At 42.7% G+C, this 135,427-nt stretch overlaps 3 protein-coding genes across 7 annotated transcripts in view; all 3 read right to left on the reverse strand.

Annotated features, from left to right (window-relative positions):
- Positions 1 to 64,856: 64,856 nt before the first annotated feature.
- Positions 64,857 to 99,888, reverse strand: spred2b (sprouty related EVH1 domain containing 2b). The gene is made up of 6 exons (XM_080781507.1): positions 99,443 to 99,888; positions 80,744 to 80,954; positions 79,452 to 79,620; positions 76,863 to 76,927; positions 69,383 to 69,547; positions 64,857 to 68,492 (listed from the first exon to the last, which is right to left on the reverse strand). The coding sequence occupies exons 1-6, from the start codon at positions 99,466 to 99,468 to the stop codon at positions 67,671 to 67,673; spliced, it is 1,458 nt and encodes a 485-aa protein (XP_080637633.1). The 5' UTR covers positions 99,469 to 99,888; the 3' UTR covers positions 64,857 to 67,670.
- A 1,118-nt stretch (positions 99,889 to 101,006) lies between these two features.
- actr2b (actin related protein 2b) lies at positions 101,007 to 120,390 on the reverse strand. The gene is made up of 9 exons (XM_080781811.1): positions 120,256 to 120,390; positions 118,610 to 118,720; positions 114,269 to 114,484; positions 113,787 to 113,859; positions 112,810 to 112,946; positions 112,185 to 112,334; positions 106,320 to 106,465; positions 104,671 to 104,803; positions 101,007 to 103,115 (listed from the first exon to the last, which is right to left on the reverse strand). Exons 1-9 carry the CDS (start codon positions 120,301 to 120,303, stop codon positions 102,945 to 102,947), a joined length of 1,185 nt encoding a protein of 394 aa, XP_080637937.1. The 5' UTR covers positions 120,304 to 120,390; the 3' UTR covers positions 101,007 to 102,944.
- Positions 120,391 to 125,984: 5,594 nt separating this feature from the next.
- Positions 125,985 to 135,427, reverse strand: part of LOC308328408 (uncharacterized protein) — a 15,490-nt gene continuing 6,047 nt past the window's right edge. For all 5 annotated transcript variants that reach the window (XM_080782213.1, XM_080782209.1, XM_080782212.1 and 2 more), the window contains exons 6-10: positions 134,702 to 134,821; positions 133,611 to 133,668; positions 128,867 to 128,953; positions 128,455 to 128,575; positions 125,985 to 126,420 (exon numbers count right to left, since the gene is read on the reverse strand). In XM_080782213.1, the coding sequence (XP_080638339.1) occupies positions 126,273 to 126,420; positions 128,455 to 128,575; positions 128,867 to 128,953; positions 133,611 to 133,668; positions 134,702 to 134,821 (534 nt within the window). In that variant the 3' untranslated portion in view covers positions 125,985 to 126,272. The remainder of the gene's footprint in view (positions 126,421 to 128,454; positions 128,576 to 128,866; positions 128,954 to 133,610; positions 133,669 to 134,701; positions 134,822 to 135,427) is intronic.

The raw sequence follows: 135,427 nt of genomic DNA on the forward strand, positions 1-135,427 counted from the left end.
CATCTCCCTTAGAGATAGGGTGAGAAGTTCAGTCACACGAGAGAGTCTCTGAGTAGAACTGCTGCTCCTTCGCCTGGAAAAGAGTCAGCTGAGGTGGTTCGGGCATCTGGTTAGGATGCCTCTCGGGCGCCTCCCTAGGAAGGTCCTCGACGCACGTCCCACTGGGAGGAGACCCCGAGGCAGACCAAGGCACAGTTGGAGGAAACACATCGACTCACTGGCCTTGGAACGTCTCGGAATCCCCCAGGAGGAAGTCACTAATGTTGCTCTGGAGAGGGAAGTCTGGAAAACTCTGGTGGAGCTGTTGCCCCCGCGACCGACTATGGATAAGCGGTTGAAGATGGATGGATGGATGTATGTATCAGGTGCAGTGATTCGGTTAGTTAGAAACCTTTAAATATACATAAATTTTTGAGCATTTGTAGAGCCCTGTGCCTGTGGGTGTTGTTTTGCCCTTATACGTTGTTGTTTTGTTGAAGACGACTGTGAAGCTTATCCTACTGTTGGAGTTATTGTTAGTCACTGGATTAGACTAATCCAGTGGAGAAAAATAAAGTCTGTGTTGGTAGTTGGCACCAGATCTATGGGCTCGATGTACAGGAGGAGAGTAATAAAACAATCTAACAACCAGCCCTGCAACCATTATGCAACAACATACTGTACTTGAGGGGACACACCATTCCACCATTATGCAACAACAGACTGTACTTGAGGGGACACACCATTCCACCATTATGCAACAACAGACTGTACTTGAGGGGACACACCATTCCACCATTATGCAACAACAGACTGTACTTGAGGGGACACACCATTCCACCATTATGCAACAACAGACTGTACTTGAGGGGACACACCATTCCACCATTATGCAACAACAGACTGTACTTGAGGGGACACACCATTCCACCATTATGCAACAACAGACTGTACTTGAGGGGACACACCATTCCACCATTATGCAACAACAGACTGTACTTGAGGGGACACACCATTCCCCAAATACTCTTTTCCCCCATTTGTATCTCTCTTTTGTAAGAGAACATATACATAAGATATTCAAATGGGGGGCCTTTGTAAACAACAGGCGGTTTACCTGCAGGACTGTGTGAGGGAGTGATGGGAGGATGGAGAGATGGAGAGTGGTGGTGCTGGGGGGGCGAGATGCTGGAGGGGGAGCAGGATCCGAGAGTTAAATATTAATCTACGGCGATTCATCTGCAGTGGAGGAGGCCTGCAAGGTGTGGGTTCCTTCTGCACACTAGCAGCTGTTGGCCTCTGCCTCAGTCTCTTGGCCCCGGCCCTGGATGTGAAGGGCTGGGTCCCTGCCCAGAAGAGTGCCCAGGCATGAGCTTCCTTGGCTGGGGGAAGAACCGCCGAGGCCAGGGCAGGTGGTAGACCTGGCCCGGATGGTATTCGTGCACGTGCGTGTGTGTGTGTGTGTGTGTGTGTGTGTGTGTGTGTGTGTGTGTGTGTGTAAGTGTGTAAACACATATTACTAAAGCAGTCATGGGATGGAGCCACCACACTATGTCACACCCATGAGGGGCAATGAGGCTTGACGATGTCAGTTTGATAGGTAGGGAGATGCTGCAGGCGGCGCACGGATGGCAGGAGGGCTGAAAGAATGGATGGAGGGAGATAAAGATGCAGAGTGGGGAAAATGTCACTGCAGGGAAAAGGCTCTGTGGTTTTCCGAGATACCTGTCAGATTATATTTTTTGCACATGTACATAAGTAATAGCGTACATACAAGTTTGTGTTGCATATGGTAAAAACGCAGAATAGATCTATCGTAATTAATTCTAAATAATTTTCCAACCAATTAAACACACGTGCGTGTGTGTGCTTTCACTGAAGAAGGTAGTTTTTCCACCTGAAGTTACACCTGAAGGCAGTCGCCAATGTTACAAAGCTGAAAACTCCTTCATGACTGTATGCCTTATAGGACTAAGGGCAGAAACCATGAGCACATGTGTCGATTTGAAGTCGGTGGGGCGAACGGTTACGTGCATTACAGACGTACAGACGTACATACAGAGACATGGTGCATTTAAAGATATGACACCATCATATCTAGACAAATCCCCTATTCCCCATGCATTCATGTGAAACCTTACTCTTTCGGTGTTCCGCCCATTTATCTTTGGGCAGTGGTGGGAAGTAACTAAGTACAGTAAAGTACTGTACAGTTTTGAGGTATTTGTACTTTACTTGAGTATTTCCGATTTCCGTTTACTTCTACTTCTACTTCTACAGAGGGAAATATTGTACTTTTACTCCACTACATTTATTTGAAAACTTTAGTTACTAGTTACAGTACTTTGATTATTATTACAAAACATACATTAAACACATTGGGACATTCTGCACAATTAGTACTTTTACTTTAACTACATTTTGAAGCCAATCCTTTTGTACTTTCACTCAAGTAAATTTTGAATCCCGGACCTTTCCTTGTAACGGAGTATTTCTATATTGCAGTACTTTTTCCACCCCTGTGTTTGGGCAGCCATGTTGTTCATCCAGTCATGTGATCTCATGTCAGAGAAGCAGGAAGGCTGCCAACACAGTGTACCCACAGCTGCTGCTCTGGCCCACGGCCAAAACCTAATCTACCCAGGGAGATTCCACCACAGAAGAAGAAAGCCAGCTCGGCCGCAGGGAGAAAGAGAGAGAGAGAGAGAATGTAACTGTAGATGCCAGCCGCTGAGTAGCTTAAGTGTATCATAAGAGTGGCATATCCTGGTTCTGGAATTATAGGGTCTTGTCTGACATTTTTGGTCAAAGAAGTAGGTTTTAATGGTGCTCAGCAGTCAGGTCCCGACTCCCTACATGTGGCTGAGGTTAGATTTTTTGGAAATGTTTATGTAAGTGGGTTTATAGAAGTGCGATTTAGAAAGGCTCTAATTGTTTCACTCTACGGGTTGGGGTTGTGAACACTTTGAACGCTTAATAAACCAAAAACGACACTGGAGGCAGATCTCTGTCTTTGTAAGACACAGTACACTTCCTGTTTCACTGAAGGCACAGGGAGAAGAGTGGAAGGGAACGTAGCCGTGTTGAAGATAGTTGCAAGCAAAATTACTAAATTCACACAAAATATGTGTATTTGTGCTATATATATTGTTTTTATATTATTGTTATTACGATTTATCGTCTCATATGGAAATGGCACGAAATATTTTCAGATGGCACCCCGCGAAACCACTGCCATATACTGTGCATTCTGCCAGGCAGGGATTCAGTACAGATAGTAGTTCAGGAGATGCCTAAATCCAATGAATGGGCTTAGATTTCCACAGCAATGTGGGTGCTGGTAACGAACCGTCCATATCTCCTTATCGACACGTCGGAACCTGTTGATGAAGAACCGAACATGTCCGGTCGGTTGCCAATGTCGGGTGCGTTGTAGTGATGAGGGGGGTAAACTACTCCACTGTAGAGTGGACTTCTACTCTGCTCGTCATGTTTCAGGGCTGACTACTGGTGTAGTGTGTGAACTAGATACCATATTCTCAATATCAACTCTCAATTAATATATATGTAATACCAATCAATGAACTCTCAAAGTCTCAAAATCAACTCCAAAGCAAGACGACTAGCGAAAATAATGCCATCTTTGTTTGTTTTGGTGTGAAGCGTGTGAATTCTGTGAGTGAAACAAGCGACCAGGTCTATGAAAACAAATCCAAAAGAAGCAAACAGTTTCACTACTTGAGCCCTATTACATCAGCTATTTTTTAAATGAATCATGAAAGCTGCCCAAACTACACTTCAGAAATAAGCCCAAACTATAAAGCAACGGGCAACTATGACAACTAGCTCAAAGTCGCAGACCTGGCAACACTGCAAACCAGAGCTTTCTGCAATTTGCATGGTGGAAAATAATCTTTCGTCGGCAGACTGTCTTTGTGCAGATAATAAATGCTAGTCTGTTGCAATATGACAGTTTTATATTGTCGTTGACTAGTCTGGACAAGTTTCCTCAGTCTGGAGTCACCTTTAAGATTTGGTGTAGAGGGGGAAAAAAAGCGCAGACTATTTAGGGTTATATGCACTGATGCACATTAACAAAAACATACATTTTCACAACACTGATGGTAGTGCTGTCAAACAAGTCTATGAAGCTATTAATGCCAGTAAGATAATGCCAGAATGCTGTTGGTGTATGGTGTAATATCAAGATTATGTGCACATGTACATTTGATGATGCTCTAGTCTATTTTATTATCTCTTTGCTCTTTTTTTGCACTCATTATTCTGCAGTCATTATATATGCTGCATTGTCTGAAGGAAGCCAAACCGTTTTACTTTTACCTGTACAAAATATGTAATAAAGTAGAACCTTGAACATAATACAACATAATATATGATGTTACTGCATTGCCTACTGTTCACCTCAAATGTTTTCAATCAACATTCTTTAGTGTACCGTTTAGCTGTAAAATTACATTTTGTGTTTGTTTACATGACATGCCTCGTTGAATACGGAATACAGAAAAAGAAAGCAACAATACTATACAAGTAAGACGCGCAAACGCGGGAAGCGAACGCAGCCTGTACATATTTGGGTTTTGGACGTATAGCTGCTTTGGGGACTCCTTATATGGTTATGGCTGAGTCATGGTGACGTAACAGCGGGACAGACACACAGACACACAGACAGACAGACAGACATGATCTGCTAGGTCTCATAGTTAGTGCTCACTGCGTTCGCAATGAGCTGCAGACTGAGCCACGCTAAAAAGTTAAATGTTAAATGTAGTCTTATATTCAGGCCAATAGGGTAAGTCGTTATTCATAGATATAAATTTTATGTTTAATTTAATTTAATTATTCAAGTCATTCAATGATGCCTCCCCTCTCTGTTCTTTCCTGTCCCACTCTTAACATCCTCTCACCACCATTCCCACATCGCTAATCATCGTGCATCACATGCTGTATCATTCCCAAATCATCCTTCATTTTGTATTTCCCTGCCCTGGCCGGAAATTGTCCACACACCCAGACCCCGCAACAGCCTGCCCCAATTCCTCCTTAATTCCAGCACCGCCACACGGTAGCGACACGATAATGGCTGCCCTGAGAATTGCCTGCTGTAATCCCTCTCAACTTCAGCCATGTCACGTCGTGGACATCCCAATGGCTGCCCTGAGAGTGCTTGGTCCAGGAACCCCCTCTTTGATTGGTGTGTCGCCCAGGTGGCGCCTAAGCCTAACCTTAACCCTAACTTCACAAACACTATGCCTAAACCTAACCTTAACCTCAGAATTATGCCTATAAAACCTAGCTGTGGTCCATTGCGTTAGGAGGACGTGTCCATCTGCTCAATGGGATTTTTCTATTGACAAGATCTGTAGAGGGCGCAGTGGAGTAACTAAATGATATATATTCTTCTGTGAAATATTTTCTTTTCTGGCCAAAGAAATTCATTTTATACATGTGGTGGGGGGTTCAAGAGTGTGTCCACTAGGTAAAGTAGGCTTTCAACTCCACAAAACCGTTTTTGTATTGGTGAGTAGCGAAAGTGTTCATTTTCTTTTTGCAGCAGTCGACAGGCCTTTCATGTGTACGCAGGAAGTTGAATGTACCATAGTGTTAAGGAGACGTCCTCCTTGCGCTATGGACCAGAGCTAGCCTAAACCTAACCTCAAACCCCTGTCCCCCTGGGTGAAGTACCATGAAAAGAGACTCTCCTGATTGCTCCACTCCCCCTCAACAGACTCGTCAGCCATGTCACATGGTAGTTGACATCCTATTGGCTGCCCTGCAAGTGCCTGCTCAACTCCCTCAATCTAGCAACTATATAACCAAAGAGAGTTGTGGCTGTAGGTTTTTGTTTGCCGAGCCTTGCCTCAAACTATTATGTCCAACTGGTCTCACTGCTTGCATCAACACCAGAGGGATAAGTCTACAGGTGCAATACTGTGAAATGGAAAAGACACTCTACCACGGATTTTAAATAGAGCTATATGGGAAAGTCGATTATTCCGGCACCTCCAAGATTAACTCCTGTACAAGTACTGTAATCCATGCCTGGATTACAGAACATGGGGCCCCGGACCACCAGGGACCCTGAAAGCTCAGATTAAAGGGCACTCATTTCAATTGGTCTGATTCATTATAAATTAAAGGGGCCCTTGGCATTGAGATGTTTAAAACTTGTGGAAGTGGAAAAGGCAATATTTATCAGGGGCCCCCTAGTGGTGTGGTTTGGTTATGATTGTATTTAGCCATGACAGGAACCAGAAAACAAAAGCATAATTACGTTATAGCAAAGTCAGTATACAAAACCTTCATATTGTATAATACATTTAAATTTACATTTTCTGATAAGAGTCCTCAGTCACACTCACACTGTCAGCCCATTGTCCTTTGACCAAAAGGTCAAAGGTGACAGACAAGGTAGAGGAGGTTGTATGACAGCATCTTAACTCTGGTAGAAGAAGAAAGGAGAAAACGCTAGCTCATGAATTATAGAGCAGATCACTTTCGTCTGGGGGCCAGAGAGAGAGGTGGGCGAGCAAGAGGAGGGGAGAGTGAGCAAGAGAAAGAAGGAAGACAGACAGAGAGAGAGAGATAGAGAGAGAGTGTGAGAGAATGAGAGCGAAAAGGGAAGGGGGAATAAGTGAGAGAGGAACAGCAAGAAAAAGCGAGTGAGATATGTGAGTGCGTGTGTGTGTGTGCTTGCGTGTGTGCGTGAGAGAGAGAGAGAAATAAAGAGCAAGTGGAAACTGGGAGTGAGGGAGAGAAGGAGAGTGGGCAGCGAGAAAAAGCAAGAGATCAAGTGGTTTTTCCTCCATTCCATTCCATTCCTCCGTGCCCCTGGGGTCTGGTACATGGAGAGCCACTGGGGGAGAGCGATTTATGGCCAATTGAAGCTGCTGCAGCATCTCTGGGAAGGCAGCGCAGGGATCCATAGCAACGATCCTAGCGGGGTATATTAATCCCCTGCTTTATGTAGTGCTAAGTGTACAATAGTAATCAGGATTGGAGCAAGCTTCGCTGATCATTAAGGGAAAAGGCTATATAAAGAATTCATAATGGGATTAGCCCACGGCAAACGGCGAAGGCGAGAGAGGGGGAGAGAAAGCGGGCGTATAGGGGGGTACATGTCGGGAGGACAGAGTAATGGTGGGTTGGGGGATGGTGAGTGGATGGTGGGAGGGTGGTCCAAATTAAATCACCCATCAAATTGCACGGACGGATTTTAATTTACAGGTTAATGTCGTATTGTGTGACTAATCACAGCCGTACTGTTTCGACAGACCGTCATACGATAGGGAAATCAGCGGCTGCTGTAAAGGGGGGGGGGACGGGACACTGGCGGTTACTTTTGAAAAATGTTTTGCGCTTAGCGGGAGGACTTAACTATATCTCATTACAAATGTGATCAGAATGGTGTACAAGACATGATCAAATGTGTTTCTGCAGGTGATACATTACAATGGATTGTGCTCACAACCTCATACTGTATAACTTACACTACTGTATAATATAAAAAATAATTTACAAAAGGCCTAGAACAACAATATTAATGCATTAAACAAATGGAGGATCATGACATATTAAACATCTCGTTAAGTGTATTTGTAGGTCTTATTAGTGCATATCCTTTCCTAGTGATGTAAGAGTCTTGTCTATTTTGCCTACTGGTGCTGGTATCATCACTGCCATTATACTGGTACTGGTGACCTATCCTATACTGTGGCACAACAGAGCAACTCTCCACCAGGAAGCATGACCCTCGTCCGTAATTCTGTGTGACTGGCTCAGGTGATGACTTGGGGTGTTTTGGGGTTAGGCAATTATTATGATAGCTGATTGTAGATTCCTTGTGCCAATTACGTTTCTACAGGGGTAGCAGCCTGGGAACACAAATTATCACAGGAATAGATGATCAGACCTGTGCGAATTGACATAAAATGAATAAAATACTTAAAATATGCAGCCAAAGCGCATCAACCAGCTGATCAGTCAGTATATGACACTTATATTTATAAATGTTTATGTTGGTGTGTGTGTGTGTGTGTGTGTGTGTGTGTGTGTGTGTGTGTGTGTGTGTGTGTGTGTGTGTCAGAAGGCAGTATGGAAGAGAAGCAACGCAAGGCGGAGGGCAGTTAATTCTTCACAACAATGTTGGTGTGACTAAGGGATTCACTGCTGTAGTATGCATTTCAGTCAAATCACTTATACAGTATAGCTGATCTACAAGTTCACAACACATCGCAACACCTTGTAGATCTGGTATGTTTGACTATGTTTTGAGAATCATCACCAATTTTGACATGCCCAGAAATGATGCTAGTGTGTTTAAGAAACCTTTTAAAAACACAAAACGATACACAAGCAAGTAAAGGAGTTAAGAACAAAAACTCCCGTTACTGCAAGTTCACAACTGTGTCCCGCCTAAAAGAAAATAAAAAAGTTGAGAGCATTAACATTTCCAATGTTAATGGTATCGCAGGCTTGCATGGGGGTAGCTCCTTCATCACTGCGGCAGACCAGGGGGAGGACTTTATTACAGCCACAGCTCGTTAGCTTGAGTGGTCTTAATGAAGCAGCGTGGCGATCAGACAGAAATCATGCTGCCAGAGCCCTGCGTCATTACACCGGCCTTTAATTACACTGATATATGTGCCAGGGCCCAGTGCAAGACTGGGGAGATTTAACTAAATCCTGCTACTACAGTAAGCCCAGACTATCACCCACTTATACCTGTATGCACGCACAAACATTGGGGACACACAACAAAGTATACACTGTATGACACATACGTAACACATCTGAATATAAAATACACACAGCAAGTCACACATGCACTCCATGCAAACACAAATAGCCACAAATGCATATGCATAATGTGACTATAGTGTGCATACACGCAAAGTCTCTCATATGCAGCCAAATAAAATAGCACACACACATACAGTATTTCCATGTACACATACAAATAGACACTTGTGCACACACACACACACACACACGCACACACACACACACACACAGTCTGAGTATACATCAGCTGCAGCTGCACAGCAGGAGTGAGGACCAATCGGCTAGCCAGCCCAGTCACACAGAGAGCAGGGAGAATAATATAAACTAGGAGACAACAGTGCTTAGAAAGGTACTGTTGTGTTCCATTACTATTCATGAGAGCCACTTATTTCCAAAATGGATTCTTCAGCACCAGTGGGGATAATAAACATCTCTGCTCTTCATCACCTTAGGTCAGATAGTTTTTAACTACTTGAAGCCTTGTGTCCCTATTCTGGGGCAAACTTTCAGAGAAAATACTGTAGCAGAGCAGCCATTTTCAGCGAAGATATTCAGTGTAGAGCAAGAGCACGAGGCCTAACTGTATGCTTTATATTTTGCAAATAACTATATTTTGGACAATTCTAATCACCTTGGCAATGGCTCAGACGGCTGGCTTATAGCCGTCTGGGCACCTAGGCTGATAATCCAGCATGGCAGCGTGCCGTGGGTTCGAATCCTGAGTACGATGACCTTTGCTGCGTGTCACACTTATACGTCTCTCTCAGGCCCAAAAAAATAATTAAATTAAAATAATAATAGTAATAGTCTTGGCAATCACAAATATGATAAAGTAAAATAAATGTATAAATTGTTATTATGATTATTATTATTATTATTAATTAACTATTAATTTACAATGTCTGTCATCGTGTACTTTGAATGTATTTTATCTGGACAGTGTAGTACTTTCACATTGACTTTGCTGTAACTGAAGTATCAGTCGCTGGTCTTGATTAAAATATTTCATTGCTCATTCCACCTCTTCATTGCTGTTTCTGCGAAACCCATTCCATGGCCGTCCATTCGTTTGACTCAGAGTTATGATAGCTATATTACGCCATGCTCCCCTACCTCCTTCATTATTCAAAATGAACAGAAATCCAGTTATATAACACGAGCGCAGAAGTTCTTATGAGAATTGAAAAGCTCAGCACCACCAGACATCTTCCCACTCGGTGTTAATTGGTTTTGCTTTGAGAGGCCATCATTTTCTTTCGGGCCCATTAACTATAATGCTCCGGATTCTCAGATTAGTTCCCGCCGAGTAGGATTGCTGTGTTGTCGTTAAATTCAATTTAACGGCGGCACCCCCCAATGCTAATTACGGCTAAGGGCTAACCCCCCCCTGCTCACCACTATCGCTCCACGTTAGGCCGCTCTCCTCTGTGTCCTCAGTGAAAATAAATCTGCATTGTTTCCACCTTTGTCTCCATTCTTGACCTCTTTGCTATCGTTGAGTTAATCCACGGTTTCTTCATGCCAGACATGACACAACATATAGCTGTTACTTCTACTTCCCATGTATCCTTTCACATCTTTTGCACACACACACACACACACACACACACACACACACACACACACCATTTTGAAATACCGGCATCTTACTTGTGCTAAGGCTAAAACAAAAGTAGTTGTGGAGATTAGAGTTAGAAATTAACTATAACATTGGAGGATTAAATTGTATATATTTAGTAAGTTCACACTGTTGAGGAAGGCTTGCAGTGCAGTATAAGACTTTGCCTTCCTGCATTGTTGCTACCAGCTGTATTGTGTGAAACAGCTTGAACCTGAATTTTGGACTATGCAATGCCAGAGTTGTGTCAGAAATAATGTGTAAGGGTGGATGATGGCTCAGCCATTTAGTGCACATTATCAGTATGAAGACCCAGGTTGGATTCTGACCCCTATATTGTCACGCATTGTCTCTCCTCTCTCTGCCCTTGGTTTACTCCCTCTGAGTCTACACTAATCTATCCTGGGTGGAAAATGTAAAAAATGTAAAACATATATATATATATTTACCTGTGCCATTGATCCAGTACACTGATGCAGGCATGGCATGGAATCAGTAAGTCACTGTTATTTGATTATTGGTAGATGTAAAATTGTATATCGATTTCCAATACTTGGGCAATCACAGCAATCACTAATGGATTAATGAATATGAATGAAGGCGTTACACCTGAAAGTCCTGTGAGTTTGAAGAGCAGAAACAGGGAACTGAATAAAATGTACTAAAAAAACAACTAATGGAGAGCGTAAACATGCAAGACAGGTATATATGGTAAATGGTAATGGTGCATTTATATTGCGCCTTTATCCAAGGCACTGTGCATTACACACACACACACACACACACACACACACACACCCCCGCCCCCCCGATGGCGGAAGAAACCATACCAGGCACCAATCTGCTCATCGGGAGCAATTAGGGGTTCGGTGTCTTGCTCTCGGGAAGCCCGAGATTGAACTGGGAACAACTGGTTAACAAACGGACACTTTGTTAACGATGTACATGTGAGTGACCGTTCCCTTCTACGAAAAAGTGGGTATATTTGTCTTTGTACATTGAGATTCGGTTCGCTGTTTTCGACACTCGCATGGAGGAAATCTTAACTAGACAATAATATAAGGGCCCTAAAAAAAACGTGGGGCAAAGAAGAATACACCTAACTAAGTATTGCCACCATGGTGTGTTTATTATACTAAAGAAGAAGGGCTAAGATATAGGACCTTTAATACAGTTAGATCCATGTTAAAACGTTACATATTATTAAGTGTCTTCTCAGTGAATCAGCACACAAGAATATCCATCAATTGATTTGTATTGTGGCTGCACTTGAACATATTTTGGACCAACATAATGACAACAACAGTGTACAATTAGCATATACAGTAGCTATTTATATCACAATAAAACTGTGTAAAAACAATGTGTAAAATTGATATTGTTTACTGTACCCTGTAGTGTAGTATATCTTCCCAAAGCCAACATAATTTAAAGTTCAGAGCTTTGTAGAGAAATGTAAGACACTTCAATAATAGTCTTCAACTCATTTGACCATTCGGATATGCAAAAAACCATCTTCGAGGATGCAGGCAAAAGATTCATATTTAGCCGTGGGAAGAACCGGTTGCTTTTACCCAACTAACCCGGCCTATAAAAGGCTCCCGGGAAAAATACCTGCATTACGGAGTCGCACTGTAGAGAAATGTGGTCGCTACAGAAGCACTCCCAGTACCTGAATAAAATATGAAATTTTGAGCACAGACGTTGGGGTTCCAGGTTTATTATTTAGGCCAAGGTGGGCTAATTGCCCTTAATGCAATTTTTCCCCTTTTAGTAGTAGCCACACTCCCACTTCTTTAACGCAGGATTGTGGAAAGCCTGAGTGAGGGACTGGGTTCTGGTTGTGAAACGCAGCCAGGCCAGCACTGAACATAAAAAATAGGGAAATGAATGACTTTTTCACGTTTGTAAACGACAGGTTTTAGTTTTTAATTTCTTCATCAAATGAGGGGTGCAGAGTGGGAGAGTTTTCTTGTTTTACATAAAAATGATGACTCAATTATATTGAATGTAGCAAAAAGATGGTTCCAAAATGGCCCCCATGAAGACAGTCAGGAGTGTTACCAGTCAGATTGTATTATGAGGTAGAAAGAGGGCCGTGCATTAAAAGTGCTCCATAGACACGATCCTCAGGAAAGAAAAATCTGTATAAAAAGGAGTGAGAATGTTAACACTTCATGTTAGGTGCTTTCATCTCCTTTATGGAATTAATTGGAACACACACCCACTGCAGAGAAATGAAGCATTTCCTTTGTTTGCTGTTTTCCCCCCCAGGAAGGTAGAGGTGATCACATTAAAATCTCTATTTAGATTGTCTCTGTCTGCTAAACAAGCTGAATTACTTAATCTGTGACATAGTAATTTACAACACCCTGCTTACAGGAGTAAGTATTAGTAGCACTGAGAACACTGTCAACACTACAGTGTTGACAGTTAGGAAAGGCCAAGGTTGGTGTATAGGGACCAAAGTAGGGTACCAAGTAAAGACCCCTGGTGGACCCCGGTCAATGAAGTACTGTGTATAGGGTGGTAAACACATACCCAGCCCATTTGCACTGGGAACGAGAGTGAAAAAAATGGCGGAAAGGGCTTGCTGATTGGTCAGCTAACAAATCAGCTGTAAGCTAAAAGCACCACCGTGCACTGAACTGGCTCTGCTTGTTGAAATGGCACCGCAAACCACCTCACAGCTGAAGGAGCTCGTCGTGACCAAAATGGAGAAAACACTGTTACTGAAAGAGACATTGGAGTCTTTGTGGGAGCAAAGGAACCAAAATACAGAGCGGGGAAAATGGGACCTTTGGCAGTTCACAGCGGCTTACCAACAAAGTTATGAGCCCTTGGTCATGGTTGCATGGTGCTTTGCCAGGCACTCCAATGAACACAATTGGACGGCGATCTCTGTCGCTGTGCCAGTGACTCCTGCAGGTTGGGTCGGGATGCCTATATTCAGCAGAGAGCGGAATTGGAAAAGATAGCATGTTCCTCTGCATGCAATATACCCTCAGAGAGAGGGTCAGGACACCATGCAAGGCATCAAGCTGCTCATGGAAAGCAGTTAGGGATTGTGTGTTGCTGGAGCACACTTTGACACTAACCCAGGGGGAGCCAGGGATCCAAACAGGAATGTTTCCGATTTCCAAGCGGCCGCTCTACCTCCTGAACGACTGCTGCATGACTAAATTACTATACTGGGAGAAAAATGAAAGAAAGATAAATAAGAATATATATATATATATATATATCTACAGTATTTGATACTATTGATAACTACTCTCGAAACTCTCCATAAATGTCTGTCACTCCAGTCCAGTGCCTTCTTCTCTCTAGTAACACCATCTCTCTGTGCTGGGGCCCGACCCCAACACTCCATGTAGGGGACCCCCGCAAAATCCCCAGCACGGCATGCAGCAGGGCCACTATCAAATCCAATAGAAGGGCTTCTTATCCCCTGAAGATACAGTACAAATCATCATGGGTTTTATCTCAGCCGGGGATGTCGGTTTATCTAAATGAGCTTAGTCCCCCCCTAGCTGCCTGTCAGGGCTAACACCCCCCCCCCACACACACACACACACACACACACACACAGCCCCACCCTGGCATCCTCCTCTCCTCCTCTTTTCCTCCCATCACTCGGCATCTCTCCCAGAGCTTTTCTCTTCCCTCCTCCATTGAGGTTCCTTTCCATCTCCCCAGCCTTTGTTCTCCAGAGAGGAGGGAGGTGCCAGGATGGGTGTGTTGAGGGCATTGGTACCCCGACACTGGGCACCGTTTTGTTTGAAGCCCCGCGTCACTGGTCTAAAGGCAAGTGTGTGTTTGTGTGTGTTTGTGTTGTGTGTAGGTCTTTTGGTGTGCAGTGGAATGTGGTTAATCTGCCTCCCATCACAATGCAAATGAGGTCCTAGTTGGAGGAGACTGTGTGTGTGTGTGTGTGTGTGTGTGTGTGTGCGCGCCCGTGTGCGACTGTGCGTACGTGCGCGCATTATCGAAAATGTCGGCGCATCAAAGAATGGGCAGGAGCTCTGTCACACATACCAAGCCTCTCTCACTCTCTCTATCACACACACACACACACACTCACACACACACGTTTTACTTCCGAGTCATATCGTATGATAGTTCAGAGACAATAAACAGAACACATTATACACAAAATATACAATACAACACAATACCAGAAAAAACGCACTGAGGGCGAGAAGCGACCTCGCTTGCACGCATCCGCCTGGGTGATGGCAGACTGCTGGGTGAGCGCTGGCACTTTGGCATGGGGGGTCAGATCAACATATGGAATGAATTATGTACTGGCCATATATGGAGTGTGTCTTGAGTCTACAAGGTTTGATGAGGTCAGATCCACATATGGAATGTCAGAACAGGTCAGCTCCATATATGAAGATCTACTGTAAGGGTGGGCCTGTTGAGAACTCTAGTTTTCGCCGGCTGCAGCTGCACTAATAACTTAGGGCCCGTCTAGAGGTTGAATGGACAGGTATCAGTCCAAAGTAATCTGTGACCTACGGTCGCAACAAGTTATTGCTGGCAGGAAAGTTCATTCTGAACCTCTCATTTCATTGCCATGACTGTCAAAGGTACCAAAATGTGACCACAGCTATTCATAGTAAGACGGTTAATTAGATTCAAAGATTAATTAACAGCTAATCTAATCTATAAGAGGGCTAAAGATAACCATCTAATTAACAATAGGAGGGAAGAAACGGGACAAAGTTTGTTGAACAAAGAACTCCTCCGTTACACTGCGTTAGGATGTTATCTCCCTACCATCTCCTGCTCCAATTCTCCCTTTATATTCCTCTCTCATACTATATACGGTGTGTGTGTGTGTGTGTGTGTGTGTGCATGCAATATCTGTTAGACTGTATGTATTATGTATCAACGTATCTCCATAGCCCACCCTCCCATTCTCTTTCTCCTGCTTTTCATCACTCTCTACCTGCTTCTTTCTTTACGTTGCTTTAAATCTCTCTCTCTCTCTCTCTCTCTCTCTCTCTCTCCCTGATGTTTATTGATTGAGTTCATACAAGACCATTCCTTAATGTGCTCACTTTCATGTCCTCCCTTTGTGTTGTCATGGCTGTGGCTCACCACCATATTGCAAATTGATCCGTCTCTGGCCGTCACCCTTTGTCCGCGGCCTGTGAAGTCAACTACTATTGCATTAACCAACTCTCCGATAGTTGTTTGTCCATCCCCATCAACCAACCACCCCCCACCCACCTTTCACCCTCTGTCTTTCATTCTCATTCTGTCTCCTTTCTTGTCATCCACGAGTATGCCATCAGCCCAGCTAAGCTGGGTGGGGGGGGGGGGGGGGGGGGCATGCCTGACTGGCTGCATTGATGAGCTCCAAGCTGGATGGGGGGGGGGGGGGGGGGGGGGGGGGGGGGGGGGGGGCTGCATTGATGAGCTCCTTGAGGTTTGATGATGAAGCCAATAAACGGACACTTTTGATTACCTGACCTTTGGCCTTTTTGTGTAACCTCCTCCTCTCTCTCTCTCTCTCTCTCTCCCCCCACACCTCTCTCTCTCTCTGAAATTGAGGTCATGCTCGCATAAACACAAACAATAGGATATACATAAAAAAGCAGGACTCTACAGACAGTTATGGGGTTTGTTTGTTTTGCCTCTTTGAAAAGTTTAGTCAATCAATCCAGTAAGACATTATGAATATTTTCTCTCATTTAGGGTGAAATACAACGATAACACAAGATTCATTCCATGTCTGACAAAAGAACGTGGATTGACCTCTCTGCTAGTTCATAGTCTGATAATCCTGCCACAGGTGGGTTATACCTGAGACCTGGGTTACCCACACACATGATGGGAAGGGCCCTGCAGAACCACATCCTGCATGGTACTTTAGTGTTTAAGCCATTCTATCTTTATTTTTTTAATTGTACCAAAGTTAAGCTCTGACTGGGCTAGGAATGAAAACTTCTAAGCAAGTTGTGAGGCCCCGTCCCTCTAGGCATCGGCGAAACCTAGTGGACTCCAAGACAACTACACGAGCCATCCAATAAAACACCTCCGTCTCCGTCTCTGTACTTCACTTTGCACCCCCGGACAACTTGGCAGGAACTTGGAACGGAGACGTGGCGGAGAATTCGGCAGCCTCTCTTGACGTTCCGCCTGCGGTTCTGCCTGCGCACGCTCTCTGGAGCCGATCAACAGCAACTCCTGACGCTCGCCTCGCTGACAGTGTAATTGCCTCATGGAGGCGGTTGTTCCCCATGTTGGGCGTGCGCATGTCGGGCGGGGGCTGTTGGTTATGTGTAATTAAGACTGTATGTCGACGACCCCATCCCTCAACCTCTCCACATACACCCCCGCAAAGGAAACCCACAGTTGTCATGGTGAGAAGACTTCAGGGAAAGTAACAGGACGCAAATGATTGTGGAGATTGTGGTATAGGGACGTGGAGGAGAGGGGGGTGATGAGGAGGAGAGAGGAGGAGGAGGGGAGGTTGTTGCTGGGAGGAGGGCAGCAGGGGAGATGGGGCATGGGGATGGGTGGGGGAGGGGGGGGGGGACACGGCGCAATCATCTTGATTTCTTGTGCTGAACGATTACATGCCATGCTAATTGCTAGCAGAGGGATCTTTAATAAATATTTCATTCGGCGCGGCATCATTACTGCCTAATGTCGTTATTAATCTCCGCCGGTAATTTCCACTCCGGAGGAGAGGCTCTTTTGTGGAGGAAAAAGTGCCGTTTTTTCCCCACTGCAAAAACAGAGAGAGTGAGAGAAGGAAAGAAGCAGAGCATGGGGGGAAGACGACTGGATTAGAGACAGACATTATAAAAAAGTTACAGGAGGAGAGACGATGAGGAAAGTATGAAGCACACTGACTGAATGGGAAACAGAGAGAGAGAGAGAGAGAGAGAGAGAGAGAGAGAGAGAGAGAGAGAGAGAGAGAGAGAGAGAGACAGAGAGAGAGAGAGAGAGAGAGAGAGGAGAGAGAGAGAGAGAGAGACATAGATGGGAGAGATTCAGAAAAGGACAGTAAGTGAAAGAGAAGAAGAGGGGTGCAGGAGGCGAAAGCGGAAAGGAAGTTACTTGTCCATAAAATTAGTCTCTGGACTCTGCTCTTCTGTGGGTGTTAACATGGCTGCAATAATGTTATGGTCACATGTCATTTCCTAGGAAGCCTTGCCCTCAATGAGATCATAGCAACTAATTAGATTTCACACATGATGGATGAGAGTCAGAGGGCTGTTCAGTGCAGAGTAGCACTGTCTGTCTACACAGGTCTAAGAACTTGACTTCAGTCTGAAGGCCTGCCTAAGATTAGACTTTCCAAGAGGTTAGAGTGCCTGTCCCATAAACATCTCAAGTTTGAGCCCGACCAAAGCCATACTGGATGTCCTTGAATGGACAATTGAATGGGAAAAGGTAGCTTGACAAAATGGTACTGTAGGTCCCTATGAAAATATATCAATTGGTTTCAATGAAGGCACATACCAACAAACCAAAAACTAGACAGACAGAATTTTCCAGTTACATGATGAAATAATCAACAAAAAACTGTCAGAGTAGGCTATCCCTTTCAGGCAAGTGCTTCCAGTGCCTCCCGACAAACATACCCCTATTTGTAGACCATTTGCCATGTTGTGCAAACCATCTCCTCTTCACTTTAAGACATTAAGAAGGCGTGAAAATGGCAGCAAGCTAAGCCTTGGGCAAATAGCAAATAGTATTACCCATGAGCAGACATTGTATACGCCTCAATATAATATCCATGCATGCCGATGGCTGCGCTAGCTAACGGCTATCAGACTGGCTTATTCACAGACATTTTCACACTGCTTTAGCACTTTTTAGACCAAAATGCAATCTTCAGAAATAAGTGAATGTGAGATGAAATATAAGCGGAAATGAAAAGGAAAATCCAAATCCGTGTTGGGTTTTATCGGACATTGTATTTCATGGCAATAATTCAAAACTTTTTTATAAAAGAATGGGGTGCGAGAGATCACTGCTAAAATGATGCCATGCTTTGCATGATGTATCAATAACAAATCCATCATGACGAGACTGGCTATACAGCCAAGTTGGAGTTGGACGGATGGATGGAGTTATATCTTGAAAGAGGGAAAGATAGTGATTGATTTACTTAATGAATGCAGCTAAGCCACCTATCTATCTAACAGAAAGAGGCCTGAACCAATAGAGGGACAGAGAAGAAATTGCAGTGTGCACACGCACACGCACACACGCACATACACACAATGGCTTTGCCCCTGAAAGAAAATAGAGTTGTGTGTGTACCATCCAATTATCTGTCAGGGCTGAATAATGGCCCCAATAATATATTCACATCTCCATCACCGATCAATTTTTAATCAAGCTCAGAAATATGGCGCAAGTGAAGCTAAAATCACCCGCCAGGAACTCTCCCATAATGCCTCAGCAGAAGAGTCCCTAATTTTGCACCAATCAAATTATGCTGCCCTTAACCCCCCCCCTTCGCCTCCCCCATACGCCCGGCTACCTCCCATAGCGATAATGGTGCCTGACGGTGCGGGCTAGACTAATGGCTAGTGCTGGCCTGTTCTGTTACAAGCTAATCACTTTATCATCAGGACTTAATTCCAGGATGAGGCCCTGACCCATGACCTCTAACCTTGTAACAGCTAGCCTGTATACAAGGACTTCTAATGAAAACAGAGTCAACGCAGCTACACAGCAATGTATAGAGCTTTTTAATGGATAAGTTACTTATTACCTGTGGTTGACAAAATGATTAGGCTTTTCTTCGATTATATAATATCGTTACACTGAATAATGAACCTCAAATATGTTCTTTTGCATTTGTCTGTCATTTTGAGGTAATTATCAATTTTGTCTTTATGTTATGGCGACCTGACATCCCGATAAATTCAGGACAGTTCTGAATTATGTGCCGTACTTGTCCCGAGTCCAGAATCCCGTCCTATTTACTGTATACTGAAAACTAAAGGTTTTTTATTAGTTAGATTTTATTTCTCCAATTTCCTGAAAAGTAACCGTTTTAGACAAGGTTTCCACCCAACAGCGACAATGTGAAATTGACTGGTTTTGACTTTGACTTTTACTGCATTGACATTGAATGTAATGTACTGGAGGTCACACTCACTGTGGTCACATCACCATGCCCAACTCCAAGTCCACTGCCCCCATTTCACCCACACTCATCTGGTCACTCATTTATTTATATTCAGTTTACTTTTCTTCTGAAATGAGATGTTTTCGCTTATGAAGGTTTTGCTTAAATGCAAGGCACACAGCTGTACACTGGTCTATTAGCTGTTCAATATGTGTATACAACACTTGTATTACTACAGATACATTATTATTGTGTGCCATCTAGACAGGTTTTTTCATGCAACTTAATTTAATGCTCTCATATGCCGAAAACGCCTATACTGTACATACAAATACATACTCACAGTAGTACATACAGTATGTTCATTCCCAGACACAAATAAAAGCGCAAACACACATACAGTGCACAGCTAGAGAGCTAGATACTTCTTAGAATTTCATGAGCAAATCCCATCCTACCATCCTCCCACTCCGCCTGTGCGTGCCTGAGACGGGTCACGTACTTCTAAACAATGTCGGGGCAATCTGCAATGAAAGCTTTCCCATTTGTAATAAACTGCAACCTCTCCAAAGACCAGTCCTAAGGAGAATCCCTTCGCACTCTTGCTCAACTCACTATAAACAACAGCGTCCGTAAAACAAATGAGTGGGGAGGTAATTGCAGACAAACAAAAATTACATTTCCAATAAAGGCTCCTGTCTCTGTGGCATCCCACAGGGCCCCGCTGCCGGCCCTCTTCAACTGTTTAACAGCCTCAATATACCCTCTCATCAGCCTTTTCCTGTTGAGAAGCCACCTGAGAGCACAAATACATCGCATCTAATGTGAACAAGTTCAGAGTTTAGTGGAGGAAGTCTTAAGGCAATTAAAATCAGCAGACAGATGGTGAGAGAGAATGATGAGTGTAATGAAATTCTCCAGTTACGATTTGATGGCAAACATCATTTTAGTAGCCAAGTAACCATGTGAATTTATATTGTAAACTTGACTTTGTTTACATGTGGATATAGGAAAAACAGACATAGACAAAGAGATACAGACTCACTCACGCATTATATAAAAATCACACCTTTGTGAACTGAGCCGTGCAGGCTGCGATGCTGGCTGCCAGCGGTATTGCAGCTGATCCTACTCCAAAGTAAACACACATACAGACATACATACAGACAAACACATACGACCAGTCATTGGAGCGGTTAGGCACCACTCAAAAACCAACCAATGACTATGGATATACAGTACATTTGCAAAGCCATTTGTCAATGTGTGAAAAGCAGTGCAAAAGTGATTAAATGACAAAAACAGTTGGCTTGGGATACATAGGTCAGATGGAGAGCTAAAATAGAAGATGAATTGTGATAAACCTCAAACTCTTAGGCTACTTATTCAGGGAGTTAAGTCAACTTCAAAGTGATGAGCACATAGGAATGTCTGACAAAAGTTCTGATGCGAGTCGTAATATGATCACAGGGTTGCCTCTATAGGGTGTAGGAATTGAACTCTGTCCTTAAAGCTAGTAAATGACTAATGTTAATAAATGAAAGGTTATTTTTAACAAATCTGTATGGTTAATACAATCCTGTATGTCTGTTTGACCAACCTGAACTTGCACACAGGCATTTTGACCATTGGCATAGGAACTAGGAAGTGAGTGACGAAGCCAATTGTCCACTTTTCCCAAATGTATAAGCTCTTTATACATTTTTATGAACGGTCCTCGCAGACTATGGGATCTGTTGTTGGGGTTGCAGTACCATAGCCCGGGTGGATGGTGGGTGGAAATGACGATTATGGACTATATAACTACAACAGCTGCAGTGGATGGAGGTGGTTGACCCTGTATAAGAAGACACCTACAATAAGGTTATTTGACCCTGTATAAGAAGACACCTACAATAAGGTTATTTGGCCCTGTATAAGAAGACAACTACAATAAGGTTATTTGACCCTGTATAAGAAGACACCTACAATAAGGTTATTTGGCCCTGTATAAGAAGACAACTACAATAAGGTTATTTGACCCTGTATAAGAAGACACCTACAATAAGGTTATTTGACCCTGTATAAGAAGACACCTACAATAAGGTTATTTGGCCCTGTATAAGAAGACACCTACAATAAGGTTATTTGGCCCTGTATAAGAAGACACCTACAATAAGGTTATTTGACCCTGTATAAGAAGACACCTACAATAAGGTTATTTGACCCTGTATAAGAAGACACCTACAATAAGGTTATTTGACCCTGTATAAGAAGACACCTACAATAAGGTTATTTGACCCTGTATAAGAAGACACCTACACTAAGGTTATTTGGCCCTGTATAAGAAGACACCTACAATAAGGTTATTTGATCCTGTATAAGAAGACACCTACAATAAGGTTATTTGACCCTGTATAAGAAGACACCTACAATAAGGTTATTTGACCCTGTATAAGAAGACACCTACAATAAGGTTATTTGACCCTGTATAAGAAGACACCTACAATAAGGTTATTTGACCCTGTATAAGAAGACACCTACAATAAGGTTATTTGGCCCTGTATAAGAAGACACCTACAATAAGGTTATTTGGCCCTGTATAAGAAGACACATACAATAAGGTTATTTGACCCTGTATAAGAAGACACCTACAATAAGGTTATTTGACCCTGTATAAGAAGACACCTACAATAAGGTTATTTGACCCTGTATAAGAAGACACCTACAATAAGGTTATTTGACCCTGTATAAGAAGACACCTACAATAAGGTTATTTGGCCCTGTATAAGAAGACACCTACAATAAGGTTATTTGGCCCTGTATAAGAAGACACCTACAATAAGGTTATTTGGCCCTGTATAAGAAGACACCTACAATAAGGTTATTTAAAGCACAACGTGCATCGGACTGGACACTAGATCCATCGTCGTAGTTTGGATTGTAATGCAATTACCTCTCTCTCCACAGGGAGAGGAAACAACTTACATAAAACCTACAGATTGTAACTTTAAATTGTAAACAGGGGCACGCACGCGAGCGTGCACACCCACACACACACCCATGCGCGCGCATACACGCACACCCACACACACGTGTAACCCCCCCCCCCTCTTGGGTTGAAGGAAGAATTCCACAGAGTGAGGCAATAGTCATCTCTTTCCCTACAGCGAGATACAATCAGCCTGTTTATCTGATGGTGAGAGGCTAGCATTAAGGCCTATGCTAAAGGTCCCTGTTTGGACTTCTTGTTATCAAAGCCCTGGCGACACTGAACTCTGTGCTGCCCTGCCTCACACAGAGGGGGAAATTGATTACAGCCCGAGGGCCGAGCGGCTGTAAAGTCAGTCCACAGCGCTGTTCATTCCATTATGTCAGGGGGCCGAGTGTGCCTAGGTGGCTATTAGCTACAGGTCCTGGATCTGATAGTGTATGATGTGGTAATGGTTGATGGCTAGAATGAGAGGGGCCAATGTAATCTGAGCTAAGATCTAGGGTCAGAGGTGAACGCGACCTTGGATGTTAACTGTAACAAGGTGGTTGAAGTTTTTAATGAGGGGTCAGGGAGCTTTCTTGATGGTTTTGATGTGTTTTAAACCACCTAAGCACTATTTTAAACATAAATCAATTATTTAAAAAAAGGTTTTATTTATTTGTTTACAAACAATTACAGCCTTGTAGATTCGCTATTTTCAGGGAAAATACAGAATCTTGCGCACATTTTCGAATACCTGGCATATAATAGGTATGCCAAGGTTAAAATGGTGTGGTTATGGTGGAAGTGGTGAGCGTGTCTCACATTGGAAATGCAAGCTGAGAGTTGTGTAAAATGCTCCCATGTCTGTGCCTTCATCCATCTGTCTTTGTAATCTGTTCATTATGCATACAACAAATCTGGAGTATGACATTAAAGTTTGACTGGCTTTTACTGTGGATGGATATGAGAGAGACAGAAAGAAAGGCAAAACAAAGTGCTGAGCTATTATTATTATTAATAATAGCATGAAAGGAAGAGAGGCAGATAGAGAGAGAAAGAGAGGGAGAGAGGGAGCGAGAGAAAAAGAGAGAGAGAGAGGTGGATTAGGGGCATTCCTGTCATTGTACTGTATGATTAAGGGGGTCTTGTGAGGCTTCCTGTTGCGTTTGATGTAAACACTCAGAGGAGAGAGCAGAGACTGGAATGACCCAGAGATATTTAAATGACTAATTGTTCCACTAGTTTATATCCTTCCTCTCCTTTTCAGTTGCTGTTTTTTTCCCGCTTTACCGGTTCCTCACTCATTCCATTGCGGCGGAAGAATAGAGGATACACAAAATATACCTGCCTCCTCTCTTCATCATCAAAGGACGGAGAGAATGTGAAAGTGTGCGTGTGTGTGTGTGTGTGTGTGTGTGTGTGCGTGCGTGGAAAAAAAGTATGTCAGTGTGGTGCATGTTTAGGCACCCCCCCCCCCCCTCTACTACACACACACACACACACGCACACACACGTGACTTCCACTTTCTGCAAACAAACGCGCCTTTGCGCTAAAATGTAGCTTGAGGCGTTCGATTTCTCCAATTAAGCACTTGTCAAGGAAATGACAAGTCTTAACTTTGTTTGCTTCACCAAACGGGAAATTAAAAACTTGAAGCCTTTGAAGCATTTCTCTTCCAACTAAACCAAAAGAAGGGAGAAAAAAAACTTAACATCAACACGGAATGACAGCACTTTGGCACAGAGACGTAGCTACAGAACATGAAGAGGACAATGTTGCAACACAGGTACGGCTGCAGAGACTATAGGCAGGATTGCACAAGGGTGCTTTTTTTTATTACATTTCATAACTTCTATAGACATAACCAACACACAGGCTGGTAACTTAACTTATTACTTAATAAGCTCACAATCACACCAGGCCTGTTTGGTGTGGTATACAACTATACAAACTGGTGCTTGTGTCCATTTTATCTGAATCATATGGGCCGGTCAGAATGATGTCATGTGAAATCTGGTGCGGAACAACCGTACTGAGACCGCCTTTAACCCAATAAAAGCCAGGAACGTGGCATTACGTTAATTTCTCCTCCTCCCGCCTGTGCCAGAACGTAATATTACGTCTTTCTTTAATCTAATTTAATCCGTTATTAATTTCGTTTTTTTTATACTCATATGTTACAGCCTCCACATGGATCTGACGTGCACGGGCCGTGCGAGCGCTTAACCACTGAGGCGCCATTTCAAATAGGTAAATAATATACAAGTTAGTCCATTTTGACTTGACCAATTGGTTCGAACCACAGTCTACAAAACAGGTGTGAACATTCCCGGCCTTAAGTAGCCTATCCAGATCTTCTACCATGCCTACGTCCTCACTTTCCAAAGACACAAAACCGTACATTTATGACTCAACCATAGACATTCATCATACGCACCCAAAACCAAATAATATGCAAGTAGGCCTATGGCAATAACGCCTTGACTGTTGAATCATAGAGTCATTATTGTTCAGTCTCATGATGTGGAGCTTACACTATATAATTTCCCTGTCTTATGAAAAATACAAAAGATGAAAATACACAAAAATACACTTAAAGGGGGAAAACTCATCCGTGTCAATTGTACAGGAAAATAGGCAGAGCATGTGAAGGGTTGGAAGTGCATATATACAGTACAGTATATGCTTGGCCTGATAGCCTTGCACAAACACACTAATTACTGATGCGAAGAGTATCGGGCCCGTTTCTGGGATCTTGTCGTGCGTTCATGCACCACCCTTCTGTTCTGCTCCTCCCCCGCTCTCTCTCCCCTCATCCAGCCTATTTTCTGATGTGTTTTCCATGTTAACACTTCCCAGTGCCTTAAGGTACATTGTGCGGTCTACCCGCCATACACAGCCCCACCAAGCCATTTAAGATGTTTTTTATGCAGGGGGGGGGGGGGGGACACTAACATCAGTTTTATTTTTCTATTAAATTTTCATTCTTTTGTGTGTATTTTCTCCATTATCTTTTTTTTCTGGCTATTTTTCTCTCATCCTGTTTCTCTCCCCCCCCCCCTCTCTCTAAGTATTCTACATACAATGTTATCCTTATTTTCTCAGATTATAAGTAGTTATAACTTGGGGTTTTTTGGAAACGCCAAAAGAAACAAAGAAGAAGCCTAATTTGTGTATGGTAGTGTGGTGTTCAAAACGACGCTGTGTACTTCTTCAATCCTCAGTGTGAATTACTACAAACTAGACTTATCGGCCACCGGCCTACATGGGAACGATGCAAGTTGGGATCCTAGTATGCAATACCCGTCTGTGTCCCTTTTGTGCCCATAGAATGGAGATCTGACATAAGTATCTGTCTGTCTGCCTATGTCTGAAGAGTGAACTGACTGTGAAAAGTGGACTGGTTAAGTATTCAAATGGCAGGTGTGGGGCTGCCATGGCAATCAATTGTCGGAGGCAGAGGCTGGATGTGGGGACTTACAGTAAGCTCATTAGGTCCACTGGCAGAGCCTGACAAAACCTTTTGTGGCGGTTCTGGACAACCGTGTAACGAACAGACTCAAGGCCGGGCACTGCACTCCCTGTGGTGGTGTGTCAAATTTGAAGTGGGTGGGGCGAACGGTTCTCGAGTTACGTGGATTACAGACGTACACACGTACGTACATACATACATACGTACGTACGTGTGTACGTACTGTACATACACACATACAGAGATGTGGTGCATTTATTGCAAGATGTAACTATTGAAAATATCAGGAAGGAAATATGGGTATGATCTATGTCTCCTGCTGGGTGAGCAGGTCCAGGGTGAGAATCTGCTTTAAGGGAGAAATATACTAATTACTATGCTACACACCCTTTGGAGTGTGTGTGTGTGTGTGTGTGTGTGTGTGTGTGTGTGTGTGTGTGTGTGTGTGTGTGTGTGTGTGTGTGTGTGTGTGTGTTGTAGAGTGACCCTGTTGCCTGTTCAGGTGTGTGTAATACGTGTGTGTGCCGCTTCAGGGGGAGATGGGAGCAGTACGAGGGCCATCGTTCCACTGGGAAAGACCTGTACACACCAACCTCACCTTACTGCAGGCTATACGCCTCTTGGCCCCTGTGTGTGTGTGTGTGTGTGTGTGTGTGTGTGTGTGTGTGTGTGTGTTCATCTTTGTCCTGCTGTGTGTGTCTGTGGCTATACCCACCCAAGTCTGTATTGTGAACCACATCCACAATCAAATATGGTACAACCACATTTCCTTTATTTGGAATATATTTTGATATATATACTAGGAAAACTGGCTTCTTAATCAACAAACATCAATCCATCAAAATGTACAGTTGACTCCTTATTTCAAGCTTGTGTCATTAAAAGAGATGATACTAGCCACAGTTCCATCTGTTACTATGCAACAACTGACAACCCATTGGAATCACAGACTCTTGCGATAAATTCGTATGCCTGTTAGTTTACTTTACTCTAATATTGAATGCTACCGTATGAGCTCTACAAATAAACATGATTGTTAAGTCATGCTATTGGAACAACAGCAACCTATGGCAACATACTGTAGGCCTGGCTACAACAGGAAGCTTGAAGTAGTGATGGAAGGAGATCCCTGGTGACATGCTAACAACATAGAACACTGAGTGAACACCTAACAATTATTGAAAGGAAACATCACAATTTTCAACATGACCTTTTGCTGTAGCAGCAGTCTTCTTTCGGAAGCACTGTAGTAGTGCTGAAATGTTTACCAGAGTGAAAATCACAACCCTTTCTTCACATTTTGCTTTGCCGCTATTCTTGGTTGACACTTTTTGTCTGCTGCGTTTAAGTTAAAATAGTGATGTTGAAGGTGCCTTATCTTATGGCACAGACACTTAGTGCTTGGTCAGAGGCTCGCCACTCTTTCTTTCTGCCCGCAGCTTCCTGTCTCTGCAATCTCAATCTCACCACGGAGTAACCTCGCATCTCGGAGGACAGTCAAGACGGGCAGTGTCGGTAGGCCAATCAGAGGCAGGCGGGGCGTTACCATGCCTCAGCCATGCCTATGCTCAGACACAAACCAGATTCACGCGTGGGGACCCCACTTTGAGAACCACTCTAACCACTAACCAAATAAATGCCAATGGCGTGCTATGGTGCACAGAAGAGTGTAGACGCCTCTCCTTGTAGTGTGATTTATGTACATATTCATATTACAAATAAATAATCTGGGTGTTATATAACAGACTTTGAATGAATCTTAAAATAAAACAATAGTGAGTTTGACTTCATTACAATAATGAGAGCAGGCATATGGCCATGCCGGGCTGGTGCCCGCCTAAACACTGTACTGTAAATATTGTTGTTTCTGTATAGATTATGAAAATTATCAACACTGATCACAGTTGCAACAACATCAAGCGTTTAGTTTTTCCCTTTAAAGCGTTCAGAGCGGTTGTGGGATCAGGGGCCTGGAGGGTCTTGTGAACCTGTCATGTCTGTGCTGGGGAAGCTTGGTGAAAAACATGCAAGCCTTGCTGCATCTCCTTGTGCTATTAATGATAACAAAGACTCACCCAATTCCATTCCATCAAGTCCTCTCATCTCCCCCTGTTCCTCTGTGCTTCACTTCAGACACATTGCAAATGTTGATTTGAATGAGTCCCTCTGATGAAGAAAAAGAAATGGAGAAAAAAAAGAAGCTTTGAAACATCAGTCATTTCTTTTTTTTTTACACCACTGAGCCCAAAAAAAGCAATGTCATATAGTATCTAATTCCCCTAAAGCTTGAGGAATTGATCTGTGGGAATGGGCATTGATCAGGTTTGGGATTTGAACATGATTGGAGGCAGACAGGGGTCAGCAGCACTCTTTCAGTTGTTTTGTTTGGGGGGGATCGATGGAGTCCCGCTGAGGGATAGGGGGTGGAACCAGAGTCAGGTCATGTGGGGGGACCCGCGTGATTTACTGTGGGGCTCCTATAGTGTGTGTATGCATGCATGTCCGCGTGTTTGCCACTTTGTCTCCTATATCTTTGTGTGCGTGTGTGTGTCGAGAGAGACTGTCTGTCTTTCATTCTGTCTGTTAATCAGTGCCACTGCCCAAACTGACTTAGATGTACTGTACACAACTATACTGTAGACCAGTGGTTCCCAAAGTGGGGTCCGGGGACCCCCAAGGGTACCTGAGGGAGTTCCAGGGGGGACCCATCTATTTTGTTCATGTTCATAAAGTGCTAAAGAGTTTAAAGCAGTGGTTCCCAAACTTTTTCATGTCAAGGACCCCCAAATTGACACTACTTAGCCCGTGGACCCCCATTTGAAAAGATATGCCAGGGACCCCCATAAGAGAAGACGTACACATTTAGACGTCTACATTTAGACGTACACATTTAGCGTCTACATTTAGACGTACACATTTAGACGTCTACATTTAGACGAGGGGGTACCTGGAAAAATATCTACCCCAAAAGGGGTACCTGGTCCAAAAAAGTTTGGGAACCCCTGCTGTAGACCATATCTCACAATATGCAAGAATAAGAGAAAAGGGATAAGTGCAAGAAACTTCAATTAAGTTCATTCTGGACTTTTTATTATAACTGCAAAGAAAGAACGAACCACACATTCACTAACACAGAGAGAGAGAGAGAGAGAGAGAGAGAGAGAGAGAGAGAGAGAGAGAGAGAGAGAGAGAGAGAGAGAGAGAGAGAGAGTGAGTTTAAGGTCTGGAAAGCAGAGGAAGAAAAAATAAAGCAGAGGCTCTGCCAGGCCACAGAGAGGACAGTGCTAAAGGGCCTCCTAGGCCAAGTGCTGCCATGTCCCCCTGAAACCGCTGAGGCCGCTGGGTAATGAATAAACAAACACCCCTTCCGGCCATCTACAGCACTGTAGCTTCTCTGCTCTGCATGTCTGGCCACACACACACACACACACACACACAATCCTCACAAACACGCACAGACGTGGAAGACATGTGGAAGCGCTACATTCATATACACATTCGGTTGCTACTGATCTGGCTGCCAACACTCGCTCACTCGCGTGCATCGGCATTAAGGCCTATGCTAAAGGTCCCGGTTTGGACTTCTTATCAAAGCCCTGGCTTTGATAACAACACACAGAGATAGTATCCACGCAAACAGGGTCGTGCGCACACGCACACGTTGCCTATACATATTTTAACTTTTTGTGTTCTTTTGCAAATTAAACCCATACTACGTAATTACAGCATCACACATGCACACAGTACCTACAGTACACACTCACACATAAGCCTGTGTGGTTTATGCCATTGGTCAAACAAGCAGAATGTGCGTGTGTGCATGCGCATGCATGCACATGTGTGCGTGCCTGCGTGCGTACGACTGGCTGAAGCTATAGATCTGTGTGCCCGCCGCCCGGTACATCAATCTGTCTGTGTGCCAACTTGCATTCCTCTGACTCGTCTAGCGCAAACTGTCCATCTGTGTGTTGTACATTTGTCCAGCCATATATTTCTCCATGTTGTCTGCGGAGAGGTACCTTGGGCCCGGCCTGTGACGCCCATAGAGTTATAAATGATAGAGTGCGGACCGGGAGCGACAGCCCCACACCCTGCTATTTTTTCAACAGAAGTTGCTCAGGGGGGGGCGTTTTGAAGCACCCGGGAGACCGCCGGAAGTACCATTATAACTCAAAGGCTCGAGCGAGCGAAAGTTATGGAGCCGGCCAGCAACTCACCTCACTGACACTAGATTAATAGTTTAACTCCTGCTTCTCAACTGTTTCCGCATTAAGAAGCTCTGTTGTTTCAGCTCGACCTCGCTTCTGGCCCTCAGGGCGTCTTACTGGTCATTATTATTTCAAAACATTTTCAAGAAGCATTTCCCCCATAAAAAACTAAGATTTTCATAAATTAAAAACGAAATGCAAATGTTTGGGATCCACTAAGCTAGAACACACATGCATGTACAGTACACAGTCAGACAGGCAGCAACGCCATGTCAAAGCTTAACCACTTCAATCCCAGCATTCTGTAATTCTGCGGAATAGCTTCACAGAAAATAGCTGCAATGCAAGCTCACAACGTGAGCTTGTTTTAACAGCTCTCTCCTCCTCTGCTCTCACATCAAATGTAAAGAACAGGAAAGTGATATGAGGCTCACCATAGACATAGAAAGGTAGACGCCTCATTCGCCGCTGCAATGCATTGGAGCGACCTGTATCGAACTGAGGGTGGAAGTACGCCCATAGTATGGGTCCATTTGGTTTCATTTTACACTCAAGAGTTAAAGATTTGGTTACCAACTCTCCATCATTTAGCTGGAGGACCAGCTAAAGGACCACCCGGAACCCCCTCAAGGACCACTGGTGGTCCCCGGACCACTGGTTGAGAACCACTGGCTTATGGTAAGCACCCCATATACACCATGCATGTCGTGCCTTCATGTATTCCACTGTCGGACACAGCAGATGATTCTGTAACCTTGACCTGTCTGCCTGACGTAAATATCACACACATAGCCTCATCCTAACGTGTCATCAGCCAGGAATCACAGCACCAATGAGCTGTCTGCAGTGTTGCTGACATGGTCCTTTTGCACCATTTGTGATGTGTTGTCCTTGTAATGTACAGTACCTCAAATGTCGGTATAGGCACCATGAAACATATATTACATTAACCACTGTGTCTTGTCATATGACAGACCGCAAAAGCAGGCATCGCTTTTCATGAGCTTGTACTGTAGATCGCTATTTTGGCAATTTTGTTTTTAATTAATTGACAATATTGTCAATAAAAAAATACATATCATGTATTGATGTTTTAGGGTCAAGGTAGGAATATAACAATAAGTCAACTCAACAATACATTTTATGTCATTAAGACCCATTTTCATATTAACATGCTATATTAATCTGTATGGAAATTACATTTTTGTATATTTTCTATGGCTTTCATCGACGAAGAACTTTTAGTTCGTGTGCATGAAATGGAAATAAGGTATTGACTGCAGACACTCAGAAGAGATACTTCCTTCTCTCAGGATGAAATAAGGTTTTGACTGCAGACACTCAGAACAGAGATACCTTCTCTCAGGATGAAATAAGGTTTTGACTGCAGACACTCAGAACAGAGATACCTTCTCTCAGGATGAAATAAGGTTTTGACTGCAGACACTCAGAACAGAGATACCTTCTCTCAGGATGGAGGCTCTATCCTGTCGGTGTAATCAGCAACATTTTATCGTTGCCTGGTCTTCGTCAATGACAGGAGGCACAACAGACCTGCAAACCCTGCTCTGTGAGCAATGACCAGGGATTTTGTTTGCCATTGTTATCATCGTAAATTAAGTTTCAAAATGAAAACTTAATTATGAACTGAAAAGCCGAATTCTGAACTGGAAAGATGAAGAGGATTGAATTGATTTGCAATGATGACAACAAGTCATGAATAAGTCTGATTTACTGTAACCTTGAATGGTTATAAAGGGTAGCATCATCTGGTGGGTGTGTGTGTGTGTGTGTGTGTGTGTGTGTGTGTGGGTGTTTATCACTCAAACTGTGTCTACCTCATAAATTAATCTGTGTGTGTGTGTGTGTGAGTGTGTGTGTGTGTGTGTGCGTGCGTGCGTGCGTGCACGAAGACATATATAGTTGTAGAGACCGTGTGTGCACAAACGCATGTGTTCATATACTGTATATGCATTAATATGCACCATACAGTATGACACATAGGTCTACTGTATGCAAACTATGCATATACAGTATGTGTCATACTGTATGGCTGTGTACAGTTAAGTACGTATGCAACCGTGTGTGTGTGTGTGTGTGTGTTCTCTTGTTTCCATGCTGCTGTACTCTCAGAGCGCCCCTGGGAGCCATCTGCCTCTGTGTTATTAATTCATCAGACCTAACCACGCAGCACTTTATGACTCTGTTTGGACTGACAAAGTATCACACACCTCTGTCTCTCCGTCTCCATCTCCTCTCTCCGCCAGTCTCTACTGGGGATGTGGGCCCAGAAACTATTGCCCTTCTGTGCTGGATGTGTGTATCTGCTGCTAGCGTGATATGTGATTCTGTGAATGGTGTTGTCTGTGTGGTGACGCATGCAGACAATTATTGGATTTGCGGGACGGGTGTGTTCCTGTAAAGCGTGACTGAAAAACCATCACACACCTCATGTCTTTCTTTGTCCCCTCTTCGCCTCTCCTTTCACCCTAGAGTCTCTAGAGTGGCTCTGGATCCCACCCAGAAAAACAACAACAATAGCCTTTTTAAAAGAGTGAATACTAGATACATACTGTATATATTTGAAAAGTGATGTGTGAATTGTGTATAGTATATTAAAGTCCCCAGACTTATGACGTCCCTATTTGTCAGTGCATCTCTGCACCAATACCACAATGTGTTCATTTAAATCACAAATTAAAGAGTGTAAAGTGGACATTCAGGATTATACTGTGCACCTAAACAAATTCCTGCTCGTTTATTGTGCTTGCCAAATATAGTGGCTGACTACTACTATTATTAATTTCTATACAATTTAACGAAACATTTTACTACTTTCTGAACACATCTAAACGTGGCCAGTCTGTCTTATTACAATGACGGAAAACTATTTGCTGATTGCTATTGTGCTCAGAATAAAACCTTTTAGAGAAAGAAATCAAAACTTTGTGTCGAAGGATAATCTAGGTATCAATCACTGGCAGTCACGTGAATATATCTTGATTGCCATGTCTAAATCTAGCCCATCAAAGGGAAGGAGAAGAGATGTAAGATTGCAGTATACTTCAAAAGAGTTTATGTCGCGTGTGTGACTGTAAATAGCTCAAGCAAAGATGTCTCTTCAACCTCACTGTATATGATAGCTGCAATAATGGTACAGAACTGCTAGAGAGAGAGAGAGAGAACCCCTAACCCTGAGTATTACAATACAAATGGTAAACAATTACGAGAGGTATTTTCAGTGAAAGAAGCTGTGCAAGAATACTGTGCCTCTTTTTTTTTTAAGAAGAAGAAGACGTATGTAAAAGTGCCGTGTGAAATCTAAAAATATAATCTAAATATGGAAATGCCCTTTGACAAAAGTAACCCAACACAAGATTACAAAGAATATACTGTAGGTACAGTAAATCTGTTTTTCTATAACAGAAATATGGCGTGCAACAGTAAATCATAAATTGATTATTAACAAAATAATCAACGATTTGAAATTTCAGAAAATGTCAAGTAATAGTCAATTAATAATCAATACCTATTTTGGGCTTGTCATACTGTAGGTGAAACTGAATGTTAAAAAAAATGCCTGAAATTAAAAAAATAGACAATTTCAGACTACAAGCTCAAAAGGTGTCGCATCATGATGCGTTGTAAGCTTGTAGATCGGCTATTTTCACTATTATTGTACAACACCGTTGTGTGAGTGTGATGTGGTATGAAATAACTCTTAAGTGATTCGTTGATATATACAAATATTTTTTTAAGTGCTTCTCCGCTATTTGAAAAAAAAGTAATCAATAGGCCTGGGTCGATGGCGTGGTGGTCCGGGTACCCTAGGCTGCAATGCCCGCCTGACAGCGTGTCGCGGGTTTGAATCCCAATCCCGACGACCTTTGCTGCGTGTCACTTCTCATCTTTTCCCCCCATTTCCTGTCAGTCTACTGCACTATTAATAAAGTAATAAAAGTCCCCCAAAAAAATCTCATAGTTCACTTAAACCGTCAATACTTCGTAAACTTGATCTTTCAATCTGTACTTGTACCGCTCTTTTTGCCCTCTACACCAAACCTCTTTGACCGAAAATTGCAGATCTGCTCACAGCGTGAGGCATTGTGAGATCTGCTACTGTTGGCTAAACTTCTCTTCAGAATAGGGATGTAATGTCTGGGGTCCCGGACCCTTGATTAATACTTTGTCAGATGATGGCGTTGCGTGCCGAAAATAGCCGATCTATTAGTAGAAGCTCACAATGTGTCGGGATGCGGATGCCTCGGTGTGAGACACTGTGTCGGGATGCGGATGCCTCGGTGTGAGACACTGTCGCATGAATGAAGCATATAGAGGCATGCGTACATGCTGTCTGAGACCACTCAAATCATTCAGTGGATTGAGACAAATTAAAAGACTGGTCAATTATAAAGCCTATTTTGTGATCAAAGAAATATAGAAAATACGCATTTTGTAAAGGGTTTCATGTGTCTCTCTTACTACAGACTATATTTATTTTTTGATTTGCACATACCTATTTTTCCTCCTGCATTAAGATTAATTGATTATACGTACTATGCATATAATAAATCAATGTGTTTTTCTCTTGCTTTTGAATTTGCTTGAAAATGACAGTTCTTGAATGAACCAATTTATCATTATTCTGATACGGTTAATTTTACAATACTATTAATAAGTATGTCACTGACATTCCATTCAATATAAACTATAACTAAGGTTTACAATTGCATAAAACTGTGGCGTCTCTTTCACAAACCAAAATATGCAGTTTGTGGGCATTTTACACAGCAAAACCTGGAGTGTTCATTCAACTCTATAACTCTATAAAGGAAAATAAGGTGTAAGGCTCCAGATCTGACTGTGTAGTAGGTACTGTATTCTAAGTACAGGTGGCCTTACACTGTCCTACATCCCTGGCCCCAGACACAGAGGATACAGGTGGCCTTACCCTCTCCTACATCCCTGGCCCCAGACACAGAGGATACAGGTGGCCTTACCCTCTCCTACATCCCTGGCCCCAGACACAGAGGATACAGGTGGCCTTACCCTCTCCTGCATCCCTGGCCCCAGACACAGAGGAACACAGACACAAGCAAACAAATGACAACCAGGGGGAGCTAGTCTTTGCTCTGTAGTGGCCCACTACTGAGGGTATACTGCCCCCCAGTGTCCTTTCTCTGTCATGGAAATATCCTCAGGCATATCAAACCTCACTAGCCTTGAACAGGGTGGAAAGTTAGGAGAAGAATTTCACTGGGATGTCCAGGGGTGCTCAAAGATACATTTGTTTATAGATGAACAGATTGGTTTCAGAGGGAACATTTGTAACACGGTTCAAAATTCATAGCAACATACATAAGTTGCCATAATATCTAATTTTATCACATGCCCAGCCTGTATTTGCCCTCAGTGAGGGAATTGATTGAACACTGTCTGTATTAAGAACAGTTTGCAAAAAGTACTGAGGTACAGTTATACAATAATGCTAAAAGGATAACGCAAAGAGTTTGCCATTGTGGTCCCATGTATTCAATTCATCAAGAAGGGAGTGATGAAGGGCCCAAGTAAAGAGGGTGACTATTTAGCTGGTTGCAATTATGGTACACCTAATATTTTCAAACAAGTGCACCAGTATATCATTTATGTAAACCCACACTGACTGTGTAGCCGTTTATTTAGCAGATCTGTGTTATGTGGGACACACATACATCTGCAAATGTAAGGTGCATTGGTGCGACCAAATGTACCACAAAGGAATTTTACAAAAACAGTTTGACTTCAAATATATATAAATGTTAATTTAAAAGTTTAGTACCGTGAATATAAAGTAAAGTGTAAAGGGATGAAACAAGTCATGTATCTATTCAGTAACAGCACAGTAATACAAGTTACAAACCTTGTCTATGAATTGTATATGCATAAGCACACATTCTACACTTCTAGCTATACAAATATCCACACAGGGAAAACTGGTTCCCCATTTCCTACATCTCTCTCACACACACACACACACACACACACACACACACACACACACACACACACACACACACACACACACACACACACACACAATTCTGAGAATTTACAAATAAAATGTAAGCCGGTAACATTACAGTAGAGTTAAATGTACTGTGTGCATTTACATACAAGCATTATACAGATGCAGCTGCTATACACAATCAGTCTTTCAATTTCAAAGGAAGTCATTTTCTCGTTCCATGTGATGACAACACTGCATGTTGGCATTCTGTCAGCTCTAACAGTTTCACCACTACAATATCTCCATGGAGCTGAAAGACTGACAGTGTTTGAAAATGCCACAGACAACGTGATAGCAGACATGACAGCATGCAAGTTGTCCCTCTGAGCCCAGGGAGGGTCTGAATAGGAGAGACAGTGGTGGGGACACTTCCACGACAAGTAGTCCCTTTGAGAGCAGATCCTCTCTAGCAGATTCCATCAATGCATTGAAAAGGGACATAAATCACGTTTAATCAGAGCGTTCCATGCGCTGGAGACGGTTGCAGTAGGTCAGTATACTATTGACTTACCGCAACCGTCTCCAGTGCGAAATGTCACATGTTGTGACGTTTGGGAGAAAATCAGTAGGCTGCATTCTGCTTTTGATCACAGCTACCGTTTTGACGGCGGCGACACACGCTGTCCGTCATTATAACCCTAACTCTAACCCTACAGAATCCAGCCAACTGAGATGTGGTAAGTCAGTAGACATGTGTACTGGAGCACTGCATGTGATGATTGAACGTGATTTTGTTCCTTTCAATGCATTGATGGCATTCGAAACGGGTGGTTCTCCCTCTCTCTAAATGGAAGGAACGGGTGGTTCTCTCTCTCTAAATGGAAGGTAAAACAGAGAGAAAACTGACAAGGAGTAAGTGATAGGCAACAAGAAAGAAAGAAACAAGCCTGAAAATTGTAAAATCTGAGTTCATTTTACACACACACACACACGCACGTGCGCACGCACAGACACAGACACACACACACACACACTTTAGCTCCAGGGATTAAGTGCTCCTATTTCTCTGTTTCCGGGCCCCAGAACAACCTCACTTACAGTCTTTTTCTTTTTTCCTCCAGGGATTTTTTTTCTTGGCAAACAGGGCTGTTTATTTTACTAAAATGAGCCCCGACTTGAGCGGGTTTGTCTAATTAAAATGTTGCAAATGCATTGAGGACGGGGCCTTTTATTTAACAGCTAATTGTGCTGACACCAGGGACTGAGATGTTTTATGCATTCACTTTCCTGGATCTTGGAGAAACGTGCACTCACACTTGTGCGTGCGCACACACTCACACAGACTCCATACACCCTTACCACAGAGACAGACCCTCCCACTCACTCTCACACACAAAATTCATATGCATATGTACACACACACACACACACACGCGCACACAAGCACACAAGCTCCATTCCTCCATTCATTTGTGGGGTGAATTTTAAGCAGTCTGGAGTATGGAGTTAATCAGTGAGCGTCTTCGGGGGAATCTTGCGTTGCCTTTTAACACGGGAGAGGATAAGTGTATGATTAACGCACGGCTCCCCATTGGACTGAATAGAATAATTGTCTTGTTTACCAACAGGTGTTTCTAATCTAGAGATTGGAATTAACGATCCTTGTTTGGACATAGCTCCAGGGACGTAGTGTACGAGTCATAATGAGACCGTTTTTCTTGTCGTCAACTTGTCTCATCATAATTGAATGTTTCAAGTGGGCAGGTTCCGGAAATTAACCGCTCAATGAGCCCATGTTGGAAAACAAAATAATCTATTTGATATACATTGTAGGGATGCAATCAATATAATCACATAACAATTATATATTTGAAAGAAATAATTGATTTGGGGGGGAAATTAAAAAATAAAATAAAAACAGTAAGTTGTAACCTTATAAATTAGATCATATAATAATAATTTAATTATTATTTTTTTAAATGTGATTATTCAATGAATAATAAGGTTATCAAGAAAATAATCAAATAGTTGCAGCTCTAATATACAGTATTGTGAGCTAGTAGTTAATAGTTTGAAATGGGGGATATTGTGATTGAAGGTCATGGTCATGGTCAAGGAGGTGAAACATTGTTATGTACAGTAGGCATCGGCGTCTGAATGGGAGTTGATCAAAACCATGACTACGCTGAAAGTGGCTGTCAGTAGGACAGGCCAGTCAGCTTGATTTATAAGCTCACAAAGATCGCAATTTGTCTCATTTTGAGGAGAAAACGGACTATTAAGCTGTAGGTGTTTCTACCATGAGAGTAAAAAAATAAAATAATAATAATAATTATGAGATTACGAAATCTCATGAATGGCACAATGGCTATTCACGAGATGATCTCGTTCTGGCACAGATTCGGTTAATATAAATCACATACTGATAATATAAATGATTGGTAATCCACGCGGGCAGTAGAAAACATTTAGCCTCCCGAAATACCATTGACAAAGGCTGTTAATTTCATTTACTGTAGCCTCCAACACTGTCTGAGTCTCCTTGGCTGTCTGTCTGTCTGTCTGTCTGTCTGTCTGTCTGTCTGTCTGCCTGCTTTGTTGGCTGCACACACACACATCCTCGGTAGGCTACTGTCTGGCGGCAGCTGCTCTTCAGTTGCTCCTGGATCTTAGTGTCTTAGGCTTGAAATATAAAAGGCTATTATAAATGAAGCCTGACAAATAAGATGTGACAAATTCGACCCGGCCCGGCCCGATCTGTCGTGTGCCGATAGGGGTCAAAACAAATTTGGTGATGTTTAGCACTCAAAGTCTGCCCCCCCCACTCAAAAGTAAAGTTAGGTGCCGTTGGGCTGTGGCCTAATGTTATCAAACGAGTTGATAGAGAATCACTGGTATAGGCAGCCAATTAGTAACTATGTCCTGGGTTTGAATCTAACTAAAGTATATGTCACTGTCTCCCTTCACACAAATAAAACCAAAAAAAAGTATGCTCATTGTAAAAAATAAATGCCTGGACGAATAGAGGGTAAGAAATTGATGAGTTATGCATTACAAAAGATTAAAAAAAGAAAACAAGGCAACCTAGAGGATTGTGGAGTTGTTGACTACATTTCAGCCAGTAGTTTTGCACTTGCACTTTGCACAGCTCAACTAAATGCCATACATGCCATTGTTTTTTTTCTTCTGCCAGCATAAATTAAACGCTCCAGTCCTCTAGTTCCCTGCGAAGAAATGTGTCGTCTCTGTGTTCATGTGTGTGTGTACATGTATACGTATGTGTGTATGCATGAATATTTTGCCGGCCTTAAAGTGTTTACTGTGCAAGGCCTAGAAGTACTTACACATTAGCTACCCCCGTGCAATTTAGGTCACACCGCATGACATCGCAACCAATTATTCTGAGCTGGGGCTTTTCCCCCCGTCTCTCCTGCGGAATAACAAAAAAAGAAAACCATTCGTTCCCTGTGTTAGAGCTACAGGGCCTAACACTGGAGAAGGCCAGAGTGTGTGTGTGTGTGTGTGTGTGGGGGGGGTTAGAGGATGAGGGACAGTGTGGATCGAGGCAAGACCTCCGTCACAGGCAGCAGAGCATCACAGCCTTAATGTATCTGAGGTCTCACTTATTCTAACGACCGGCTGACATTTGACTAACAACCACTGCTGTTGGGGCTTAATTGACAAGAGTGAGTGCCTGGAGCTTTGTTATGAGAAGGAGTATACGGGTCTACATGAACAGGGGGGGAATAGTGCGCCTTGAGGAATAGCTTCACACATGAATGGAAATAGGTATTCAGTGTGCGCGTGCATGCGTACGTGCACACAGGTGTGTGAGTCCATGTCCCCATTTTCGGTCTGTATCTAGACTATCTAAGTGTACAGCAAAATCTGGTTTTGAAGGAGTCAAGGTGTATTTGTGTTGCGAGTGTGGACTTCGTTGACAAGTATTTAGACAGGTACATGGGTATCTTGGTGGTGTAGCAAATCTTGTAGACAGACCCATTGCAAGATGCTGTACTCTGCCGTTTGAAAACACGAAAACACACACACACACACACACACACACACACACGTGATATAGTGTGTAATAGTGTTGTGATATAGTGTGTAATAGTGTTGCTCTGTGTTGTGATAGTGTGTAATAGTGTTGTGATATAGTGTTGTGTTATAGTGTGTAATAGTGCTGCGCTGTGTTGTGATAGTGTGTTTTCACTAATACCATTTTATAGAGCCTTTCCAAGTGCTCAAAGAGCTTTACAATGGTCCATTCATTCATACATTGGGAAGTGAAGCGGCGAACAGTCTTGATTGATTGATTGATTGATTGAAGTATTTATTAACATATTGCAGAATTACAGTACATTTCAGGCACAACTCAATACAAAAGACTGTTAACTGTGAGTGGACGACACCATAAAGCATTACACTTGTTTACAAGAGGGTCCACCGTTTTCAATTCATCATAACATTTAGAGACGTACAAACACCGGTATACACTTCTATGACACAGTCATAACTCATCTTCCATACTCTGTTGTTATCACTGTTGCATTGCAGTGGCTGATAACACTACCCCCCCCTCTCTCTCTCTCTCTCTCTGTCTCCCTCTCTCTCTCTGTCTCTCCCCCCATCTCTCTCTCTCCCCATGCCTCTCTATGTCTCTCTCTCATATTGCAGTGTAGTTATCAGGGGCCAGTGTTTACGTTTTGCAGATGGCTCATGAATTGTGTGTGTATGTGTGTGTGTGTGTGTGTGTGTGTGTTCGTGTGTGTTCGTGTGTGTTCGTGTGTGTGCGCGCGCGCAATGGATTTGAATATATTCCATCATGATAATCTATTCCACAGTTCTGAACAGTTAAATGTGTCTCATTTTCAAACCACCATAAAGCTGAGGGGAAAAATGCATTTTATGAATCTGAATATGTGACTAAATTTGACTGAGGGATTGACTTGGATTTGGATTTTTTAGAATTTTCGTTTTTCCATGTCACGTGAAAGCAGGGGATCATAGCTTCAAATTGACATATTGGTTGTTCAGTTTGAATCAGTTTTTTCCCAAAAGGTGGTGGCTGACAATAAAATGATGAAACTATAACTAAAATGGACTAGGCAAATTAAGCAATGATTCACACAGTAGTCAAAATAAATAAACTTCAAATGTCACTTAGCCCGAAAGAGGGGCAAGCCACAACTTTGCTCCTCTGCTGAGTTGGTTTGGCTTCCCCTCTTTCACAGCCTTGACCTTGCTTTATTCACTCTGCTCAACCCTGGTAAAAATGACCTGCGTGTCTTAATGTAATGTCTTGAAGTGATTTTAAGTGAGTCCTGGGCTCCACGGCCTCCAGGTGGCGTAGTCGGCTACTTTCAATTATATTATGATATATTACAATATGATGTAAATTCTCCCTTCATTGTCAATGGCGTTTACAAAACAAACGTCGGACTAAAGACAAACATTAAACCTGTATAGGTTTAATGTTTGTTTAATGTTTATTAATGTTTAATGTTTAATGTTTGTTTAATTTAATGTTTTGTTTAATGTTTAATGTTTAATGCCAACTCGGATCGTGACAAATCATGACAATGAACACAATGTTTTGGGCCGATCAAATCATTAGAAAGAAGAAAAGAAAGTCAGGAGACAACACTATTTGTTTTGTTTTTCGTCTTATAAATTATTTGATCGGCCCAAAACATTGTGTTCATTGTCATGATTTGTCACGATCCGAGTTGGCTTTGTCCGCGGCGTAACCGTCTTTAAATAAATTATATTAGAAGTGCCGATGGGAGAATGCATTGGGGTTTCATTTCCTGGGCCACTCGTTTTTCTGAAAGGGGGCGGGACTGCGGCGCTCTATACAGGAGGGGCTAGGAGCCCCTCAAAAATGTGTGATAAGGTGTCGGCGGCGGGGAGGTACATACGAAAATAGGCATCAAAAGGCGCAATTGGCACCGAACGAGTCACCATACGACGTAATTACAACATTAAAAGTCCATAGACTTAGCATCACCATACGACGTAATTACAACATTAAAAGTCCATAGACTTAGCATCACCATACGACGTAATTACAACATTTAAAGTAAAAAAAAAGTAAAATATGATATAGTCAAATATTAAACCTAGGGATGCACCGAAAGGGAAATTCTTGGCCGAAACCTAATATAGGAAAGAGTTGGCCGAAAACGAATACCGAATAGCCGAATACATCTTTGTTGTGAAGCTACCTGATTATGGCAAAAGACATGATTATGGCAAAATAACTCAAATAATAAACACTTATGGGTTCATTAAAAAACATCTAATTAATTGGAGGCTTTGTGATTAATTAATCTCAATTAATCACATTTTAATCGCATATCAATAGGCCTATTTGCTTGCTTCTCTGAGTACTTAAAGACACTTTTCAAGGAGAACATGAGAAAACAAATAAAAACAACTTTAGAGAAAAACTAAGACTATGGAATAAAATTAATTAAAGTGGAATGAGATAGCAATATTCCAGAGGTGGGTTTGAATTTATAGGTGGTGGCATGTCTCTGACTTTTGGGAAGTGCATAGTTTTGACAGGTCTGCCTGCATGCTGTGGACAGTGAAACCCTGACCATTAAACACGAGCAGACGCAACGATACAGTCTATCATTCATTGTTAAAACCCACGAAGCCCAATAAAAACAAATAAAATGGTGAATAATTAATTATAACTCGGTTCCGTCATTATGTGTAAAAATATCCGAGTGGGTCCCAGAAGACCCGTAGTGGTGTGTGACTGTGTGTGTGGGTGCCAATAACACTGTCGTGCCAATAATCAATAATCGCGGTAAAACACACCCTCGACTGTAATATCGCTTAAAAGGAGTCACCATACGACGTAATTACAACATTAAAAGTCCATAGACTTGGCTTCACCATACAACATAATTACAACATTAAACGTCCATAGACTTAGCGTCACCATACGACCTAATTACAACATCAAAAGACCATAGACTTAGCATCACCATATTACGTAATTCAGGTTTCCTGCACAATGTTGTTGGCATGGCGCTGCGCCATGCTTGAAATAAATCGCGCCATGCCAAGCTGCCAAAAAAAGGGGGCTAGTGAATCATGGTGTGTGTGATATGAAATGTCCAGTACCTCCCCCAGTGTCTGCCCAGTTGCTCCCCAGTACCTCCCCTCCCCAGTGTCCCCTGAGTACCTCCCCAGTGTCCCCTGAGTGCCTCCCCAGTGCCTCCCCAGTGTCCCCCTGAGTGCCTCCCCAGTGTCCCCTGAGTGCCTCCCAAATGTCTCCCCAGTGGCTGCAGTTTCTCCCCAGTGCCTCCCCAGTGTGTCCCGAGTGCCTCCCCAGTGTCCTCCTGAGTGTCTCCCCAGAGCCTCTGCAATGTCTCCCCAGTGGCTGCAGTTTCTCCTCAGTGCCTCCCCAGTGTCTGCCCAGTGCCTCCCCAGTGTCTCCCCAGTGTCCCCCCCCCCCCCCCCCCCCGAGTTTCTCCCCAGTGTCCCCCCCCCCCCCGAGTGCCTCCCCAGTGTCCCCCTGAGTGCCTCCCCTGTGCCCCCCCAGTGCCTCCCCAGTGTCCCCCAGTGTCTCCAATAGCAATACAAGAGCAATAATACAAATTAATCTGAATTTATTCATCTAATTAATTAATTAATTAATCAAATTAACTAATAAATTAATCCAAATCCAAGAAGGCCAAGCTCCCAGCACCATGCCAAAGCTTTTTCCTGCAGGAAACACTGCGCACACACACACCTTTGTATTGAGTTTGTGCTTGAAATGTACTGTAATTCTGCAAACTGTTAAATATTTCAATCAATAAAACGTAGATTTGCTCAGACACATATGACAAATTCTCTATTCATTGTCAATGGGAATTTTGTGTAAGACGAAAATCTACACCAATAGCTGAATATAGGAGGGGGGGCGAGCGCCCCTCAAAAAGAGATGCCTCATTGGTCGCTGCAGTTCGTTGGATGTGTGTCGACTGGAGGGCAGAACAATTTACACTCTGGGACGAAGTGCGCCAGAAATGCGGAAGGCATGCTACGCCACACAGCCGCTCAAGTGACTACTGGCCAATCACAGCGCATCTTTTCGCATCTTCTGTGAAGCACCAACGCGGAAGCTCGCCCTCTCTTGAGAGCATTCGCCCCACTTGCTCCCGATGAGCAAGTGGGTGCCTACTGCCTTGCATGGCTGCCTCCACCAAGTATGCCAACTACTAGATATCTCATACATTAAGTTTATATCAAATATGAAACGGTTTGCTCGTCCGCATACGACGTAAATTGTGTATAGGAGGGGCTAGCGCCGCTCAAAAATGCGGCGCTGTCCATGGTGATGATGATCCATTTGAGGTTTGGATCTTGATTTGTGATTTTTTTATCGCATGGTACCCGACATGTTAACGTTTCTGCCAAAAGCTACTGCTAACATAAGCCGTTCCTTACAATGGTGGTCTCCGAGCCGGGAAACTGGAAATGAAGATACCATATATGGCCAAATGTTCCTTCTTAACCACATAAACCCTACACACACGTCACACACACACTCATTGTTACCGATCTACACACTCACAATACAGCAGGTTGTGAGCTTGTAGAAATCGTATAGACATTTTCTCCTATAATGTCACGTTGTAATGTGGTTGAATCCTATTTCAGACATCGCTGCGGTTAGTAGAAAACAGATGCATTCAGTTCAAAGTCACCAGCATGCAACGAAGGGAGAAAAATTGGCAAAATTAAGTTTCGGTCATCTGTTCTTTGATACAAGATTGTTGGTAAAGGGCGAGTGTGAATTCGGCACAGGCATCATCGCAGTGGTGAAGAAACGGTGGAAAGACCCAGCCTCCATTACATCTTCACACCTCAACTGGAAGCTGACAGGTTGCTAAAGCATAGGTATTTTAACATCCAATTTCAACATTTTGGTGGCACAAATGTGAGACAAGAGGGGCGAGAACGAAAATGGGGAGTGAAAGCGAGCCACTCGAGAAAGATTTTTCCACGCTTGGAAAGGTGTTTATTTTTATTTTTTTTGTCCTGTTGGGGAGATGAAACACTTCACACACGTGCACATGCTGTATACACATTACGCACAAAATTACAATGGAGTGTGGAGGTCCATTCTGTAAAAAAGAAAGAGAAGCAGTAGCTGGGTGCTCATTGGTCCAGACTCTGGTGGTCATGAGTTGGAGAGCAGTTTGTAAGCAAAGCTCATCTATAAATGTACCAACCTAGGTACGCGTGTACGTCTGAAATCCACGTAACTCAAGAACCTGGGCGGGGCATTCATTTCCAACTTGCATCGTTCCAAGTAGGCCAGTGCCCAACGGGCACCCCACGGTTGTCCAGAACCAGTACAAAAGCCTCTACATCTGCATAGACTCCATATTTGGGCATGCATTACAAAGAAGAACTCCATATATGAGCACAAAAGGGTAACAGACAGGGGTGGGGCATGCATTTTCAACTTGCATCGTTCCAAGTAGGCCGCTCTAGTGATAATAAAGATAACATTTGGAGTTATCCAGCCTGATATAAAACTGCCACACTGGCCCGGCCGGCCTAGCGGTCCGGGCACCAAGCTGGTAATCCTGACAGCGCATCGCGGGTGCAAGTCCCGATCCAGGTGAACTTTGCTGCGTGTCTTCCCCCCCCTAACTATGAATAAACGCAAATATCAGAGGTCACTTTGGAGGTCATCAGTTGTTTAGTCTGGAGGGGTTGTCTTTAGAACAGGAGACTCCAGCTCTCTGTTGTAGTATCATTGCTTAGATTTATAGTCAGGCCCCGTCGTGGCAGTATTAGTAGATTGAGTGATACGATACCTAATATGCACATACACAGATGAAATCCTAGATATATGCACGCGCGCACTAACACACACACAATTGCATTCTCACATAAACACACACAGACATTCCATGTAATATTAAACCTTCTGAAAGTTTAAACACCATCAACCCCGACACACACCCACACCGTCTCATTAAGCCTTTAAAGCCCTACAAAAACATACATCAAAGTTCACACAATGTCACACACACACACAAACACGCACAGCTTGGCGTAGTAATGACTCCTGCGAGCCAGACTCCATCTCTATCACTGGGCCCTGGCTCGAGGCACCCGTCCCCAGTGTGCACAACAGCAATTTCCTCAAGAATCTGATGTTAAGCGCAACACTGTTCCCTTTTACGTTTACCAAAGCACCAGCCACACCACCTCCCCTCTGACCCACGGAAAACAAGGAGCGCTCACTCGTAATTACAACTCATCCAAGGGTATGATTTACAGTCCCGTCAAATAACCAGCAGGGATGGTGAGGCTCAACAGAGGCTCTTTCACCAAAGTGTCCGTCGCTCTTGCTTGCTCTGTCACAGGCACATACAAATACATGCACGCTCAACCAACCGCGACACTGTAAACTCCTGAGTCATAATTAACACAGAGACTTGTCATAATAGGGACATAATTAACAAGAGATGCAGAAAAGAAAATAGTGTTTATTTTTGTATCAAATGTTCAATCTTAATGACTTCCTGTCAAACAACAATATAATGCATGATTATATTGGCAGGTACATACTAACCTATTTAATAATAATATGATGACAAGCACCTGTTAATCACTCTTCCATACGGAGCTATGATTGGCAAACTTGGCTTGAGTTACAAATGGAAAGTACACTATTTTTTTTCCTTCACTTTGGACCGACATGACATTCAGTCTGGTCCTTCATAGATGGACCGACATGACATTCAGTCTGGTCCTTCATAGATGGACCGACATGACATTCAGTCTGGTCCTTCATAGATGGACCGACATGACATTCAGTCTGGTCCTTCATAGATTGATACAAGACATTCAGTCTGGTCCTTCATAGATTGATACAAGACATTCAGTCTGGTCCTTCATAGATTGATACAAGACATTCAGTCTGGTCCTTCATAGATTGATACAAGACATTCAGTCTGGTCCTTCATAGATTGATACAAGACATTCAGTCTGGTCCTTCATAGATTGATACAAGACATTCAGTCTGGTCCTTCATAGATTGATACAAGACATTCAGTCTGGTCCTTCATAGATTGATACAAGACATTGGCCTGAAGCTCCAGCGGTTCAACATCGATATGCCTGACTGTGGCAGTCACACGCCATGGAAGTCGAACACTTGCAAAGAGTTATTTCACCTGGTCTTTGACAGGGTGTAATACAACCATTGCTTCTTTTTTCAGGCTTGTTTGAGGAATATTGGTTTAAGTCAAAATATTACCAACCAGGAGATTAGAGCTTCTATTCCCATAACGGAGGTTTCAAAATGCCCTTTGAGTAGGGTTGTCACCATTCGTCGTCAATTTTCATAATCGTCTGATCGCAATTCCTTTGTCATAATCGTCTCCATGTTGAAAAATTCATTCATTAAAGTTCATAAATACATTTAAAAAAAACTGAAATACGTGATCTACAAGCTTACAACACCATCCATCCATCCATCCATCTTCAACCGCTTATCCATAGTCAGATCGCACGAGGCAACAGCTCCACCAGAGAGCTCCAGACTTCCCTCTCCAGAGCAATAGTGACTTCCTCCTGGGGAACCTCCCTAGGGAGACGCTCAAGAGGCATCCTAACCAGATGCCCGAACCACCTACAGTAAGCTGGCGACTCTACTCGCCAGCTTACTGGAAGCAGCGACTCTACTCCAAGTTTCTCTAGTGTGACTGAACTTCTCACCCTACCTAGCTTACAACACGTCATAATATAAATGTTAAAGTATAACATTTATAAAAATGCCAGTATATTTCAGTTTTTTGTCATATCTGCCCTATGCACTTTCATTACAAAGCCTAAAAGGCAAGCAGAAATGTAATTTCTATTCACATTAAATGTTCCAATTTCCAATGCCCAAAAACACAGTTAAATCATTAATAGCAATTATTTGAATGATGTCGTGACAGCACTATACCTTTGATGCCCCAACCCTTACATACTGTACCTGGGTGCGTACTATTAGCAATGTTTATATCTGTGTGTGTGTGTGTGTGTGTGTGTGTGTGTGTGTGTGTCTACATCCACACGTGCATGAATTTGTGTGTAGAGCTGTCACGATAAAGAAATGTTAGTTGACGATTAATTGTGATACAAATAATTGTAATGAATGATTTAGGTCTATATCCTTGTCATCCACACCACAGCCAATCACGGCCCTCATTGGCTGGGCAGATTATTTCCAGGAAAGGAACACTAATATGTTGACCTTGTCTGGGTGAAAAATATGACATCATTAAAAGTGCGTGGACAACAATGTAGAATTATTGATGGAAATATGATATTTATCTTAGTGTCATCCAGCTGTTTTATACACATGGCAATTACTGTATGTAAATTGAATAACTGACAGGCTCGTGTGCGTGCGTGTCCTCTGTGAGTCAAACTGAAATGCTGTATTGATTAGTTGTGATTGCAGATATGGACAATGATGGGAAGCTTTGTCACAAGCAGGCTCTCATGTTTCACACCCGAGAAGATCCAAACACACACAATTATTCCTGACATATCTGACAAACAGCTCTGCACACTAAACAAAACAGCTGGTGATCAACCAACCTGACTTAATCTGCCACTTAAGATTTTTCCAAAACAACGTCCCCCACCTCCCACACGGCGGTACGCACACAATCCTACACTGATCGTCACCGATCCGAGACCATCAGAGGAGAGGAAGAAGTTTATGAGATTAGACGTTTGGCATCAACTATCAAAGTGAGCAACGGCAGGAACGGTGCTCCTTAAAAAGGGATCTTGATGTGTGTGTGTGTGTGTGTGTGTGTGTGTGTGTGTGTGTGTGTGTGTGTGTGTGTGTGTGTGTGTGTGTGTGTGTGCCTGTGTGTGTGTGCGTGTGTCTGTATGTTGCCTGCCCTTGCAAACAGCCCCCCCCCCCCCCCCACCCCAAACTGTCCCTTTGTCACTGCATTGCTCCAGGAGAGCGTGTTGATGGAGCCGCATCGATGTTCGGATTAAGGCATGCCTCTCTGATCAAGTGCCCAAGCACTAGATAAGAGCGACAGGAACACCCTTTAATCCTGGACAGCCCAAGCTCTCTAAATAGGATTTCACAAAACTGACTGGAGAGGGTAGAGGTGAAGGGAGGGGCGCATTGAAGGACTATTTTAAGTTTATAGGTTGTTATTAAAGGTGCATTCTAATGTTTGAAACTGTAATGGTTGCCATTATTCCCTTTAGAATTTTAAGGCAATTCAGAGTTTTGTATTTGGAACCAATGCAAAGAAATATGTGTTCATGGCAGCCATTCCATTTCAGGGATTAAATTAGAAGAAGAGCTGCACGTCAACCCCACCCCCGTATTATAGCCTATGGGAAAGCTTGCCATAAATCCACTGCACGAAAATATGCCTGAGTTAACTTGTAGTCTTGTACTAGTATGTAGTTTCTTCAATATGTGTTAGAAGGAAATGTTAAGTTCACTAATATTTGAGTGTGAACAGCTAATGAATTTAATTGGAATGCCATAACTTAATGTGTAGATAGGCCATCTGGTAATCATGATGTCAGCAGTTTGCCTCCCAGCCCTGGTCTACACGCCTCAATGTGCCTGAGCAAGCCCTTAACGGATCCCTCCTGACCATCACCCAGCTGAGTAGCCATCAGCTGGGTGGTCTCAATTTCCCCCACGGGATTAATGAGGTATCCAAAAAAAAGAGAAGAAGAAACTATGGTAACCTGCATTGTTGAGATATGTTTGAATCGTCAACTTGGTTAATGAGTGTATTGCTGTTTATGGCATGTAAAGTTTAAACATCTTACCTTTTAAAAGCACAAATGGTCTGTTTTGCTGCAACTCTAGGTGCTCTGCTGCTGGGCTTCTGTACTGGGTGTGGTAAGCAACTAGAAGCCAATGAAGGGAACGGAAAGAGGGAGACAAAGGAATATAATGTCTGAAAATACACAACATAAATCCAACGTATAATTAACAAAGATAATGTGTAAACAAACAAACAAACAAACATTTAATGATACATAACACTGATGATAGTGAATATATGAGCAGGAAACCATCAAAGCTGCAGCATCACTTGTATGACCCCAATGTAATGCACAATCTATGTAAAGCGCCTTGGATAAAGGCACTATATTAATGCCCCATTTACACTAAGGGTGGCCCACCTGCCCCTGGCAGGTAAATAAAACCGCACAGGTGGAGTTTGCTTTCAGGTTGCCTGACCGGGCAACTGCTCATTTGAGAGGGGACGCAACCGTCTATTCACCTGTTTCGGCTGGAATGTACTGGGGCTCCTTGTGAGTGAGCTTCACTTCCTCCACACTTCCTATTCAGTTGTCACGGCCAGTGTTGCCATGTCTACTTATTTTAAGCGACATTTGGCTTGTTTTACTGTAAAGACGCTTGTAAATATTGGCAGTTGCTGGTTGTGTTTTTTTGGGCTGGTTTCTAAGTAGTTGCTTATTTGGGCTTGCATAATGTTGTACCCAATGGGCAGGAACCCATTTTGGTGTTTTACCCACTCAGATCGGGAACCCATATTTGGGTTCTGTACAGTATGTACAGTATTCAAAAATGTAAACATTTTGATTCTGCTATATAAATATTTGAAGTTTTTCAGAAACCTTAGGTCAGGATTTAGAGGCGTTTTTAGAATCGGCCTCAGGCCTAAATGGGTTAAACAAGTGGTTCTCACATTCTTCACGTCAAGGAATACCAGATCAATATGAAATTGTCCATGCGGATGTACAACCTCACAACATGTCGCTGTGAGCTTTGTAGATCTGCTATTTTCAAATAGCTGAAAGTGGTAAAACATTTGTGCTTGTTTTCATAGAACTGGCCACTCTTGCAGAATCTGGCAACACTGGTCACAGCAGCAACAGCAAGAGGAAGAGGAAGTTATGCACACACAAAACGCAAAGGCTCATGGGACACTGGAAACAGGTGGATAAAATATAAGATATCTGGGCGCGAAGCACTCATTTCTTCATCACTCCGGGCAGCGCACCCCCACAACTCCGCCTCCCAGTTCTTCTGTGTGTGTGTCGTGTCAACACACACACGCGACACCGTTTTGGTATGGAATGAAAATAATATGGCTCCCATTTGTTTTCAAATTATATTGTTATTATGCTTAATTACATCGCTTTGGCTAACACATTGAATCCCACTGATAAAGTAGGCTGTGGTTATGTGTACATAACTACAGGCATTCATAACAAAATACATTAATATAGCCTACTGCATAGGATATTAGGATTGTACAATTATATAGCCTACATTTAACAAACAAGCTTGATTGACATTTGTAAATAGGTCAATACAAAAACTGCTAAGTTTTATTCACCAGAAAAAGCACTGAGACTTGTTTACATCAGGTATAAAGTAAAAGTAAAAAATGTGACAACCGTATGGAAAAAGGTGCAGAAGAACGCGGAGGCGCGGGGGGTGCGCTGCCCGGAGTGATGTAGAAACGAGTGCTTTGCTATCTGGGGTCCATTTGGTTCCATTTGTACACTCTCAGACCCCTTTTCCACCGGTTGGTTCCCAATGGGAACCGGTTCAGTTCGTTTTGGTTTTTAGTCCATGAGCCAGAGCTCCAAAATCGGTGGGCAAACTATACCCTATATTAAATTGTTTATAAGATCAATACAAGTAAATTAATACATGATAACCCTTCCACAGTAGTAGCTTTTATTTATTTTTTATTATTTTGCATATTTTCCTACATAATGCCTCATTTGCATATTTAAAAATGTAAAATTTGTAATACAATAAATCATTGTCTTCGTGTAAGTACTCAATTGGGGAAATTTAATGGTGATAACAATCTAATATAGGTATGGTTTTGCCCACTCAATTCATAATTAACGTTTCAATTTTGGAGCTCTGGCTCATGGACTAAGAACCAAAAAGAACTGAACCGGTTCCCACTGGGAACCAACAAGTGGAAAAGGGGCCTCAGTGTCCTTGCAAATCAAACATTTCTCCCAATATGCCTTAGTGTCATTGTAAATAAGTGTACATATTCTGAAGAAAACCTGGAGACTTGGCATTCATTAATTGGGTCTTATGATCAAAATGAGAACATTATAATGGTGTGTAAAAAAGAAAGGCAATCAAACATTTGCCACAGACAAGACCAAGTCTTTGCCACGGATACATTTGTGTATATGTACAGACATATATTGATGACCCTGCTCTTAACGCATTAAGACCTGATGCCTATTATAGAAATGTCTTCTAAACAGTTTATAGAAAAACTGAAATGTTTCTATGCGAGTGGTTCTCAAACTTTTTCATGTCAAGGACCCTCAAAATGATATGAATTTGGACACTGAACGCCATCTCAAACTATTTTGTTCCAGGGACCCCTATAAGCAGAGATTTGAGTTATCAATGTTCGCTTAAAAATAATATAGGCCTATATATTCAAAGATTAACAAAAATGTTCACAATTTTTCAAAAATAGAAGATCTACAAGCTAAGAGCTTGTATAGCTGCAAAAAAATTTAAATCTTGAACATTAGTGCCAATCTCCTGCAGGACTCCTGCATTGCCATTTCCCCTGGATTTCTCCATTCAAACACGCCCCAAAAAATGGTGTTTATTACCATGATTTGTCAGGAGCCGAGGTGGCTTTGTCCGAGGCTTAAAGGTCTTTAAATAAACACTTTTGGAAACGTCTATGGGAATAATGTATGGGAAATTCTCTTCCGGGCCACTCGTCAGCAAGACTGTGACGCTCTATAGCGCTGATTCTCGTAAACAATTAACACAATATGTAAAATTATGAAGTTTTAGTCATATTGTTCCTGCTGTTCTACATACTGCAAACCAGGTGAAGAAATCACAGACATGGAAGATGCTTCTGAAGATATTTCTAGTTTGACCACTCCATAAGCTCCAAATAGAAGAATCCAAATGACTGAAACCAGTCATGGCGACAGAGAACTTTAAGCCATGTACATTGTGACGAGATGTTTTAAGTAACAGATGCATATCATTTACCTCAGGATCAGGATGTGTAACACTAGGATGGAGGGCCTGTCCCACCTGCCACGGCTGGGTTAGGTGTGAGGTCCTTCTCTGTCCTGATGGGATGCGTGGTTGGTTCAAGTTGTCCCATGCCTCGCTGAAGGCCTCCAGGCTGGCCTGGATGCTGCCCCATGCCTCGCTGAAGGACTCCAGGCTGGCCTGGATGCTGCCCCATGCCTCGCTGAAGGCCTCCAGGCTGGCCTGGATGCTGCCCCATGCCTCGCTGAAGGCCTCCAGGCTGGCCTGGATGCGAGGCAGGAACACGTAGTGGCAGCAGAACATGGTCCAGAGAGTGCAGGATGTTGTCATAGAAACCTGTCACGCTCATGAACACGTCACGCCAGAGATGTTCATTTCTGTATTCATGGAATAAAGCAAAAAATGTAATTAATCTCTCGACTGACACCTTTTGTCGGACGAGTTCCTTTTGTCAGGCCGACATGCTGTCTTCTAAGGAATCCAAATGACTGAAATCAGTCGTGGCGACAGAACTTAAATCCATGAAAGCCTCTTCTCAAATTGAATCATGGAAGGCAAACACAATTTTATATGGATATGTAGTGGGGGTCCCACTACCGGCTTCATCAGCTAAGGGGTCCTTGGCCTTAAAAACATTGAAGACCCCTACTCTGATAATGCACAATTGTGCACACACACACCACACAACCTCTCTCACACAGTTGATACAGTTCAAGGTTGTTACAACTTGCATATCAAATAAAGTAAGGCCCGTGGCAAATTAATTTATGAGACAATGGGCCTGGGTACAGACTTGTAAAAGGCCACCCATCTGCAACTGACTTGCAGTCGCATTAACTATTTTCAACTACAAGTCAAGAAGAGGATCTACAGTGCACAAGCATAGACTACACAGAAAGCCAACACCAACCCATCTCAACAGGATTTTAGGCACTGCCGTTTTTGCACTTGTCCCTCTAAAGTCATACTACAAATTCACTACAGTAGAGATGATAAGCACAAATGTACAAGGTGTCAAGAGGGTTTCTTTTTTGTTACATTTACACTGTTCCTTCAGTTTTCAGTAGGACTTTTGACACTATTGACATGAATGACTATATAGCCCTTTGACAAGAAAAAGCAACAATTTGCACTGGCTATGAGTTCCCATGAGCTCTTGAGCCCCTGGGGCTGCCAGTCGTGCACCCATGAGTAAGCCTGGCCTGGATACAAAGTAAAGTATCTAATGTGGCTTCAATATTTAATATAAAGGTCCCTCCAAATCTGCGTCTCTCTCTCCCTCTCACACACTTTAGGGTAGGTGCGTGCAGTTGACCTAGCAACAAAGTTTAGCCACAAATTTCTTACCTTGGCTTTTCGTCTTCGTCCTTCTCCTTCTGAATGCAACTACCGTAGGCTATGTTTACTAACATTTTTAACGTGCAGTCTTAAGGTAGCTGAAATTGAAAATCTAGAAAGTTATAGTGGCGCCTAATTTGGCTCCGTCAGCGTGTGCATATCCACCTTGTGAGTTTGTAGGGTATTTTCGGTGTGCAACAACAACACCGTACGGTGTACGTCGAAGAATAAACCAGGAACCAGGTAGGCCTAGGCTACTATAATTCTAATTGAGCATCTCACTCAACAACACACCAGAGTTCAAGAGTTGACACTGCAACCGACACATGCGTGTTGTGGGGATTGAGTTGACCCACCACAACTAAGGCCACAACACAGCCGTAGGCTATACCAAATTAGTGAAATGTCTTTATTTTCAATGTTAGTCAAAATGACGTAGTTGAGTTCTTATAGTCTTTGTCTCCCTCTGCTGGTGCAGAATGGAAGGTCAGGGTGTCCTCACTGTCCTGCTGGTTCTTTCCAGTTTCAAGGTGAGAAGGCTTTGGGGAAATGATATGAATGAATGGGAGGCCAGGTCCTTGTAGTTTTTCCACAATCAATGTGGCCATTTTCCTATAGATGTTTTGACATAACGAAAATACAGTATGGCCTATCAATTTCAAACTATAAAGAAAAAAATAAAGGTGTACTGTTAGATGCAAGCTTGAAGCTTGTAATGCATTACTCATCATTTTCATATAGCCTAATGCATAGAAGAATCATTTAGTTTTCAGTATTTTGAAGAGCACTATAACATGTATTATTACTGATTAGTTTTTTTATTATTTTTTTATAAAATATGTAGTCCCTCTGTAATTTTAATATACAACAAAAGAACGTAATACTTCAGAGAAAATCAGTACTATGAATAAAACCAAATATTGTCTGGTTTACTGTGTGTGTGTGTGTGTGTGTGTGTGTGTGTGTGTGTGTGTGTGTGTGTGTGTGTGTGTGTGTGTGTGTGTGTGTGTGTGTGTGTGTGTGTGTGTGTGTGTGTGTGGATCACTGCTAGAGCTATCTTTTCTAATGGGGGTCCGCAGGCTAATGAGTGTCATTTTGGGGGTCCTTGACATGAACAAGTTTGGGAACCACTGTACTAAGGAGTCTGCCCCAACTGGTGGTGACTCCCAGTTACCCTCAAGTACCCACCACAAGAGCTGCTGGCCTGACCTTTGACCCAATACCACACACCAGGGTGACCCCATTAATCACCTGGATGTGGAATGTTGTGATTGGGGGATGGAATAGGGAAGGGAGAAGGGGTAGAGGGGTCATTAGCGTGCAGGGCATTGCCAGACACTGAGACTTGCGGGCGCTGCGTAGGAACGTGTGTTGATTTTTCAGACGGGGCTGTGTGGGTGCAGAATGCAGATATGTGTGTGTGCTCGGGGGGCTATAAGGGCTCTTTAGGGGGGGGGGGGGGCTGCTGGGAGAAATAGGGGCTTTCATGTACATGTACAACGTTACAGACAGCGAGACGCTATGGAGTTTGATTCTGATTGGTTGGGGGGGTCGGGTTAAAAGGAGAGGTCAGGAAGTCGAGGCTGATGAATGTTTTGTTTTTTGATACTCGCGGGGGTCCCAGGCTAGGACTGTGGTTGTAGGTGTGTGTGTGTGTGTGTGTGTGTGTGTGTGTGTGTGTGTGTGTGTGTGTGTGTGTGTGTGAGAGAGTGAGTGAGAGAGAGTAGTTGGGCCAGTCTGGTTTGAATTAGAGACAAATTGAGTACCTTAAAGACTTCTGTGTGTGTTTACTGTTGTGATTAGGGGGGGGGGGTAACTCTTTTTAGGGGGTATATGTAGCCTCAACCATACAGAATCATGTCTATTACCAAAAGGTCAACAATTGGTATCAGTACAGCCAATACACATAGCTTACCATCACGTCACGTCTTTAATTGCAGATATGTGTTGTGCTTGAACTAGTCAAATGACTGAAATTGTGAGTTTCAGCTAAGACAACTCCACCAATATTGAATGGGAATTACATAATTTTATTGTGAGAACGAGGAGATGTGAAAATGTGACATACTGTACAATGTGCAATGTTTTTTGTGTCAAGACCTTTCTCTAATTGTTACATAAACCCCATTTACATAAGCTGGCCGCTGGCTGTGTTTTTCCCACTGTGTGTGTGTGTGTGTGTGTGTGTGTGTGTGTGTGTGTGTGTGCGTGTGCGTGTGCGTGTGCGTGTGCGTGTGCGTGTGTGTGTGTGTGTGTGTGTGAATCTATATTTCTCTTAAAATAATTCACTCTTATGTACCTGTACAAAAGATGTAACAATAAAGCACAACCTTGAACCTTCTACTAGCTACAGACAAGAACTTGTATGATTAGTATGAAATTGCACATTTAGGCCACATGGTGGCAGTCTAAACCACAAATCACAAATCATTCATGTCCAAAACCACTTCATTACAAAAAGAGAAATCCTGACAGAAAAAAACCTCTATCCCTGCTAACCACGTAATATAGCCTATTGTATTTAGCGTTTTTTTTGTCTAGACCTATTCAGCCTTTGAAAATTGAAAATCAAACACAAACCCTGCCCACTCACTTAATTGATTATCATTTTTCAAACATAGTGGTATTGTATACTCTATCTACAAGCTCACAAGGCCTTGCATTGCCTATTTTCGTTATTTTTGCACAACAATGTAGTAGGACAAAGTATAAAATACAGCTTAAATCAGGGCTTAAAATACATGTAGTTAAAATGTATCAAGAAGAGGCTTTTTTACAAGCACACTCATACAGTATGGGCACAAGCTTCAAAATGTGTGGTATGTTCTGCAAGACTGTACTAACAACATCAATAGACCTACAATATACACAACATAATAATAGTTAATACTGGGTTGTAAAAGGAAAAGAAAATAAGATAATTACACACACATTCTAACCTGCTGTAACGAAAACCTTAGCATTATTGGGGGCTGTGAAGGGCAGCGTGTCATTTGGTATCAGAGTTCAGGTCTGACTATACACATGGGCTATAACCCATCGTTTTTTTCATTTTTTCATTTTTTTCAAATCCTCAAAAATGATGAAAAACGTCATCGTTTCTCATCATTTTGGACCATGGGCTATAGCTCATATCGTACGGCATACTATAGCACATACGGCATACTATAGCACGCCGTTTTTAATAATAAATAATGGTTAGAAGCTATTTTTCAACAGCCAAAAGTGTCAAATAATGGTTAGAAGCTGTTTTTCAACAACCAAAAGTGTCAAATAATGGTTAGAGAAAGTTTAAAAAATCAAAGCAAATACAGGTAATTCGAAAATGTTATTTTTGTACTTTTGTGTTTCTCTTCTTTATATATTACTTTACTGTTGAAATGTAAAATTTACATTTTAACCAAAGGACCTGTAAATGACAACACAAAAACTAAGGCACTGGTGTCGTACTTCTGGTTTACCGGAACGGGGTGCAACTCCCTGCAGTGCCCTGCTCAATTTGTTGTATTTACATGGTTCATTGGTCCATGGTCTCAGAGGTCATCGTTATAGTCTTCATCATTTTTGAGGATTTAAAAAAGGTGAAAATCGAGGAAAATTGCGGAGTATTGCGGAGGAATTACGGAGTGTTGCGGAAAAATTGCGGAAATTGGAAATTGCGGAAATTGGGGAAATTGCGGAAATTGCGGAAATTTTGGACCGTGGGCTATAGCCCATGTATCGTACGGCATACTATGGCACGCCGTTTTTCATCATTTTTGAGGACACACTAAAACACACAACACTCCGCAATTTGCTAATGTTTCTCATCCTCCGCAACACTCAATTTTTCCGGTAAATACAACACATTGAGCAGGGCACTGCAGGGAGTTGAACCCCGTTCCGGTAAACCAGAAGTACGACACCAGTGCCTTAGCTTTTGTGTATTCAACTATTTGGGTAACATGTGAGCTTTATCCTCTAATTCATGGGCCTGGATTTATTTTTTCAAAATTTCAAAAAACATATAGTGACATAACATGTAATCCACATGTTGTACAGTAGGGTGGACTGGTGGTGCATAGAAACCATACCGTTGTACAGTAGGGTGGACTGGTGGTGCATAGAAACTATAGAAAATGTCAAACAGGTGCTCCTTCTTGGATATTTCGTGGTTATCTTGATTTATGTTACTTTTTTATGTCAGCCGACAACATTTGAATTACAGATGATTGCAGTTTGTTTTATGTCTTTTATTTCTTTATTTTATGTTTTTGTCCCTTTCTTTTTTTGATATGTGGGTAGTGCATGCAAATGATTATAGCGTAATGGAAAAGCCGGAGAATATGCGGAAAAATAATCTCACACACACACACACACACACACACACACACACACACACACACACACACACACACACACACACACGCACACACACAAACACACAAACACACAAACACACACACACACAAGTAGCCTATAACCCAAAATTGACCAGCAGAGGGGGCTTACAGACCACATGTTGTATCCAACCTGTATTCATTTTCTGACTGAGCATGACCCTACACATTATTTACAACAATGTGATAAGAGGGCTAAGAACACAAATCTGGCACTACTCAAAGAAAACACAACTACATAATAACCTAACGTCATCAAACTGGCAAATCAACAGATGCTAAGAAGCTTAAGAGGACTTTAGCTCATTTCACACAAGGCTTGAGGAGGTTGGATATCATTACAGCTACTGGTGATAAGTCTCTCTGAGAGATTATGGTAAAAGTTTAACAAGATTAACGCGACACTCATTCAGACTTGTCGGCTATAGCCCTACACGTGTTATATTATGGATGTCATTCTAAAATGCTACATAGGCCTATAGACATGTCTTTATATTATGGATGTCGTTCTAAAATGCTACATAGGCCTATAGACATGTCTTTATATTATGGATGTCATTCTAAAATGCTACATAGGCCTATAGACATGTCTTTATATTATGGATGTCATTCTAAAATGCTACATAGGCCTATAGACGCATGTCTTTTGGGGAGAGAATGTTATGCAATGGTCATTCTTAGACATTTCAAAAAGAGAAAGGAAGTATAGCCTGCCCTACCCAATAACATCAATAAAAATGCATTCTGTTTTCATGCCATTAAATCATATATATGTATATTCATCACTTGACACTTGTTGCGTCTACAGTCAAATTCTACTGGTATCATGGCTGAAGAAAGTGTGACTGAAAATCAAGCATGAGGTCAATTTAACTTGATGTTTTCAAGATAAAAACATAAACTGTGTGAGTGAGTGAGTGAGTAAGTGAATCACTGTGACGGGGCCTGACAACCCTGTGACATCAGACCCATCTCACAGCAGTGCTGGGAGATGGGCCTGATGAGACCGGGCCTGACATCCCCATGTCAAAGGAGCAACAAATACACAATGAAAATCACACCTGTGTGAAGTGAGGGGCGCTCTTACCATCGTACATAATCATACATCATCTCATTCCGGCCAATCAGAATTTGCATCCTCACCTTCGACTTCAGCGTTTGTGTTACGCAGTGTTTAAACACTCAAAATTGTCCATTCATTGTCAATGGCATTTAATGTTTGTGTTAGGACAACATTTTGGTTACACACACCAAAGGTTGGACATAGGAGGTCCTCAAAAATGAAGCTTACATTTTAATTGGGTGTGGGGGACAATAACGAACCTGGATATTGGACAGTCAGGAGGCACAGGCCCAAAAAACTGATAATTTTTCTGTATGTTTTTTATTCATAAAAAATATTGTTAGTTTGACAAAGACTTTGGTCTTAAAGTGCAGGTGGGGTGGAGGAACAGGAACGGTGGGGACAAACGGATGAAGAGTCCCTAGTCTGGGGCCCAGAGCTTCAGGAGGAAGAGGAAATGGAACAGTGGCAGAGAACGCTGGCGCCACCAGAGGAAGAGGCTCTCTTTCCGTGCCTGAAATAAAAGATCTCACCCAGACTCTTCCGGCCTCCTTCCATTTTAGTCCCTAGACTCTTGTCACTTCCTCCTATAGCCCCTCCGCCATCCTTAACTGGTCTGATAGAGCTCAACTTTTCCCACCGATGCACGTGTACAGGCATATGGGAGGTGAGTGTGTTTAAAAGCCTTACTCCCCCCCCACCCCCCCACACACACACACACACACACACACACACACAGTATCCACATTTCCACATGGTGGTAGTAGAGAGATACACTCCAGTATTATGGCCTGTGGTTGTCAAGCACCCAGACCAGTACTAGTTGTCTAATTCCAGGTAAGCTAACTGCACTCCACTTGTGTCCCAAAGTCTTAAGTGATTCCATGGTTTGACTATCTTGTAAACCAGCAGTAATCCATGTTACCACAAATTGAGAACTCTTGGAAATGGTCAGAGGGGTATATGTTTACCACCCAATTCAATAATACACATGGACTATATACAAATTATCTGTGTGTAATGTACTTTCCAAACAGCTAGACTTCTGGGGTGGAATAAAGGAACAAACAAAACAGCTCCCATTACGATGTGTCAGGCATTATCTAAATGCAGCGTTATCTTGAAAAATACAATTATTTTCAATATAGGCCTACTGATCTCATTTATAAAAGTGCAGTGGTTGGTTCCAGAGGAGTGGTAGTTTACTATTCTATCAAGTAGTTAATTGCATTAATCTGGTGTCCCTCCCAGGTCTAAATTTGACCCCAATTAGATGACTCGAAAGTCAGCCCAGCAGTTCTCTTGATCCCCACTCAAGTATGCATGGCTGTATTGTAATGTACATCAAGACAAATACCCCAACATTACCAGTGGTTAGCTAGAACAAGATACATCTATGACAAGAGCAATGCAGATTCAAATTTCATATAATTCATTTAGAGTCACATGAACTGTCAAAGGGGTAGGTAGCAAACATGTCAAATGTAAAAGAAGCATAAGGACAATGGAACCCTACCCACCAGTGCGGACATAACTGCTGCTAAAGCAGTAGGTATCAAGTACCACATGTACTTGACACAGGAAAGGAACGAGAACAATAAACTACAATATTAAGAATCCTCCCTAAGTTTAGGGCCATAGTGCTGAAGTTCTACCTAATGCAGCTGTGCAGAATGCAGAGGAAGTTCTGTATGATTCCAGAGAGAGAGAGGCTGTGTGGTGACCCCATTACAAAGAGGAGCTATCTTAAATGTTTGCACATGTGGACCGTGATGCTGTTTGCAAGCTGCTTAGCAGGCCCCCAAAGCCCTCGGGGGACCTTCTTTTTCTTCCCTTTCTCTCCCTCTAACCCCCCCCCCCTCCTCCTCCCGCTCTCTCCATCATTATCGCCCACATGCTTTTCCAGAGACATCCTGAGTGAAACGCCTCAGCGTCCTCGATAGCTATCACATGTTACTGTCGACAGGGGGGAGGGAGGGAATGGGGAAAGGCAAGAACGAGACAGTGTGTTCTAGGCTGCATTTTCCCTTTTTCTCCTACATAGTCCACTGATTTATCAGCATACTGTATGAAGTGTCATCTTAGATATCCAACGTGCGAATGAGAGGGAAAAAAGGGACATGGGCTTGTACAGTATGATTGATGGCACTACAAAATTACAATTCTCATCTAATAGCTCTGGACACATGATGTTCTTACGTGGTCACGAAGAAGAGATTTTATGCTGTAATTTTGAGTTAATTAATCTATTGAGACTTCACTTCATAGTCTATATGAAGTGTGAAGTCAGTCCACAAAATAACACCAGCTTTAAGGACTCGATTCTCCCGTCTGTAAAGTTGGGGTCCCTTGGGGGGGGGGGGTCTAGAATTCCTCACAAATGTATTATTTGTGCTATTATACATATAAGAACATGTTTATGCCCCAATTCAGAAAATATCCTCATCATGCAAGGTGCGGTATATTCTTGCTTGGCTTTGATAGATACAGTAGTCTAGTCTAGAACAGTGGCTCCCAAACATTTTCACGTCAAGGACCCCTAAATCTACATTTTATTAGATTTGAAAAGATATGCCTGCAGGGCGGTTCTAGTTCATTTGAAGCACCACCTCAGTTGGACCTGCATTAGGCTACGGACCCCCCATTTAATGGCCTTTTTATCTCCGGGGCCACTCATAAGGGTCCATTTGTTTCCTAACTATTTAGGTGGGGACCTCCTGGAACTCCCTCAAGGACCTCTGGGGGGCCACGCCGCCACGGATCCCACTTTTGGAACCACCGGTCTAGAAGACTGACATAAAATGGGGAGAGATGGGGAGTAAGGTGCGGTATATTCTCTTCTATTGTCTGTCAGATGTGAGTCAACTAGATTCTTCTTTAAACAAGTGAGAACAACAAATTAATGTAAGCTTACTCTGTTGATGGAGCGTGTGTGTGTGTGTGTGTGTGTGTGAGAGAGAGACATGTTTCTAAAGTGCTAGTGTTTGTGCAATGTGGACATAACATTTGACTGTATTTCAGCCATGACATAATGGATCCACTGAAAGTAACCCAGTGTAGGTTGGTAATGGGTCCGATTCCGATTTCTGTGTTACCGAATACCGATACTCGTGTTGTGTGTATAGTTATATATATATCTAGCTCTATAATATCGCATGTTGTGACTCCTCACTCAAATGTGCACTTGCAGTTTGGGCAACTCGAAAGCAAACTCCACATGCCCCAACATTTTATTTACCTGCCAGTGTCAACCCCTTACCCTTGTGTCGGATCGGTGGTTAGACTGGCATATTCGCCAATACTGGTATGACAAATGAGGGCCGATACCAATACTTTTCCGATACAGTATCGGGAAATCTCTAGTTAGTAATCTTGTGATGTTAGACATCTTTGGTACATTAATGCATTCCAACCCTGATTCTCAGGTCTCAGGGATACCTAGTTTACTCAGTTTAGACGCCATTTTGATATTCAACTATTCCCATTACTAACCCCTCTGTGTGCGAATCCATTATTTCCTTCTTCCTTACAAGATCGGGCATTTAATATTTGGTATGATCATGGCATTGAGTCAGTCAAAGATTTGTTTGATGGTGGCACGTTCGTTTCGTTTGACCAGATTGTTCAAAAGTATAAGCTACCCAGAACCCACTTTTTCCGTTACTTGCAAGTCCGTGATTTTGTTCGCCAAAACTTTACTAGCTTCCCGACTATTCCACCTAATTCACCTATAGACATACAGTAATTATAGCGTCAGCTCCTCTTAGTCTTAAGGGAAAGATATTGTCACTCTAAACCTCATTATTTGACCTTCATTTACCCTCAACCACTGCCTATAAGAATCTTTGGGCCCAGGACCTGGAGGAAGACATTTCTGATGAAACCTGGGAGGCCATTATGGGTCGTGTTCATTCTTCATCAATATGTGCTAAACATGGGGTGTTGCAATGTAAATTTCTCCACCGGGTGTACTGGACCAAGTTTCGGTTAGCCATGTTGATCCAACGTGCGATAGATGCCACCAGGCTCCAGCTAATCTTCTTCATATGTTTTGGACCTGTCCAGCCTTAGTCTTTTTGGTCAGCTATATTTGATACTATTTCAGATGTGTTACAGTTTCCCATAGAGCCATCCCCTATTATTTCCCTATTTGGCGTCCTTCCTGATACTATCCCCCTGCCTAAATATCAATCTGACCTTGTCGCTTTTCTGATGCTTCTGGCAAGACGTCTTATTCTCATGCATTGGAAAAAAACATACCCCCCTTCACATTCCTGTTGGATATCTGACATACTGTATTTTTTTAAATTGGAAAAAATGAAATATACATTGCGTGGCTCAATCTCCAAATTCAGTAAAGCATGGCAACCTTTTCTGTCTCATGTTGACCGCCTTACACTTGTGCGCCCGACTGAACCTGAATAACTGTCGCCTGACTGGCCAACCTGTCTTGTCTGGATGATGTTTGTGACCATGATCTGCTATGTATATTGACTATATTGGAGTTTTATTTTATTTTTTTATATATATATTCTATATATTGTTTTGTTGTGTTTTGAATGTTCTTTGGTTGTCTTGATTTGGAGTTTGTGTTTTAGTTTTTTGTATTTGTCACTGTTTTTATTTCTCAATTTACTTCTATATTTGTAAAAAACAAGAAAATGAATAAACAGAACATTAAAAAAAAAGGGAAAAAAAGGGATACCTAGTTTACACTTCTGTCCTAGCAGGAATTGCGTTCACCCAGTGTCCTTGTTGGGCCGGAGATGAGGGATTTTCAGGGAATTTCTAGGAAACAAAGTTCGGAAATGTATTAAAAGCCAAGTAATATTGTGGTAATGTCCCTTTAAAAAAAGGACATGAATGAAAATGTCCAGCAGACATGTGTATGATTTCACTGTTTTCGCTCATTTTATTGGAGGCGGAAGGTAAGACACACACCATTTAGTTTTCTCACAGACCTGGCCACCATTCAGTATCTACAAAGTACTTCCTGTTCTTCTCAAAAGCCAAGAGCTACATCCATTGTACATGGTAGAAACAAGTTATTAAAAAAAAGAAAAAACAGAACAAAAAAAACAAAAACAAATAAAAATGTACAACATACACTTGATATATATAATATAATTTTTGCTCTTTTTTACAGAGGTAAAAATACTTAGCGTAAAAAAAGAGTCTAATTCAATATAGGGAGTCATTTCTTAATTTCAATTTAAATACACGAGGAGAGAAGATAGAGAGAAAGGGTCCATTTAGGCACTTGTAAATGGCTCTGACGAGTGGAGAAAACAGACAGACTGGGCAGGACGGAGATAGAACATAGATTGAAAGAGTGCGGCACACACACACACACACACACACACACACAAACTTCCTAAAACCTTATTTCCCACCTAGAAAGGTCCCATTTTCCCATGATGCATCATACCTTCAACACAGAACTGATTGGCTAGGTGTTGGCGATGGACCATATATTCCATGCCGAGCCATTTCCTTTGAATTTATGCCACCGATACATTACAGTGGAAAATATACAGGGCACACATGCACACACACAGGCGCAGAGTAACCTGCAAACTGATACATGGAACGGAATTCACCGGGACAAACAAACCAGAGAGAGAAAAAGGGCATCCTCAAGCACACTCATTCCACTACAGACAATTACATTTCCTTAGAACAAAATTCAGGGTTATTTCTTTTAGGGCAGTCTTTCCCCTGCATTTCAGGTGGTCTGTGGTGTTACGAACTTCCCCTGTCTCATGACCAGGAGAAGAATACAGATTCCCTGGCATTTTGTTCCCCCCAAATTTGTTTGCACTCCCAATTCCATCCCAGAACATTTAAACCAAACTTGCAAAAAGAGAAAGCACCTAAGTGGACGTTTCGGTAGTGTTGTGCTTTCAATGTTGAGAAGATGCAGTTAGCTGTAGTGTCACTCAAAGGGCAGGTGACACAGGACTGTATGGAGGAGCATGAATGGCGCATATTAAGAACGATTGTATAACGCTAGACACTCAGTAGAAACCGGCCAAGTTCCTTTTTTTTCATATAAAAATACATTTTTTTGTTTTTTTAAACCAAGCTTAATGAATACATGTTGGATTGGGCCGATTCCTCGGATCCGTAACGTGTTCCCTCGATTTATGACAGCAAACAGAACTGCAGAGACTGGGGAAAAGGTTCTACGTTTAACCATTCCTACCTACACTGTTTTAAGGCATTGCGCGGGAACCATTTCAGCAGTACATTTGTTTGATTCCCGTCTATGTTCAGCCCTTGCAGGACATGTAATACACATGACGAGGACCTACCAGCCAAAGTTTTAGCGAAGGATTGTAAAAAAAAAAAAAAATCAGAGCTTAAAATCTCAACAGTTCAAGTACAGACTCGAATGTTGAGCAGGTGGGGGCACGGGGGGCATTTGAAACTGTATGGGGTTCCTGACTTGCGTTTAGGCACCGTTTGAAATAACAAAAATGAGAGGGAGGAGTTGAGGGCAGGGCAATGGGACGGATGATTCTCTTGGGGTATTGTAGTGTTTTACCCAGAGGCGAGGGTTGCTTCTGCTGAGCAGTCAATCAATCACTGGCAACGGCTGGTGAGCACCCTTTGGCTGGTGGATGATTCAGTGAAAAAATAAATAGCAACAAAAAACATACTTATCTTTGGGATATTGAGCGGAATAAGAGGAGTACCACACTGCCTTTCGGTGAAACATTTCGATGGTGTTCTTAATGGCGAAGGGGCTATGTAGGCTCTGTACAGTAGCTTCAGCATTAAGCGGTGGCATTTGACACAAAAGGCCACATGTGGACATGCACAGACATTATGTAGGAAGCAACACGCGCGCACGCACACGTGAATATACACATGTAGGTAGGTGCACGCACACGTGAATATACACATGTAGGCAGGCGCACGCACACGTGAATATACACATGTAGGCAGGCACACGCACACGTGAATATACACATGTAGGCAGGCACACGCACACGTGAATACACACACACACACACACAAACACACACACACACACACACACACACAAGTGTAGTGTCTTGACTCCTCTTCAAGGTGGGGTTGAGCAGAGCTGGCCCTGGTTAATGGAACAGAACATAAAATATATATATATATAACGGCCACACATACACCAAGGGTGGGAGTACAACAGAAATTAAATTCAAGTTCTTCGACGTCGAGTCAGTGTAAAAAGTATAAAGTACCTGCATATGTGATACATTAGTCAGCTATAAAAAAAAACAACAAAAAAACAAAGGCCCCCTGAAAAAAAGAGACTTCTCTCACTGGGAACAGAGTGAGGAAACAGCCATGTAGAGAGGTGAGAGAACTATCTGCCATAGGGGGGAGCTTATCTTCTTTTTGGGCTGTTTAACAGAAGGGAGAAAAAAATAGTTAAAAAAAGGGGAAAAAAAGTTAAAATATGCACCAATGTTTTATTTTTTATTTTTTTGGCTTATTTTCATTGTCTGTCTGGAAATTTGCGGAGAAAAAAAACATCTCTAAAAAACCAAGGCAGAAGAGCTAGAGCTCGTCTCTCTCCGGTTGTAATCCCTTCCCTTTCCTCCTCCGTGCTTGTGTTGGGTTGGTTTTTTAGCGCGTTTACTTTTAAACATATTCTCCACAAGGTCCCCCTGCACCCCAGAAGTGTGTCTGTGTACTGTGGAGGCAGGCTGATCTCGGCCACCTCAGCTCACAGCCTTGTGCTGGCCTCCGCAGCAGCCGCACGCTAGCCCGGCCCGGTGACACGTGTGGAGCGGAGGGTAGAGGCAAAGGCAGGGCGCCACGATGGACAACCCCAGCAGAGCCAGCCAGCGTGTGCCCAGCCGCCCCCCACCAGTCCCCTCGCCGCCACCGTCGCAAGAACAGGGGTCCGAGTAGTCCCCCTCAGGGTCGGACATGCAGTGGTACAGCATGGTGTCCGCCAGCCACATGCAGCTAACCCGTCGGACGCACGCCCTCACAGGGTCCGGGGCGTCCTGACACTGGCCTCGCCGGTTGTCGACCAGGTAGTAGGCCTCGCCACAGTGTTCGCACTGGGCACGCTCCGTGCCCTCCAGCCGTGTCTTCCGGCCCTTGCCCCCGTTGCCAGAGGAGGGAGAAGAGCCTGGGAGGAACGGACGCGGCTGGGTGGAGACCACCGCGGAGGAGGAAGAGGTGAAGCCGCCGTGGCGGTATGAGCCGCCGTGGCCCTTGTTGGCCAAGGGTCCAAGGGCGGGGTCGGAGCCGGAGGGCGACAGGGAGACAGGCGCCAAAGGGTAGGTGTAGTCGTGCTTCTGGGCCTCAGTCTTGGCGAAGTGGACGTAGGACTCGTAGGAGTCGTCGGCGTGGATGAACTTGTCGCGCACGGTGGCGTGTCGGTAGTCCTCGTAGCCTGTGAGCCATGAGCGCTCCGACTGACGGCCCAGACGGAGCTCTGGGCCGTGCTCCCAGCTCCGCTCGCGAGGGTTGATGCGAACAATCTCCTCATCCTCTTGGAAAGTGACGTGGCGAGGCAGTCGGGATAGGGACTGCAGGGGAGAAGGAGACTCATCTTTTTTAAATCTAGCGATATCAATATCATTACATCACTGATATCGTTTAGCATTACACAACCAAACTGTATGCCTCACTTTTTGAAATGTCAACAGCTAGAGAGAGATGCCTTTGACTTACATTAAATTTAGGGATGTCCCGATCACGTTTTTTTTGCTCCCGATCCGATTCCGATCATTTGATTTTGAGACATGCCGATACCGATTTGTCTCAATCTGATCTTACAAATTTATACAACACTTATGCCATGTGTGAAATGTACTGTATGTCACTCTAGTCTAGTCAAAGTTAAAACTTTAAAACTCTTTAATACCATTTGCATGGCTTTGGCTATCATTCAGAGATAGATAGTAGGCCTACTACAGGACATTATCATATCATGCATAGTGGGGGTTGCATTTGTTTTCATCATGGGTCTATTTCAGCCCTCTGTGAATGTCTTTGTTGCATGATCTTTTGCCACTGCTGGAACTAGAGGACAAACATCAAGCATAAACATGACGGTTTTCACAAAATAATTGTTTACCGGTATACATCTTTCTTTGAGATTTACATTAGACACAAGCCTATTTAGACACACTATTTTACACACAATTAATTTCTCCCGATCATTTGAAAATGACATGATTGGCTCCGATCATCCGATCCGATCGAGACATCCCTAATTAAATTACATGAACATGGTTAAATGTAATGTTAAAAACTGTATATTATAAAACATATGTAGAAGATTTGTGGAGTTACTTTATTGGCCTACTGGCAGCATGCACAAGAGATGTGGCACAGAGATTAGTCCCGTACATCGTCTAGACGTTTCTCTGGTCTTAATGTAGGCGGTCCACAATGGCTATTTCTTTTGCCTCACCTGGTCCAGGAAATAGTGGTCTGATAGGCGGTAGGGGTCGTGGAGGTCATGACAATGTCCCAGCAAACAGTTGTGTCTCTGGGGGAGGGGGGAGGATTCCAGCGGCAGCTGCAGAGAGCTCTCCAGCTTCTGGGAGGAGGAGTTGGATGAGCTGTCTGTGGCGTTCTGCATGGGGAAACAAACACAGATGAGCTGTCTGTGGTGTTCTGCATGGGGAAACAAACACAGATGAGCTGTCTGTGGTGTTCTGCATGGGGAAACAAACACAGATGAGCTGTCTGTGGTGTTCTGCATGGGGAAACAAACACAGAGATGAGCTGTCTGTGGTGTTCTGCATGGGGAAACAAACACAGATGAGCTGTCTGTGATGTTCTGCATGGGGAAACAAACACAGATGAGCTGTCTGTGGCGTTCTGCATGGGGAAACAAACACAGATGAGCTGTCTGTGATGTTCTGCATGGGGAAACAAACAGAGATGAGCTGTCTGTGATGTTCTGCATGGGGAAACAAACACAGATGAGCTGTCTGTGGCGTTCTGCATGGGGAAACAAACAGAGATGAGCTGTCTGTGATGTTCTGCATGGGGAAACAAACACAGATGAGCTGTCTGTGATGTTCTGCATGGGGAAACAAACACAGATGAGCTGTCTGTGATGTTCTGCATGGGGAAACAAACACAGATGAGCTGTCTGTGATGTTCTGCATGGGGAAACAAACACACACAGGAAGATGAGCTGTCTGTGGCGTTCTGCACGGGGAAACAAACAAACACCGGAAGACGGGGCTGAAAACGGCTCATTCCGATTGGAAGATACAAAAACAAATAGTTTGTGTCAGTCGTGGCCCATGGTCGAGCAAAACAGGACCAAAAAACAGGAAGTCTCGGGCGCAGCGGCTCTCTGATTGGGGAAAAACAGGAAGTGTGAGCTTTGGTTGGCAAGATGTCTTGCTCCCTTGCCTCACGCACACTTCAATAGGACAGTGGTTCTCACAAGGTCTCATGTCCATGTAGTTTGGAGGAGCCCCATCTGAAAATATGTGACACACAGGGACCGCAATGCAAGATTTGTATTTGTTTGCCGTCTTCACTTTTCTGCCCTCACTTTTATCCTCAATACAGTAAGTACTTTGCTCAGCCAATCAAATCCTCGATATCATCGTGTTTGTGTTCACACAAACAGACAAAGCTGGGCATAGGAGGGGCTAGCCGATGTGTACAGGGTTAAAGTTGTTAAACTGATATTGACACTATATCATCTCATTTTGCTGGGGATCCCGTGGATCACCCCTTGGGGGTCCCTGGACCCCACTATGAGATCCACTGGATCTGCCTTATTCCTAGGGTTAAGTTGTCTATCGTCCTTTAACTGTTTAACCACTAAAACCAAACATCACTACAAGTATAGATCCCCAGTCGCCTCCTTTTCCCCCTACATCATATCGCTGAAAATAGCCAATTTAGAAGCTCACGGCAGGTTGCAATGTGTTGTGAGCTTGTAGATCTGCCATCTCCGGCAAATGTTCAGAATCCGGGTTTAAAGTGGTTAAGATCTTTACAGTTCACTCCCATATACAGAAACGTGAAGCAGCGAACATTAGGACCACCAGCTCATTTCCATGATATATACACACAGGCTATAGGTGAATCCAGGTGAAAGCTACTGAAGTTAGGTTCACAGGTGCTATCAATAAGGGTTTATTGATCTCATCTGTGATACCTGCTTCAGCGATGAAGGACAGATGCAGACGGAGGGAGAAGAGACGATGTCAGAAAGAAAAGATCACTTTTTCCCCAGCATAGAGACAGGAGTAAAACAGGAGATCCTTGGTACTTTGTGCAACTGTAGCGTTTTTTTATTTATTTTACTCGTGACAAATGACTGTTGAGCCTAAATTATGCTCTGAAAATAGCAGACCTACAAGCTCACGACGCATCACGGCGACCAAGTATGAATCAGGCTTCATTCAACATACTCATGTTCTCCCTGCAATGTTTCACCCACCATCTTCCTCTGTTTAAGCTATATACCATTTAGCTTCCCTCCCTCTTTCCATCAGCTGCCCCCTTCCCTGCTCCCTCTCTCCACATTCCACCTCTCCTCCGTTTTCCATCGGCTTCTTTCACTTCTTTCGCTCCAGGTCTTCTGTGTCTCTCTCTCTCTCTCTCTCTCTCTCTCTCCCTCCGAGTGTGAGTGTATGTGTGTGCAAAGTATCCTGTCCCTTTTCCGCTGAGGGCCATCAGGGCCTGGGTCCAAGGCAAACCTTGGCCAGACACTAAACACATGGGGGCCGCTGCCGTGTAGCACTTAGACAGACGGACAGACAGAATGATTTTAGACACACGGATATTTCAGACAGGCAGACAGCGGGACAGGCTTTGGAGGGGTGGGGGGGGGGGGGGGCTTGCAGAGTACCAGTTGACAGGCTGGAAGTGACTCTTCCTGTCTTGTCACTCCACACTACCCTTGGAACATGTTTGTGTGGGTTTGTGTGTGCAATTGTCACATAAGACATATACATAGGGATTATACTGTGCATACAAGTCCCCCTTAAAGGAGTACTCCACATTTTTCCAACCTCATCTCCTTGCCTTTCATGGATAGAAGTAACGATCAACACATAAGACACTTGTATCACAGAGACAGCAAAAACAACACCGCAGATTGTCAGCGTACTAAAATAGTCGCCCCACATCAGCCAGTAAGAAAGTACTGCCGCAGCAGACAACCCGCAGCACTCCAGGTTAAAATAAAGTCCTTACGGTGCAAGGCTCGAATAAATACGTAGAAATAAAAAGAATGCCAGCACTCATTGTATGTCCTTTTTGTAGGCCCTGGCCTAGAACCAAGCCTTTGCAATGAATCCTGGGTATTGCAGGATTCAGAAAGCAAAGCTGAGAACAGACAAATTGGATTTTCGCAGCTGGTATTGCATATAATTAAAATGTCTCCACATGAATGAAATCAAACACCAAACAGTGTTTCACCGGTCTTCCAGGAATGACACACATAAATTAACACTCATTCATGTTGGAGTTAGAATCAGCCTTCCAGGGCACCAGATGGGTAGCAGCTACCATAGCAGTACTGTTGGGTGAGATAGTATAGTATCCTACAGCAGTGGGAGGAGGTCCCCAGCTAAATGATAGTTTGGAACCAAATGGACCCTTATGGGTCTGTAACGGAGTGTGTAAAAATGTCCGTAGCCTGTTGCATTTAAACTGGGGGGTCCTTGAAATGAAAAAGTTTGGGAACCACTGTCTTACAGTATATTCACTTTATACACTGTACATGCACAAAACACATAGCTCTATGCCCCGTTTTGAGCTTGCTACTATCCCAGCTCTGTGTTCAGGCCTGTGCTCCCCACATAGTTAAAGCTCAGTGTTCAGGCCTGTGCTCCCCACATGGATACAGCTCTGTGTTCAGGCCTGTGTTCTCCACATGGATACAGCTCTGTGTTCAGGCCTGTGTTCTCCACATGGATACAGCTCTGTGTACAGGCCTGTGTTCTCCACATGGATACAGCTCTGTGTACAGGCCTGTGTTCTCCACATGGATACAGCTCTGTGTTCAGGCCTGTGTTCTCCACATGGATACAGCTCTGTGTTCAGGCCTGTGCTCCCCACATGGATACAGCTCTGTGTTCAGGCCTGTGTTCTCCACATGGATACAGCTCTGTGTTCAGGCCTGTGTTCTCCACATGGATACAGCTCTGTGTACAGGCCTGTGTTCTCCACATGGATACAGCTCTGTGTTCAGGCCTGTGTTCTCCACATGGATACAGCTCTGTGTTCAGGCCTGTGCTCCCCACATGGAGAGTTGGAGACTGCCATGTGGAGAATTTCCACCAGCTTTCTTACAAAGCCCTCAGAGCGGCCGTCCAAAAATAACACAACATGCTACCTCCACTCCACGCCCCGCCCCTCTGGAGAGGATGTTAGGGGGGGGAGGGGTGGAGCCAACCCAGTTTAGGCCCGCCCACCTTTCTTTTCTGGCATGCATCCACCACTGACTGCAGCTAATTCAAAACACAGACGGGACCCTTTTTGTTTTACTGCAAGCTGCAAAATTCACAAGTGACAGAGAGGAGAGAGAGAGAGAGAGAGAGAGAGAGAGGGAGTGGGGGGCGGGGGCGGACAGAGAAGACAGGAAGTTAGATGAAAGAGAGCAGCCAGCAGGGCATTTAGTGACATTTACATTGTTGGACATCTTTCCTTTATATTGGGTGATAAGTACAACTATAAATACTCATAACTTTACAGACTCCAGTTAATATGTCCCAGTCAATACTTAGAAGTCATCTTTCAGCAGCACCCCCCTCTCGCTCTCTCATTGAGGGAGGGATGGACAAGAGGAATGGCTGGGTTAAGTTTAGGTCTAGCCAACGAGGAATAATTTGGGAACTATGTCCATCCCAGCTCCGCTAACCCCCCAGCCCCAGGGGTCGTAAATCTACTGCAGCATTTCCCCTGTCCACAATGACCCCCCCCCCCCCCCCCATTCACACCGCCACCGCCACTGCTAACTTTAGGAAAGGTCACCAACATATACAGAGATGGCAGTGGGGGTTGGGGCGCTACAATGCCCCCCATCCGTCCACCCCCTCGGACGCCGGTATCCACAGTCCAACACACTTAACTACGTCTAAATAGTATTAGTCCAGCACACTAGCTGCACCCATAGCTTAGGGATTGCAGTAGATGAGTTGTTGGTCACAGAGAAGTATGCAAAAGTGTTGTATCATTTTTGTCAACTATGTGAAAATATGTTGGTGCACTGGACTCCAAAATCATCTTGTCATCTGGTCTTGCACTAAATGAAACAGATCCATTATCAAATTATGCAGACACAGACAGAGCTTCTCTTAACCACTTAAACCTTATATACTTCCTTCCTTTGTACTGCACGTGAAAATAGCCAATCTATGAGTCTACAATGTGTTGTGATGCCCTTGTACTGATTTGCTATTTTAGCTATTTTTGGAAAGGGAAAAAGAACTGTTCACACCTGATCTGGACCTTTTGGATCTGGAACCCTGATCTGGAACTTTGGGTCTGAAAGGCCCCTAAGCCTAGTTTATGCCTCGTTGTATATGACTGGGCGTGTTTTTGGTCAGGTGAAACCTGACTAACATCTAGGTGTGAAATGTACGCGACCAGTCACGAACTAGTCGATTCCAGGGTTGCTAAACTTGGTTTATTTTTCCCCCACAGTTGCTTGCCTGGTTTTTGGAGGTTGGTTAGCTTATTTCTGGCAACACTGGCAACAACCTCGTGATTGGCTGCTTCTAGCCAATGGGGCGGCAAAACGGCCTCTGGGCAATGGGAAGGGCCCAAGGGGAGAGGCATATATCCCTGGCAGCCACGCACTGTCTGATACAGTGCAGACTCGCAACGCAGCAGACAAATATGATCACCCACAGTCACGGCTTGGCGGAGAAGACACGTTTGCAATGTTTGAACGTCACTCGATATAACTTCAAACCAAATGCGGCTGCATACACGTTACTAAAATAATAATCATACTAATATGGGGGCAAGAACACAACGGAGACAGCGCTTCTTTCTACTGACAAATATCTGTTTTTTTTGTTGTTAGTTTATTCAGTTGAAAACCGGTTGTTTTCGATGAATGAGGCGGTCATACAACCAAGCATGAATCAAGCTTTGCCACTGCCCTCAGCACTGCTGTATTAATCAAAGAGCAGCTCCCGTTGTCAGGAAACATTCAAATACATTATTGACCCTGTAGCTCACATTGCTTCCTGTTACTGGGAACGCTGCCAGGAACAAAAAAAAAAGAAAAAACAGTGATATTACTGAAAACATTGCCCCGTCTAAACTCCTGGAATAAAATAATTCCAAGGTGGGTACGCTGTGAAATCCTCAGTGTTATTTAACTTTGTGTGTACAAATATAACCAAATGGACCAGTACCGTACAGGTCCATTCCAGATTGATCATTTAACACAGTGGATTTTATTGTGTAGTGCAGCTTTTCACATGGCAAACAAAACTACCTGTCCCTTTTTAAGGAGATTCAGTCACACTTTTATAGTACAGTATGAGCTACATGTACAACACCAGCCTCACTCTTTCACTTGTCCTGTGTGTGTGTGTGTGTGTGTGTGTGTGTGTGTCTCCACACTGGAGACTGTAATCTCTGAGCAGCTATTAGCTGGGACCCTCACAGACGGTCTCAGGCAAAAAGATGAGCCACGAGGCACTTCCTCTCGTAAATCAAGCGGTGAGCTGGGAAACAGCTGCCAGACCTTAGCTCGGGCTCCCGCTCACTCCACTCGGGAGATTGGGGGGGGGGGGGGGTCTGCTGGTGATGGGAGTGGGAGAGAGATAGAGAGATAGAGAGAGAGAAAAGAGAAAAGAGAGCCAGAGTAGAGCAGGGCTAGTTGCTGAGGGAAGGGGGTGGGGGAAGAGTGGGGTATACAGGAAGTGACCCTGTGACCCGGCCTGCTGCCCCTGGTGTCAGGTTACACAGTGGATGGGAAGGGGGGAGGGGGGGGGATTGACATAAACTAAAAAGGAGCGAGGCCTTGACGGGCTCACATGGATGTCTACACTCAACAGAGTGCACACACACAAACACGTTACACTCAACAGAGTGCACGCACACAAACACGTTACGCAAAGCAGATTATCTGCGACACGCATTGGAGCCTCCGTGCTGGACTCGACTTTAGAGACGAATGAGATGCATTTTCAATGCGCGCAAACTTTTCTTGTTTTTTGATGAATGGATGAATTTTCATCTAGTCTAGCCGTTCTGGTAGCATTGGGAAGCCATGAGTACGATAAGGCTGCGTAGGACAGGGTCCCCCCCCACCGCCCCAATCCCAAGCCTCTACCCCTGGGAAAGAGGACCTTGAGAAGTTTCCCATGAGGGGAGATGGGAGTTTCATAGTGGACCAATGAGTTGATATGGTAGTCCAATGGAAGCATGCACACAGACATGTGTGCATTTATCCTTTTGTTAACGCTAAGGTTACATAACCAAAAGGCCTGGAACGGTTCATTAGGTTACATTTTTACACTTTCAAGAGTTAAATGAACAACTTTACAGTGGAGGAACCACGTTTTAGATTTGTTATGACTACGTTTGTGATCCTGATTCTTGCGTGTCTTTGTTTAGCATAGCCCTGCCCCTTTCCATTCATATAGTTGTGTGTGTGTGTGTGTGTGTGTGTGTGTGTATATATATATATATATATATATATATATATATATATAGCAGTCAGTCTTATACTGGTGTCAGTCTGTGGTATAAAGTAACTAAGTGCATGTACTAATTTTGAAGTATTTGTATTTTACTTGAGTATTTCCAATTTCCAATACTTCTACTCCACTACATATCAGATTCAAATATTGTACTTTTACTCCACTACATTTACCGGTATGTATAAACTTTAGTTACTAGTTACTTTGTAGATTTTGATTATTAATATTATTACAGAGCATGCTTACCGTGAACACGTCGTCGTCGCCCAGCTCTGCCTCGTTCTGGAGTGTCGTAGAGGAAGTCGTGGAACCTACGGCGAGAAGAATTCAAACCCTTTAAAGATTGATTGATAGTGATTTTTGTACTTTCTGTTTTGTATGTGTCTATGGTGGTTTGGTCAAAGGCGGCCTTAGGGTTGGGAGGCCCCGTTCATAACGTAATATGATTTTAATAATTATTAATAAACATTTTCTTTTTTTTGGCCTGCAAGCATTGTGTGCGGTGTCAGTGTGTATTATCGGACTTCAAAGCATGAACAGCATACAGCACATTATAGCCAAGTAGAAGAAAACACAACAGCAGCTTAATTAAAAACAAAGGGAATCTACCAACGCGCCTCAAGCCTGGAACGGGTAGTCCGGGTGCATCACAGGAACAGAGGACAACAGTAGCAGAGGAAGGAGAAGACGCTGGAGCAGCACGGACAATTCAAGCCTTTTATTTAGGTGCTAGTACAAAGATTGCCGCCCTAACGTCTTCTCCTTCCCCTACAGCTTGATTAAACTATTATTTTACTTTGTCTTGAAGGGTACAACGGAATCTTAAACTGGCAGGCTGCAAGTCCATGAACACACCAAAACACATCGCTGTCGGAACAGAAGGTGATGCTGAATGCTGAACAAAGAGCTTGTCGGAACAGAAAGCTTGGTGGATGGAAATGTCTCATAAGGGAGGTCAAAAGAAGTCAAATGGAGTCTGTACGGCTGAAGATAAATGAACACATGACGTCGGTGCGGAAGGAGATATTGTATGTTTTGGAGAAGCAGCAGCGTACGTTTGTTTTGTCTATGAAATATTAATTCTGTTTCTGCTTTGAGCTGAGGAGTAGCCTATTAAGATGTGAATAATGTTGATGCGCTTTTGAATATGACAATGCTGTATCCATTATAACGTTGCTCAGCTGTACAGTTCAGGCAGTACTCAAAGCCAGGTTGTTGTGATGAATGATCATTGGACAGTTTCCTCAGAGCTTTCAGTTGTTGTGTCCATGGTCCGTCCACCTTTAAGATTAACGTCTTGCTTGTGCATCTTCCTCTCGTTTGAAAGTGTCTGTGGTATATTTTACTTTTATTGATACAAATAGTTTTGACAGTTTAAATCTGCATGCAGGCATTACTCTCAACAATTACGCAGCAACAACGCCACTCTTGCATCCTGTCGCCACATCATAATGAAGTGCCTTCCCATTGCCTCCAAATGCTGCACATTTTACCCAGGTTATTAACAGGATATAGGTGTAAGTTGTTACTTAACAGCGTGAGAGGCAAGGAACCGAGTGAGTGAGAGAGATGGGGCAAGAGAGGGGGCCTCTCAGTGAGCGTAGGAGACAGGGTTTTAGGGAGCGCTTGTTTTGCATCACGAGGCCCCCTGGCAGGTGGAGGCTGTTTCAATTGAAACGAATGAAACCCGCTTTATATGGATTTGAAACGGCACCGCTAAAAAACAACTTTTTGCCCTGAGCCGGTTGCTAGGCAACACCTTCATCACCCCCGTACGGAACGCACTCGCGCATGTGTAGACTACTGATATAAGTAGCATCTTGTATGGCTCTTTACTCAAAAACTACGTTGCTGTCCGTTGTGCTGATCAGACATCTGATTTGAACTGATCTGATTTCAGAATTTTCTGCGCTTTGCGATTGAAATATAAATGTTTCTCGACAAAGATAGCTACTGCTAACATTAGCCTTTTCTTACAATGGAGGTCTGCAAGCCTCCTCCGAGCAGGGAAAACGGAAGTACTTGAGTAGTAATCTCCCGGCTGCAGTCTAAAGCCCAAACCACACCAAAGGGTCGCCATGCAACTCCTTTGCGTGGAGTTGCATGGTGACCCTTTGGTGTGGTTTGGGCCATTGAATTCAACCAGTTGAATTACTTGGGACAACTTGGGTCAATGTGCAACAGGACATATCACACCGCTGGGACAACGCTAAAACCGTCTCGACCCTTTGGTGTGGTTAGGGCTTAAGTGTTGTCCACTTAAGTGTTGTTTTACTACTTTCCATTAGTTCAATATATTCTAAACACACAGACGTAAACTAAAAGGGTGTTCAACAGCACTGATATATTCAAAGATTTGCACACTGCTATTCAACGGCTGAGGTTTATAATAATATTTAACGTCTTTTCAGTTTGACACTGTTGATGTTTACTGCATTAGCACAGACTAAGTCTCAAAGTGCTCTCGACTTGGAAATGTCTTACTACATTAAGTCTATTAATAAATCTTTGACGTTCAGTTAACACTAGTTATTTTGTGATGATCTGCTATCTGTAATTTACTTAAATACAAATACAAAAACAATTTTAAGCGTTAATGGGTCTGTATTCTGGTACCAATCATTGCTACAGTATTTCTCTGCTGTTACCCATGGGAATAAGGAAATACACCAAACGACAAAATGGCACCAGCAACATAAGATATATCACAATGTGTTAAATCGGTTTAAGTGTTTCAGAGTGAATTGTTCCTTTTAACATGCCAATACTCACCTTTTCTAAAGTCCAATAACGTGTGGATAACTAGAAGCAAAACCAAAAATAACTAATTCGTACCTTCTGCCAGGTCCTCGATGGCTTTCCTCACGCCCCGGTCGAAGGCCCTGGCATCGGCAGGACTCTGGAAGGACAGACCACACCTCCTGTCCTCCACCTTCCAGTGGTGGAAGGTGGGCGTGGCCGTAGTGTACACTAGGTCCTTCCTCAGCGGACACTCCAGGATCACCTGTCAATCAACGATTGGGACGGGCCAATCAGAGCATTGCAGACCGAGTGAGCATTGTGCACTGAACCTTCCAAGTAAGCAAACCTTTCTGTGGGTAAACGCTGAAATGCTGCTATGACAGGAAATACCTCTAGTGAATTAATAATAAACTATTTGACAGTTGTCAAACAAGCCTAGCAAGTGAACCACGGGTTCACAATAAGGCAAACCTGGATGATTCATTCTTGCCAAATTAACGAGGTATAGCCATAGATGTCAGACTGTGAAGAAGAGAGGAAACTGACCAATGCCAGCTGAGATAGATAGTAGATACCGGTTTTGCACACATACTACCAATACCAACAAACAGACATTGAAAATAAATTAGAAGTGTGTTCAGAGAAATGTGATGTACACACAGTGATATCCTAGTGAGTGTGCAAACCAAATGTCCCTTAAGGGTCACTGGAGGAGGAATTTACTGTGTAGGAAGGCCCCTAGAAATTAAAAATCACACCCGTGTGAAGTGAGTGGTGCAACTCCATGTGGGGGTCCCCGGAACATCCAGACCCCCAGTAACGTGCCCAGGGGGCCGGGCCGAATCCTGCGAGCCGCCCCACGTCCGAAACAGTTGAGAAACGACAGAGTTACCGTGTTGGAGTCCCTGTACTGTACCCTCTACTGTACTGTACAGTATCGGCACACCCCAAATCATCATATATACAGTTAATATGTGTGTGTGTGTGTTAGGTTGCGCACAGGTGGTGAAAAACAGCCATGATGTTTTCGTGCTCATACCCACCCACCCAGCCAGCCAGCAACCCACACACAGCTCCGTAAGGGAGTGGTTGCACCACTCAATTTTTTTTGTATATGCTGCAGTGCATGCATCTGTGTCAAACAAAAACGTAATGCGTGATTACATCAGCAAGTCTCATGACTAATCATGAATCAGTATTTCATTCATCTGCGTGATTCCATTTTCATTCATACACAACTGATTATCATTATGGAGACTCTACAGGGCTGCTGCTTCTGCGTTGTGAATAGAATTCAAGATGGAATTTAATGTGCATCTGTTGTGTACTCGAAATAAATTATTGTAAGTGCACGTGCGACGCATAACAGCAAGTATGCACAGTACCTGTTTGTCCCGCAGTCGTTCGCCATGGATTAGGAAGTGGCTAGAGTGCGTACTGGAGCTAGGCATAGGGGCCAGGTTGGGGGCCAGATCCGGAGGCAGCAGCCGACACACACCCACCCTGCTCAGAGCCCCTCCATCCTGGGCCAACCAGCCACCGCTAGAGTCGTCCCGCGTCATCACCACCGCTTTCACACGCACGATGTAGCTATCACTGGATGGAGGGAGAGAGGCAGAGAGGGTAGATTGAGAGGCAGAGAGGGTAGATTGAGAGGCAGAGAGGGTAGATTGAGAGGCACAGTTAGAGAGAGGCAAAGGAAGAGAGGGAGACAGAGAGACAGTGCCAGTTTATTAAAGGTCTGGTGACAGGTTTTCTGACCTCAATTGCACCCAAAAAACCTGAACTTTGAACATTCAGTGGATTTTCTGTGATCTGGGGTTTTCTGAATAATTAGGCCCTCCCCTCTCCTATGCTTCAGCCCCTGGATGGGCGGAGCAGGGGTGATGATTGACAGGCAGAGTGCCATCTGCTGGCTAAAATAAGGCGTTTCTTTCCATTGCATCTGAAGAAGCTTTAAGGGCCTTGCAAACATGCGCCTATAGTTCATTTTCAATGAGACCTGCATTTTTGCTCGGAGAAGTCGCAGTGCGACAATGCAAGCGTATTTACGTGAGCGCGGTCCCGTGAATTTGTTGCACACGTGCATGTTGCGCGCACACGCCCGCCAGACCTGGATTCAGCTTTTTTTTTTACGCTTGCGTTGTTGCGCCTCTCTTTAACAGACCTGGAGGAGACCTGTGTTGATCCAGGCAACAACACCTGCGTTCCTCGCTTCACGTTTGCAAGGCCAAATCATTTTCTGACTCGAATAGATAAATCTTTAAAACATGCTTAACAAGAGCAGATGTTCCGATAACCGATAACCGAAGCCTTTCTGACAGACTAACGCTGGTATCGAAACAACTCTTAAGTATGAGGATGAAAGCTTGCTAATGAATAGCTGTTATTAGTCGGACTCACACAGTGACAGAATGTCTGAGGGCGTCTAAAGTCAGGCCTTTACTGGGGCCAGACTCTGTAGGGTGGGAGGTGGTGTACCAGGACATGTGTTATATGCAATATGCATTGCATTCACACACGCACGGACGCACGGGTCCGCCGGGTCGGCAACCTTAACCACTTAAACTGCATGGTGTAGTGCATTTTCTGTTGTTGTGTTCGTCGTGTTGTGAGCTTGTTACACTGGGCAGCTATAGACGATGTGTTAACTCTGACGGTAAGGGTTAATGTGTTCAATTTTCGCAGCAGATGAAACATACAGGTAATAATCCAGCAGCAATTGCAGTGAAAGCAAATGACGAGATCAAACTATTCAATTCTTTGTTTTCTTTCCTTTTTTGCATTTGGAATACATATTGTAGCAAGGAACCGCATACCGGTTTGTTTACACAAGCCACCTGGCTGGCAACTTGCCAATACATGTGTTGTAGGCTATGACGTACATTTATTTGATAGAAATGTTGTTTTTGTATTTTTAAAATATTGGAGGATTTAAAATGGATGTGATGAATTTAAGTTAAAATGTGACAAAAACTAATTGTTTGTAAAGCTACAGGGAGCCACTAGGGAGGGCCTAAAGAGCTGTATGGAGCCACTAGGGAGGGCCTAAAGAGCTGCATGGAGCCACTAGGGAGGGCCTAAAGAGCTGCATGGAGCCACTAGGGAGGGCCTAAAGAGCTACATGGAGCCACTAGGGAGGGCATAAAGAGCTGGATGGAGCCACTAGGGAGGGCCTAAAGAGGGCCTAAAGAGCTGCATGGAGCCACTAGGGAGGGCCTAAAGAGCTGTATGGAGCCACTAGGGAGGGCATAAAGAGCTACATGGAGCCACTAGGGAGGGCATAAAGAGCTGTATGGAGCCACTAGGGAGGGCCTAAAGAGCTGCATGGAGCCACTAGGGAGGGCCTAAAGAGCTGTATGGAGCCACTAGGGAGGGCCTAAAGAGCTGTATGGAGCCACTAGGGAGGGCCTAAAGAGCTGCATGGAGCCACTAGGGAGGGCCTAAAGAGCTGCATGGAGCCACTAGGGAGGGCCTAAAGAGCTGCATGGAGCCACTAGGGAGGGCCTAAAGAGCTGCATGGAGCCACTAGGGAGGGCCTAAAGAGCTGTATGTGGCTCAAGAGTTGCTGACCTTCCTAAATATTCTGGGAGGAAACCAATCCATTCCTCAGACCAATGAGCTTCCAACTCTGACAAAACTTCTCCATATATATATTAGTGTTGTCGAAAATATCGATATATCGATAAATATCGATTCTGAAAAATAAAAAACGATTCGATATGACTTTTCCAAAGTATCGATACTAAGTGCCGCTCCGTTCTCCCGTTGGAACTTGAGACATGCTCCTGCCCAGTGCCCAGTGCACAGTCAAACAGCCCCCTCCCTCAGCCCTCTCCCTCCTGAGCCTTGAGGGAGAGGAGGGACTGCGCTCAGTCACCGCTCACTGCGCTCAGTACACTAGTCTGTCTCGTTCTGTCACTTCTGTCCCGGGTGTCCCCCCGCTGTGTTCTTAACTTCTTTAACAGGTCGCTCGTATTTCTATAAAGAATCCGATGAACACGGAGAGCCAAAGAGGACAGTTGCCAAAGCCCACAATTACATCCTACTCTACTTGTTGTTGCTGTTCCTCATGTTAGCGATAGCTGCTAAAGCTATCAACAGTAGCCTAAACACAACATTGCTAATTTGCTAGGCTAGCAAGCTAACGTTGTGTTACGGTGTGTGCGTGTGTGTGTGCGCGTGCGTGCGCGGGGGATTCTGAATATTAAAATAATAATAGTAGTTTGAGTATGCTGGCCATGATGCATTGAATAATATCTGAATAGAACATTAACTAGAGTTATAAATAAGGAATAGAAACCAAGATGATGTGGTTGACTATCGTCAGAAAGAAATTAAATTGTGGTTGTGCTTTACTTTCCTTTTATGTGTAGGCCTAGCTGGTTTATAATCCATAGTTACTATGTATAATAATAATATTATACATAGTAACTATGGATTATAAACCTAAAATAATAATTATTATAATAATTATAGGCATAATATTATACATAGTAACTATGGATTATAAACCTAAAATAATAATAATAATTATAATAATTATAGGCATAATAATAATAAAAATAATAAACATTTTAAAAACTATGAAAGTGCATAATACTGCACAGCTTTTATTTGTACTTGCAATGTTAAAGCCTCAGAAATCGCCGTGGTTGCGTGGTATCGAAATATAAATACTTTTCCAAATATCGTATCGAAGTTGAAAATCCAGTATCGTGACAACACTAATATATATATATATATATATATACACGTGTGTGTGTGTGTGTGTGTGTGTGTGTGTGTGTGTCAAATTCCACCCTAACAGCAGGCCCACAGTAGTCAATTCACATACGATGAGCAGACGCACACTACATTTAAGTAGCATCACACAACAGGAAGTGCTTTACAGTGCCAGTGGTTCCCAAACATTTTAGCCTGTGACGCAAAAAATAAATAGCCGATCTACAAGATCACAACGCAGTTTTTAAAGACAATTTATTTCTTTGATGTATCTGTATTATTTTATTTCTCAATTACATTTTTTGAAAATATTTGATAAAAATGTGTTTGTGAACAGTGCTTTACAGTACACTGAACAGTCCTTTACAGTACACTGTGAACAGTGCTTTACAGTACACTGTGAAGTGCTTTACAGTACACTGAACAGTGCTTTACAGTACACTGTGAACAGTGCTTTACAGTACACTGTGTGAACAGTGCTTTACAGTACACTGTGAACAGTGCTTTACAGTAGACTGTGTGAACAGTGCTTTACAGTAGACTGTGTGAACAGTGCTTTACAGTACACTGTGAACAGTGCTTTACAGTACACTGTGTAAACAGTGCTTTACAGTACACTGTGTAAACAGTGCTTTACAGTACACTGTGTGAACAGTGCTTTACAGTAGACTGTGTGAACAGTGCTTTACAGTACACTGTTAACAGTGCTTTACAGTGTGAACAGTGCTTTACAGTACACTGTGAACAGTGATTTACAGTACACTGTGTGAACAGTGCTTTACAGTACACTGTGTGAACAGTGCTTTACAGTACACTGAACAGTGCTTTACAGTGTGAACAGTGCTTTACAGTACACTGTGAACAGTGATTTACAGTACACTGTGTGAACAGTGCTTTACAGTACACTGTGTGAACAGTGCTTTACAGTACACTGTGAACAGTGCTTTACAGTGTGAACAGTGCTTTACAGTACACTGTGTGAACAGTGCTTTACAGTACACTGTGAACAGTGCTTTACAGTACACTGTTAACAGTGCTTTACAGTACACTGTGTGAACAGTGCTTTACAGTACACTGTGTGAACAGTGCTTTACAGTACACTGTTAACAGTGCTTTACAGTACACTGTGAACAGTGCTTTACAGTAGACTGTGTGAACAGTGCTTTACAGTACACTGTTAACAGTGCTTTACAGTACACTGAACAGTGCTTTACAGTACACTGTGTAAACAGTGCTTTACAGTACACTGTGAACAGTGCTTTACAGTACACTGTGAACAGTGCTTTACAGTGTGAACAGTGCTTTACAGTACACTGTGAACAGTGCTTTACAGTACACTGTGAACAGTGCTTTACAGTACACTGTGTGAACAGTGCTTTGCAGTACACTGTTAACAGTGCTTTACAGTACACTGAACAGTGCTTTACAGTACACTGTGAACAGTGATTTACAGTACACTGTGAACAGTGATTTACAGTACACTATGAACAGTGCTTTACAGTATACTGTTAGTGCTTTACAGTACACTGTGTAGATATTGATAATAGCGGTGATTCGGTCCATTCAGCATGACCTTGAGTGTGAATTTGTACACAATAGTTGTTGCACCATAAACTAAGTTTTTTATCAAGTCATAGGAGACAACGGTTTACGATTTTGTCAATGGTTTTATCGTTGATTTGGTTCCACCAACAAATATAACCTAGGTCTTTCAGGACTCCATCGAAAAAACACAAAATAGTCAGCCTAGACTGGGTGGGTAATATAGAACAGGCTAGTAGCTAACATGTTGGAATGCCTCTTGTACATTCAAATTCACTGACCGAAAATAACTCTTGTGGTATACAACAAAACCAATGTTGGCTCTATAGTTTAGACTATTTGATTAACATCAAGCCACTTTTTTTTAACAATACAATAACAAAGAATTCCAACAACAGGGCAATTGGATGCCGTACAGTAAAAAAAACAAAGCCTTCTCAAGGATGGCAGCCACCACCCTTGGCTGCAACACAAATGACACAACAGTGATCTCTACATGAATGACCTGTGACACAAACAGGATACACCACTGTTTGCATATTCCAGTGATGCCTGGCCTGTGTTTGGTAAAAGAAGGCAGTGGAGAACGATACGAGGGGAAGACAGAGAGAGAGCAACAGAGGGAAAGATAACAGGGGAGGTGATGGATAGAGGCGGCAGGAAAGACGACAGAGTGAGAATGATAGAGAACTGGAGTGAATGAAGGCGTTGTTACATAATTAGCTTTAGCTCAGACAGCCTCAGCGATTTGATGCTCCCCACACACACACACACACACAGGTGGCAAGACTGGTTCACCAGCACCCACCCACACATTCACAAAACCGACTGACTGAGTGACATACAGTGAAAGACAGAACAGTCAAAACATACCCGTCTGACTCCATAGTACAGATATACATAAATGCACGTACTTGAATCCCTTAAATTAACTGACCATCGCATAAGAAGTCCCACTAAATTAAATTTACATTAAAGTCTGACTCTGACAGAAGTTAACTGAAGCACACACACACACACACACACACACACACACACACACACACACCTCTAACAGAAATAAGTAACGCTAGATTCTGAGCTAAATAAGACCATGTGGTTTGAGAGATACATGATCCCGGCTATCAACTCCCTGAGATGAACTTGTCACATTCTGTGTCGTCTCGTGACCCATGTTTAAAACACAGTCTGTAGACGCAGCCCTGCAATCTGTGGTTGGAACACACAGACAGACAGCCAGCCACAACCAGCGGCACTGTGCTACTTCTACATGCTAGGGTTCCCAAACTGTGGGTCGGGACCCATGTTTGGATCACAGACCACATTTTGTAGATCACGAGTAAATATCCCCTTTTTTCATTGCCTACAAAAAACACACACACACACACACACACACACACACACACACACACACACACACACACACACAGCTAACACGCCAAATAGCTAGCATCACAAGCAAGTAGACCTAACCCAGATGACCGGTCTGTATCATCTACATAGTATTTATCATTTATAACTCTGAAGGTGTTACAAAATAAATGCCAAATTGTCACTTACAGGTTACATTGCACACTCAGGGCTGTATTTTGTGTGTCTTAAGTACCAGGTCTTATTACTTAACTTAAGACCTGGAGGCGTGGTCAATGCTCTTTGGCCACTCAGAATAGCCAAATGGCATTGATCACGCCTCCAGTTCTTAAGTTAAGTAATAAGACCTGGTACTTAAGACACGCAAAATACAGCCCACAGAGTTAAATGAATAGGTTTTCACTGTGCAGTGTACATTACAACACTGCAATGGGTCTGTTATCAGGCTAGGAATCCAGTGCATCATGTGTAACAGATAAAAGGGCCAGTGAGGGCAGCCCAGCCATGTGTGATAAGAGCAGCCTCACTTCCTCTGATAAGGAGTGAATAGACCACACCCCAGGCCTGCTTGACAAACTCTGCTCCAAATATCACTTGTTTATCAGAAAGAAATACACAAATGTATGAATAAATAAATACAAAGTTGGCCAGCTAGAAGTCCTGGTGGTGCCATCAATAGGGCAGATATAAATACTGTCCATTTGTATGTATACTAGTGTCAATCATGGTAGCCTGTACAAAAGGACCTTACATGCTATGCTGTACAGTAAAAACCTAACTAATTTAACTCAGAGCAGAGGGTGTACAAATGTGATCAAATAGGCCAGTGGTTTTCAACCAGTGATCCTTGAGGGGGTTCCAGGTGGTCCCCAGCTAAATTATTGAAAGTTGGTAACCAAATGGACCCTTATAGATCTTTGACTCTTCACGTGTCCCTTTGGTTTCATTTCATGCTCTCAAGAGTTAAATTACACATTTAGAGAGAATGTAGAATTGTTATTTTGAACAACGTTCTCCTGTTATCTACTATGGTACCACATCAATACAGCATGGAATTGTGGACAAAATCTTATCCAACGACAACAAAATATTTGTAGGTTTTGGGTCTGAGAGGCTAAATCTCATCAAATGGTGATCTGTGTCTCAAATGCCAAATAAATAATGGGCCTTGATATGAGAAGTGAAATAGGCCCATAAGAGGTGAGCCCCTTTGGTTACACTGTACACTACACACTCTCAGAGTAACTCAAATGAATGCTGAGGATTACGGCATGTGCACAGGGACAGTGCAAGCAGCAAGACATACCGCTACTTAAAAGCAGTGGTTCCCAAACTTTGAACTTTGAACGTCAGGTCGAGACCCAAAAGAGAGCCGATTAGATGTTTGTCTGGGACCCAAACTGGTGAAAACAGCAGATCTAAAAGTGCACAACACGTTGCGAGCTATCGGCTATTTTCACTACTTATTGCTTTTATTTATGGAATTTCTTAGATTTATAAAATGTATAAAATGATATAAAACCATCTATTGAAATACACATTTTTTTTATGTAGGAAAAGGAAATGGGATATATTTTTTACTTGTGTCGTGACTCGTGACCCATAAAAATTGGTCTGTGACCCACAAATGGGCCCACTGTTTGGGAAACAGAATGGACCATATAGTAGCACTCTACAGAGTACATTGTAGAGGAGAGAGAGAGATGGAAAGATATACAGACAGGGTGTGAGAAGCAGATCATTAGTCAGCGGGGTGAGAGGAATTTATTCAGGACTATTGACACTCGAGGCCCCCCGAGGGAAAGTCTGATCGGCTATCCGTCAATCAGCTGTAGTTATTGGCAACGCTCACATGTCTAGGCTGCACACTGTGCGTGTCCCACAAAGGTCATAAACTCGCAGAATAGAGCTATAGCTAACATCCCATAGCTAACTGACCAATCATATTGTGAGTTTGGCTCACCCATCCCCCCCCCCCCCCCCCCATGAGAAACCTACAGTTCAGTTGGCCTACTACAGCATTTGATATCAAAGATTCAGTGCCTTGAAGACTAATAACAGTGGGTACTCTCTTTGCAATCTTGATAGCAAATGACGAGGTCAGCTAAGTTTATGAATGAAACCACACAAATTGCAATATGGCGTTCAGTGGCAAAACCTAACTACCGGTATACAGGGAAAGTCTGGATGGCATCATCCTGGCATTGACTCGTTCGATTGATTTTACATACAGACAAACACTCAGTCCAAAAGGGATAGCAGCACTTAGGGTCTTGTTTCCATTTAGGCCCTATGCAATAAATTCATAGCTGGTGGTGGACAGGTGCAGGTGTCTCCTTTGGGTCAATCTTTATAAATACACCTGTAAGTACAAAGCTGCTTCACAACAACAGTGTTAGGAAAACTAACCCTTTCTCACTTGTTGTAAGTAATGTGGCAAGTAATGTGGCAATCTTCACCCATGCACAGCTGAACTGGGAATGAAGACGTACATTTTCCGACAGTATTTTTGTAGCTACGTGGGAAGTGATGCTTTAAATCCCATGACCTGTGACGCTATTCAATTTTGTTGCAGACGATTTGGAAAACAGAGCAAGCAATACAGCCAATACAGGGTATTGGACCATCCAACTCTGAAATAAGGAAGCTTTTGTCTATTCAAGCCATTACAATCATCATCATGTATGTACATTATACATAATATCCTGTTTTGCCTGCAATTAGACGTCTATAGCGCAATCATTAATATACTGTATCAGTCATCTAATAAACTCCATAAAGGAGGGCAATGTGTGAATGACTATCCACTCTATTCCATTGCCTTCGCCAGATTATTTTTATCCAACAATATTATGGATTCCATGTGGGAAAGGGGCTCAAGAAATTCACTGACATACTGTCAGTTATTACATGCACAGATCATCAACACAGATTATCTACTATTATTCAACTTTTGATTTAATTGGTCTACTTTTGAGCAGACAACCCCTGTTCTAGACATTTTGGCCTGTAACATTAACTGTCATGCTCAAATCATCCCAATTTCCAAACACTGAATAATATGGGTGGCTAACAAACTCATATTGATATCAGAACATACATACATACATACAAAAAGGTGGCCATTGTGCCATTATTATTATTATTTTTTGTATGACATACGACAATTAATCTGTGAAAATGAATTAGATTCTAGCAGAGGCTGTATTTTGCGTGTCTTAAGTACCAGGTCTTATTACCTAACTTGAGTAAACTAAAGACCTGGAGGCGTGATCAATGCTCTTTGGCCACTCAGAATAGCCAAAGAGCATTGATCACGCCTCCAGGTATTTAGTTTACTCAAGTTAGGTAATAAGACCTGGTACTTAAGACACGCAAAATACAGCCCACAGGCTCATTTGAGCAAAAACCTAATAGCTTAGTTACTAAAGTGGTCCTAGCTGAGTAGATTGAACATCATTGGAGAATCTGAATCAGACTAGTGCTGTATGCCATAGCAGGTAAATGTAGCTAGTAGCCCATTATGTCTGCTGAAACTATACAGAAGCTAGACAGCTAGGGAATCGGGATGAGGATCAGCATCTCCAAATCTGAGGCCATGGTTCTCACTTCTCAGCAGGAAACCGGTGGATTGTGCAGTCCAAGTAGGGAAGGTGAAGGAGTTTAAGTATCTCGGGGTCTTGTTCACAAGTGAGGGGGGGACGGAGAAGGAGATCAGTCGGAAAATCTGCGCAGCAGGGGCGGTATTGCAGTCGTTGCACCGCACGGTTGTGACGAAAAGAGAGCTGAGCCAGAAGGCAAAAATCTCTGTCTACCGAGAAATCTTCGTTCCTACTCTCACCTATGGTCATGAAGTGTGGGTCATGGCCGAAAGAATAAGGTCGCGAATACAAGCGGCCAAAATGAGTTTTCTCCGATGGGTGGCTGGCGTCTCCCTTAGAGATAGGGTGAGAAGTTCCGTCACGCGAGAGAGACTCGGAGTAGAACCGCTGCTTCTTCGCCTGGAAAGGAGTCAGCTTAGGTGGTTCAGGCATCTGGTTAGAATGCCTCTCGTGCATCTCCCTAGGGAGGTCCTCGCTGCACTTCCCACTGGAGGAGACCTCCGGGCAGACCAAGGATGAGATGGAGGGATTACATCGACTCACTCGTCTTGGAACGTCTCGGAATCCCCCAGGAGTAAGTTACTAATGTTGCTCTGGAGAGGGAAGTCTGGAGCTCTCTGGTGGAGCTGGTGCACCTGTGACCCGACTACGGATAAGCGGTTGAAGATGGATGGAAGCTAGATAACATTCACATAAACCTAATTTAACAATTATATTTATGAGATTCACAATATTTAGCAGGACTGCTAAAGATTCTCTAAGTTGCTCTGTTCCAGTGTTGATTTCTTAGACTAAAACTAAGACTAAAATGTTCGTCGACTACCCTTTTTGAGTGGTGCAACCACTCCCTTACGGAGCTCGTGGCTGGCTGGCTGGGTGGGTCGCTGGCTGGGTATGAGCACGAAAACAGCATGGTTGTTTTTCACCACCTGTGCGCAACCTAACACACACACAAACACACACGCACGTATTAACTGTATATGACGCTTTCGGGTGTGCCAGTACAGTGACAGTACAGAGTACAGTAGAGGGACCGCCACACCGTAACTCTGTCATTTCTCAACCGCTTCGGACGTGGGGCGGCACGCCGGAACCGGCCCGGCCCCCTGGGTGCGTTCTTGGGGGTCTGGACTCACCCACCCCTGGGGACCCCGACATGGTAACTGTCATTTCTCTACCGTTTCGGACGTGGGGCGGCTCGCCGGAACCGGGCCGGTACCCTGGGTGCGTTCCTGTGGGTCGGGAACCCCCACACAGAGTTGCACCATTCACTTCACATGGATGTGATTTTCACTGACAAAAACGAAATAAAAACGAAATATAAACTAAGATATGATGACTAAAACTATGACTAAATACATTGACAATTTCATCAACCATTAAAAACTAGACCAAAATGTTAGGGGACTAGTGGAGAAGAAGGACTAGTGGAATGTTTAAAATAGTCACAACGTTGTGAGCTTGTAGATCGGCTATTTTCAGCATGCAACCAAGTGTAAAATCAGCCATTATGATACCATTATGGCCCTCCAAAATACATTTTAGTTAACTAAATCAACTGTAGATTTAGTCAACTAAAATCGCATGATATTTAGTCGACTAAAACTAGAACAACATTAAAACATTTGAGATGACAAAAATTACTAAAACTAAGTGGATTTTTTTTGTCCAAAGAATGACTAAAACTGATTATAAATTTGTTGTCAAAATCAACACTGCTCTGTTCCTTCCTTCCAGTCTGCTGCTGTCTAACAAGGCTAAACATAAGTCTTTTTCCATAACCTCCCCATCTGGGAACTGGGAGATGTAACTGTATTCCAGGAGGAAGCCAGCTTCTCCCAAGGTGACTTTGCAGGCCCCTCCGTCGCTGTGGAAATATGACCCGGACTGAAACTAAGCTGATTGGTTATAAACCTCTTATAGGTGATGGAAAAGCTGTCAAAGTCCCGTCTGTAATGCACCAATATCCTCTTAGTCCGACACATTAGACGTATTACATCCAATCTAAGTAACGACTCATTTTCCAACTGACATCAGGGTTTGGTGTAAAACGGTTGATCAAGCCACTATTTAGATAGGATGTTAATGGTTGCTCTCATTATGGCTTGCATGGCTGTCCAGCTCCAAGGCAGAATGTTTTGCTCAGCATATACTCATTTATAAACGGTTGCTGTTGGGAGGAAACCAACTAACTCCACTCAGAGGTTTTTGATTTTTTTTTTTATAAATCAATGCTATTGAACACCCTTTACGTCTGTGTTTGTTTAAAAAAAATATTGAACCAATGGAAAGTAGTAAAAAGCGCTTCGGAGCACCTCTTAAATACATTGGACCCTCAAAATGTCTGCTAAAGCATCTAACTCCACCACCTCTCAGGCTCTCATGCAAGTAATTGACAATATATAAAGTTGCACGCATAAAGTTAGTGGCAAATCAAGCAAAGTGGCAAAGTGAGTTTAACGCAATCAGGTATGACTTTTCTGTTTAGATGTATGGGCTGTCAAGGCCAGGAAGTCATTTTTTTGCCACTCAGTAGGCGTACCTGCATAACTTCCGGGTATGATGATGATGTCTGCCTTCAAGTCAGCCAGGGTATCACCACTCCTCAAAAAACCAACTCTTGACCCCTCATATGTCAAGAAATACAGACCGGTATCACTCCTTTCTTTCCAAAACCCTTGAACGTGTCGTCTCTAACACAACCTGCTGGATCCCAACCAGTCAGGATTCAAGAAGGCACACTCCACAGAAAATGCACTCCTCGCAGTCACAGAAGCACTACATGCTGCCCAGGCTGCTTCCCACTCTGCAGTCCTGATTCTCCTAGACCTATCGGCGGCATTCGACACAGTGAACCACCAGCTGCTCCTAGACACCCTAGCTGATCTAGGCATTAGCGGGATGGCGCTGAAGTGGTTCTCCTCCCATTTCTCTGACTGGACCCACCAGGTTTCTTGGAAAGGTTTGCCATCATCCCCCCGTACCCTCCAAACTGGGGTCCCACAGGGATCTGTACTTGGTCCCCTCCTTTTCTCACTGTAAACTAAATCCCTTGGCACTATCATCTCAGCTCACAATATATCCTATCACTGCTATGCCGATGACACAACTGTTTCTATCCTCCCCCCCCCCCCTCTAGCACCCAGGTGGAAGAGCGCATCCTTGCTGACATCTCACAGTGGATGTCTTCCAACCACCTCAAGCTGAACCCAGACAAGACTGAGCTTCTGTTCTTCCCAGCTAAGTCCTGCCCTATGCGGGAGCTAACTATATCCGTAGACAACGCCCTGGTAAAGTCTGTCCCAACAGCCAGGAACCTTGGCGTTGTCCTGGACAGTTAGCTCTCGTTCAAAACACACATCACAGCTGTCACTCGATCCTGTAGGTTTACACTCTATAACATACGACGAATTAGTTCCTCACCCAGGAGTCAGCCCAGCTCCTAATCCAGACAACAGTCTTGTCAAAACTTGACTATTGTAACTCCCTCCTTACTGGCCTACCGGCATGTGCACTTAAGCCCCTCCAACTGATCCAAAATGCCGCAGCTCGCTTGTTCTTCAACCAGCCAAAATTCTCACACGTCTCCCCCCTTCTCCGCTCCCTCCATTGGCTCCCGGTCGCTGCCCGCACAGAATACAAAACTCTGATGCTGGCATTCAAAGCAACCAAAGGCATGGCTCCCCCATATCTTACAAGTATGATCGTACCCTCCAAACCCTCCCGCGCACTCAGATCAGCCAACGCAGGGAAGCTGGAAGTACCTTCACTAAAAACGCCGGGACAACGCTCCACACGTCCCAAACTCTTCTCCCTTCTGGCTCCAAAACTATGGAATGCACTTCCCATCACAATCAGAACTGCAGCCTCACTCCCAATCTTCCGCCGTAGTCTGAAAACCCACCTCTTCAGACTCCACCATGGCCCGTAGCACTAGCCCTCAGATAGCACTTTATGTAGATTATATAGTATTTTAAATATAGCACTTTATGTAGACTTATATAGTATTTAACAGACTTATAGCATGTTACGTAGACGGCACTAGAATTGCATTTTATGTAGTCATAGCACTTTATAGTACACATGTATAATATATAATATAGTATAGTATGTATAGTTTACATAGATACTCCACTGTTAAGTTCTTAGCTTACGCATGTTTCATGATAACTACTTTTATACATGTGATTTATGCCATGCTTTTTGTTACTGCTTAATGTAAATCACTCTGGATTAAGAGAGTCTGCCTAAATGCCTAAATTGTAAATTATGTCATGCGCATACCCTATACCAACTTCGATGACATTTTGGAGTTAGGTGGCTTCTTCCCGACAGCAGAGATATTCCCATGTTCCCATATGTTTTCGTGTTTTTTTCATTCCTTTTAGGGGCGAATTATAAAATCCTACCTGTATAAACATGACCTGATCCTTTTGTGTCTTGTTTTAAATACACAATTAGCACTTCATGTAACCTTGACCATGAAATGGCAGAAGTGAAGTTAGAGGAAGTTCAGTAATACCACAAGACTAACCACCATCACCAGTGGAACATACTGTAACTTTAATAAAACTCACTTTATTTTACAGTATTAATGGTGGGAAAACTCTTAAAAATAACACTAATAGTTATAGACAGTTAGCTCTACCCTTCACTACATCCCTGGCCTTAGACTTGAAGTTGTTATACAATGTCAACAAATTAAGCGAGTAACATGGGCTGCAACTTATATGCTGTAAAAGAAGAAGAAACTATACACATGACGACATTTTACGATACTGCATAGATGCATTAATCCCTGTAGGAACTTCTTCTTTTAGATAGCCGTGCATATGATCAACCACAGAATGGCCTTTTCAGTAGGCAGATACAGGTCTTGAACGTGGCTCTTCCAGTTGCAGAGCATTCTCTCTACATGCTGTAGCTACAGACTGCCCATGGCACCTATAATAAGCCTACACAAACATCCGCTGCTTATGGGTCAAATGCTAATAATTTGTCTCAGCAGTTGTTAACCAGTGCCAGGCAAAGATTACCACATCAGGATGATTCCAATAATGTCAGGTAAGCCAAACTCACAGTAAAGCAAACTAACTGGCTTAACATGTTCCTTTGGTGGTCCAGACATTCTGACGATGATACTGCATCACTGTATTAATCTGTGTGGCCAAGCACAGCTATTCCGTACTTAAAATTGGAGAAACCAATTACACAAGCTGTTTGGATCAGGTCTAGATCTGATTACAGCTCAATGAAACATGTTAGTTTGAATTTTTGTTCTTGTCGGCAACTCTGCAAGCGTTACAGATGAGATGGAAAATAAATTAGGCATGACACATGCTGGTTTGTGTTACTTTGTACAACCTCTTCCACTACATGTACATTCATTCCCCAAAAATGAACTTAAACTCAAACTCACAACAGGACAAATTCTAGAATAGAAAATGAGGGGAACACACACATACCATATTGAAGTGAATGAAAACGCAACAAAGCTATTATAATCTTGGTCATCCAAGTCAGCTGATACGCAAACTAGCGTAGTAGAAAACAGGCCAACAATCCGGCACTATTGTTTGGTCTCCAGATATACGTAGCTGGCCGGACCCAGACCATTATACAAAAGCTACAGATAGTGTTCAGGCAGCAATGATCTGCTCTGTAAAGACACAGGAAACTCTGTGAGCAAGGATCTGTTCCACATGATGGTGGAGGGACAGGGGAGCAGGGAATGAGAGAGAAATGAGGATAGACCAACGCAGATTGAAAAAGAAGGAGCAAGACTCCTTCACAGGCTTCACTGTTGGACAGAGTTGTGGGTGTGGGTTTAGTATGTGTTCTGTGTATCATATATAAAAAACAAAGTGTGTTGTGTTGTCCCAAACCAAAATGTATTATCTGTCTCTAGTTCGTTGCTGCACACCATGGCATTATAATATGCACTATATACCAATAAGTACCAAAAACGTGTTTCATGGACAAGAATTGCGATTGATTGAATGTGGATTTAGCTACATGTTGAAAAGTGACTATGCTGTGACTGTCCCAAATTCAAGGAAGGATTCTGTTCAGTCCGTGTCTGTGAGGGCATAAACACAAAAATAATTGATGCGATTATGAATAAGCTATACCGGTATATACACTTTTATAGATGCATTTTTTTAATAAATATAATACTAGGTTTCTATTCACCTATAGCATAATGTCTCCTGTGGCATCCACGTGGAATGTATCAACAAACATCACCTGTCCTATTTAAGTTTGGCAATGTGTTCTATTTATCTATCAGGTTTAATCACTGAAAATATAACTTGTTGCCATTTGGCTGTGCCATGGAAAGATTGAAGCTCTTACATGTTCAAACTGGTGCTTAAAATTGAACTATAAAAACTATACAAAAAAACTTAATTTCATTGCAACAACATTGACACTGCCACAACTGATGTTGAAAAAAGAATAGAACCAATGCCCAAACAATATCTCTATTGTTTTGATTGAAACACCTTTTTGCATCATGGTACATCCATTCTTACCTTAGACCTTAGGACCTTAGGTTTTCCATGAAATACACCCAAAAACAAACTGGGTACTACTACCCACAAAATCAATGTTCTCAACTGGCCAGATCAATTTTCAAATCTGAATGCATTTATGATGTCAGTCAGACTAATGTATTTCCTATGTGTTGCCACATTTTAAACCATGAAAGCAGGAATCCTTTGGTAGTCATTAAATAGATGAAGACAATGTTGATACATTTGTTTTACTTGAACTCTATTCAAAAGGAATAATTAGGTGGTAATCATTTGCCACCTCTAGTTTTGAGAAAATAAACTACTTGTTTTGAAGGTTATTATTTTGCAGCATATCTAGCTCACAACCTGTGTATATTTAATACAGCACCAGTTTGCTTCTTTACCAAGTGTGCCACCAAATCTGGAGGGCACTGTACAATGTACATTCTGGCTATCCTGCTCGCCTAGAGGCTCCTGAAAGAACAGAATAGACCTGGCGAGGAAATGAATAACTCCTCGTTGCTGCGTGTGCCAGTTTGAATGCTTTTTTTGTTGAGCATCGGATTATGTTTCGTTGCCTCAGTGACCTTAGCTGAATGTCACTGGGTATCTCCTGGCCGATAGAAACGGTGCACATGCTGACCCTGCAGCACCACAGGAGATCAATACATCCCCCCCAGCTTGTGGCTTTGGTGTGCGTGTCCCTATAATCACATTTAGCAGTGATGGTAAACTGACACATCACGCCTGCTTGGCTACATTGAACAGGTGAACTATTCACTATGTACTAACCTCCACATAGGCTACCTGACACAATCAGTGACAGGCTATTCACACACACACACACACACACACACACACACACACACACACCTTTAGAATCTAGATCCATTGCGACTGTAGAGCTGATGAGCGCTCATTGACACTTTCCTTCCGGTTATGAACCAATATGTGCCCTCGTGTCAAGGTAGCGCTAGTCCGGCGGGCATGAATGGGACGAGCTGAAGGTTACAGCTTTTATGAATGAGCACAGCGTCACGCGACCGCAGCGCAAACATCCCCTCCCCTCCCCGTGGCCTTCGCCCTTCCGCTCCACGGCAGGCTGGGATCCTGCAAGGCAAGCCAGGCATACTTCAACCTAAACCTACCCGTATCGAGCACAGAGCCGAGGCCTGGTAGCCGAGAGAGAGGGACACAAACATGCACTGCACACCGGCCGGGCGCGGTCTTGTGTATCGCTGCATGTTTCTACCGAATTTAGCTCCTCGAGTCTAGACGGCACAGAATGTAACCAGCGGGGTCCATTTGGTTACATCTGTACCCCATCAGAGCTACAAATTGGTTACACGGGCATGTTTACTCTTACTGTGCAATATAATGGAACAACCGTTTGGAACGAACGGTTCCTCATTATGGTCCGTCTCACTTCACAGCATATAAAATGCATCACGACGTTATAACAGTGTGGTCCCGATGTTTCGGGGACAACACAGAAACAGTGCTAAAAGTAGACCGGGTTGTTAATCCAAACGGAAGAGATCGTTTTCTTTTTTATTAATATTTGTTTGTGCATGCCAAGTCGTCGTTTACAATGTGTATATATATTATTTTTTATGAATGGAGAGCGGTAGAGGTTATGCAAATGAGAGCGATTCAGAAAGAGATGGCGGATGGGGGCATATCGGATCTCTCATATCCTGTGAGACTTCCCCTTCGGTTTGGAAGCAAACACACAGATGGTGGCCTAATAATAAAGCGAACATGGTCTGTAAACGCAAGTTCATTTTGTTTATTTAAATAGAAGAAAAAATACGTTTGCCACGAAGCTCTCTCGAAGGACAGCCGTTGGAAGGAGGTAACACAAATCTATGAGGTTTTAAGTTTGAAACTTGGGAACAGTGTTTAACAAGGCCCCTGGTTCTCCTCGCTTCAAATCCTTTTAGAAAAATGTTTCCGATCCACCCACGCTTCAGCCCCGTCCCCCCTCCCTCCCCCCTCTTCGCTTCTCAAGAATAGTCTCTACAACAAGGTGGGGGCCCTAAAATCCCTTCTCTCCAGTCCACACTGTCAATGCATTGCTTCGTAGCATCAAACACCCCCGATCGAATCCACAACAAAAAACCCATGCATGTGTAATAAAGAATAACACGCATTTGATTGCGGTGCGTTGTGAATAGTTACCCTCTGCACACACATTTCCCATTTTCCAGCCAAGTCGACTAATTATTATTCCCAACTTCCAGCAGCAACATAGGTACTAGAGAGAGAGAGTGTGTGTGTGTGTGTGTGTGGGGGGGGGGCACATCTTGGGAGTCTTTTGATTACTTACTCGTTTGGGTGTGTTTCTTCTATCATTTTCTTGTTTCACGTCCTCGAGTAATATGCCACGGCGGTTGCATACTTTTTGCTCGTCATTGTTTCACCGCGGCTCCACAGTATGTCTCACATTCCGCCTCATATCCTCTGGTCTTTGTGCGATGAGAGAGAGGCAGCTCTTTGCCTTCGACTGTCTGCGCTGCGCTCCTCTCTCTCTCTCTCTCTCTCTCTCCCTCTCTCTCTCCTTTTCTTCCCGAGAGCCGCCAACCAGTTGCTTCTCCTCGATCACGAATACGCTCCCGGTTTGAGTATTTCCATAGCTTCGAATCACACAATTAAACCAGTACGATATCCCCTCGTTTTTTATGTCCCCGGGCGCATGTTTTTCAGCTCGAGCGGATTCCGTTGTGCTTTAATGTGCGGTGCTGTTACCGAGGGGTGGCCCCGCTGAGCCCCATCTCTCGCTACTCCATGTTGGATGGTAGAGTCGAAATCCCATGGCCCGGAGGCACGTTAGGTCACATTGTGATTGGCCAGCTCGTTGTCAGGCAACCCGACAGATTGTCATCATAGAAAACTGACACTGTCAGAGCATTATTATATTGCGCATATGTATTATTATGCTGTGTGGGCAACACCTACAATTTAAATTGTAGCATTTTAACTGTCTGAGAGGTATTAACAGAGCGTGATTGGTCAGCTAACAGTACACTAACATTACGTATAGCCACATTATATTAGAGTAAAGTAGAGTAACACGCACCCTTAAATAGTTTTTAGCGTAAAAAAAAGTAGTAAAACTCGTAGACTGGCTTTGAAACCAGTGGGGTTACCTCACAACCAACTAAACCAATCAAAGCATGATCGTCCCGACAGGCTATGGGATGTAGACTCAACCATGTTGGATTGCCTACATGCAGGCGAGCAGCTCCTCCACGGAGCGGGGGGGGGGGTCAGGGCGGAAGCGATGACGTAGGTCTCGTAACACATTTGGTTGAGTGGGCCACAATGGTTACAGAGGGCCAATGAGAGCTGCCCTGGATTCCACAAGTCAGTCAAAGTCCGGACATGCCTCTCGTGCTGCCTGTCAATGTCCCAATTGATTACATCCGTTTTGCTGAATAGAAAAGATGGCCAGATCAATACAACAGTAGGTGTGCTGCGATTGCGAACTTGAAAAGGAAATACATTATAATAATCTATATAGGCCAATAATAGGCTGTGTAATAAATGTTTAATCGGGCAACATGGCCTAGTTATTGATCAGCCCACCATTTGTCCCTTTCTCTTGACTAAACTTAAACACATACTAGTTTCAAATAATCAATTCCATCTTCTTTTAAGCCCGTCTGTAAACTGCTGTACTGAAACACTGTTGGTGAATCTTAAAGCATTTTGTTTTGCCACCAAAATGTCTTCCATACTGTTTGACTTTTGTGCAATCCCCAACTTAACACCGGGAAATAATCAAGTTCACTTATCCCTACTTTTCCAGACCAGTGCAGGAACCTTGTAATTAAGTAATTCAATCGGAATGTTACCTGTGGGTTCAAAAATAACATGCCACACACACGCTGTTCCTTATAAATCACTTTTCTTTATTTAAATCAGCGTTAGGCAGTTATGCTATGAACAATAAAGGAAAATAAAACAAAAAGACAGCAACAGAGGAAAATAAAAACACATGAAACATGAGATCCAGTTAACAATAATTGCGCTTGGCACTGGATAGAAGTTCATGAAAAAAGAAAAATTTAAACAAAAAAATATACATGTATCAGACTGAATAGAAGTGCCTCCAATATACATTATGCCAAAACCGTTGGGAATAAAGACCAGGAAAACTTAAATACTAGTCTCAACAGCATCTCCACATCAATAAAATACTAAATTTCTCTCCATGATGTGGTACTCTATAACCGACTTCCTGATCCATCGAACCTCCCTTGCTCTCTACACATCAGTAGATCTCAAAGAATATGATAGGTGAAGTGCTATAGCATCTCCAGACTCCATAATGTCACTACAACTGCTTAAACATACTCATTCAGTTGAAGATCTACAAACGGCAGCGCAAATAAGACCCAAAATAGCAACTCCGGTTAGCCCGACCCCTGAACCCTTATATACTGTACCTCAAAGTACCATCACACAGCCGATGACAAGTTCACACGAGCTTGCGTGCATGTTTGTGTGTTTATCTTATCTGTCCCTTATAAACCGTCATCACCATAATTAATTCATGAAAACATGGAGGAACTTCTTTTACCACAATGTATGTACTCCATTTACAATGGTAGTAGTGCACAGCAACGAACAATAAAGGTAAAAAAAATTAAATTAAAGACATCTTGAACACATATGTCCAACAGAAGGAAAAAGAAAAAGAAATCCCTCTCCCTGAAAAACATCAGAAAAAAAGAAACAATCATGATATCCTATATAAAAATCGGCATATCACTCCTCATTCAATTGGAATCTGTTCTTATGCGAGTGAAACCGGCCTGTGGCTGTTTGTGGTGCACCCCGATTGTGATACTATGGAGGGTTACAAGCAGGACAGGAAGCTTACTTCTTTTGTGGAACATCCCAAACTTCACTAGCAAACCAAATGGGAATAGATTAATAAGCATAGAATACAGCCTTTGAATAATGGCTGGTTAAAGTAGCTAACTAGAGTAGACTCACTGACCAAACAGCTAGGGTTTTAGAACATAAAATTAAGTCCAAATAATGTCTAGAATAGTATATTAGCTTACCAAAGAATAGTGTGTAATCCAGCCACAGCTAAAATGTACCTGCCTTTGGCTTGTTGGCTGGCGTCAGTTTCCCACCCTGATTTATAACCCAATAAACCTGTAGTAAAAGTGAAATATGAATAGAGTGGATAGGCAACATCTCCCTTCAACACCTAGTATCAAGGGAGGGCTTGTACGTAACCTGCGAAGAAGATTGCTTCTCACAGACTGGCGTGGAGGACATCAGCCAACCTGGAGCCAGGTGAGATAAGATACGACTAAACTACAGTCCATCAGAAAGGACAGAAGAGGGGAAGAGTCTAGGAGAGGGAGAAGAGGAGGGCGGTGATGGCATTACTTAACTGACACTCCCCCCTTCTGATGGTTTGGTAGCTACTGAGAAGTGAATAAAAAGAAAGATGGATAAGTTGATATATTCTGCGATAGGGAGAGGAGAGAATGTGTGTATATGTTGGTGTATGTGAGTGTGCATCTGTCAAGCGTGATTTACACTTAGTTGCACACCAGTGTCGCGCCCCGGAAATCTAAGAGCTCACAACGCGTCGGAGTCAGTAAAAAGCAGACCATTCCTGCAACGAATGAGATCCTTGACCAGCGGCATGGAAACATCTTCAAAGGATTCCATTTGAGTGGTTTTGATGCCATACACGTTTTTGAAGGAGTACTGCGTCTCTTTAAACTCCCCATTGGATATTTCTGGTGCGCGACACCTGCATGCAACTAAGAATAACTCTGGCTTCAGAGCCAGGTGGTGGTTTATCTGACAGTAACTCCTAGCTTCTCCAGCACACGGACTCCCTTCTCCTGATATTCCTCCCTGGTAAGCCAGAAGTTATCCTTGTCCTTCATGATGTCAGCGAGCACTGCTCCGCCCAGGAATACCATGTGTTTACGCCTAGGAGGGTCCTCGATGCGGATCTTGAATTTCTGCAACATGGAGAGATGAAGATTTTGAGATGATTAAACAGGAAAGATATTCTTTATTTCAAACCCACCGTTTTATCTTAACGCGTTATCTTCCAGCCCTCCAGGCCAAAGCATGGCGCTAGTGCCAGAGAAATCCACGTTATAAGCTTACAAGACGGGTCACTTCCGCCCGCCCTGTAAGTGATAGCTCTCCATATTTGAGCCACCCACACTCTCATTCTAGGCTATGCATCGATTCACTTTCTTAGCGTGATCAAAGTTTAGACTTTTATAAGGTCGTAGTTAGTCTCATTTTGAGGAGAAAAAGGACTATCAAGCATGCACACAGGCCGGCCACGGCAGATCCGTGTGGAGGCTGTCTAACATAAACTTAAAAGCAAAATAAATAAATAATATATATATATATATATATAAATAAATATTATTATTTATTATTGGATTAAATTACATTAAAGAAAGAGATGTTTACGTTTTGGCACAGGTGGGGGGTGGAGAAGAAAATGGAATACCATGTTCTTGGTATACTCATCGTCAGTCCATCATTCAATATCTATGCCTTCTTAATTTTGTATAATACAAAACAAAAATGTAACAAAATTAATCAAGTAATATATAAAACATTGACATTACATTAACTATCTTATTTATTTTTTAAGCCCCATCTGTTTTAATTTGGGCTATTAATTACTTTGGAGCATTTAAACTTTCCCCAAAAGGACATTTGTCAACCCAAGGTAAACACATGTCCATGGCGCCATCTGGTGGCTGTATGACCCTGCCACATTGATTAAGAACCCCATTCAAATCAGAATAGATTCAGGTTAGCCCAAATTTATTTGCAATTGCAAATTTAGTAAGTTATGAGGATGGGGGATAATTGTGATTATATTCGATTATTCAATTATATATATATATATATTTCTATGAGAGTGATCCCAAATAGCATCAATATCCAATATTGGATAAAAGGCAGCGTACTCGCTTCCAGATTAGCAAGAAGACTGAAAGTGTAGAGGTGGTGAGAGAATGATTCCATCCACACCACGGCAAGAAGGGGTACATGAGGTTCCTACTCACTACCCCTTCGTTGGACACATGGTTCTACATTGTGACGTGATTGTCATAAATGTGCATGGATGGATAAAGTAAAATTAAATCTCACAACTGAAAAAAAATTGTCAGGCCAAGTTGTCTACTATTTGAAACATGCATGAAAGGAGTCCCCCCCAACACACTACAGTTTCCTAAACAAATTACAACACTATGTAGAATAATGATGTTAATGTATTATCATGCTAAACCGGCTGTTCTCATCCAGTTGACGGAATTGAGGCTTCAACCTTTGCTTTTATTAAATAAAATACTAATAAACGCTCTTTAATCTATTGCTATTTGACCATGCAACCTCTTTAATCTTAAAATAGCCAATAACCTAAAATAGATGGCTACTTTTGGTGTGCAACATGAAATCCAAATGGCCGAAATCAGTCGTGACAACTGAGTGAGAACTTTAATCCACGTACATGTTTTGAAACAGTATATACTTTAAACTCACCGAGAGCTTATCCACATCTCCTTTGAGAACCCGCTCCAGGTAGAGCTGCTTGAGTTCCCTCTCCAGCCGAGACGGCAAGCCGGGGTACATGGTGGAGCCCCCTGACAACACTATGTGTTTATAGAACTCAGACCTGAGAGAGAACAGAGATGATAAAAGATTACATTCAAATGCCCAATAGTATGTTGTGTCTATAGAGGGATGTGTGGCTGCAGGTACAGTAGAGTACATGAGTATCTGTGTCTACTGTATATTCCAATTGCTTAGTGGTATGTGTGTATTTGCATCAGTGTCTCCACTACAGGTTTATTCTAACCAAAACCTACATCAGGGGATACAGGGGCTTCCTCCCCTGGGATCATATCCTGCCATCCATCGTGTTTTGAGTTAAGGTTTATCACTATCCTGTATCCAATGTAATCATGTTATAGCAATTTAATAGACACCTCCATCAGACAACAAACACAGTATGTTGATTGGACCCCTAAAAATATGCTCCACAGAAATGACCTGTTTTACAAAAAGAGCACACTAATTTATCAGTTGTCTAGAGACTTCAATTAAATAACCATGGTTGTACATGGTTTCGCTTGAAGATAATGCAACCATTATTTTGAGTGACAAGCCAAAGTGACAAACTCTTTCCCCCAATCAAATAAAATAGAGATTTTAACATCAAAGACAGATTACCCTAATTATTTATGCTATTTCTTTTCAGGCTGTTCTTGCCTTTATTGATAGTTCAGTGTAGAGAGACCATAGTGTATTAAAAGGATAGACTGAACCGGAGTGACAGCCACAGCCCCCCCTGCACAGGTTTTCCTCTCCATAACTCCACGGGTCCGCCTGCAGTCCCCGCTCTTACCACTACGGCCGAGCGCCTCAATGTTGGAGAGAATCACTGGGGGCTTGAGAGACGGGTAACAGTGACATGCCGCAATGGTCCGCCGAGCTCGGGAATTTAACCTGACTCGCTGTCAGTAGGGAGGGATGCACAATAATTATCTGCACTATAATTATCGGCCCGATTACATTAATAATATATTGTATATATATTATTTATTTTATATATTTTTTATATGCTTGCAGTTCTGCTAAATGAATAGTTGCGTAAACAATAGTAGCCAACAAACTGCAGCGTCGCCTAACGTTTGCCACACAACGAGCACACGTGTAAACTAGCAATGGAACGAACAACACTCTCATAGCCAACGTTAATCAAACAACGAGAACACGCTGGCTCGAATGACACTCCACGACAACAGTAGCGGTGGGGCGAAGAAACACCCTCGATGCTAATGCTAGCCGTCTGCTACTTACCATATAAAGAAGTCGAACGAAAACAGCTCACGCAGTCTCTTAAGGACGCAACCGTAGCTTCAACCACACTGTTTACAAGACTTTTTTTGGCGCGGCTGTTAGCACAAACTACCTACGCTTCCATAGCGAAAGATGAAAAGAGGCCGGACCCTGGGTACGGGTGCCCTATATTGGTACCCCCACGCCCACAGGGGGGTCACGAGTGACACATTTATTAACATTCGACCTATGCAAGCACGTGATGTATATCCAGGTGTTGAAAACACCGCCCCCTGGCAGTCGGAATGTATGAAATAGAAATGCATCTGTGTGTGCACGTGCGGGGGTACCTGGTGTCTATGTCAGCTGCCTGAATGGTGTTGAATAGCAGTTCGGCCACACCGACCCCTTCCACGTTGATGAGGTGGGGCTGGAACAGAGCCTCAGGCGCCTCAAACCGCTCCCCTCCTACCTTTATCAACCTACCATCAGGAAGCTGGAGATTGAGGTTGAGAGAGGATGATATGAGAGGATGCATGAGTGGTAAACGGATAATGGTTATTGTAGTTGTCTTTTGTCAGGTGTGTGCTGTAAACAAAACACAAATAACTCTGCCTTTTTTCACATTACCAAATGTAACCAGACGTGCAATGCAAAAAAGAAATACTACAATTCAGGTATGAAGCCGCAGGCTGTATAAAATTCATCCCCGGGTCACATTTGGCCCACAGGCCACACTTTGGACAGCCCTGACCTAAAAGGTAATTTTACATACCGGTACTATATTTTGACGTTTTGGTCAAATAAAAGACAAGACATCAAATGACAGAAAAGTACATAGAAAAGACACACAAACAAAGAAGTAAAAACAAGCTGACACATGGGTGGGATCAACGACCATCAGAAAGCAGGGATAGTTATCAGTCCAATAGTGAAAGCTGCACAGTTGCACCATAGCAGCCAGATATACAGAACATAAAGATGCACAGTCGCACCCCTGACAAATGCCCCATATGAAAACCAAACCTGAACCAAACTTTTCTTTTATTAAATAAAAACTACTGAAAAATGCAAACTATTAATATAAAAATGGACTGCATTTATATAGACCTTTCCTGCTCTTCCAACCACCCACAGTGCTTTACAATGTATCACTCCCATTACTCTGTCAAACATTAAAGGGACATTTCACCGCTGGAAGAAACTGCAGTCACTCTGAGTAGTAGATAACAGTAGCACAATTTAAAATGTGCACCCAATGGCCAGAACAATAATGTAGTCTGTGTTTGAATAGGGTTTGACTGGATTGCTGAATTCCTACAATGACCATGCTTTGGTGCACTGCCCCACCTTGTGGAGAGGGGGAGGGCTGTCTTACTGAGACATGTAGTCCAGGAAGGAAATTAGACCAGTGCCTGTGACATCACAGGGACTTTGAAATTCTAATATAACAACACACATTACACACATAAAACCCCAGGAAAGTGTTTCTTGTGTCCTAAACATCATCTTCTGCAGGATCTGGTTGCAAAAGGGGTGAAGTGGTCCTTTAACAGAGCAAAGGCGGAGACATGCAAGATGCCAACACACTTAACCCTAAAAAACTAAACATACTTTTTGTCACACAATCACTAAATACTTTATCCAATGTAAAATATTCCATAAAATATATTGAAGTACAGCAATACATGTCAACTTGAGGTACTCTTAATATTTCATCATGACTTTTCTTAAGAAAAATAGATATTATTGGGGGGGCAAAATCAGTGAAAAATGTGGGTATTATTTTAAAAATATTCATAAAAAAACAAGAAGGGCACTGGGAACTTCTCCTTTGGTCCACCCATTCCTGGGACATGTGAGAATGGTCCAGTGAAATAAACAACAAAAAAGTCCACTTTGGGAGTATGGGATTTTTCTCTATCACTAAACACAGGTGAAATTCACCGGAACACCTGCCTATAGAAAAAAAAAAGACCCACCCAGCTTAGACATCAGCAACATTTAAGGACATTTTAACATGCAATTCCGGGATCGAACAGGGAACCTTCCAATTCTCAAAAGGGAGCGCTACAATGAGACAAAAGGAGTTCATGTCAATAACAAAAAGAGAGCAAAGGAAAGCAGGCGAGTGAGAAAAATAAGGATTAGTACATACATGGTCTACTCTACTGGAATGGTTCCCAGACAGCTCAAATAAAGTCCGCCAAGAACGTTCAGAAGCTTAACTTCGGTCTATTTCTACCCTTCAGTAATACCAAGGTAATGGATTTTATATTGTCGTTTAGTCACTTTTACAACGAGGGATAACTTGTATCCTTACAAGTTAGGTTACGGTGAAATTATGGAATGAGCAACACAGCTAAACGTGTGGGACTGTGGGTAGCACTCCTAAAGGATTTGCCCAAATCCTTCTGTAGGTAATCGGGGGATTTGGGCTACTTTTTGGCAGTGTTGCTCATTCCACGATTGCACGATCCTTACAAGTTATACCTCGTTGTAAAGGTGACTAACCCACGATAACAAAATAGAATACCATACCAATTGGTATTATTGAAGGGGAGAAATAATTGACCGGAATTACATTATTTTGAGGAGTTTATAATATACATGAGGGACCATATAGGTGTAGCCTATATATTAAGTAGAAGCAGTGCATGTGTGCGTTTCCATAAAAAGGCTTCATTCAGCTGTGGCCAGAGGGAGGAAGTGGAAGGCAGGCCAGCCTCCACCGCACTGTGGCCACACAGGAAATGATGTCAAACTCAGTTCAGGCCCCTTCGGCCAGAGTCACATTGCCCTCCTTGTTTCACCACACGCACGAGCGTGCACAGTCACATGGCCTCACTCAAACACTCACAAAAAACACTTCCCACCTACTCACAAGTACAGAAAGACAATATGCCCTTGATATAGGCAAATTTATGTGCATTGTCTAATGTCCATGTCAGAGTGACAATCACTGTGTTGATTGATGCCACTCACATTGATACATATTTCAGTTGAAAATACATCTTTGACACTTTTACTTACAAGCATAAATTAGGCTTTTGCTCAAGGATTTTCTCTAGAGATAGGTACTATTTAAAAAAAAGCAACCCTACTGGAACAGCATTTCACCCTTGTTATGTTTCGGTAACAGAAAATTCAGCTAGTCAGCACAGCTGTCCTGTCCTAACGCAGCAGCTTACAGAGTCAACAGAGGACATGTGGTTTTCTTAACCCGCCCACCCCCCCTCCCTCCCAAATTCTCAGGTTTGGTTACTTAAAAAATACTTTTCAAATAAAAGCCTTGTGGGAGAAGTGGTCATTTTCCATCATGATTCTATTTTGAGCTCAACATGAATCATAAGAAAAAGTATTTTGGAAATGAACATCCCCTTAGGCTCGATTTTGGAAATGGATTGCAATTCTTGGTAACAAAAAAGAAGCAGCATATCTAACCCCCAAAACAGCTGCTGAACACATCTGACCATATATGGAGTTTTCCCCTTTTCACAGTCTAAATGTGGAAGGAGAAAATGTGGGGAGACCAAGTTGAGACAAGTTATCTACACGGTGTCCATGAGAGGGCAGCAACACTGCCAACCTCCACAATGGCTGAGTATCTCAGAACAAACAAGAAACAGTGTCTGATTACACCATAGCTTGTGCAGTGTCTAATCATCTAATCATCTTTTACTTCACCTTGATTTATTCACCTTTTTATCATTATCTAGCTGACCATTTAATTGCACAAAATAATTTGATCACTTGACATCTGTGGGTTTGACATACTATATTATATGAAGACAGCATGTTAGCATAACGATGAAGACATTGAAATGTGTTTCTCTCCACTTTTCGCTGCAGCGAGTTGGTAAACCGGCGAGTTCTCTGGTATTATCAAAAACAGGGATTCTCAACCTGGGGGTTGAGGACCCCACGGGGTCCCGAATTTAATTGGGGGGGGTCCCCAGATTATTAAAAAAAACTTTCCTTAATGATTATCTGGTTTCAATATTTATTTATGATGCATTTCTCTATTATTAAGGTTATTGTAGCGGTCAATTTGTATTGGGGGTACTGAGGGGGGCAGGGCAGGGGTCACGAGACATGGCCAAAGCATTTCCGGGGGTCCCCAGACAAAAACCTTGAGAACCCCTGAGCTAAGTGTGTGTCTGTGTCTCTGTGTGTGTCTCTGTGTGTGTGTGTGTGTGTGTGTGTGTGTGTGTGTGTGATGTAAGATGATGTGCAGGAATCCAAATATCCAGACTACCCCAGATTTGCAAACTGGCAATTGTATGTTCCTGTGAAGTCCATATTCATCAAGTCTGCAAGGGAACTAATGCAGACTATCGTGCAGATTTTCAGAGTCAGTCTTTTGGGTGCAGACTTACCAGTGGATTAACCAAAATGCATACGTAGCAATAAGAAATGGATGTGAGTGACAACACAATATCATGTTTCACTTAAAATCAAACTATTGGTAACCTACAGTAAAAAAGATTATAACAAAACATTTTAGACACATTTTAAGACACTAGCAATTGCAGTGACACCTAAAGTAATAATAATTACGGCCACAAACGGTAATCCGTCTCCCTTCTCACGCATCACACCCCTGCACCCTAGCACACTTGACATATGCAAAGCAATTCAGTTACAGCACGTAAATCAAAGACCCGAAGTCTGTCAGTCTTCTAGAGTCTAGAAGACTGGGAAACAGTGGTCTAGAATCTAGACCACTGTTTCCCAAACATTGGGTCAGGACCCATTTGTGGGTCGCGGATGCATTTTTATGGGTCCTTTTATTTTTAATTATTTCAATAACATGTTTTCGTGAAGAAATAAAACAGATTCTTCTTTTTTACATAAATTAGAAAACAAATGTTTAAGTAGTAGTGAAAATAGGCAATCTACAAGCTTACGACGCGGCACGAAGCAACGCATTGTGAGCTTGTAGATCGGCCACTAGTTTGGGTCCCGGAAATACGTCTAATTTCTGTTTTGGGTCTTGAGCTAAAAGGTTTGGGGACCAGTGTTCCCCAACCTTTTTGTCCCAGGGAACACTTTTCATAGCCTAAAAATCTCGGGGCACACCTAGATATACGGTGTCCTATCTATATACATATAGCCTACATACATTATGTATAGTGTGTGTGTGTATATATATATATATATATATATATATATATATATATACACACACACACACACACACACATACATAGATACATACATACAGTGTTGGGATTAATAAAGTGACAACTTTTACAATATCTCCATTACCATTATCCAAATTAATTCCTTATTATATATATATTTTTTAAATACATTTTGGAGAAAACAATTGCTCATATAATGCAATGTGAAATGCCACCTAATCCTTTTCCTTATTATGGGCCAACTTGTGAAAGCTGCATGCTTTTATTGAGAAGGGTCTCAGTTCTCACAGCCTGCTTATTTCCACGTGCTGAAAATAGCTGATCGACAAGCTCGCAACGCGTTGTGAGCTTGTAGATCAGCCATTTTCAGCATGCAAGCATAACACGTGTACGACGAAGAATAAATCAGGCATCACTGCGCTTCTGTGGAGGGAGGGAGATATATTTTGTTGGCCGAACGAGGCGATCATGTTTGGACATCTATGGACAGCTATTTTGGACAGCTATTTTTCGTGGCACATTATGTTTAATCACAACAACGTCACGTTTACTTTACCTCCTCAGTGTTTGGGTCGGGACATGTAGGACACTAGGACTGTACTGTATGTGTCTGCTGTCTACGTGCATATGCGCTCTGCGCGCTCCAGTCTTTCTGGAGGGAGCGAAATGTAGCGTCTTCTGGATGCATCTAAGCATTAACATTTCAATGGCCGAGGGTCGTTAGAGTCTATTGTTCCGTGTTGTTGTTATCGCACGTCTAATGGTTAGACGTGTGACAACAACGACGCAACAATAAGAAGCCTGCAGCCAAGTAGCTATAATATTGTTATAATAGTGTTAATTTCGGTCAAATAAGGCGGAGCACCTGGACACATCAAACGGCACACCAAAGCTCCGCGACACACAGGTTGGGAAACACTGGTCTAGACATTTGGATTCAGCATGTGTGGCTTGCTGACTGACTGAGTGTTGATGAGTGTGTGTGTGTGTGTGTGTGTGTGTGTGTGTGTGTGTGTGTGTGTGTGTGTGTGTGTGTGTGTGTGTGTGTGTGTGTGTGTGTGTGCCTACCGTGTAGGACTCCACCAACACAGTGGTCTCCAGGGCAAGTTTCTGTTCCTGTTCGATGTTGTATCCTACATAGCACAGCTTCTCCTTCATCATACGCACCGTCTCAAAGTCTGCCGAGTGGTTGAAGGCGTATCCCCTCAATAATAGTAACTGTACCAGGAGATGAGACGGCAATTAGATTCATGTACATTTTCAGGTGATATGGTCTTACTCAGAGCAACTTTCAGTTGTTTAAAGTTTAAACCTTAACCGCATTTCACCAACTGTAAAGCGTGTAAGGGTCAGAGCAACAGTGTTCCTGTGTTCTCCGATCACATACAGTATAGTAAGGGGAACGTTCCACCGCAAGAAATGTGACAGCAGCTAATAGAAAAGATGGAAGGAGATTTTTCTTTTCACTAGCAAGTAACAGATTTTGTACCTCAAATTGTCATATGATGGAGAGGTTTCTAAGAGCCAGGCATGTTTTTAGCTGTTATAAACAACATTTAAATGATTTGTTGCCACATCCCAGAGTTGGCTTGGCTCTGATTTAGGCGGAAATGAAAAGGCTCAATGGATTAAACGGTTGACCCAGTGCAGTGCCCCAAATTGAGTTTCATGCCTTGGCTTTTGACCTTGTTACCTTGATGAGGTAGCGGGTGATGTCCCTGCCTGCGATGTCTAAACGTCGTGTCAGATGGGGAAGGCTGAAGCCCTCGTACACTGGACAGATGTGTGTCACACCGTCACCTGAATCCACTACCACACCAGTCAGAAGACCTGAAAATGTACACACAAAATGTATTTACAATATACAGTACACACATAAATGGGTATATTATACACACCCCGAACACATATACGCAATTTCGCATGCATACACACACTGTAGGTGCAAGCACACAAAATAATATTATACACAAACAAGCACAAACATATATACACACAGTAAAGTTCAATCTCAAACACCATCAACTAGGTGTTGGCCAGGTTGGGTGGGTAAATAATACTTAGAAGCAAAAGATAAGCATTAGTAAGTAAAAGATAAGTAATGTAATAATTAACTACAAATAAGTTCTCTGTAAGTAACCTACAGACCAGACCCCATAAACAAACAGTGTTTGTTCTATCCTATTGCAAGTGCTAAGTTGGGGGTCAATAACATGTGGAGGACAAGGGGTTTCACATAATTTGTTAAACAGAAACATCTTACATTAATATTAATTTTATTTTGTGTTATGTGATTGCAGTTAAGTTGAAACAAAAATACAAAAGGAATCACCCTGCTCCACATTGAATCATTTACACACATAAACATCTGGGACCTATACACAGTAAACCACAGGTTTTATTCAAAAACATTTTACTCAAAAACATTTTACTCCCTATGAGGAATTTTGGGTTATGAGCCTTGCTCATGGGCACCTTGAAATATATATGGGTTTTTTATGGATTTTTCACTCTTGCACCATCCACATGTTCCACATCCTCAAATCTATGCCCTTCGAGTTACAAGCAATATGATCTCACAATAAAGAAATCTTGTATTGCAAAACAATCTTTGTTGTAAATAGGTCAAAGCACTAAACTTGCAGCCATAACATTCATGTGTAGGCTTACCTTGAGCATAAAGCGTAAGCACAGCTTGTATAGCAATGTAGACGCCTGCAAACTGGTAAGTCTCAAACATCACCTGCAGAACAATGGATTGTCAAAACCAGACAGGAAAAACAAAAACGAGTGAAAACAACAATTACTATAGCAACACAATGGTATCGCACTCATATCCTCTGTATTGAAACAGACAGGTGGAATGCATAACACCAGGGCTCCACCGGGCGCGTTTGGGCGCGTTGCGTCTCCGTCGCGTGCGTCAAAAAACGAACCGGTTCAATTTTAATGGTGACGGAGACGCGACGCAACGCGGGCAGTGGAGCCACCCTTCATTGATTAAAAAGGGAACATTCTGTGACGTTGACGCGACGCGGACGCGCCCAGTGGAGCCCTGGCGTAAGGAATAGACTAGATCTAAATCTCAAGTGGGATTTAATCCTCATCCAGCAGAGCCACTATGTGGATGCAGAGATGATGCCTACTCTCACCTCAATAATCTTCTCTCGGTTCTTGGTGGGGTTCATGGGCGGCTCAGTCAGCAGAATCTTGCAGTTGCGGGACTCAATATTGAGCTTCTCTGGGCCGAAGGTGTAGTCCCAAAGATGCTTCATGTCATCCCAGTTCCTGACAATGCCGTTCTCCATTGGGTAGTTCACCTCAAGCATGGAACGCAGCTCACTGGCCTCATCACCCACCATCAGGTCCTGGGAGAGGACAGAGGAGAGGACAGCAGAGCAAAGTTTGATTGATGATTGTAAAACATTGTCAAGTTCAGTGCCTTTTGCCACATTAGCCACCCTATATACTTCATATAGAATAGGGTTCTAATTCTATACTTGGTCCGATCTTTTCTTCCGTCGTCAGCCTAATATTTAGGTATAAGCACTCAATGTAATCCTATCTTTCACTCCATTAATCAGAATTATGAGGGCAGCAATAACACTTCTTGTCCAATTAGGAAATCAACGTTCTTCCCTTTCATATGAAATTAGTTTCCCCAGCATGCACAAGACAGCAATTTCCATGCATTTGACTCTCATGACCATCGACTCTTGATCCTCTAGCTATAGCACAAGATTGTTTTAGCACCACCATCCAGACATAAAAATCTAATCAAACCAGCAACCGGCCATGCAAAACCTGGCAATGTGAACCAGCTGCAACGTAAACCATGTACACCAATTGATTAGCTGAGTGTTAGCCAGACAGCCAAGCATCTCACGTTCCACTGGGAGACATCAAAAGCCTACAGACGGCGGCCATTTTATGGGTTCACCCTGTGGGCTTTGGCACCGATTAGAGTCCCAGTAACAGGCAACACATCCGTGTGTTTTCAATAAAAGGAAGGGAAAAAGAAAACATGTGGTTTTGTCTCCTGCCTAGTGCCTTCGTATGTCTGTCTTGTTGTAATCCTGATGGTGCAGGTCACCTCTGCTACAGTTTTAGCAGAAAACACTTTCTGGCAGTGAGGGACATGTGATCTCGACATGTTGATTGGAAAATGGAAATGTATAGAAATCTAGTTCAATTTAGGAAACGAATCAATAATGCAATGTTGTCTTCATGCATATAGTTCTTACTAGTACCCAGGCTGTAGCTATTAGCTAACCTGGAGCTTCAGATTCTGCTACCTGAGGTCCGTGGAAGTGTTATGATTATGAGACCAAAAATAGAGTCAGCACAGGGAAAGGGGTGGTCCAGTATGTTAACAGAACATCAGCAGCTAGAAGAGTGGAACTCGTCCAATTGTTCTTTTAGCCCCTCAATAATAACAGCTGGTCGACAATCATCGCAGCTATTTCTGCCACACTTGCAGCCAGGGGAGAGGAAGTGCATTAGTGCAGTGTATGTGTAATTCATTTCTTTTTTTATGTCAGAGAAACATGAGCACCAGTCTATGAATTGATTGCATAGGGCCTAAATGGAAACAAGACTATTCAAACAATCAATCAAAGTCTGTCAACAGGTCTGAAAGCCTTTGTCATACACTGAATATAGAGGGTATGCGAATGCATAAAGTGAATGGCAAATCGAGTGGCAAAGTGAGTTTAATGTTATTTAACGTTGTTTAATGCAATCATATTGGACTTTTCTGTTTGGATGTATGAGCTGTATAATGTATAATTGCTAGAAAGTAATTATTTGGCACTCAGTAGGCGTTCCCGCATAACTTCCTGGTTTGATGATGATGTCACACGCATAGCCAGCCCTCTATAGCCAGCTATATTTAGAGTATAACTCAGGGTTGTTAAACTTATAGCAGAACACTCAAAACTCCATTCCTCATAATTCAAACCAAAGCCGAGCTGTTGAACAAAAACAATGTGAGTAGGGGGAAAAAAACTGGTTAAACAATTAAGAGAAAACAGGAAGGAGGAAGAACAACAAAATCAAGCAAACAAAAACAATTACATTTTGGTAGTGGTTCAAACATGAAGTCAGGCAACCAGGGCATGGACAGGAGGCGCACACCAACCTGCACTTACCATCTTCTGGGGGTTCTACTTCAACATGAGGGGTGGGGTAGGGGGAGGTGGACAGATAAAAAAATATAAAAACACAACAGAAATAAAAGCAAAGATTGAACAAGAGGAGAGGAGACCGAGATAGGGCGCCATTCAAAATAAGAAATACCATACAATCACCTATCCTGATCAACAAGAAAACTGCCAAAACACCAATGAGTAGATCCGATCTGAGCAGTTTCTCTAGTCTACAGCCTAATTGAAGTTGTTGCATGAGAGTGTCACAACCAAGTATATTAGGCTAACTAGCATTCCTTCACCCTTATAGCGGATACCAAATACACCTGTTGAAGACTAGGGCTTCGCAATAAATCACAAATTTACAATATTTACTTGCATTTTCAAGAGGGGTTGCATTTCTTTTATTTTAACGAAAGTAAAGGTACAATTCTCTCATAGTATTCTGGTGTAAGAGCTTTTAGCCGTTTCTGTTGCTATTTCTGTTTTTCCAGGTTTCTTGGTGAAAAGAAATAGATGGCTAAGACGGCACAACAACACGTCGTCAACTCGTCATGTACAGGAAAATTATAGTTGATATGAAATGGACTTAAATAGACGTAAAATTACCACACAGTGTTAGTGCCATTCAGGACAGCCCCTTTTGGTGTTTTAAGCATTCAGGACAGCCCCTTTTGGTGTTTTAAGCATTCAGGACAGCCCCTTTTGGTGTTTTAAGCATTCAGGACAGCCCCTTTTGGTGTTTTAAGCATTCAGGACAGCCCCTTTTGGTGTTTTAAGCATTATGTTCATCTTTAGCTGTTGAAAAAATCTACAAGCTCATAGTGTGGCACCGACTCCACCGAGTGCCGCGCTACGAGTTTGTAGATCTTTTTGAAAAATCTTGAAAATGTGTCGCAAATCTTTGAATATATATTCTTTCAGAGCCAACGTTTTTAACTCAAATACTTATTTGATTCTGGAGGGGGTCCCTGCCTGGAACAACATATTTTCAGATGGGGGTCGGCAGCCAATAGCGTATCTTCACATGAAAAACTTTTGACAACCACTGACATAGAAACAAAATTATTATTTTTTATTTATTTTTAAGCCTGACACAGAACTCTATATATAGAGCGTCACAGTCCCGCCCCCGACGACAGGCCCGGGAGAGAATTTCCCATTCATTTTTCCTGAGGTTTCAAAAACTCAAAAAAATCTTACAACTCTCTTTCTAAAAAAATAGAACAAATCTATGTTAGACTGTGCTGAACTATTGCTACTGCCATTTAGCTTTGTATGAGTTAATGGGGAATTATCTTCTGGGCCTGTCGTCGTCATGAAAGGGGATGGGACTGCGACGCTCTATAGGAATAAAGGTACACAAAGAGATGGGTGGAACGGGTACTCTGCATTTCCGGTTGTCCAGAACCAACACAAGAGCCTCATTTGGCATGCCTGACAAAGAACTCCATATATGGGCATAAAAAGGACACAGACATAATATCTGGGTGGGTGCGTGAATTTCCAAATTGCATCGTTCCAAGTAGGCCAGTGCCCAACGGGCTTCAATGGGCACCGCTCTAGTATCTATAAATGCACCAAGTCTCTGTACATCTGTAAACCACGTAACTCCAGAACCGTTTGCCCCACCGACTTCAAATTTGACACACGCTTCCACACCACGACAGGGAGTGCAGTGCCCAGTTTCGATTGTCGGTTGTCCAGAACCAGCACAAAAGCCTCTGCCCAGGCGCACAGGGCCCAAATCCAGATCACCCCTAGATCTCCAAATATGGAGCTAGCCTGGTCTGACATCACAATGGTGTTCTGACATCAGTGATGCGACCTCACCCTTTATTACTCAATAATCACACCTGATCAGATCACCCCCAACGGGCACTGATCACCCCTAGATCTCCAAATATAGAGCTGGCCTGTTTTGACATCACAATGATGCACGACCTCGCCCATTATTGATCACACCTGCTCATCCCCCAACGGGCACTGTTCTAGGACAGTATAATGACGGTATGCTGTATTTTTGAGGGGTGCTATATATACATACAGCTTTTTGTCCTAAACCCTTTCACATTTGCCATAGACAATGAAAGGAGAATTTACGACATTATACGTCGGTCGTATGTCGGTGGTGTCCGTCGGCCAGTCAGGGACTGGCTGATTATGTAACTAAAGTACGTTTGGTGATCAGCTTAGTCCAGTAAATAAAGGAAAAGAATCCACTCAGTTTGGACAAAATTTGATTATTTTGTTTCTCAACTGATTCTGTCAGATTACATGGACATTAGATACAAAATCTACCATAATCTGCTCACTGCTAATACCCTAAATTTGCCTTGGCCTTACCTTGATCTCAATGTTTCCCACTTTGGCAGTGGAACGAATGATGGGCCTCCCGACCAGCGCAGGGAAGATGTGCTCTGGGAAGTTGGAGCCTGCATAGCCACACTTGACAAACTAAGGACGAGGGAATCAAACAGAAAGAAGACATGAGGACATATTTTGATGAAATGCTGATTATTATGCCTACTGTATGCATTCGCAGTAGTAACATTTAGTTTGTCCATTTAAAAATATAAAATATAAAAATCCACAATAGACATGTTATTACTAATGGGCTATTTTCTGTCAATAAATTGTGAGCAGGTAAGATTTCGAGTTTGGAAGCGGTTTCAATCAATGGGTCAAGGGCTACCTTCTGACTATGTATACTATGTATGTTGGGTCCTCTTTTCTTTGTATATTGCTCGACTATGTAAGGTTCCTTAAAACTGTCAACACACCTCTCCAGTAACTACTGTCACCAATACCACTTCCTGTACAGTGGTCATTTCACTGCACACACTTCACTTGATGTACTGTATGAATAAAACCTCTTGAATCTCAGTGGGCTTTGAATAACTTTCCAGTCCAACACACATCATAACCATAACCACGTTAACTCTACTTTCAAGCAAAAAAAATAAACTGAGCTGTGGATTTTATTTAACTGCTGACTGGGGTAAATCCCCCTTACAGGGCTGATTTCCAGTGAGTCAGTCACTAAATATAAACACGGGACGTTGCAACGATTGTACGTTGGAATGACATCATTCCTGATTCATTCCATTTGCCGACAGTAAAAACACAAGTGCTTCTTAAAGCAGCACACTTTAAACGGCACTCGTTTAATATATTCAACTTCCGTTTGCTGGCTCCAACTATGCAAGTTTTGACAGGGCAGGGGGCCATCGTCCCATTCATTTTTAGAGTACTAAATGAAGTGTTGTTCTGTGCTGGCCTGGCAGTGTGTGCTGCTGCACATGAATACATACCGAAATCACGCAGATCAAGGCAGTCAGACAAAATCTGCCGTGACCACGGTTATACAGTAACGTCGCGAGTTATATTTGTATTTAATTTAAGTTATCCGTGCAGTTATCACGTCTCACGACACCTTTCCTCACGTCAGTTCAACAGCGATTCGCAATCATTCGGAATAACACCGGTTAGGCAACAGCGCACAGGACATGAATATATAGAGAAATTCGTGTTTTCTACATCTCCATGTTACACTTTTCACATAGATTATAAACATTGAGCACGGTCTTTAAATGTGTCTGTCTGGACATTTCGAAACTGTGGGCTTGAATGATAGCAGCCAGCTAGCTGCCGTTAGCTACCGTGCTGTCAGCTAGCTATAGCACCGTTAACAGAGCTGTTAACGGTTACCTCCATAAGGAAATGTGCGGTCAGAATATATATTCTGTTTTCATCACATAGTTTAGCGGCTACTCAGCTGGATATCAGTCTGTTCTCTGAATGGGTGAACATTGCTCTGCTAAGCTATGTGTGTTACCCACCCATTGACGCTAGCTAGCGTTAATGCTGACAGCATATAGCAAGCTGCCCCACTTCCTGTTTCAGCAAACGGTTCAACAGAACTGCGCCGCCGAACCGCGACCGAAAAACAACCGTTCAATGAGGGACGAGTCCGAATACAATCTACTCACCCCGGTTCCGTTGTCGCAGACCACCACTTTCCTTCCCTGGCTGTCCATTTTTGCAAAAACCCAGTTGCCACCGAACCTCCCTCAACTTTCTTCAGGCAAGCCGGAAGACACACCTACCAGCCACCAGCCCGGCCGAACGAAGGGAGGGGATCTTTCGTTCCGGTAGTCTATTATACATCCCATTGGCCAAAGGGACGGTCACGCCGTGATTGGGTTGTTGGTTGTCGCCGGGCAACCAGATCCTGTTACTTTCACCCATCCATGATTGATTGATTGAAAATTAAATATTAAATATATTAATTGTTGCATTGACTAAGAAAACCTGCATCTCCAGTCAGTTGGTATGGTCATGTCTCGTGACACATCACGCCACCATACATGGCTGCCTCACTGCCTGTCTCCATTATGAAGATCACAACACTGACCTCATTGGATCTGCATATATGGGGCCGGCCAGGAACTCTGCATCTGACCTCAAACCCTTAGATCTCCATAAATGTAGCTGACGTGTTCTGATATTCCATAATGTTGATCTGACCTTATCAAACCCTGTGCACTCAAGACACGCTCCATATATGGCCAGACCTCATCAAACCCTGTACACTCAAGACTCTGCCCCCTCCATAATATATGGAGCTGACCTATTCTGACATTCCATATGTTGATCTGACCCCCCATGCCAAAGCGCCAGCGCTCGAGCGCCCAGCAATCTGCCATCACCCACTATCCCTATCCCCACTAGCGGTCCCTTGTGGTTGAACTAATGCTTACACCCAAACAGATCAAAGTGCCATTTACCAACCAACATGCTTCCCTGGCAGCTGGGTCAGAAAATTCACAGGGTCACCAAAGTCAATAGGGTCATGTCAGGAAGGTGGATAGCAAATTACATGGAAAATCTATCCAGTTAGATATGTTGTTTGGTATGGACACATTGGACAGGCATCACCACACCCACCCCACACTCTAGTGAGACTAAAAGCTATCTTGAAAAAACAGGAATTGTGCATCTTGAATTAAGTATTATTAAAATAAATGAATCAGCTAATAAGGAACCTTGGAAAGTAGTGAAGGGATATATTAATTAAAACAATAATTTAATCTGTGTAATGATCTCTGCTGTTTGAGAGTAAATTGGGGTACTAAAAACGGTGGTTTTCTGTTCCCATTAAGAGTTGCTTTGAATTCCAGATCCTGTGTCCAGACATCCACTTTTTATGTTATAAAAGGTATTGAAGTTAAAACACACATTTTCTAGACATGCCTAATCATTTAAGCTTATGTTTACCCAGGTGTTTTTGAGTAAAGTTTAGGTTGCCTAGTACTTCACTCAGCTTTATGTTCTGGAACTTCTCAAGTGTTACACCATTGCACCCTCTTCTGGCCCAATGCAGTGTCTGCACAATAAAAAGAAGCTCACCCAAGGTATTTCAGAACCAGCATTTAATGTTTTATGTTTAGGTCTCTCACAGGTTTTGGTGCATTTCTGATTCTGATGACATAGGAAATGCAATGAACAATACAAATTCATTTTTCTTATGCATTTTAAGTAGGCTTGATCATATCCCAAGTCTAATATGGTAGAAATTATTTTATGTGTTGTTCATTTGTGGTGCAAGGTGAGCAGCCAAGTCCAACAGTCTGTTATCAAGGACCAGGTTTTCTTTTTCTGTATTATGGTCTTTTTCTTGTACCTGCATCATCCTGCAAACCTCGGGTTGGATGTCTACCGTTTTCCCGTAGCTCTTTGTAACCTCAAAGCTGGCGGTCTGGACAACCATCCTGGGGTTGATGATTAGCTTGTGGATGCGGGAGTCGTACTCCAGAAGAGGCACTCTGTAGACTTGCTTGAAGATGTCCACTCCCGGCATGAGGCTCCCTCCCAGCCCGCTGCTGGACTGGCTTGCGTTTCTGGGTCCATCGTCAAACAGCAGAAAGACATGGGTCTCCACTTGAAACACAGAGGCTTCTGGATGCTTGCCCTGCACTTCCTCCATGAGCGTCCGCAGGGAAGTGTGTTTGTAGAGTATTAGTAACTGGTCCACATCGGCCAGAAGGACATACTGAGAAGTGTACCTGTTCCGGTAGATGCACTCATTCATGACACTCAGCTCGCCATTAAGGTGAATCTCCCCACGTAACACCTGTGACCACCAAGGCACAATCTCCAGAGTTCCCTCCTCCACATAGTGCTGGAGAACCTTGTAGAAGTCCTGGCTACAGGTGGTGAGATAGAGAACAACCTTCTGTACTCCCAGCAGTTTGTACACCTCCATGGTCTGAATGAACTGAATGGCGTTGTTGTAGTCCCCATACACTGAGTTCATGCACACAGTGAAGAAGACCGGGAAGTCCTTCTCCCTTGTCTCCTGGTGTTGTATTGTCAGAAATGGTCCTCCCACCACATGTCCGTCATTGTGGTGGGTGGCCAGCAGCACATGTGTGGCATTGCACTGCGGCAGCGTGGGACAAAGCACATCCCCAGCGATGTACTTGAAGCCATAGGAAACGCTGTGCTTCCTGACTGCTCCTTTACTTATCTGTAATTGGCGTCCCGGGCAACAGAACACACAATCAAGTGACATCGGCTCCTCCGTGTTGATGACAGCAAGGACACGTGTGGATCCACCCTTTCTGTGGTCTCTGTAGGCAGCCATCATTAGATGTTCTGAACCCTCAACCCTTGTTAGGAGATCCTGCGTTGTATGGCCAGGGCAATCGTAGAGGTGCTGTGGGAACTCATGTGCGAGTTCATAGAACAGATATACTGCCGAGATGCATAGAGAGAAGATTAGAGCAGCTTTAAAGGTTGTCCACATTTCCTGTATAGGTGGGTCCATGTTTACTGGAGCAGTGGAGTGCTATGGCAAGAGAGAAAACAATATGAATTATCTGGCTCTGATGTAGGTTGCTTATATTCAAAACGATTTGCGTTACAATGAATGAACCCATCTCTCCTGGTTTCTACATTATTGACAATACAGTGTTCCCATCAGTTTAACTGAGCTGTCGTGTACAGCCATAGCTGTTGGACCTTGGTGCTTGGTTCTTATGTTCTGCCAGTACTTTTATATTTGTTCTGGTCAATCTCCACTTGGTCTGTCGGCACTGTAGTGGACGTTTTTAATATTACTATTAGTAAGTAAACAACATTCGAACTCCATTCTTTTATTGTATATGTCATTACACCAGAGAGATATATTATACTTTCAGCCGTGTACAGAGTTTCAGGAGTAACAAGAGATGGTCATTCCTTAAATGGACTCTATTCTATAGTTAACTCACACAGTTTGAAATAGGTTTACATGAGTCGGCAGTCTCTAATGAGTTTGTCAGTGGAGAACAGGTGGTAATTCAGAGTGTTAAGTATCATTTACTAGTAGGCTACATTAAATTAATCAATACCATAGTGTTTATATGCATTTTTGCCACCACAGCACCAGACACTTCTCCTCAGCATCTATCAGAGATTTAGGGGCAAGAGCAAATTATGGTTGCTATTGCCCTAAATCTCTGTCAAAAGAATCAATGAGTTGAACTAAAAAATGTCTAGGAAAATATGTTTGGTGAATTATACAAATACAGGGCATAACTAAATACATAAATTGGATGCCCCAAGGACTGAATGTCATGTCATTGTTTGTTTGAATAATTACAGATTCAACCTTTCAAAACATCAAATCTGCAATAAACAAGTGGGAGTGCACCTGGACACTTGGTTGTGCATGCACTACCTTCCTTATCTGATATATTCAGCTTTATATGAATCTGTCTGTTTTGCTTGTTGTTGTTCTGTCATCTAAAATCTCAATAGACCTGTGAAACTATACCACGAGCTGATTTGTAGATTTGTATATCGATTGTATTGGATTTTCCTTTATTTTTCTTTGTCTGTGTTGTTTTCTTCTTGTACACTTTATGTACTGGATAGTTTTAGTAGATAGTTAAATGATCTTACCTGTTATGGCTTCCTCTTAAAATCCAAAACCTTTTAAATTCAGCAAGCGAACAGAAATAACACGTGATGGATGAGGCATGCCAGTCATGTTTCAAAGTCACAGAAACTTGACAGGTGGTACTGATGCAAATTTGCATCTCATCTCTCACTGCCTGGAGAACAGCAACAAACTGGTTTAGTCATTAAAGTGAGATAAAATATTATTTAACACATATGCATCTTCACTTCATTCCACGACCAATGCAGAATTCCTGTCCTATAGCGTAAAACCACCCGATGAGGATTAGAGGTTAGTCATGGGATAGTCAAGGTGAAATACTACTGTATACTGTGTGCACATCCTATTCAGATGTCCTGCTGAACCTGTTGTGCTAGGTGTCATTGTGTATACTATAGGCTGAAGGTAGTTTTTTGTCAAGCCACAATGATCTTTTGAGCGGTGCCTCCGCTCCATTACGCAGCTATGTGTGTCCCTATGTATGTATGTATGTATGTGTACATACGTACGTACGTATACATGTCCGAGCACGGACAGCTGCAACACCTAAAGTGGCCAGTAGAGTACAGCACATACATACATACACACACTTTCCTGGGGTTTTTATGTGTGTAATACTTGTTTTTAGATATTTTAGTATTTCAAAGTGCCAGAGATGTCAATGACACTGGTCTCACTTCCTTCCTGGACTACCAGAAGGAAGCTCTGAGAAGGAAGAGAAGTGGTCACGTGACTGGGTTGCGCCATGACACTTTAATGGGAGCCAAACTCACACCGGAAGTGCAATGAATACATGTCAGTGAATGGAGCCGGCTGGACCAGCTCATAACAAACATTATTTATGAACAATTGAACAATTTGGTTCAGGAATATAAAAGAAGACATATCACAGGTTGCTTTCTAATCACATACTTTTCAGTATATAATTTTATCTGAGGATCTAAACAGCAGCAGGAGCTCTCATTGACTCCAGTGCATTCTGCCAAACTTCCGGGTAGTTTGGCTCCCATGAAAGCCAACATGAAAGTGTCATGGCGCAGCCTAGTCATGTGACCACTTCTCTTCCTTCTCAGAGCTTCCTTGGACTACATGTTTTCTCAGTGACAGCATGGGCACACTTGAGCCGACAGGCGGCCAGATTCCTGGAAAAGCTTTTGATTTTTGGAGCTTCTTTTCTATCCATGTCTGCTCAAGTGTGCCCATGCTGAGAGACAGCCCTCTCTCTCTCCACAAGGTGGGGTGAGTGCAGCAAAGCATTATGGTCATTGTAGTAATCCAGCAGTGAGACAACTTTGAATTTGGAATTGACCATCCTGCTAGGAGGAGTTCGTTAAAAAAATTCTATTGATTACTTACTTGAACTGAAACCAATTCTAACTTCAACCAGCTCCATTTAGACTGCATTGTGGGTGTAGGCTGGAGACTACACTACACCCACCATATACATTTATTTTCATGTAGGGCGGCCATTTCAATCGGTTGTGTGGTCTACCCGACGAACAAACTAAAAATCACCCTTGTGTGAAGTGAGGGGCAATCAGTCCTAACTTCTAAAATGTCATGTTTTGCCAAGGCATGAAGAGAGCACATTATCTGCACAAAATAAAGATTATTCCACAAAAGATTAGTCTTGTGCATGTCCATTAGAGAGAAGAAGAAATGACTATAATAATTTCCAGTGTCTTCAGCATTACCTTTAATAAATTACAGTAAGTAGTATTAATAAGTATATTCAACTAAGCATATTAAAAAGATCATATAATGACTGTGAATCAGACTACACATAATAAATAAATAAATAAATACAATAAATATAATACAATAAATAAAACAGCCAGCTGTACATGACTGGCAGATCGATACAGACATAGACAGATCAATCTATCTATCTATATCTATCTGCAAAGTCTTGATGTTATTAGACTTGGAGAGGCCAGATAACTTAAAAACTGTATTATTTGTAGTGTGTGTGTGTGTGTGTGTGTGTGTGTGTGTGTGTGTGTGTGTGTGTGTGTGTGTGTGTGTGTGTGTGTGTGTGTGTGTGTGTGTGTGTGTGTTACATCAATCTAATGCCTGAGTAGAGCATTCCTTGGACACGATGAAAACACTGGGAAACATGAGGACCTTAGCCTGCATGAAGGACAGGTCAGGTAGGACGTGGACCACCTCGACAGCCTCCTCACTCAGCTCTTCATCCTGCTGAGATTTCCTGCCACCACAACACACACACAAACACACACACACACACACACACACACACACACACGCGTTGTGAGCTAGATGCTGATAGCAGAGCAGTCCATGCATGGCGAGCGAGCGAGTATCAAACACAGTGCGGATACAGCGCTTTCATTAGACTCTATGAGACTGATGGACCCTTACCTCAGCAAGTGCCTAGTCCTGGCACTTTACTATAGCACCCTGTGGTTGGCTCTTCCAAAATGTGCTGCTCCATTAAGAAGTCTCCACACAAAAGTCAGAGAAGTCTATATGGAAACATGAACCAAGTCTCTATGTTCTGCAAGCTCAAAAGTAGTTTGAACAGAGCTACTTTGCCATCCTTAAGGCCTAGCACTAGTGGGGTGGCACTAGAGGAAAAGCTATTGGGTGATCAGTAGGTTTATTCCTCTGGGGAGCATGAATAATATGCTCAACAATTTTGGAGAGTGCATGGAAATGGTGGTGGGTTTGTAAATGGTCCTACTAGTAGTACAGGATAAAGTACAGTTTTAGACTGCGACGGAGAGGCAGTGTCTCAAGCTAACTTGAGCCACAAGAACCCACTGAGCGAGCTGTTGAACGTTGCAAAATTCACATAGCCGTCTCAGCCCAGTTCGAGTTGCAACCCGAAAGGCACAGAATAATAAATCATGTTCTGGCTGCCACTCTAATTGGCTATTGGACAATCACTGCATGTCCTTGCGCAAAGTCGCAAATCCGCAAATCCGCTACCATTTCCATAGTCGCATTTTGTGAGGTTGAATACCAAGGAAGATTACGAGGACAAGACGCCAACGTCATTTTCTCTACCATGTAATTCAAGCCGGCAGATTCGTCACAGTGGGTGACAATCTGCTGCCGAAACTGCAGGGAATACATTGGAGCGAATGGAGCCGAGTGGACAAGCACATACACAAACTCTATTTCTAAACGATTGAGACAATTGTAAAATAATCACTTCTGGAAAATAACAGAAGACAAACACATTATTGTCTGCTGTGTTGCTTTTCGATGTGTACACTGTGTAATTTTATAGAGCTATCCAAAGAGCACAAAGTAGTACGTTTCTGAGCATTTCACGATCCTTTCAACGATTAAAATTATAAAAAATACAATAACAATTGGTATCATTAAAGTGGAGACATAATGTTTAAATTTAAGATTCCTAACTTTTGTTGCTGAGTTTACATAGAAAGTCATCAAGAATCATAAGCAAGCTAAGAACCCGATATCCGTCTAACAGTAGATTATCTGTACAGTATACATATAGTATGAGTGCTACGTCTACATTTAAAGTTTAGCCTTTGCATACGCCTGAAAGGTCGTCGAGTCTAGTGCAAGTCAAGGGGCGGCCTTAGGAATCTGGAGGCCCGTTTCAAGACCAAATATGGCCCCCATATACCTATGACATCAGTATTTTGTTGAGGCCCCCGTGAGGGTGGAGAACCCCCTGAGGGTGGAGACTTAACTTGAATCATTTATTAAAGGTTACAATTCAGAAATGTTTAATTGAAAATGACTTTAATAATTGGGTTAAAATGTCGACTTTATGAGTTAATTTAAGACTGTGTTAAAATGTCGACTTTATAAGTTAATTTAAGACTTTACATTTTGGCATTCATTGTGTGAAAACACTATAGTTAAAACACTTTATTTAAAATATATCTAATTAATGTTTAAAATCAACCATGTTTAAAAAGATAACTTGTTTTGAAAAGATGTTCATTGTTTTGCATTGTTGTTAAAACCTGTTTCTTTGTTTTCGAAGGTTTTCAACCTTATTGAAGAACCAACCAATCAAGTCAACAAAAGCAACTGCAACTGAAACTGTGCAAAAAGTTGAAAATAAAACTTGACTTTGAGTTGGACATTGGAGTTGATTCCTTTACCTGTCATTTGGAGTGGAAGTGGGGTTTGACTTGACACTATGTGCAAGTGCTACGGGCCAAGATGTTTTTTTTTAAGACTATGGCGGAAGATTGGGAGTGCAATGGGAAGCTCTGTGAGCATAATGCAACCTCACCTCACTGAAGTGCACGTCTGTCCTGCAGTGGACATGAGACGATTGAAGGTGTCCTCGAGGTCACTGGTGCTGGTGGTTTCCATCTTGGAGATGGTCAGCTCATAAAGGTCAGGGTCCACTCCTTTGTGTATGCATGTAACAACAAAGTGCAATTACTGTATCTGTATAAGCCAACATGCTGCACAACATGCATTCATCACGACATCCTCTTTCCCCACTATCTCCAATGTTTTACTGTTAGAAGAAATGCCGTAAAACTAATATTTTCCTTTAAAATTCATAGTGCAATTAAAGTAAATAAGATCTATCCAAGAATAATTAACACAAAGTTGACAAATTAAATTCTAGTTGGTTAAGCCCCCCCCCGATACATCACTGAAGACTAACAATGTTGCAATCCCACAATGCAAACCTGGTGGAGGGCTGTTACTTCGGCTGCTGTTGCTAGAACTGCTTTCCTCCGTTGGACCAAAGTAATCCAGGTTCAATGCAGGGCAGCCTGTGCCAGCAAGGATGACAGGAGTGAGTAGAGTCAACATGAAAAATGTCCCCATAAAACCATGGCCCATGGGCAATATAAACGCCACATAATTATTGGTCTTTGTTTAGACAGCAGGAAAAATAAGATGGAAAAAAGGGGAAGGGCAAACAAAGGAAAGAAAGTTCTGGAAGGTCCAGTTCATCAGGCATTCATATGCTTTCAGAGGTGACAACCAGTGTAGATATATTGTGTAGATAAAAATATAGAAACACACATTACTGTCTGGAATGGAAACTCATCCTCACATGGAATTCTGTCCTCGTCTTCTGTGAAGTAGAATTAACCACCTACCTAAAACCTCTAGACTTAGTAAAATAGATCTGAGTTGTGTCTGTATTTATTTTAGATCACTTTTTCCCTCTACATCGAATCTATTCAATCAAATCAAAAACACACCAACGTGACGGGTTGGGGGCTTGTAGATCTGATATTTTTGCTCAAGTGCAGGGGCAGCCTTAGGAATCTGGAGGCCCGTTACAAGATCAAATATGAGGCCCCCATATACCTATGACATTATTTTGTTGATACAGCCGTATATTGATACGAATAGTTTGACTGTTCAATATCACACGCAGCCATTACTCTCGACAATTAGTAACAACACCTTTCCTCATCCTGTCGTCCCTTCACAATTAAAGTGTCTCCCCTTTACCTCCCAATGCTGTACATTTTACCATGTTATTTACATAAAATAGGTGTAACTTTACTAACTTAACATTAACATTGTGGGAGAGAGCAAGGCAGTGAGTGAGCGAGAGAGAGAGGGCCAAGAGTGGCGGCGGTTGACTGAGGGGACTTCAGTGCACTGTACACTCTTGCTTCGTGTCCCAGGTTGGCTTGGTGTGGAATGTGCTAATTTGTCCCCTATATTCAAAGTCTGATTTTCATTGATTGTTGGCTGTGTTTAGCATGTATATGGCTGTGGAGTTTTGGTACAAAATCAAAACAACTTGTCTAATATTTTGGCATGTTTAAACCTCCAGGAAAAAACGTGTTTAATCTACTGTTTTCCATTAAAACGTCTTTGTCCTACTGTCCAGTTGGGATTGTGTTGAAGTCCAGATACTTTTAGAGCTTCAATGCCATGTGCCATGTAATGTTGAACAATCCTTTTAGTTGTCTTTTTTGCATTGTTAAAATTGTATTTGTGTTGTCTCAGCCTTGTAGCTATTGTTTTACTCGTTTCTCCGACATATTGTAAGCCACATTTTTCACATTAAATAAACACAGTTGCTGGTGCTGGCTGTTATCCGTTGTTTAATCTCCAACATGCGTTTTGTAGTTCTATTTTTAACTATTTGTTTGGGTTTGAAGTATTCTGGTCTCTGGCGTGCTGGTGTGTTGATTCCTTTTAGCTTGCTGTGTACCAGATAGTCTTGATTTTTGTTTTTTCTGTAGGCAGAGTTTCGCGATTATTATTATTTTGGCAGAAGGAAAAGGAAAAAAAACCTAACAATAACAATAAAGGACCAAGTTGTTTCATGATTAGTGCATAGTGCTGCCCATGTTTCACTGTGGATGCAGTTCAGCTGTTATGGTAAATTACTAAAAGCGAGAATGAACTGAAACTGACAAGAGATAAATAAACACAATAATATTGGCTAATTAGCTATAATCTGCATTTACAATAATGCCAACAGTAAATAATTTAAAAAAAATCCAAATTTGAAGCAGTTGCCTTCAAGTGATACGCTTTATAATTAGATAGAAATTAGTATTGGACATAAGCTTGTAAAAAAGAGTAGAAGCCATAGTTACCAAGACCTACATGTGACATGTTACATGTTACCGAGTCAGTCAGCCGACCAAGTCTCCTTCCCCTTACTCACCAAAAAAGGTTTAGTTATAATCAAATCCATGTTGGATTTGTTATCTTAAATAACAGATAGCATAATAATACAATGTGTATATTAAATTCATACTGTGTAACATTTGTTTTTAGTAGTCTGTATTAGCAGACTACTCGCTTGTAACTCTGTTCTCATTACAGCATTTGTCTATATTAAGGAACACTGGGAAAGGAGGGCATCCAAGGCTAGTTACGTGTGTATGTTTGGATGTGTAACAACACATCATCCGAAACAGCATTTACTGTAAAGAAATACAAACAACAAAATATACGAGTGAAAGATTATATAAAAAATAACATTTGTTTAATTGAAAAGGTTACACAGTGTGACTTTAAGTTCAAAATGCATTTATTATGCATAAAAACTGCAATTATCTTAGAATAATGTGATCCCTCAGGCCAATCAGAATAGAGAGTATTCTCTGTGGCCATGGTATAATACTCTATATTAATTGTGATGTTTTCTTTTTTTCCTTCTTTTACAAGCTTCTTAATTTATCTTTAACAAAGGAGCCACAAACTCTGGAGGTCACTGTGTGAGACTCCAACAAGTAAATAAATTAATACATTTCCTGAAATCCAAACATCACTTTAGGTACAACTTTCCAAACTCTAAATACATACATATTGAAGAACTCAGCATTACACATATTGCCTATGGCTTGACAGAATATCTGGCAAACTGTCACCAATACTGAATGACATCTGACCCTTGCTCTACAAGGTGAGATGTATCTGTTAAAAAAAAAGACAAGACAGGAAAGAAAGAAAGGTTCTCTCCACAGTGTTTCTGCTTCTTCTTCTGAAAGACAGATGAGGTAGCAGGTATTGTCTCAACAGGATTAGTTCCAGTGTAGAAGACATGGTAGAAAATAGCGTCCTCAGCTTTTCAAATGAACATGTACAATATTGTACATCAGTGCTTCTTACCCAATGGGTTCACACTAGGGTGAGAATGTTGCAGCAACAAGTCAGGAGGATTTAAGTTGTTATTTACCTGCGTCTGTGGCCCTATCAACCTACTCCTGACCCACCAGGTGGGAAACATGACACAAAATCACTTGCAAAGATGCACCATTATCGTATTTTACTGGCAACGTGTCAGTATATGCATGCAGGTTTAGAGCACTAAATAAATAATTAAAAAAAAAGCAATATTGCCTCATCAAAGTTGGCATTGTGACTTTATATATTGTCAATTACTTGCATGAGAGGGGGATAGGTGGTGGAGTAGTTAGCTGCTTTAGCAGACAGTATGAGGGGCCAATGGAGTTAGCTGGTTTTGTTAGAAGCACGTTTTAATACTTTAATTTCATTGGTTCAAAACCTTTTAACCAACACACAGACAAAAAGAAAAAAAATCAAAAACCTGAAGAATGGAGTTAGCTGGTTTCTCTTGGGACAGTAACAATATTAACAACTCAACGTGATCTTTTAAATTGATTAAATCAATTAGTCTGATAACCCAAAATAGCCGATTTTACCAATAAAACTGGTAAACGATAAATATCGAGATACTGAAATTAAAAGATTTAATACTTTCATCACAGAGAAATAGTTGAAAGTGTGAAAAGAAAAGAGGGAAGAAAACAATAGTGTTTCCTTCATCTTATAAGGTTGGTTATGGGCAATCTTTTCATTTTGGATTCCACGTCCGTCTCCATTTCCTCCCTGCAGTGTTGGTTCTTGAGCTCAGTCCAGACTAAAGATTCACAATCGCAACCACTTGCAACAGAATCCTAAAACGTGGGTTTTCAACTTCACAGTCCACACCCAGACACAGAGCTGTGACAGCACACAGCAATAATAATTAGCCTAGGTTTCTAAACAGTCAGGGCTGACAGACGGTAAAAGACATGAGGAGCAGTTTACTGTATCCATGGTACTTAAGTCTGTTATATTTTTTTGTATATAGAATTTACTGTTTGTATACTCAACATCTTGTATAAAAATATGAAACAACTTTCCTTTCTCCCATTCACTCACTCTACCGTATTTTTCTCCCACTCGTTAGGTACAAACGAGTGGGAAAAAAGACATGTGATACCGCAGCCCTGGTTCTCCGCGATACGTGTGGTATTCTTTTTGGTGACTTTGTTGGAGAAGCGCTTTAAACTGGTGCTATATTTTAACATAGTAATTCTGCCATGAAGTAATTTAGCAGGTTTTCCTTCTCCTCCATCCAAATTCTGCCCTTGTTTGTTTGCTTTTTTACATCTGTGCACGACACTTGGATGTTCCCAGACACAGCTGTACACACTCAAATTGGTTAAATGTTTGATTGCAAGGTTTTGCATTGCGTCACAAATACGCCGACCTGCAATGGGTCAGGCCGCTGCAACGGTCTATGCAATGGTTTTGTCGCATTGCAAATTTTTGGTCTGTACTGGGCTTTAGTGCAGTTTGCACAAATTAAACTATTTTACTTATAGACATGGTTAGGATACTTTTTCAATATAAGCACTATTTACAGGCCAATATATTTGTGTCTTTTGAGGGAGGCTGATCTGAACATCAACAGTGGTCCATGTTTTTCTCTGCTGTGGTTTTGTTTCTTGTGTACACTGAGTCATTAAGTGGGCTAAAAGGTACAAAGGCAGAAGCAGAGACAGGAATAAGAGACAGTTCCAGAGTCAAAGGGGTGAAAGAGGAGCCCAGAGGAGAAGAGTCGCGAGCAGACACCATCGAGTAGAGGAAACCAGGTTGGTGGTTGAAACACAGTCTATTTCCACCCCCAGAAGAGAGGGGCTCGGCGGGGGGACATACCGTCCTGAGAACTGCTAAGGCCATGGCTGCTCAAGTTCAGCTGGTTGGAAGACAGCACCTGGGGTCGAAGGAAAAGTCAATTTGAGTGTTAAGGGCAGTCCATACTCTCTCCGACCACCAAACCTTTCGTCTGAAAGATCAGACTTAATTTTTTTCTCCGAAGTAGAGTTCGGAGAGTCACAACATCTGGGAGTGCATCTTTCAGAACAAAAATTCGGAGGAATGCGTTTCAGAAGTTGTAGTTGTACCGGAGCTTTCTGACGAAAAGTTTGATGGTCGGAGACAGTATGGAATGCCCTTTAAACATTGGTAAACATCAAGACAAGAACATTGAATTTGTTTACAGTACACAATTATTTCAGATCAGAGTCAATATCATATAGACTCAAAAGAAACGTGTCACATTTAGTTTAAGTTAACTCCAAGCAAACATTTGGAGTAACTGTACCTTTAGGGTACACACAATAAGGGTCTTCATAATAACATTCTTAACAATGGGTTTGATTATGGGCATTGAATCACAATAAGTCTATTCTATAAGTAAAACAGATTTTCTTTTCTTTTTTTTAACTGAATACTGAGTGATTTACCCTGGATTAATCTAACCTGTTTCTTCTGACTGTCTTCATCCTAGGGAATGCTTTTCCTTTCCTAACACTGTAGAACACCTTCATCTTCTACTCCTTCATCATACAATATGTGACTGGAAAAACTCAAGTGTCAGCCAAGAATTCTACCACACTATCAGAAACTCAAACTGTTAGCTTTCTCCCCATCATGGTTTGTTCCTTATGCGCCATTCACACTGAGCACTATAACTATAAAAAATAACATTCACAGTTGTAATTGTTTTATAGCTGCTGTGAACAATTTTTTAAAGTTATAGTGCTCAGTGTGAATGGCCATTTAAGCAACAAAATGGCTTATGGTGCTATATCAGTCTGCCTTGCCACTTTAGCTGTGCAGATAAGCTAAAGATATACTGTAACTTCAGGTTGCCAAGCTTATCAGCTTTTCTTTCTCCCCTTTCATCACTTCTTTTACCCAGGTCAAATAAAGACGGGGAGACTGGAAAGCATTGATGAAATTACCTGAGTTGATTTTGTTGAAATGCCTGGTCGGGCCCGGGACCCCAGGGGTCCTTGTCCCGTGACTGCTGTGTGAGGTGACTCAGCAGCTGGTACAGGCTCTTTGGTTGGCTCTAGCATTCCCTGATAAGACATATAGGGGTCGATTATGCAAGTGGAATGAAATTTAATTTTCACTACCAATATTTACAAGCAACTTTACAGAAAAAGAAGCCGCTTATAATAAACAGACATGGCAACACTCCAGCAGAGCCCAGAGCCGCTCAAGTGTAAAATCAAACAGTGCTTTTTGCATTTAAGAGGTGGTCAGACCCACGTCGAATCGTTATGCGCTGAGTGGTCAAGGGGCTTAATAGCAAATTGCGCAAAGCGAAAATAATTAACATATGGACACTCCCACAATGCTAAAATATTCAGGAACGTCGTATGCCATAAGTGTGTGTGTTCAACACGGGCCGATACGGCTTCCATAATACGAAAGGGCGCAGAGCGAGGCCAATTTCTGTATTACCACATGGGTTTAGTAATTTCATTCCACTTGCATAATCGACCTAATTGAGAGTATACTTTGTGACCCTGAGGTGATAATTTCATCTCATTGGTTCTCATTTGCAGTCCTGGGGAGTGGGGATTCTAGGGAATAAATCAGTTTTCCATTTGGTACTGTAGCTAAACTGCATTCATCTCAATTAGTCGCAGATTAGATGGCTCAAATAAAGAACTGCAGTG

Source organism: Protomyctophum bolini, assembly GCF_963924005.1.
Source record: "Protomyctophum bolini genome assembly, chromosome: 14".
In the NCBI taxonomy this organism is placed as follows: Eukaryota; Metazoa; Chordata; class Actinopteri; order Myctophiformes; family Myctophidae; genus Protomyctophum; species Protomyctophum bolini.

What these genes read in the sequence shown, in the direction of transcription:
- spred2b (XM_080781507.1), bottom strand. Translation starts at nt 99,468, where the DNA reads ATGATAGAAGAAACACACCCAAACGA. An exon ending in GAAGAAACACACCCAAACGA is followed by an intron (nt 80,955 to 99,442) that starts GTAAGTAATCAA and finishes CCCTCCATCCAG; the next exon opens with TGATAGCTACATCGTGCGTG. An exon ending in GCGACGACGACGTGTTCACG is followed by an intron (nt 69,548 to 76,862) that starts GTAAGCATGCTC and finishes TTCCCCATGCAG; the next exon opens with AACGCCACAGACAGCTCATC.
- actr2b (XM_080781811.1), bottom strand. Translation starts at nt 120,303, where the DNA reads ATGGACAGCCAGGGAAGGAAAGTGGTGGTCTGCGACAACGGAACCGGG. An exon ending in GCTTACGCTTTATGCTCAAG is followed by an intron (nt 112,947 to 113,786) that starts GTAAGCCTACAC and finishes GTACATTTTCAG; the next exon opens with GTCTTCTGACTGGTGTGGTA. An exon ending in TCACCCGCTACCTCATCAAG is followed by an intron (nt 112,335 to 112,809) that starts GTAACAAGGTCA and finishes CTCCTGGTACAG; the next exon opens with TTACTATTATTGAGGGGATA.